General features: G+C 47.7%; 3 protein-coding genes, 1 long non-coding RNA gene, 4 other non-coding genes and 3 pseudogenes across 16 annotated transcripts; 7 read left to right on the top strand and 4 right to left on the bottom strand.

Moving 5' to 3' along the window:
- The first annotated feature begins 19,922 nt into the window (after nucleotides 1-19,922).
- On the top strand, nucleotides 19,923-41,911 carry BTNL9 (butyrophilin like 9). Of its 9 annotated transcripts, none has more exons than XM_016954489.4 (11): nucleotides 19,923-20,381; nucleotides 25,389-25,520; nucleotides 28,109-28,453; nucleotides 30,296-30,577; nucleotides 33,379-33,498; nucleotides 33,652-33,684; nucleotides 34,400-34,420; nucleotides 35,612-35,632; nucleotides 36,166-36,192; nucleotides 38,525-38,551; nucleotides 39,594-41,911. In XM_016954489.4, the coding sequence occupies exons 2-11, from the start codon at nucleotides 25,412-25,414 to the stop codon at nucleotides 40,217-40,219; spliced, it is 1,611 nt and encodes a 536-aa protein (XP_016809978.1). In that variant the 5' UTR covers nucleotides 19,923-20,381; nucleotides 25,389-25,411; the 3' UTR covers nucleotides 40,220-41,911. The 9 variants fall into 9 exon arrangements, with proteins under 9 accessions (XP_016809978.1, XP_016809987.1, XP_016809981.1 ...); XM_016954498.4 differs by adding an exon at nucleotides 36,715-36,839 and having other exon boundaries at nucleotides 20,029-20,381; nucleotides 37,032-41,911; XM_016954490.4 differs by lacking the exon at nucleotides 19,923-20,381 and adding an exon at nucleotides 24,306-24,389.
- Nucleotides 41,912-45,416: 3,505 nt separating this feature from the next.
- Nucleotides 45,417-46,135, top strand: LOC107974769 (large ribosomal subunit protein eL13-like; annotated as a pseudogene).
- Nucleotides 46,136-52,294: 6,159 nt separating this feature from the next.
- On the bottom strand, nucleotides 52,295-73,947 carry LOC104006670 (uncharacterized). The gene is made up of 3 exons (XR_680518.5): nucleotides 73,440-73,947; nucleotides 69,441-69,523; nucleotides 52,295-53,349 (listed from the first exon to the last, which is right to left on the bottom strand). It is a non-coding gene; the product is annotated as an uncharacterized LOC104006670 (long non-coding RNA).
- Nucleotides 73,948-78,307: 4,360 nt separating this feature from the next.
- On the top strand, nucleotides 78,308-78,380 carry TRNAV-CAC (transfer RNA valine (anticodon CAC)). The gene has a single exon. It is a non-coding gene; the product is annotated as a tRNA-Val (tRNA).
- Nucleotides 78,381-78,601: 221 nt separating this feature from the next.
- On the top strand, nucleotides 78,602-83,379 carry LOC107973106 (forkhead box protein O1-like; annotated as a pseudogene).
- On the bottom strand, nucleotides 78,703-78,784 carry TRNAL-AAG (transfer RNA leucine (anticodon AAG)). Its single transcript has one exon. It is a non-coding gene; the product is annotated as a tRNA-Leu (tRNA).
- TRNAL-AAG (transfer RNA leucine (anticodon AAG)) lies at nucleotides 83,344-83,425 on the top strand. The gene has a single exon. It is a non-coding gene; the product is annotated as a tRNA-Leu (tRNA).
- A 322-nt stretch (nucleotides 83,426-83,747) lies between these two features.
- On the bottom strand, nucleotides 83,748-83,820 carry TRNAV-CAC (transfer RNA valine (anticodon CAC)). Its single transcript has one exon. It is a non-coding gene; the product is annotated as a tRNA-Val (tRNA).
- Nucleotides 83,821-96,381: 12,561 nt separating this feature from the next.
- Nucleotides 96,382-97,509, top strand: LOC471779 (protein O-mannosyl-transferase TMTC4-like; annotated as a pseudogene).
- An 8,742-nt stretch (nucleotides 97,510-106,251) lies between these two features.
- On the bottom strand, nucleotides 106,252-107,512 carry OR2V1 (olfactory receptor family 2 subfamily V member 1). Its single transcript, XM_016953414.4, has one exon. The coding sequence runs from the start codon at nucleotides 107,498-107,500 to the stop codon at nucleotides 106,553-106,555; it is 948 nt and encodes a 315-aa protein (XP_016808903.2). The 5' UTR covers nucleotides 107,501-107,512; the 3' UTR covers nucleotides 106,252-106,552.
- A 28,234-nt stretch (nucleotides 107,513-135,746) lies between these two features.
- OR2V2 (olfactory receptor family 2 subfamily V member 2) lies at nucleotides 135,747-136,694 on the top strand. Its single transcript, XM_016953415.2, has one exon. It carries the CDS (start codon nucleotides 135,747-135,749, stop codon nucleotides 136,692-136,694), a length of 948 nt encoding a protein of 315 aa, XP_016808904.2.
- Nucleotides 136,695-142,997: the final 6,303 nt, after the last annotated feature.

A 142,997-nucleotide genomic window follows, 5' to 3' on the forward strand; every position in this document is an offset into this window, starting at 1 on the left:
ATTGGAGGCTCTAAGGACCCTGCCTCCTGGGGCCTTCCTCTGAGTTTTCCCCTTAGGGTAGTGGGTAGGGAGCTGTGTTGTAGGTCCCAAATCAGGAGTTAGGCTAGAGAGCGATATCAGCAAGATGGCAGAATAGGAAGTCCCATGCTTCACTTCTCCCCCAACATAAAGTTCAACTAGAAACCATCCACAGACAAGAACACCTCTGTGAAAACTCCAAAACTTGGGAATGAGCCTGAGACAACTATGTGGACCACAGAGCCAAATAAAAACCATATTAGAAGGGTAAGAGGTATGGTCTCGCTTTGACCACGTTGCTCCTCCCCCTCCCCCAACTCCACACAGCACCACACAGAGAAGATTCACTTTGATGCGTAATTTCTACAGTGAGAAGAGGGCCAGAGGCAGACATCCAGCTTCCCTAGCATTCTAAAATGCTTCCCAGGAGGCCTACCACTCTGGCTCTTTCTCACGGGGAACACTGAAAGTATGGGCAAGACTAGACTGTCGTGGGTCAGGTGGAAACAAAGAAGTGAAGCAGAGGTCACAGTGATGGTAACATGGATTGTTGGGGTAGCTCTCTGTTCCTGCCAGTGATGGTGCCCAGTCAGAAGTGCCAGCCAATGGCAGAATCCACCCACAAACCTCAGCTAGTTTCTCCCAGAAGTTGTTCAAACTGGCTTGAGTACCTAGATGGCCAGCCTCCGTGACCAGCCTCAGCCCATGCCAAGGCCTTACTCGGGCATGAAAATTTCCACCACAGTGCGTTTAGGCAAAGCACAAGGGCCACATGTACTTGACATGACAGGCCAAACAGACACTTGACCCAGCTACAAAGCCCACCCAAGGCTCTGCCCAAGCAGGGAGATACCTGCCACCACACATTTTTACAGAGCACAGGGGCTGGACCTGCCCAACACAGGAGACCACAGAGCAGTCTGAACCAACCCCAGAGCTCACCCCAAAGCTGGAGAGCAAGCCCATATCATGCATGTTTACTGAGCACAGCCTCTAGTCTAGTTCTTCCTGAGCAGCATTCTGCCTTGCCTTTGGGTCCATCCTGCAGTCCTGTCCAACTGCAGAACTCAAATAGCAAAACTGCTTGGCCAGGGAATATATGCTGTGACCTGGCCTCATTAGTGGTAACTGCAGTGTCCAGTCAGCAGTTCCACGTGATTGCAGAGCCCAGCCAGTGGTCTCGCTGGACAGTAGAGCCCAGCCAGCAGCCCCACTTGACCTCAGATAAAAGGCATCAGCCCACCCAACTAGAGAACTCAACAGCAAGCTCTACCTGCCTGTGGTCACTACCAGCTGGCCCATCCAGAATCACAGGCTAAACTAAACAGTGAAGGTTAATTCCTGTGAATGAATACCTGTAAAGGCTGGAAGAGGTGGCAGTCTCCTCAAATGTACAGATGCCAACACGGGGACATAAGGATTAGAAAGAGGGAAGCATGAACTATAAAGGAATGTAGATTTATGTAATGACTGGCAAAAAAATCAGGATAATTCTCTTAAAGAATTTCAATGAACTATAAGAATATACAGATAAAAAATTAAATAAAATTTGGAAAAAAACAGATCAATAAACCAAGAATTATGACCAAGAAATAGAAACAATTTTTTAGAAACCAAATATAAATCCTAGAGATTAAGAATACAATGATTGAACCAAAAAAAGTCAACAGAAAACTTCAACAGCAGACTCAATCAGGGAAAATAAAGAACTGATGAGCTCAAAGACAGAAATTTAAAAAATTATCCAGTCAGAAGAGCAAAAAGAAAAAGAATAAAAATGAAGAAAGATTACATGAGTTATAGAATACCATCAAGAAAACTAATTTTTGCATAATAGGAGTTGCAGAAGAAGAGAAATAAAAAAGATGAGAAAAAATGTTACGAGAAATAATGGCTAAAAACATCCCAAATCTGGGAAGAGATACCAACATTCAGGTACAGGAAGTTCAGAGGTCCCCAATTAAATTTAAACTGAAGAAGAGTTCACCAAGACACATAATAGTCAAACTACCAAAAAGCAAAGGAAAAATTCAAAGCAAAGAGATTAGAAACATACCACATACAAGGAAATATCAATACAGCCATCAGCAGATCTCTCAGCAGAAACACTGCTGAGGAGAGAGTGGGATGATACATTCAAAATGAAGAAAAAATAACCAAGAATACTTTACCCAGCAAAGTTGTCCTTTAGAAATGAGGGAGTGGCCTTTCATTTCAGTGTAAAGCACTCTCTTTCCTGTAAGTCAGGCATAGTAGTGATAAATTCTCTTAGCTTTTGTTTGTCTGGGAAATATTTTATTTCTCCCTCATTTCTAAAGGACAACTTTGCTGGGGAAACTAGTCTTGGTTATTTTTCTTCACTTTGAGTGTATCATCACACTCTCTCCTAAGGCATAGTAGTGATGAATTCTCTTAGCTTTTGTTTGTCTGGGAAAGATTTTATTTCTCTCTCATTTCTAAAGGACAACTTTTCTGGGTAAAGTATTCTTGGTTATTTTTTCTTCACTTTGAATGTATCATCCCACTCTCTCCTCAGTAGTGTTTGTGCTGAGAGATCTTTCCCAGACAAACAAAAGCTAAGAGAATTCATCACCACTATGCCTGACTTACAGGAGAGTGCTTTACACTGAAATGAAAGGCCACTGATGAATACCATAAAACACATGAAAGCACAAAACAATGGTACAAGTAACCGAGTCATATTCAGAAAACTCTAGGACTAGAAAGGTGGTGTTAAAGCAATTTTATCTCTAGTATGACGGTTAAGAGACAAAACTATTAAAAAATAAATTGTTAAGGAATACAAATTACAAGATTACATAAATTCTGATATCAAAAGATAAAATGTGTGTGTGTAGGGGACAAAAATGTACAACTGTTAGATATTTTAGTTAAACCTCATGATAACCACAAAGCAAAAACACATAGTAGATGCACAAAACAAAACATAAATAGGATTCAGAGTATACCACTACAAAAGAACTATAAAACTACAAAGGGAGACTAAAAAAGAAAGAAAGAAAAAAAGGATCTACAAAACAAAAAGAAAAATTACAAAATGGTATTAGTAAATACTTAACAGTATTTACTTTGAATGAAAATGAATTAAATTCTCCATTCAAAAAAAATAATGGCTGAATGAATTTTTTTAAAAAGGCCCAACTATATACTGTGCTATAGTTTAAATGTCCCTGCCAAAATTCATGTTGAAACTTAATTGCCACTGTAACAGTGTTAAGTGATGGGACTTTTAAGGGGTGATTAAGTCATAAGGACTCTCTGGTCTCATGAATAGATTAATGCAGCTATTTTTAAAAATTTATAATTGCCTTGTCTTATGGTTCTGAGATTAATGCTATTATCACAGGAGTGGATCAGTAATCACAGCAGTGAGTTCCTGATAAAAAGGATGAGTTCAAAAGATGGTTTGCTAGAGGACCCTAATGCCTGTACTCCCCACACCAAAAAAAAAAAAACAAAAAAAAAAACAGGACCCAAATGATGAATAAATAACTACACTTGCACTGTAGTGTATAAGGGAGAATGCTGGCGTACAGCAGGAAAAGACAGGAAACTTATGATGTAACTAGACCATTTGGAAGGGCTGCATAGAAGCAAAATGAAGACACTCAGCCTCTGCTACACTGTCTTCCCAGCCAGGATTAACCCAAAACAAAAAGGCACTTCCCCCAGCAGGAAAAAGGTAACCAGGAGGCCCCCAGGAATCCCCACTGATATCACAGATATCTGCAATCTTTGCTGCTAGAGAATCCTGCAGCGCCTACAGGCCCTGAGCCCCATTGGGGGAGCTGCCTGGCATCCCTGCAACTGCACTACCCCAGAGAAGGAACCCACATTGTAGCCCACTCCCTAACACATTACCAAAGCTGCAGCTGTATGGCACCATCTTGATACTGGATACACAGCCACAGTGCATCCTGCTGCAGGAGCCAGTAACCACTGCACCTTTTCATCTCTGAGGGTATGCAGCCATTACATCATGTTTACACATAGTACTGCACCATTCCCCAGCCAAGCTTCTACAGGTTACTACTTCCTGGGAATAAGCTACCAAGGAGGTGCCCCACCTTCTGCATCCTAATGACTGCAGAGCCCCAACTTCAGCTCTTCAGAACCTAGGCCCAGCACCCAAGCACCAGAATCCACATGACACTCTGCCTGTAAAAGAAGAGACAATCCTGCTCAGCAAAGAAGCTGAGTCTTTACCAGCTGTGTACACATTCAGCACACTCAATAGCCAGGTGAGCTGGTGAATCTGAGCCAGGAGGCCCTCATGTATCCTGGTGCAATCACCAGTCTGGTGTACCACTTCTAGGGGGACCTCATCCCCAAACTGGCAAACTAGCTCCTGCATGCCACCTGCATGGTCACCAACTGTGCACATCACTTCCAGGGGGACCCCACCCCAAGCCAGCAAATGGCATATGGATCCCCATATGCCACCACCATGCTCACCAGCCAAACATGCCACTTCCACGGGAGCCTGGCCCTGAGCCAGCAAATTGGCCCCCATGCACTGCAGGCATACTCATCAGGCCAGTGTGCTGCTCCCAGGGAAGCCCTGCTATGAGCCAGCAGACCTGTCAATGCATGCAGCCAGCATGTTCACCAGCCAGGCACACCACCCAGGGGAGCCCGGCTATGAGCTGATGGACCTGTCAATGCCTGCAGCCATGTGCTCATCAGTCAAGTGAACCACTCCCAAGAAAGCCCCACCCCAAGCCAGCAGATCAGCCCCTGTGCACCACTAGCACACTCACCAGCCAGGGTGTTGCGTCCCTGGTGGTCCCAATCATAGGCAGGTTGGCCCCTGCACTTACTGGTGAGGCACACAACTCCCAGGCAATCCCCATTCAGATCTGGCAGGCCAGCTGCGTAAACTTCTGCAGCCTAGACCACTACAGCTGAAAAACTGCACAGAGACTACTGCGCCCATTCAAAACCAAAGCCAATGAACCCTACCCAAATGACACTCTAAGACATATCTGCAGGCAAAACTTTCCCTGCAAACGCCACTCCATAATATCAGAGAAGGCAACCATTGCACCAGATCCACAGGTATTAATGCAGGGACACAAGAAACATGAAAAAGGAAACATGAAGTCAATGAAAGAGGACAATAATTCTCTAGTAACTGATCCCAAAGAAATGGAAAGTTATGAATTGCCTGAAAAGGAATTCAAAATAATGATCTTAAGAAATGCAGTGAGAAGCAAGAGAATACAGATAGACAATAAAATGAAAAAATAAGCTATGACCTGAATAGAAAATTCAATAGAGATAGAAATCATAAAGAACCAAATAGAAATCTTGGAACTGAAGAATTCGATGACAAAAAAAAATGCAATTGAGAGCTTCACAACAGGCTATATCAAACAGAAGGAAGAATTTCTAAACTCAAAGACAGGTCTTTTTTTTTTTTAATCATACTTTAAGTTTTAGGGTACATGTGCACAATGTGCAGGTTTGTTACATATGTATACATGTGCCATGTTGGTGTGCTGCACCCATTGAAGTAACCTAGTCAGAGGAATGAAAAAGGAAAAAAAATGAAAAAGAACAAAGAAAGCCTACAGGACTTAAATGACTATTAAGCAAAGTAACTTTTGCATTATGAGAGTTCTAGAGGAAGAAGAGATGGTGAAAGGTACAGAAAGCTTATTTAACAAAATAATAGCTGAAATCTGCCCAAGCCTTGGAAGAGATATGAACAACCAGATCCATAAATCTTAAAGGACCCTTTATAGATTCAATCCAAATGGATCTTTGAGGTATATTATATTCAAACTGTCAGAAATCAACAACAAAGAGTTCTAAAATCAGCAAGAGAAAAGTAACAAATTACATATAAGGCAAGCTACAATGGACTGTCAGCGCATTTCTTAGCAGAAATCTTGCAGAATAGGAGGGAAAGGGATGATTTATTCCAAGTGCTAAAAGAAAAATGTTAGCCAAGAATAATAGACCCAGCAGAGATATACCTCAGAAATAAACTATTTCCCAGACAAGCAAAAGCAGAGAGAATTCATCACCACAAGACTGGCCTTACAAGAAACGTTTAAGAAAGTACTTCATCAGCCAGGCACGGTGGCTCACACCTGTAATCCCAGCACTTTAGGAGGCCAAGGTGGGAGGATCACGAAGTCAGGAGATCGAGACCATCCTGGCCAATACAGTGAAACCCCATCTCTACTAAAAATACAAAAAATTAGCTGGGCGTGGTGGCGGGTGCCTGTAGTTCCAGCTACTTGGGAGGCTGAGGCAGGAGAATGGTGTGAACCCGGGAGGCAGAGTTTGCAGTGAGCAGAGATCACGCCACTGCACTCCAGCCTGGGCAACAGAGCAAGACTCCGTCTCAAAAAATAAATAAATAAATAAATAAAGTGCTTCATCTGGAAGTGAAAGGACAATAACTACTAACATGAAAACATATGAAGGTATAATCCTCACTGGTAGACATAAATTAATAATCAAATTCAGAATACTATATTACTGAAATGGAGATCTTTCAGATCTCCAGTATAAAACATCAAAACGATCAGTGATAACTATAAATTGTTAAGGAACACACAGTATAGAAAGATCTAAATTGAAGCCACAAGATTATCAATTGTGAGAGAGGAAAAGTCTAGAGTATTTGTGACAAAAGTTAAGTTGGTATCAGTTTAAAAGTCTATTAAAACTGGAAGATTTTTATGTAAGTCCCAGAGTAACCACAAAGAAAAAATTACAGCAGATACACAAATGAAAAGTAAAAGGAATCAAAGCTTATCATTACAGAAAACTAACAAATCGCAAATGGAACTAATAAAAAGAAACAAAGGATCTATAAAACAATCAGAAATTAACAAAATGGCTGGGGCAAGTTCTTACCTATCAATAATAACCTTGAATATAAATGGATTAAATGCTTCAATTAAAAGATATAGAGTGGGCCGGGCGTGGTGGCTTACACCTATAATCCCAGCACTTTGGGAGGCCGAGGCGGGCGGATCACGAGGTCAGGAGATGGAGACCATCCTGGCTAACACGGTGAAACCCTGACTCTACTAAAAATACAAAAAATTAGCCGGGCGTGGTGGCGGGCGCCTGTAGTCCCAGCTCCTCGGGAGGCTGAGGCAGGAGAATGGCGTGAACCCGGGAGGCGGAGCCTGCAGTGAGCCGAGATCGCGCCGCTGCCCTCCATCCAGCCTGGGCAACAGAGCGAGACTCCGTCTCAAAAAAAAAAAAAAAAAAAAAGATATAGAGTGGCTGAAGGGATTTTTTTTAAAAAAAGATCCAACTATATGCTGCCCACAAAAAACTCACATCACCTGTAAGGACACATATAAATGAAAAATGAAGGAATGGAAAATAATATTCCACATAAGTGGGAAACAAGAATAGGAGTAGCTAAGTTCACGTAAGATAAATTAGACTTTTGTAAAAAGAGACAAAGTCATTATATAATAATAAAGAGGTCAATTCAACAAGTATAACAATAGTAAATACATGTACACCCAACAGTGAAGCAAATAAACAATTATTATTAAATTTAAAAAGAGATGGCAATAATACAGTACTACGATACAATAATAGTGAAACGGGGAAAACGCCCCTTGTCCCCAAAGCAGGGCTTGTGGCTCACTCCTTCAGTGCCCCGCTGCTCATACCTCTAAGGGAGCATATGAGACGGGCAGGCTGTGGGGCTCCGAACCCAGGCAGTGTCTAGGGGTGAATGCTTACAGCTCCGGAAGCCCCAGCGGACGTGTGTTAGAGGGTGTTCTTTTAGTTTTGCAGTCTATATAGGCGGCTTGTGTTAAGCAGCTCAACTTGGAGTGGGAAGGTTTTCCCCTGGAGTCAGGCCACTCAGCGTCCTGGGCTCATTTCCAACTGCCCCAGCAAAACTCTGCATCATTGTGCTTCTGCTGGTCACTGGCCTTCCGCGCCAGTTTCTCCAGACGTCCACCCCACCTGTGCGTCTGCCTGCTGGGGTCTGGGAGGTTTATAGGCACAGGTTGGGGGCGTGGCAGGCCAGGGTGGTCTTGGGAAACGCAACATTTGGGCAGGAAACGCCTGTCCACACCTAGATCCTTAGGGGTGAAGCCCGAGTCACGCCCTCCTCTACCCAGCGCTTCCCTTCCCCCTTCCATATCATTTAAAGGGACCATGCTCTTCCCTTCCCAGCACTTCCCTTCAGTCTCAATAGCAGGAGACTTCAGCATCACGCTCTTAGCAATGGCCAGACCATCAGACAGGATACAAAGAAACATCAGATTTAAACCACACACTAGACTAAATGAACCTATCAGACATTTACAGAACGTGCCGCTCAAGGCCGGGCGCGGTGGTGCATGCCTATAATCCCAGCACTTTGGGAGGCTGAGGCAGGCGGATCTCTAGAGCCCAGGAGTTAGAGACAAACCTGGCCAACATGGCGAAACCCCGTCTCTACTAAAAATACAAAAATCAGTTGGGCATGGTGGCGCACTCCTGTAATCCCAGTTACTTGAGTGGCTGAGGCACGAGAATCGCCTGAACTTGAAAGATGGAGGTTGCAGCGAGCCAAGATCGCAGCACTGCACTCCACCATGGACGACAAAGCAAGATTCTGTCTCAAACAAACAAACAAAAAAATGACACTCAAAAGCTGCAGAATACACATCTGTCTCAATAGCACATGGAACATTCTCCTGAACAGATCATATGTTAGGCCACAAAACAAAGCTTTAACAAATTTAAGATCTAAATCATTTCAAGTATATTTTCTAACCACAATGGTATAAAACTAGAAGTCAACATCAGGAGGAAATTTGTAAACTTTATAAATACATAGAAATTAAATAGCATGCTCCTCAACAACCAATGGATCAATTAAAAAATTAAAAGAGAAAATTTAAACAGGTAAAATTGAAAACACGACATACGAAAACCTTTGAGATGCAGTTCTAAGCAGTTGCAAGAGGGAAGTTTATAGCAACAAACACGTATATTAGCCATGTGTGGTGGCTCACGCCTATAATTGTAGCAGTTTGGGAGAGAGAGGCAGATGGATCACTTGGGGCCAGATGTCTGAGACCAGCCCAGCCAACACAGCAAAACCCTATCTCTACTAAAAATACAAAAATTAGCTGGGCATGGTGGCACATGCCTGTAATCCCAGCTACTTGGGAGGCTGAGACACAAGAATCCCTTGAACCTGGGAGGCGGAGCTTGCAGTGAGCCGAGATCCCCCCACTGCACTCCGGCCTGGGCAACAGAGTGAGACTCTGACTCAAACAAACAAACAAACAAAAAACCTACATTAAAAAAAGAAGAAAGACCACAAATAAACAACCTAATATGCACCACAAGGAACTAGAAAAATAAAAACAAACTAAATCCCAAATTAGCAGCAGAAAAGAAATAATTGCTATTAGAGCAGAAATAAGTGAAATAGAGACCAAAAGTACAAAAGGTCAATGAAACAAAGGCTTAGTTTTTTGAAAACATAAACAAAATCAACATACCTTTAGCAAGACAAATACAAAAAAAAGAGAGAAGACTAAAATAAATAAAATCAGGGATGAAAAAGGAGACATTACAATTGATACCACAGAAATACAAAGAATCATGACAGACTGTTATAAAAAATTGTATGCTAAAAATTGAATAACCTAGAAGAAATGGATAAATTCCTGAACACACAACCAAGACAGAATAATGAAAAAATAGAAAATCTGAGTAGACCAATAATGAGTGAGGAAATTGAATCAGCAATAAAAAAAAATCTTCCATCCAAAAAAAAAAAAAAAAAAAAAAGCCCAAGACTAATGGTTTCATGGGTGAAATGTCTTTTTTTCACAGAAATAGAAAAAATATCCTAAAATGTATATGGAACCACAAAAGACAAAACCCAAGGCAATCTTGAGCAAATAGAACCAAGGTGAAGGCATCCCAACAATTGATTTCAAACTATATTACAAAATGATGGTAATTCATCATGGTCCTGGCATAAAAATAGACATGCAGACCAATGGAACAGAATAGAGAGCCCAGAAATAAACCCATGATTTTATGGTCAATTTATTTTGGACAAAGGTGCCAAGAACACATAGTAAAAAAACAACCAGTCCCTTTAATAAAGGCTATTAGGAAATGTGAATACCCACATGAAAAAAAAAATAATAATTAGACCCCTGTCTCACATCATATATCAAAATTAACTCCAAATGGGTTAAAGATTAATTATAAGATCTGAAACTATAAAACTACTAGAAGAAAACATAGAGGAAAACTCCACAACATTGGTCTGGGAAATGATATTTTGGGTATGACCTCAAAAGTATAGGATAACCCAATTTAAAAGTGGGGAAAGGACTTGAATAAATGTTTCTCAAAAGAAGACATACAAATGGCCAAGTACATGAAAAAATGCTAACCCTCGTTAATCATCAAATAAATGCAAATTAAGACAACAATGAGATATCACTTTATAGCTGTTTGAATGGTTATTTTCAAAGAAATGAAAGATAAGAAGTGTTGGAGAGGATATAAAGTAAATGGAATTTTTCTACACTGTTGGTGGGGATATAAATTACTATAGCTATTATTAAAAACAGTATAGAAATTCCTCAAAAAACTAAAAATAGGATTACCGTATGATCCAGCAACCAAGGAAATCAGTGTGTCGAGGAGATAGCTGTAATTGTGTTTATTGCAGCATTATCCACAATAACCAAAATATGGAATCAACCCAAGTGTCCATCAACAGATAAATTGATGAAGAAAATATGGTGTATATATATATATATATATATAATATATATAATGGAATATTATTCAGCCATAAAAAGAAGGAAATTCTATCATTTGAAACAACTGGATGAACCTGGAGGGAAATTGTGCTACATGAAATAAGCCAGGCACAAGAAGGACAAACATTGCATGGCCTCATTCACATGTGGAATCTAAAACAGTTTAACTCATAGAAGCAGAGAGTAGAAAGTAGTGGTTACTAGGGACTGGGTGGGGGATGATGGGGGAGATGTGGAGTCTCAGAATACAAAATTTCAGTTAGATAGGAATATGTTCAAGGAGTCTATTGTACATAATGGTATTTGCAGTTAATAACGATATATTGTATATTTGAAAATTGCTAGTTTTTAAGTGTTCTCATCATAAAAAAATAAATATTTGAGATGACAGATATATTAATTAGCTTGATTTAATCATCCTATATTGTCTATGTGTATTCCTATGCAACATATATGCAATGATTCTAGGTATGTGATATATATAACAACCTCACTTTGTACTCCATAAATATATAAAATTATAATGCTACTCTACAATAAAAATAAACTGAAAAAAATAAAACATGATAACATAGAGTGTGGAATAATGGACATTGGAGACTCAGAAGGGTGGGCAGATGGGAGGGGGACGATGGATGAGAAATTCCTTCATGGATACCGTGTACGCTATCTGGGTGACGGCTACACTAAAAGCCTACACTTCACCACTGTGCAATATATCCATGTATGAAAACTGCACTTCACCCCTAAGTTTATATAAATAAATTTTTTTAATTGAAATAATTTTTTCAAAAGGAGTTAGGCCCACTTATTGTGCCTGGGGAAGGACAGATGGCCCTGAGGAGCCTCAAGGAGAGGAAGCAGAGTGGGTTGTAGAGGCTGGGCTGAGTCCAGGGACCAGAGGGAGCAGAGAGTCTAGGAGCATGCGGTGAGTGGCAGAGGTGATGGCCGGTTCCCTGTGTGTCCTGCAGGGAGTGGTAAATATGAGTCCAAGAACTGGCAGGCGATAGTCACGAAGGACATGAGTGTAGGCTGGGGCAGGCAGGGGCATTGTGTAGGAACAAAATGGTCAGCTCAGGGAATGTTGCTGAAGGAGGCATCAGAAGCTTAGCTCCTGGGAAGAAAGGAGGAAAAAAAAGGTCAGGGAGGGTCCTGACCAGGGAACGGGCTGGCTACACACATACAGACACAAACACACATACAGAGGTATTTGTGTGTTTGTGAGGAGAGAGAGGAGGGAGAGAGAAGGGAGAGAGAAGGGAGAGAGAGGAGGGAGAGAGAGAGAGAGAGAGAGAGAGAGAGAGATTGATTTTGTGGGCTCTTCTGTGGTTTAATCTCTCTTAATACTGAGAGGTGACAACGTGCTAGCAGCCCTGGTTGGCTCTGGGCGCCTCCTCCGCCTCGGAGTCGGCTCTGGCTGCGCTGGAGGAGCCCTTCAGCCCGCGCTGCGCTGTGGAGGCCCGTCTCTGGGGCTGGCCGAGGCCGAGGCCGGAGCCGGTTCCCTCTGCTCGCGGGGAGGTGTGGAGGGAGAGGCCCTGGCGGGAGCCGGGGCTGCCTGCGGCGCTCGCTGGCCGGCGGGGGTTCCGGGTGGGAGCGGGCTCTGCGGGTCCCCACACCCGCCAGCACCTACTGGACTTGATCAGGGAACTAGCTCCCTCTGGGCTGCTGGAGTGCCCGGGCTGGGTGCCGCAAAGTCTGCGCAGAGTGCCATTGAGAGGTGAAGCCAGCTGGGCTTCCGGGTCCGGTGGGACTTGGAGAACTTTTATGTCTAGCTAAAGGATTGTAAACACACCAATCAGCACTCTGTGTCTAGCTAGAGTTTTGTAAATGCACCAATCAGCACTCTGTGTCTAGCTAGAGTTTTGTAAATGCACCAATCAGCACTCTGTGTCTAGCTAGAGTTTTGTAAATGCACCAATCAGCACTCTGTGTCTAGCTCAAGGTTCGTGGATGCACCAGTCAGCACCCTGTCAAAATGGGCCAATCAGCTCTCTGTAAAATGGACCAATCAGCAGGATGCGGGAGGGGTCAGATAAGGGAATAAAAGCAGGCTGCCCCAGCAAGCAGCGGTAACTGGGTCTGTTCGCTTGGACGCTATGCAAGGTTTGTTCTTTTGCTGTTTGCAGTGAATCTTGCTGCTCACTCTTTGGGTGCATGGTGCCTATGTGAGCTGTTACACTCACAGGAAGGTCTGTAGCTTCGTTCCTAAAACCAGCCAAATGGCGAACCCACTGGGAGGGACAAACAATTCCAGAGGGGAGGAATGAGTAACTCCAGACGCGTCGTGTTTGTGAAGTGTAACACTTTGAAGGTCTACATTTTCACTTCCTAAGGCCAACAAGACTACGAATCCACCGGAAGGAACGAACAACTCCAGACACAGCATCTTTAAGAACTGTAACACTTAGCACGAGGGTCTGCAGCTTCATTCTTGAAGTCAGCGAGACCAAGAACCCACGAATTCTGGACACTGTACAGCCAACAAAAACCCAGCTGAGTTACTCACCTAAAACCTGACTTGACATCCCAGATTGGCCAGGACTAAAAAGTCTCATTGAATTACTGGAAACTTACTCCTATGAAAGTAATGCATGCTCACGTTTAAAGAGTAAAATTTGACAAAAAGCACTGTAGTAAAAAGCAACAATCTCCTAACCATGCTCCCTTCTGCATCTTTTCCCTAACCTTCCAGGTCTTGTTTACCAGAAAAATAATTTGCATAGCTTATGTCTTGGGTTTGTCAGGTTCTTCGTTATCTTTATCTGTTTATATCACCACTTCCTGTTCACTCGTTTTGGTGGTTTTGTTCACCACCGGTTCACGTGTTATATGTCTCATCAGTTGATTTTGTTACAGGCTCATTTTGCTTGAAATGTTTCAAGTATTTTTTTTCACAATTGTTAATGAGTAGTATAATTTTTTCCCTTCTGAAGTTTTGTAAAAGTTCCTTAGTTGAAAGGTATTTGTTCAAAAATGTAGCTGTAACCCTGGAGGAAGTATAAATAGTAAGGACCCAGTAAGTCAGTGTTGCAGACTCACAGCCCTGATCCCTCACAGCGTGGTGGTGCACACCTGTAGTCCCAGCCACTGGGGAGGTTGAGGCAGAAGGAGCACCTGAGCCCAGGAGTTCGGAGAGTGGTGCGGAGAGCTGGGATCACTGGACTGCACTACGTACAGCCTAGGTGGCAGAGTGAAATCCTGTCTCTTTAAAAAACAGTCAAGGCCAGGTGCGGTGGCTCACGCCTGTAATCCCAGCACACTGGGAGGCCGAGGCAGGTGGATCACCAGGTCAGGAGATGGAGACCATCTTGGCTAACACGGTGAAACCCCATCTCTACTAAAAAAAAATACAGAAAATTAGCCGGGCATGGTGGCGGGTGCCTGTAATCCCATCTACTCGGGAGGCTGAGGCAGGAGAAGGGCGTGAACCCAGGAGGCAGATCTTGCAGTAAGCCCAGATCACACCACTGCACTCCAGCCTGGGCGACAGAGCGAGACTCCGTCTCAAAAAAAAGCCAAATGATAACTTCTAATCCCCAAATCTAACCTTTTAGAAAGTAATAACAAAACAAAATAATAACAGTACTCTTTTAAATACTTTAAAAAGTACTCTTTTAAACACTTCTTGCATTAAAGGACCTCTAGTATTTAGAAGGAAGGCACTGTTTGAAGCCCAGTTGACAATATTTTCCATATGATCTTATTTGATCCTGGCTCTGCGGGGGTGTACTGGGGCGTAGGGAGCACACGGTCCTGGTGAGGCCAGGCCGATGGGCCCTGACAGGCACTGCTCATAAAGACCAGGGTCAGAGGACTTGTAAGAAAAGCTGTTTCTAGGCTGACGACTTGTCAAAGTACAATTTTCAAAAAACTTTTAAAACATGACTCATTCAACTATAAAATGATCATGTGTAATAGATTTTATTCAATCCCTTAATTTGAGGTAACCAATGATGTGGTAAAGACTAGTTCAAACAGCACTTCAGGAATTAGATATTTAAAAAAAAGGAATTAGATATTTAGAGGCAGTTTAATACAGAAACGTTGTGGTAAGACTGCTGCCTTGTCTACAGAACTGGATAATCTCTTACAAGGCAATAAACCATAACCTTCTGGGTTATATTTTTCTACTAGGTAGAAATTATCTGGATGCATGCAGTGGCTCGTGTATATAATCCCAGCACTTTGGGAGGCTGAAGCGGGAGGATTGCTTGAGCCCAGGAGTATGAGACCGGTCTGGGCCACATAATGAGAACCCCCATCTCTATAAAGAAAAAATTAAAAAATTAGCTGGTCACCTGTGGTCCCAGTGACATGGGAGGCTGAGGTGGGAGGATCACGTGAGCCTGGGAGGTTGAGGCTGCAGTGAGCTGTGACTGTGCCACTGTACTCCAGCGTGGGTGACAGAGCAAGGCCCTGTCTCAAAAAAGAAAAAAAGAAATTATTTGCAACTCTACTGGACAAAAGTCTACAAGTTAATTATGCAAATTCACTAAATCTGGGGTTTTTAAGTAATGGCAAACAGTAATCAAAATACACTTCCATAAGTAATCTGTGGCTGGGCCAGTGCCCACATGACACTGAAAGGACATGTTACCTACCTTTTTGCCTTATTTGGAAATTTAACATAATTTTTTTCTTCAAACGTTTTCCTCCTGTTAAAGCAAACAGTATTATTTGTTCCCTAAAGGTGCCTGGAGAGAGTGTGGATGAAACAGGAGAACCCACCGTCTGCCGGGGACAGCAGGTTTGAATAACCAAGAGCACCCTCTTTAAGAAACGACCTGGTTATTTGTTTTTAATTTGTAATGGAGACAAGGTTTCACTGTGTTGCCCAGGCTGGTCTAGAACTTCTGGGCTCTCGAACTCCTGGACACAAACAAGACCCTTGCTTCAGCTTCTCAAAGTGCTGTGATTACAGGTGTGAGCCACCACGCTCAGCTCCCCCTAGTTTATTATTATTATTATTATTATTATTATTATTACCACCTGTTTATGCAACTCAAACCCTGTCAAACTCTGCGTTTTGGCTGGTTCTCTGAAAAGGTGTAATATAAGGGCACCAACCCACTTCCCTCCTACAAATGGTCGGGACTCAGATGAGCGCTGTTCTCACGGGGTCTCCTCCATAACCAATGGTCGGGACTCAGATGAGCGCTGTTCTCACGGGGTCTCCTCCATAACCAATGCTCACTCTACCTGGCGTAAGCCTGCAGCTGGAGCTCCTTATTCTACCCACTTCTGCGTGTCAGGAGAAGGTGCTGGCTACTTCTTGCGGCGAAGGAATTCCTCCGAGCTAGGGATGCTCCGTGCTGATCCCTTTGGGCAGCACCACTCAAGTCACCCTCGAAAATGGCTTGCCTTGGGGAGGTCAGGCTGTTTGGGAGTAGAGGGTGTGTGTGGCTCCTGCAGCCCCCACAATCTCAGGAGCCAAAGGTGAGCACCTGTGGCTGTGAGGGCAGCAGTGGGCCTATCTCCCAGTGCCTGTGCACGTCTCTATCTGTGTGACAAAGCACAATGGGGGGCACTGTGCCAGCTGACAGGCACAAGAACGTCAGTGTGAGCTCCCTGGAGAACGGAACAGGAGAAAATGGAAATGTAGTAAGGAAGCTCAAGGGCCATGTTGTGGGCTGCCGGGGAAGGTGGATGGGGGATCGTCAGAAAAGGAGGAATTCACTACTTGCGAGGCTGGCATGACTTTGCTTCTATCTCCACTGGTAGCCCACGCTGGGCGTGAGAATAGCCTTTTCCCTGGGGATGAGGATTCTCCCATTAGCCCCTCCAGAATTCCCTCAGACGACCTCATGGTGAGGGCTGCTGTGCACCACGGAGGCTATATAATGGGGCATGTTCTCCGCTGTCCAAGTGATGGCTCCATGCTGGCCTGGCTAGCCCCTAGCCTTTTCCTACCCCACACGTGCTAATCACCTCCCTCCACGTGATGGCCGCTGCCATCACAGGGGCTGCAGCAGGGAGGCCTGGCTGGGGCTGCATACTTCACGGAGCCAGTAAGAGCTCCGCCCCTTCTGAGATGGGGCGGGAGCTCCCCGGGTACCGCTGCAGTCACCCAAACTGTGACTGCAGACCCAGGCCTCCTGCTCTACAGATCAGGCAGGATCCCAACCCTCCTGTGTGGGTCTACAGCCACCCAAACTGCAGCTGTGGATCCAAGCCTCCCTGAGCTCCTGGGTGGGAGCCAGGGGCAGGCAGGATCTGCCCTTCTGCATGCAGCTGCAGCCACCCAACCCACAGCTGGAGACCTCGGCCTCCTGCTCCACGGAGGAGGCAGGAGCTAGGACAAGCAGGAGCCCTGCCCCTTCCGAACTGATGGGGCAGGAGCTCCCTGGGTGCAGCTTCGGCCACCCTCCCAGGAGCAGGACCCTGGCATCTGTGCATCCTGCACCTCCAGGGCCTGGGAAGAACCACACTGTACCCAGCCCCCCAACCCCCATCCCTGCAGGCTCAGGGCTGTCTGCTTCCCACTGCCTGGCCTCTCTCTGCTCCCACTCTCAGAGCGGGGTTGGGGCCTAGCCAGGGACCATAAATGGCAGTGGGAGGCATACAGAGTCCCTGGAGGGAGAAGGCGGGTCCCCAGTAAGGCCCCACCTTCAGGCCAGGGAGGGCCTGAAGGCCTGGTGGCCAGTCCCTCCGACTGGAGTGGGGACTTGTGGTGTCTCCCTCTGGCTGCCCATGGACCAATCAGCATGCACTTCCTCCCCTCTGAGGTGCATAAAAGCCCGAGGCTCAGCCAGAGCAGGGCAGAGGATGGAGAAACGATGGGATGGCCAGCTGCAGAGAGGAGCTACCCTCTCTGCTGAGAGCTTCAGAGACCTGCAGAGGCGTTCAGAACAACTTGCCTGTGGAGAGGAGCCACTCTCTCCAGGGACTTCTGTCTGCTGAGAGCAGCAGGTGGCAGGAGGACCAGTGGGCAGAGAGGAGCTACCCTCTCAAGGGCCTTCTCTGCTGAGAGCTGAACACTCAGTGGGAGGGGAGGACTTACCTACAGGGAGGAGCTCACTGCAGATCACCTCTGAGCTGTTCTAGCATTCAATAAAGCTTCTCTGCATCTTCTTCACCCTTCACTTGTCTGTGTACCTCATGACCTCATTCTTCCTGGAGGCAGGACAAGAACTCAGGTGCCACAGAGGTTTCTGGGAAGAAAATTGACACCCAAAAATCCCACACAAGGACAGATGAGGGTCCATTCTCTCCAGTGGCACCTATAGTCCGCCAGGGGTTCAGCACTTACCTTCATTTTGGATCTGAGCCTTTATGCATTTACTGGGTCTTGGAATGGGAGGTTCGGCTGGCAGGGCACAGCTGCTGTCTACATCTTTCCTACTGCATGATGCACCTGATATGCAGGTGGTGGTGGCAGGTGGGGTCCCCCTCCCACATCCCACCAGGGCTGTGTCTAGGAGCCACAGGAGTGGACTCTGCCCATTTCTCTCTCTCTTTGCATTTCTGCTGTGACAATCTCACCTCTCCCCAGACAGCATGGAGGAATCCAACCTAAGGGCAATGAAAAGTTTAGGCCATGTTCTCGTTTTCGAGCAGCCCCTCTCTACAAGTGCAATTTTCCTTCTCTTTCACTTCCCTATGTGGCATGCAAGGGCCTCTGCAATGTGGTCCCATCCACGTCTGTTCCACCTTCCCTTCCACTAGTGAGCCACACACTGGTCTGGCTGGCCCCTAGCCTTTTCCTGCCTCCCACATGCTAATCACCTCCCTGCACGAAGAATGTCTGCCCTCGCAGGCTCTGTCCTCCTGGGCTGCCCGTGGCCCTGATCCTACTGTTTATGCAGCATCCATCTTAAGTATACCCTGTCCTTGAGCCCCCCTCTGTCTCCCCAGGCCCGGGGAGCTGCACCCACTGTTTGAGCTCACTGTTCAGCCCCTTTTGCTGTCCTAGGGACATCTGTTCACGTTAATAAGCCTGGGTGCCCAGTCTCACCAGCCTGTCTGAGCACAGACAGTCACCTCCAGGTCCATGCCTGAAGCTTGCTGGCTCCTGTCTCCCACCCATGTAGTGCCCTGTCACCTGCACAGGCCCCTCTACAAACACAGGCACTTCTGGGAGTCCCTGGGGTGTGCTACTGAGGCAGAAAATTTAAAAATACATATGCATTCATTCACTCCAAGAAAAGTAACAGGCAAGGCAAGGGTTAAAAAGTAAAGGACAAGTTTTCCTCTGCCTAGCAAGCCCACTGCAAGGACAGTTATAACAGTGTCCAGAAAGCCAAGGCCAAAGGAATTGGCTCCAGATACCCCCCGCCCCACTTCCAGAGCAAGGTTGAAGGAAAAAGAGAGAAAGACAAATTCTTTTACTGTTACTGTTTTCCCAGGCTTCTTAAGCATGATTGTGTTTTACAAATGTCTGTACTTAGCCAGTTCTTGTTTTTCTTTCAATGCAGCTACAAAGTCACCAGCTGTGCAAGGCCACAAGTTATGCTATGCTCTAGATTATGTGACCTATCATATGATTAGCTGCTTTTGTTTTATTTATTGTAAGTCCACTTACAAAAACCCCGCTCTGTCTTTGTTTAATGCTCAGCTTTTTGGATGTGAGTCCACTGAGCCGGTGTGTACCTAAAATAAACAATCCTCCTGTTCTTCACATCGGTCTCTCCGGTCCTCAGTTTCCCACAACACTGCATGTGCTTGAGCTGCTCGTGCCTCCGCTCTGGCCTGTTCCCTGGAGGGGACGTCAGTGTGGGCTGCAGCTGGGTGGCTGGTGCCTCAGTCCACTAATGCCCAAGTTGCACCGTGGCCTACAGTAAGATGGGGTGGGCTGGGGTGGGGTAGTGCTTGCTGCTTCTTTCCTGACCTCTTCTCCACTAGAGAAATCCCAATCCAGCACCCTCCTGCATTTCTAAGTTGCATGTGAACAGGTTTTGCAGGTTGCGCTAACGACAATGCCCCCAGGATTTATTCCTTACTGACCTTGCCCTGAGAAGGTTATGGTGGGTTAAAAATCGGTCATCAGCCCCTTCCTCGTGGTTAGTTAGTGGAGACTGCAGTCTACTCTCTTTCGCTGTTCGGGGACCGCTCATCAGCCCCTTCCTCGTGGTTAGTTAGTGGAGACTGCAGTCTACTCTCTTCCGCTGTTCGGGGACTGCTACCCTGCCTCCTTGGAGTCCGAGCTTCACCGGCACAAAGACCCTGAACCCAGCTGGAGCGTTTTCTCCTCACTTTGAGCCTCTGCAGCTGTCGCTCTCTACAAAGCTCTCAGATACCTTTCCCCTCCTTCTGTGACCCTGGAGAGATATTTTATATGGGAATTCAAGATTTTTCTCAGAGACAGGATGTGACGACTTCCTTGTTTTGTTCTATCCATCTTGGTTTCCATAGCCAAGGGCAGAGCAAACGGCATATATCTTAGGGTGGAAGATGGATAAATAATTCTGTCACACGTGCCCTGGTCTCTGGAGCTCAGCTGCCAGTCCACGTCTAGGGAATCTTAGCATCTGAGACCAAGACACTTTACAGCAATCATCACCCTTTGCAGAGGAGGTGAGCTCACCAGGACTCATCTGCCATTTGAGACCTTTTGCTGCTACCTGCCAGGTAAGTGGCTCATTCTCAACAGCTGCCTACACCTCCATCTTTCAGAAACGGCAATCAGAAAATGAAGGTGGGAGGCTTTGGGAGGGCGTACAATTAGTGGCACCATTTTATTATCCGAGCTTGGCCGCAGTATGGGATGTTTCGAGTGTGGCCGAGAGGAGATGTCCACGCCCGTTTAGGTGGGCCCCATCTCAGGAGGCAGGATCCTCATACATCCCATTGCCCCCACCAGACGAAAAAGTTTCAAGCCTCATTGCGGTTCCCTTCTTGGGGCAGTCCATCTTCCTTAGAGACTAAGAGGGTGGAAATCCTCTTGTGAACCTATCGAAATCAAACCAGTGCAGGCAGTGAGCACTAGCTGGGGTCTGCCGGGGGGAAGGGCATTGCAGGGGGTGTCGGGGAGGCCCGTGGGAGAGGGCCAAGGCCCCACTGACACCTGCGGACTTGCAGCTTGGGGAGTGGAGGACAGGAGACAGGCAAAATTCACCAGTTACACAGCTTACAGAAGTAGCAAGGCAAAGACTATACTTCAGGGATAATTTCTGTACTTTGTTACTAGAGAAGTTTTCCACTCTGGGACCCCACAGTCTCCGCAGACACATGCAGAGCAAAAAATGCTTCCTGTGTTTGGGAGAGCAAGAGACATGGCATTTATTAATAACATGGATTTTCCTGCCAGGTTTCATAACGTGGTCATTTAAGTGTGAAACGTAGTCTTAAAATTATGTTAGAGAATCCCCAAGGTTTTGCTCTGCCCCCATGGAAACACTGGGATCGCTCAGGACGCCAACAGCTGCATAGCAGGCGAGGGAGTCCTGTGGGAGGGCGTGGCCCGTGGTCACCGCCAGGTTCGGAGATGTCCTTGGGAGATTTACTGTTTGTCAGGAAGATAGTGTTAAGTTCAGGCAAGTAATTATATGTGTGGACAGAATCTGAAATTCACCAATAGAGTAAGTAAGAGTGTGAGATTGTGAATGTGTAATACAAATGGAAAAGCAGGTTTTATTTTGTTAAGTTATTCACTAGGGAACCAACTGAAGTTCCTTCTAATCCTCTTTTTCTCCATTCTTGCTTTGCTGAAAGTTGGAGAAAAGGACATGAGTAGAGAAAATGGGATGCTTCAGGGTGGCTCAGAGGACACCAATCCATAGTGATTCGCGTGAGTTTGTCAGGTGGAAGCAGTGATTTTTAAGAGTCACTGATTAAAAACAAACATTCCTAAGTGTATTAGGGAGATGCCGTTTATTTGTGAATCAAAAACCTTTTTTCTCAGTCTCTTAAATTATGGTTTTCCTGTAATAAGAATGATTTATATTTTTAGTGAAAAGCTGTTTTCCTTTCAAATACAGACTTTTTAAAAAGACTTAGTTTGAGTAAGTACCTTTTCATTTGACGCTTTTCTTGTGCCTAATCTTAGGAAATCCAGAATAGTATTTGACAGAAATTATGTTTTCAACTTGCCTTTGACATCTGTCCCACTGCATTTTGCTTTAAAATTCTTTATTTAACAATAAATTATCTAAAAAATAACAGCAAAGCAAAAAGTACTCATCTTTAAAGACAGACTCAAGACTGAGGGACCGGAAATCAGAATAACATCAGGGTTGTTTAGGAATTGCAGGTGCAGGAGGAGAGAACAGGAGTGGGGCGGGCTGGGGGCAGTGAGAGAGCAAGAAGAAAAGAAAAATAAAAAGAGAAGAAGAAAGAAAGGGGCTTTTGCTGGGTGCAGGCAGTGACATTTCTCAGGACCCCTTATTTCTCCCTGTGCCTTCTGGAGGGCGCAGCCCGGGGCTCCTGGGAGGACAAGCAGCATGTGCCCGCCGGCAGAGCTCAGCTCCAGCTGGAGGATCCCTTTGTGGTCCTTGCGCACACTGGGTTTTCCATCTTCCCCAAATATCCGACGCGTCCAGTCCCTTACTCCTTCCCCAGGCAAAACCTCCTCACCAGGAACAACCTGAAATCAATTTACACTGTAATCAAAATAGCAGAGAGTGGAAAGTGTTTCCTTCGAGGAGGGGACTTGAGCTTCAAGTAAGGATTGAGCACCCTGGATCCTTAACTGGAGAGTGAGGTCAGAAAGGGCGGACGCGCAGCCCTTCAGGAAGCTGCCAGACCATCTCTCTCTGCTAAAGGCTTTCAAGATGATACCCTTGAGTGTTGGGAGCAAAGGGACCAGGTACCTGTTCCTCCTGGCCGAGAAGATGCTCTGACAAAGTCTTAGGGAGACCTCAGTTTTACGTTGTTTTATCTGGCAGTGGGATTTTAAATTTTGTATTCATTAGTTGGTTGGTTGGCTGGTTTTGTGGCTGGCACCATGTAAGCCGGTCGCTTCTTCGGTGCCTCTGTGTGATGGCAGGTTAGGGTGAGTGTTTTGTCTGTGGCCAGCTGGTTCCTGAGACGGTCATGGTTTTGGGTAACAGGAGTGACTGAAGGGTGTACCCAGACACACGACGTAGCTGGTGAGGAATCTGAATTCGAGACGTGCAGAGCGAGACTCTGGAACCAGACAGTGGGTGGAACCCCACCCCACCACTCACCCACTGTGTGCAGGAGCAAGTCACTCAGCTCCTGGGCCTCCGTTTCCTTATCTATAATTTGGACCTATTAGTAATAATAATAATAAAAATAATAATACTGAGGTATAGATAAGTGCTTGATAGATAGGAAGTACCCAATGCATGTTAGTTTTTATTACTGTCAGCACATGTGTGTGTGTGTCTATGTGTGTGTATGTGTCTGTGTGTGTGCATCTGTGTGTGTGCATCTGTGTGTGTGTCTATGTGTGTGTCTGTGTGTGTTTGCATGGGTGTGTCTATGTGTGTGCGTGCATGTGTGTGTGTGTCTGTGTGTGTGTGTGTGTGTCTACAATCCTCCTCCCCTGAAGATTCCATGATGGGAATCACACGGGTGTATCACAACAGAGAACTGAGGTCCCTCTAGCAATTCCACGGTTCTGGAACATCCTGCCCCAATCCCCTGTCCCCAGGAGGTGGCAGCCTGCCCCCAGTCCAGGGAAATTGGAGTGAGTGCTCCTTCTGTGAGGAGGCCAGCTGGGGGACCTGTCTCGCGCCCCATTACCACCTTATGAGCAGACCTGTGTCACAACCTAACACAACCTCGGCTAATTCCCCAGAACCCAACCCATCCGAATGGATGCATAAACACACCCTGAGCCCCTCTTGGTTTTGGAAGGTACTAGCTGAACACTGACGTGCCCCTCCTGGCTTTGCTGTCTTGGGGCTCTAACCTGTGTCTAGAATCCAGAAGAAAAGACTGAAGTATAAAGGAAAAGAGAAGGGAACAGAAGAGAGGGTGAGAAGGTGCATGACCAGTGTAGACCCCTTTGCTGGAACCCTTCCTTGCCAGCTTCCCCACCTGTCGCAGAGAGGCTTCCACCAGTAGCCACAGAGGGTGAGAGTCTGGACTGTCCAGCCAGGGCCTGGACTCTGCCCGAGGCCTCTGCCCATGCTGGTTATTGTGTGAATCATGTTCCAATAACTGAGAGGTGTCAACACGGCCCCGCTTCGGGGGGACCCCACCTCCTGTCCTTGAACCTTCTTGAAACACACCTGGAGCTGTCCCAACCTGTCCTCTGTTTGTCCCCTCAATTTTAGCTCTAGGAGACAGGGCCATCAGCCCACGCGCCTCACAAGCCACCCCTCTTCCCTTGTATTCCTGCCCGTCTGGGTCCCTCCCAGCCTAAGGGTCCCTGGGGAGCCTCGACCACCTCATTAACTCACCCTGCACACCTCCTCTGATCCTTCTGCCTCTGCATGGCCCAGCAGCTTTGAAAGTCCTTCCTTCACACCTGCTGATGGTGTTGCTGACGGTGCCCTGTGGCCACAGGACACCAGAAACACCTGCCATGCCAAGGTCTCGGAAGAAAAGCCAAGCCGTGGGGGCCGACGGGGAGACAGAGAGGGTTGGAGAGAGGAGCCCACCGTGGCCTTCCAACAAGGGCACTGTGATGAAGTGAAAGGCAAGGGGTGCAGTCCCAGGATGAAGACAGTGAGTGGACGTTGGGAAGGCAGGGGGGAGGGAGGTGCTGACTTTGATTCCAAGAGCTCCCAGCAACCCATGGGCGTGGGCATTGGTTTCTTCCATGGTTCAGGCAGAGATTTCGGTCCAGCCAATGACAAAATCTGCCTAAAATCTTGCAGAACTAAATGCAAGAGAAATATGGAGAGTTTTGTGTATCTCCAGAGACTCATTGGCAGCAGCACACTCTCTGGCCGTGAGTCATTAGTGGGTCCCAAGGGAGCAGAGCATCAGGAGTGAGGGGGTAGCCCTTGTCTGGGCCGGGTCTGGGCCTCCTGGGTCATAGATGAGGAAGGGGTGGCTAGATGGGATGACTCCATCACTGTGGCCCCGAAGATGCTATCGACACAGAGACAGTTACCAGCTGGCCTCCTGAAGGCACAACTTGAGGTCCCAGGCCTGGAGGAGAGTGTCCTAGGATGTCGCTGGGGCTGGCAGGCAGCCACCTGCATGCACTCCACTTCTGAGAGAGCAGAACTCTGTGTTTGTTCCTCTGTTTTGCGGACTCGATGTTCCAGACCAAAGGGAAGTGGGACGAAGGTTGGGTTGGTGGTGGTGAGGCAGGAAGAATGAAAATGCCTCTGAGATCTTCAGAGATTGCCCTTTGTTTGAGGAAAGTCGCTAAGCCCAGAAAAGGGGGGGCGCTGAGCCCCCACACATTGTGTGGCTCTATTCCTGGCTCTAAACAATAAGCAGCACAGAAGCTGCTTCCTCTGGGATCCTTCAGCCTCGTCCCCTTGCAGCTCTGTGAACCTGGGCAAGGCCACGGATGCCATTAACAGTGTCCCCTGGGAAAATTAGAAGCAGCTCTCCCCTCTGGCCATGGAAGAAGCCAAGCGCTGAGGCTTGTAAGGAATTTGAGAACTAGACAAAAATAACTGAGGCCACACAGACTTCAGGTCTGATGGAGTGAGTTCCAGCTCCCCCTACCTTTGCACGTCGCTCCAGCATCCCTTTGTCCCTCTCCAGGTGGCCCCCACTGCTGACAAGAGATGGTGGATCTCCCAGTCTCCCTGGACTCCTTGAAGCCAGTATCTCTGACCAGCAGTCTTGTCTTCCTCATGCACCTCCTCCTCCTTCAGCCTGGGGAGCCGAGCTCAGGTATTGTGTCTGATCTGCAGCCTAGCTGGCCAGGATGTGAACGCCACCCCTCCTGCCAGGTGCTCCCCAGGGCTATGATCTTAGCACATTACCAGGGTGTGCCAGACGCTAAAATGCAAAAAAGTCTTCCATCCTGGTTGTTAAAGAGCCACTACCCCGAGCATTACCCAGCCTGTAGTGATGTTCCTCCACCATCTCCCCCGCCCTCAACACCTCCTCCACCATCTCCCCAGCCTGTAGTGATGTTCCTCCACCATCTCCTCCGCCCCCCACACCTCCTCCACCATCTCCCCAGCCCTCAACACCTCCTCCACCATCTCCCCAGCCCCCGACACCTCCTCCACCATCTCCCCAGCCCCCGACACCTCCTCCACCATCTCCCCAGCCCCCGACACCTCCTCCACCATCTCCCCAGCCCCCGACACCTCCTCCACCATCTCCCCAGCCCCCGACACCTCCTCCACCATCTCCCCAGCCCCCGACACCTCCTCCACCATCTCCCCAGCCCCCGACACCTCCTCCACCATCTCCCCAGCCCCCGACACCTCCTCCACCATCTCCCCAGCCCCCGACACCTCCTCCACCATCTCCCCAGCCCCCGACACCTCCTCCACCATCTCCCCAGCCCCCGACACCTCCCCACCATCTCCCCAGCCCCCGACACCTCCTCCACCATCTCCCCAGCCCCCGACACCTCCTCCACCATCTCCCCAGCCCCCGACACCTCCTCCACCATCTCCCCCGCCCCCGACACCTCCTCCACCATCTCCTCAGCCCCCAGTGTTCCTCCACCATCTCTCCAGCTCTCAACACCTCCTCCACCATCTCTCCAGCTCTCAACACCTCCTCCACCATCTCCCCAGCCCCTAACACCTCCTCCACCATCTCCCCAGCCCTCGACACCTCCTCTACCATCTCCCCAGTCTGTAATGTTCCTCCACCATCTCCCCAGCCCCCGACACCTCCTCCACCATCTCCCCAGCCCCCAACACCTCCTCCACCATCTCCCCAGCCCCCAACACCTCCTGCACACTTCCCAGCACTCTGAAATCCACAGGCATAGCAGGGAGCAGAGCAAGACGGTGCCAGGAAACTCACTGGCCTGTGTTTGTGCTGAACCCATTGATATACGTTTTTACTTTTACCCCTTGCAAAGCTTCTCTCATGAAAGATGTAGCCAACAGAGGGTGCAAACTAATAATTCAAAGGTAATTTCCTAATTTCCTGGGCTGGAAACCAGGAATACCAAGGTGACTGCAACATAGCCCAGGTCTTCAGCAGTCTGTAGTCAAGGGAGGGGTATGGATGTGGCATAAATGGCTGTCCATTTATGTGACCATGGCTGAGAGAAAGAGAGAGAGCGAGAGAGAGAGGGAGAGAGAGAGAGAGAATTGTGTCCAAAGACTTTGGGAGCACAGCTAAGAGCAATGATTTGTTCCCGGAAAGCTGAGGAGAGCCGTAAAGTGGGAATATAGTTGGAGCAGAGGCTTACAGGATGCACATTCTCCAGGAAGTTGACAGGTAGGGGATTAGCTGAGGTAGGGTGTGCCCAGGGAAACAGTCAGACATCGGTGTGTGGAGAGAGACAGCCGGAGAGAACCTGGAGAGGGAAACTTGTAGGAAGGGTATTGGATACTCACCCAGTGGGCAATGAGGCGCCTCAAATAGTGTGAACAAAGGAAGGTCCCTCCATTTCCTGTGGGCCAAGTGCAGGACAGGGGTGTCCATGACAAGCGAGCTTCGGGATGGAGTTTTAGCTGAACTTGGAAAGAAAGGAGAGGAGAGGTACAGAGGCCAGAGAGAAGAGTGAGTGCCTGTGGGGTGGCAGGGAACTGTGCGTGCAGAAGAACTGTGCAGGAGCAGCAACTCTCATGGGAACTGCAGACAACAGACCAGACCACAGGGAGCAGAGAGGCCCCATGAAGAAGCCGTCAAAGAGGAGGGTGATCAAATGAAAGATCCCAACAAATGAGTCTCAAAGGAAGGATTTGGTTGGCGTTTTGATAAGAAAACCTGTGGAGCAGGGAGCCCTCATGGATGATTTTTGATACCCTTTGTAGAAGCTGTACATGTGAATTATTTTTTAAACTTGGAAAATCAGACAAGCAAAAATGAGAAAATATCTATTCTCATCATGCAGAAATTATCACCATCAGCAATTTGATGTCTCCTTTCAGGTATTTTTCTCTGCACATTTATGCAAACACGTATGTTTTTTACTTAAGATAATATTCTACAGATTATTTTGACACTTGCTTTTTTGATCAAAGATTCCATTTCACTTAATGCCTTGGTCATATTTACATAATTGTCCCCAAAATAACATTTGTACCTGGTTGGATGAAACCAGTTACCAGCTCAGCACCACAAATCTGGTTGTGATGTCACCTGTGTATTTGTTTAATCGTGCACTCAACGTTTTTTCGTAAAAATTACTTGTTCAAGGATCCAGGCCAGTTGTCCTGTAGAGTATCTCGCCTTTCTTGTTTGTATGGTTTACTGTAGATTCCTCAGCTATAAAGGGGTGTGATAACTTTTTAAAAAATTGGATGAGGGTTGCTTTTGCCTGTTCTGACTTGTCATCCTAGAGGTCGAGGTGCTAGGCCCTGAGCATCCCATCCTGGCCCTCGTCGGGGAGGAGGTGGAGTTCCCGTGCCACCTGTGGCCACAGCTGGATGCCCAGCAAATGGAGATCTGCTGGTTCCGGAGCCACACCTTGAATGTGGTACACCTGTACCAGGAGCAGCAGGAGCTCCCTGGCAGGCAGATGCAGGCGTTCCGGAACAGGACCAAGTTGGTCAAGGACGACATCGCCTATGGCAGCGTGGTCCTGCAGCTTCACAGCATCGTCCCCTCCGACAAGGGCATATATGGCTGCCGCTTCCACTCCGACAACTTCTCTGGCGAAGCTCTCTGGGAACTGGAGGTAGCAGGTGCGTGGACTGACCTAAGGCCCTGCAGGGGAGAGGGAAATCCAGGTGCTTTGCCAAGTAGAGGTAGAGTCACAGAGAACAGAAGAATGTCGGTGATTTTTAAAAAACATAAAAGCTGATGGATAGGTCCATTCTCAAATGAACAAACAAAACAAACAGTTCACCAAAAAATACACAAATAGCCCTTAAACATATGAAAAGGGCCGGGTACAGTGGCTCAAGCCTGTAATCCCAGCACTTTGGAAGACTGAGGCAAGCAGATCACTTGAGCCCCAGAGTTCGAGACCAGCCCAGGCAACATAGGGAGACCCCATCTCTTAGCCAGGTGTGGTGGTGCATGCCTGTAGTCCCAGCTACTCAGGGGGGTGAGGTGGAAGGATCTGGCTGCAGTGAGCTTGACTTGCCACTGCACTCCAGCCTGGGTGACAACTCTGTCTTGAAATATATATATATATAGTATGCTATATATTAATTATATAGTTATATAATATTATATAATTATATTAGTTATATAATATTATATAATTATATTAGTTATATAATATTATATAATTATATTAGTTATATAATATTATATAATTATATTAGTTATATAATATATCATATATAATATATGATATATAACTATATAAAATATAAAAATATATATTATATATTATATATATAATATATAATATATATTATATATTATATATATAATATATAATATATTGAGTAACAAAATTACTCATAGTGAGAGAAAGGCAAATCAAAGCTGTGTCAAAATGCAATTTTTTTAAAACTGTCAGACTAGCAAAATTTCAAAAGCTCTTCCATGTACTGTTGATGGAGCTATGGAGAAGAAAGCTGTCTTATACTATGTTAGTGGAATTCAAAGTTGGAAAGCTCCAGGACAGGGAAATTTGGTAATACTTAAGAGGACTAGCTGTGTGGCTACCCTCTGACACAGCAATCCCACCTCCAGGAACTTACTCCACCCCCGATACCTCCAATATGAGAAAAGCATATGTATGAGTTTAATCTTTGTAAAGCTTTTTAAAAACAATTGCAAAATAGTGGAAACCACCTAAATGTCCAAGCATAAAAGCTGAGTATGCTCTATCCACCCAATGGAGTAATCTATATTATGCACCTGAAACAATGATGAGGTGGTCTCTGAATGGATGCAGAGTGATTTCTAGTATTGTTAAGAGAGAAAAGTAAAATGCAAGGTTCAATAACATACACTTGCATTGTAAGAAAGAAGGAGAAACATTGCAAAAGGGAACATAGGAAGGATAAACTAGAAATTGATGAGATTGGTCACTGAGGGTGAGGTGTGATGACAAGGAAAGGATGGAGCTTTTTTCCTGATATACATTTCTATACAGCATTGGCATTTAAACCACATTAATGTTTTGCATACTCAAAATATAATGCTAGTTCCACAAGGATGGAGAGATAAGGGAGTGTGTATAATGCAGGCACTAGAGCTCTGGGGGAATTCAAGAGAAGGAGAAGAGTCACAACTCTAATTATTAGAATTTAGGGTGCTGCTATTCTTCATTCTAGGGAAACTGTCCCTTGCCTAACATGATTAAATGCCAGGAGCCCTTCCCCACCCAATGACCCCCTTCACATTTCCAAATGTCCCTCAGGGGTATTACTGTCCCCACGTGCTACCACTGATTTAGACTGTCATTTCCCGTCCATGGGTGGGGAGCATCAAGCCCACACACGTCTTAATAGCAGTCACACTTCATGATGCTTTATGGTGACTGCAAATGCTGAACAGTGGCATGAACGTTATGAGTGATTTCTCAGAAGGAGCCTGACCTTTCCCACTCCTCCTGCCTCCACCAGCGCTGGGCTCAGACCCTCACCTCTCCCTTGAGGGCTTCAAGGAAGGAGGCATTCAGCTGAGGCTCAGATCCAGTGGCTGGTACCCCAAGCCTAAGGTTCAGTGGAGAGACCACCAGGGACAGTGCCTGCCTCCAGAGTTTGAAGCCATCGTCTGGGATGCCCAGGGCCTGTTCAGTCTGGAAACATCTGTGGTTGTCCGAGAGGGAGCCCTCAGCAACGTGTCCGTCTCCATCCAGAATCTCCTCTTGAGCCAGAAGAAAGAGTTCGTGGTCCAGATAGCAGGTCAGTGGTTGTTAGCTCACACCCATCTTCCTAGTCCTCATGTGTACGTACACATTGGCCCAAAGGCAGTCTATAAAGACACAATGGTACTGTGCCTGTCTGCATATAGGGTGTGTTGGCCTTGACACCTGAAAAGTCAGCACCTTGGATATTAGGAACACACTAAGAACGCTACTGAGAACCCAAACGGTCGATGAGAGAGGCCCCAGAGAGCCCGCCTTTCTGTGCCTAAGGCCATACACTAAAACCCATCAACTCTGCTCATCAGAGGCATCATGGGAGCCAATAGATTCGTAATGCTGTCTCTCAAACAGTATGTATTGAGTTTCCACAACGTGACCCCAGTCCCTACCCTCAGGTCCCCATGCCAGTGGGGGATACAGACAATAAGCAAAAGAAGTGCATCCTGTCACATCACGTTAGAAGGTGGTAGGTGCAGCCAGGTGCGGTGGCTCACGCCTGTAATCCCAGCACTTTGGGAGGCCAAGGCGGGTAGATCACGAGGTCAGGAGTTCAAGACCAGCCTGGCCAAGATGGTGAATCCCCATCTCTACTAAAAATACAAAAATTAGCCTGGCATAGTGGCAGGCGCCTGTAATCCCAGCTACTTGGGAGGCTGAGGCAGGAGAATCGCTTGAACCGGGGGGCAGAGGTTGCAGTGAGCCGAGATCTGCACTCTCCAGCCTGGGCAACAGAGCGAGAATCCGTCTCAAAAAAAAAAAACAAAAAACAAAAAACAAAAAAACAAGAAGAAGGTGGTAGGTGCTGTAGAGAAAAATGAAGCAGGCTGAAAGTAGTGAGGCATGTCCACAGATTACAAAAGGCACGTCCGGGAAGTGGGCGTGTAGGCAGTGAGCTGAAGGCAAGGTCATTATTAAAGTCTTATTATGAGACAGCCACCGAAGGGTTTCATGTTCATGGTTCTAATTGTTTTACATTTTGAGGACAAACCCAACATACGGGCCACTTTTCACACGAGTCCAAATTAAAAGCTATTTTATTATAACAGAAAAAAACTCCCCCTTTGATATAGTCAGTCAGATACAAGCCAATGCACACATGTTCTCAAGATAAATGATAACTTGTCTGCAAGTAGGAGGACCTGGCAACACCACTTACCACAGCAGTTCTAAATCCCCTGGGAATTGGGATGGCCATCTGTGTGAGCCAACTGTCTTTAACCAAAGGAAAAATCAAGCATGTGATATGTCCAGGGCAAGCCTGTAGTTACAACTTGGAGCCACGCAGCTAAGCTAAACTCCCATGAGACAGGGATCTCCACGGCAGTGCCCTCTCTTTTACGTTTACATTTCAAACCAGTGGCCCTTAAGAAAAACATTCTTGGGTTGTAAAGAAAGAACTGATATATTTTCTAAGGAAAATGAACAAAGAGAGGGGAAGAGGAAAGAGTCTCTCTTTTTGCACCAGGAAAAACCCAATATTTTCTTTTTAGCTTTTAATATAAATCTTAATTTATATTATTGATATTTATTATGAAACAAGTTTATATAAAAATTTTTAGATGGGTAAATGTTTGCATGCGCGGACCCCTCTACAGAGGGCGTGACTCACATGGATACCTTTGGGAAGGCCTTCTGGTGGCGGGAAGGGCAAAGCCAGGGGCCTGAGAGGGAAACTGCCGGCTGCTGGCAGAACAGCGAGGAGGCCAGAGGGTCGAGGGGGAGGGTCACAGGTCAGAGACAGTCCGCCCTGAGCCCTTGCCCTTGACCCCAGGCCATTGCTTCAGACACCATCTGTTGTGAGGACCAATCCATTGTGACCCAGTGTTTTTGTAACATACAATAAAAATGCACTGCTAGAAAAACAAAATTAAAAACCACAGTCCACTGATGTCACTTATAAGGCAGACACACAGAACAAATGCCGTCTGATTCCACGGATGTGGGATTACCTAGAGGAGTCAAGTCCACAGGGATGGAGAGTATGCGGAGGGCGCCAGGGGCTTGGGCGTGGGAAGAGGAATTACTGTTTAATAAGTACAGAGTTTCAGTTTTTAAAGATGAAGAAACTTCTGGAGATGGGCGGTGGTGATGGTTGCACGACATGGTGAATGCACTTAATGCCCCTGAACTGTACACTTAAAAACGGTTAAAATGGGAAAGGTTGTTACGTATATTTTACTACAATAAAAAGAATATTTTTTAAAGATCTGAGATAAAAGCACCATTTTCTAATAATTAGATGACAGGGACAGAAAGTTACTCCATTAAACCGCCACAGGGTTTGTGAAGGGCCAGTGCGTTCTGCGCGTCCCTGCGCCGGCTGGTGCTGTCGGTGCCGCCCCCGGCCACGTCCTGCCTGCGGGCGGGTCCTCCCTGGGGAGCCGGGAGGGACGCGCACGTGGTTTCGTTCTCACTTCTTCCAAAAGCGTGGTAAGAACCCAGGTAGAAGCCGGATGTTTGCAAACAAGCGAGGAGACGACTTGCGGACCAGACGGCGCGGGTGCGAGCAGGAGCTCCCCGGACATCCGCCGCCGGCCAAGCCCCTGGGAACGCGCTTCGGGCGCGGGGCAAGAGCGGGAGGACGCGGGGCGGGGGCGGCGCTGCGGCCGCAGAAGCCTCGAGCCGGGCTGGGGCGCGGTTCCCTCCCGCACACCCCGCAGCGCGCCCCCGCCCCCTCCGCTGAGCGCGCTCCCGCCCCACGCCCGTTTCCCGGACGGCTGCGGAGGCGCCCGGAGAAGGTCCCTCGGGAGGTTTCCCGGCACGCGGCGGGCAGGCCGGTCTCGCCTCTCGGTGTTCAGCGGCGCCTGGATCGACACGGCCCCTGCGGGTGTTTTCCAGACGTGTTTGTACCCGGAGCCTCTCCGTGGAAGAGCGCGTTCGTCGCGACCCTGCCGCCGCTGCTGTTGGTCCTCGCGGCGCTGGCGCTGGGCGTCCTCCAGAAGCAGCGGAGAAGCCGAGGTACCGGCGCGGGCGGCGGGGCGGGGAGGGGCACCGGCCGGCGCTGGACCCCGGGGCCACGGAGGCGCCTCCTCCCAGGACGCGGCGCGGGAAGGCGGCCTGGAAGGGGCAGGGGCGCGCACTCAGCCCTCTCCGCTCCCGTTTTCCCTTCAGAAAAGCTGAGGAAGCAGGAGGAGAAGAGACAAGGTGAGCGGGGACAGGGCGTTCTGCACCCACCTGCCCAGGTGCCAAAACCCGCCGTCATCTAAAGGCTGCGGGTCCCGTTACGAGGGTTTATTCCAGCGCGAGGTGTCAGGGCGGCCACCGGGGAACGGGGATCGGTGACCCCGGTGGGGAAAAGGGAAGATCGTTCATATGGACAGAAGCGGAGGTGCTGGTGCACAGACGTCAGGGTTGACCGGCTGCTATCGGTTACACCCTCGGAGCCTGACATCACACTGTACAGAGGGAACAGGGACCGGGGTCTCTGCCGCCAGCGCCAGTTCGTCCAGGTTCTCATAACGCACGGGGAGCCGGGCTGATGCGTAACATCTCAGCACAGGGTCAGGAAGCGGCGGTCAGGCACCGGAGAAAACAGCCAGTTACGTGAGGCGGTGTCCGGGGCTTCACGTTTCCGCTGAGCTAGTAGATTTGGAAGGCTCCGACACTGATTTTCACACTAGCAGGAGGGAGGGCGCTGGGTCACCCTCCTATGGAGAAGGGCAGCCGAGGGTGCGCACTTCCCCATCCCCTGCTGGAGCCTCACTTCCAGCCCAGCCTGGGCCCGCAGACCACCGCGGGTGGGAGTGCCGCATCGGAGGTGAGGCCTCAGTGTTCACCCATCTGTTCCGTCTGCCTCATTCCCCAAGCTGAGAGTCTTTCCCCTTTTCTTCATCTTTTTTTTTTTTTTTTCTCTCTCTAGAGAAACTCACTGCAGAGCTGGGTAAGTTCTGGGTGCGGGGCCACAGTGCTGCCTGTCAGCCGGTGGGGTGGACCCTGTGCCTGGGCAGTGGGAGGAGGGGCTCCCTTTGGACAGCGGCTGGCGACTATCTAATTCTAAACCATCCCTGGGAGCCTCCACCTCTTCCCTTGCTAAGGGGCTGAAAGGATGGCTGCCTGCCACCGTGCCCTGCCCGAGACCCTCCGGACAGACCCTGCCAGCTCCTCCCCTGCAAATTAGACAATTCAGTTAAAATTCATCATAAAACGTTTACTGTCTCCGGTTCATCTTCTTAAAATATCCTTTTCTTTTTAATGCAAATGGCACTAGGAAGGGTGGCACCTTTAATTTGCACCAAAATAGAAATAATTTCTCAGATTCACTTTTCTCCCCAGAGGGACTCAGAGACGTGAAACCGTGGGATGTGTCTCTGTAGAGAGGAAGAGAGAGTGAACCCAAGGGAGGGGGAATGGAGGAAAAGGCCATCGTGGTGTTGGGGTTGGGGGGGCAATTCAGATGAAACTGTAAGGTTGGGAAAGCTTGTCTGGCAGTCTACCTCGCCCTTCAAGGGGAATGAAAAAAACATAGCCCTAATAAGTCATTAAGGCTATAGTCTGAATTGTAAGTCATAACACTATAGCATGAATGCCTCTCCCAGGAGCATTTACTTTTGAAAGAGCTTGACATTGGGTGGACAGATCAAAGGAAAGCATTTTTAGTAGCAAAATGTTGGAGTCCTTGGTAATTATTTGGGGAAATAATTGGGTGTGATGTCCTTCCAGTCCTTCAGATAACGCACCCGGTGAGTGACCATGAGGCTCACGTAGGCGGCCCTCAGTGCCTGCACTTAGGCGGGAGCTCCGCCCCAGGAAGCTTGTGATTTCAGGCAGAAGGAACAACCGGAACCCTGGGAAGAGGCCTGTCAGTACTAAGATCTGGTTCCCCTTCTAGGCTGTGTGCAGATTTCCACCTTTGAGCTAAGATAGGATGAGGCATAAGAGTCCTGCAGATGGGCCTCTTTTTGAGGGCAATGAAGGGGCAAAGAGGAAGCTGTAAAAAAGAAAAAAAGAAAAAAAAATGAAGCTGTGATTAGCAGTGGCTTAAGACTAAGGAAGCTCTTCCCAGTGGCCTGTCTTGGGAAGACGGTTCCACCCACCTGCAGGCTGAAGTTTTCTTTGTCTGTTCTGCTTGCAGAAAAGCTTCAGACAGAGCTTGGTAAGTGACCCCTCTTAGAACTATTTCTCCTCAGGGCCGGGCCCAGTGGCTCACGCCTGTAATCCCAGTACTTTGGGAGGCCGAGGCGGGTGGATCACGAGGTCAGGAGATCGAGACCAGCCTGGCTAACACAGTGAAACCCCGTCTCTTCTAAAAATACAAAAAATTAGCCCGGCGTGGCGGCGGGCACCTGTAGTCCCAGCTACGTGGGAGGCTGAGGCAGGAGAATGGCATGAACCTGGGAAGCGGAGCTTGCAGTGAGCCGAGATGGCGCCACTGCACTCCAGCCTGGGCGACAGAGCGAGACTCTGTCTCAAAAAAAAAAAGAACTATTTCTCCTCATTCATCATTTTGCATCTGATTCCCCATATATCTTCTTCTCATCTCCCAACCAGGTATGATGCCCAGGCAGGACCCCTGCTGGCTATGTGGGTGTTGGGGTGGGGGACGGGGTGGGTGCAAGATGTGATGTGTGAGCAGGGAAGCTTGGGGTCCTGATGTGCTAATTTCCTGTTTTCCCTTGGTTGCTTCAGACTGGAGACGGGCTGAAGGCCAGGCTGGTGAGTGGAACCCATCTCTCTCTGACTCTTCCTCATTTATATCTGAGCACCCCAGTCCAACTCACCTGATTAACCAATCAGGCTTCATTCTGGTTGCATTCCGTGGCCTCACACAGCATGTGTTAATCTATGTCACTGGTTAGAGGTCATACTCTGTCCTGAGGACTAAGTGTACTGCAAACCACTAGTTCCAATCCTGGTTACATATCAGAGTTACCGCGACTCCTGGTGCCCATCCTCCAAGACTCAGACTCATGGTTCTGGCATGAGTGTGTTGCTGTACATGTAAATACTTCTCTGCATACCTCCCTCTATTCACCCATAATGCAGACAGTCTAATGTATATATTTTGTATATATTCTTGCAAAATGTGAATATCGATGTATGCATATGCATCTTAGTTCATGTAAGTGACATTTATGGTTCTGTGATGTTCCTTGCTTTTCCCATATGCATCATCATGCTTTAATATCCATCGCTGCCACTCATGTGCATTCAGTCTGTTTTTCCTCCTTACTGCAGAGTGCTTCATTTTAGCCAGCCACCCTCCTGGAGAAGGTATCCAGGCTGCCTCTAACTCCACAACAACACTGAACGCATAGTCTCAAACGTGTTGCCTTACGGCGCTGTGTGGAGATTTCTCTGGGGTATATAACTAGGAGGGAGACTGCTGGCCCATGGTGGGTATGTCCACTAAGGGGATAGTGGGATCCCATGAAGGCAGTGTCGTTATCCTGCCACCAGCCATGCAGTGAGATTCCATGTGCCCACATCTCATGTGAACCAGCATTCCAAGTTTGCCAATCAGTGGGGATAAGTGACGGCTCATTGTTCTTTAGGTTTGCACCCTCTGAATGCTGAGAAGATTGAGCATCTCTGTATATGCTAGTTGGCTCTGGGGACTTCCTCTACTGAAAATTGCCAGCTCACATCACTGACCCATTTTTCTTATGGGATTGCTGTCTTTTATTATTAACAGGAATATTATATATCTCTCTGTGTGTGTGTGTGTGTGTATGTGTGTGATTAATCCCTCATGGGTAAACATCGTGAATTCCTTCTTCTGTTGTGCCATCTGCCATTAGCTTTGTCCATAGTTCCCCTTATTGAAAAGGAATTATTAATTTTGATAAAACATAATCCATCTACTTTTTACTTTATGGTTTGTGTTTTTGAAGTTTTGTTGAAGACCTTCCTCACACTTAGGTCACAAAGATTCTCTTACACTTTCTTCTATTTTTTTTTTTCTTTATGTAACTACAAAAACCTTTCTACTATCTTTATGTTATATTTGCATCTTTAATCCCTGTAAAATTTGCCATTTTATGAGGTGTTGGGTGAGAATCCTGTGATTTTTCTCCATATAGTCAGTTGGGCTTGCCAACGCCATTTACTCCACCATTCCAGGGTTGCCACTGATGTGGGGAACCACCTTTGATGCATATTGGATTCCCATCTCTATATGAGTTTGTCCATTGGCCACCTATTACATCATTGTTTTTACTGCTATGGCTTTTGTAGTAGCTGAAAGTACAAGTTTTCCTTCTCCATTTCCACTTCCTTTTTTAAAGTGAATGAACATTTTTAAAATATAAATTTTAGGATAAATTCATAAATCTCCCCAAAAAATCCAAAAGGAGTTTTACATAGGAATACTTTGAACTTACAGATAAACTAGGGAAAATCAACATCTTTGTAGAACTGAGATATTCCGCACAAGAGCTATGGTGTTTAAAGCTTCACCAGTTATCCTGACGCAAAACTGGGGCAGCAAAGCCTTGCTGTAAATATCTGGAGCTCTGAGAACGTCTTGTGTTGCTTTTGCTTTTGTGACTTGGTGATATCTTTGTTGCAAAACAGAACAAGATAAAACACAACAGAAATCCACTCAGATTGATTCACATTAAGAATGGAGGCATGTCAGGAAAAGACAGGACATCTAGAGGGCATCTTTGGGACCCGTCAGGCTCAGCTGGGCCTCCTGGGCACAGCCTGGCGGGTCAGAGGCTGAGGCTGCACTTCTGTCTCTCAGGGCATCCAGGCGGCTTATAGAGTCTCTTTACCTACATGCTCCACTCTCCTGCTTTTTCCAGCAGAATTTCAGCCTGCACGTAGCTCTGGCATCAATGACACAGGCCTCTACTCAATCTAAAATTTCTCAGGAAAATACATGGTGAACCCCAAGACCAGTCTGGATTCAAACCAGTTGTCACAGTGGGAATGGGGTCATTCGATCTGCATGCATCCCTCATACATCTGGAGACTTCGTTAAGGTTCCAGAGTTACTGACTGAGATTTCTGAGCTTTTTTCCCCTTTTCTGTTTGGTTTCAGAGTGGAGAGCAGCCCAAAAATATGCAGGTAACTGAAGCCAGGAAACTGATTTGTGTTTTGGTTTGGCCGGATCTTAAACAGAAGGGAGGTGGAGAGATCTGAGATTAGAGGACAGGGCTTTATAGGAGCCAAGTGTGGGGCCTGCACACACAAGACACACACGCACACTTGCAAACACGCCACACGACACACATGCCTGCATGTGTATGCGCACATGCACACGTGAGCTCCCAAACACATCGCTCCTTGGGGTTACACTAGGTTTGTTTCCATCTGGCTCGGGGCTATTTGCAGGCGAGAGTGCAGAGTCTGTAATGAACCTCCCAGATTCTCTGACGAAGGGGTCCCCTAGGTTCCCGTCTGTCAAATGGGATGGGGTGTTGAAATGTGGGAGAGTGCAGAGTCTGTAATGAACCTCCCAGATTCTCTGACGAAGGGGTCCCCTAGGTTCCCGTCTGTCAAATGGGATGGGGTGTTGAAATGTGGGAGAGTGCAGAGTCTGTAATGAACCTCCCAGATTCTCTGACGAAGGGGTCCCCTAGGTTCCCGTCTGTCAAATGGAATGGGGTGTTGAAATGTGGGGCACTGGACTAGATGATCTCAAAGGTCCTTTTAAAATCCTTTTAAAAACTTTTCTGAAGGACTGTATGTAAAAAAAAAAAAATCCAAAATTTCTGTAAAATGACGCTCAGCGCTCTCCTGATTATGCCAAGGTCACACAGGGTGGTGCCACCAGCAGGAGCTAGAACCAGCCCATAGGTCCTTGCCCTTGACCGGGACGTGGCTCCCTCCCCGCCAGCCTCCTTCCTTTGCTATCTCTGGTATGGAATTCAGGGACCTTCCAGTTCAGGAAAGGACAGGATTCCCTGTCACTATCAAACACTCAGGAGTGACTTACACATGCCACTTCGGTCCTGGGGAGGGGGTTTGCAGGGGTGAGGGTCGGGGTAAGGGGTTCATTTCCTCGATTATTCCACCAAGAGAAACTAGAGGTTTGTCCGCCTTGGGGAAGACACGGACGGGGGCCCAGACCGTCCCGGGCGGGCACTAACGCTGTGGCTCTGCGCAGTGGATGTGACTCTGGACCCGGCCTCGGCGCACCCCAGCCTGGAGGTGTCGGAGGATGGCAAGAGCGTGTCTTCCCGCGGGGCGCCGCCGGGCCCGGCGCCCGGCCACCCGCAGCGGTTCTCGGAGCAGACGTGCGCGCTGAGCCTGGAGCGGTTCTCCGCCGGCCGCCACTACTGGGAGGTGCACGTGGGCCGCCGCAGCCGCTGGTTCCTGGGCGCCTGCCTGGCCGCGGTGCCGCGCGCGGGGCCTGCGCGCCTGAGCCCTGCGGCCGGCTACTGGGTGCTGGGGCTGTGGAACGGCTGCGAGTACTTCGTGCTGGCCCCGCACCGCGTCGCGCTCGCCCTGCGCGTGCCCCCGCGGCGCCTGGGCGTCTTCCTGGACTACGAGGCCGGAAAGCTGTCCTTCTTCAACGTGTCCGACGGCTCCCACATCTTCACCTTCCACGACACCTTCTCGGGCGCGCTCTGTGCGTACTTCAGGCCCAGGGCCCACGACGGCGGCGAACATCCGGATCCCCTGACCATCTGCCCGCTGCGGGTTAGAGGGACGCGCGTCCCCGAAGAGAACGACAGTGACACCTGGCTGCAGCCCTATGAGCCCGCGGACCCCGCCCTGGACTGGTGGTGAGGCGCCCTCGTGGCCGCAGGACTGGCCCCGGGGGGCTCCCTGGATCCCAGGCCAGCGCTTTGCTCTCCTGCTCCGTCTGAAGGGAGCAGGTGCACCAGCCAAAACGTCAGCGAGGGGGACAAAGAGAGGGACCTTTGCCTACGTAGATGTGTATGTGTAAGGCGATTTTCTTCAAGGAAAGGAGACAAGTCCAAAGCTCGTTTGTGGATTGTGGGACAGAGCGAAGGAGTACAAATATATCCACGTCGCTGAGAGCTGGGGTGCTCACGGTGGGCGGTGGGAAAGAACCCAGCATGGAAGAAAGAAGGGAGAAAACTTTGGTGACTGCCTTAGAGGGATCAGTTAATTTGTATAGTTTTATATTTTTTGCATATGTTTGCTAGCTCTAAAAAGGTCGAGATGCTATAACACTTCGTAAGCAACGAGTTCACCTAAGTAAGGCTCAGATCCTAGTTTTAAAAACCATTTCCCATTAAAATGAAGTTGGAGGAACAGCTGCTTCTGGGACCGGGGCAAAAATTTCAAGGTGAGCCTGGAGCATTGTGTGTGGTGAAGTAAAATAAGGGCTCAAAACGTGACGGCAACCCGGCAAAAGGGTAGGGAGCCAGGCCAAAGGGGCCTCACTGACCAATTGTGGGACAATTTGAACATCAGGATGAATAATGACAGGAGAGATTATAACACACTGAAGAAAAACATAATCCATGAGTTCATGCTGATACTCAAATTTCTTTTTAAAAAGAAGAAACAGGAAGGTTTCTTTTGGAGGTGAAATCTAATTATTGGTGAGAGTCTTTTGGAGAACAGGCTGTTTCCAGTCTCAAAGCAGTAACCTTATACACTACTTATAAGTTTGAAAGGGGAAAGGTTACCTTTACAATGGAGACATCTACCAGATCATCCAAGTGATTAAATTTAACATCATCAATGATGGGACCAAGGACATTATTAGTTTGACAATTGGGGAAAATGAAACGGGAACAGGATATCATTGGAGAAGTGTTCTTCACCCCCTACCCCCAAGACAGTCTCTCTGTCGGCCAGGCTGGAGTGCAGCCTCAACCTCCTGGGCCCAAGTGATCCTCCCACCTCAGCACACAACACCATGCCCAGCTAATTTTAAGTGCGTTATAGAGACGGGGGTCTCACTTCGTTACCCAGGCTGGTCTCAAACTCCTGTGCTCAAGCAATCCTCCCACCTGGGCCTCCCAAAATGCTGGGTGTACAGGCGTGAGCCGCTGTGCCCGGCTTCATTTTCAGAGTGAGACATTTGTACTGTGGCTATGTAGGAGAACATTCTTGTTCTTAGCAAACATACTGAAGTTTTTAGATATTAATTACCACAGTGTCTGCCACTGAATTTCCAGTGACTAAGTGGAAAAATATAAAACATATGAATATAAAGAAAGAAAGACAAGTCAAATGTAGCAAAATGACAACACTTGGTGACTCTAGGTGACTGGTCGACAGATGTTCATTGTACTATCAATGTGGCTTTGCTGTGGGTTTGAAATTTTGCAAACTAAGAGTTGGGTGGCGGGGAGAAGAATACACCAAAAAACTAAGTGATTATCTTTGGATGGGAAAATGTTTGGTAATTGCATTCTTAAAATGTCTTCTTTGTATTTTTTAATGTTCAATAATGTATATGTATCAGTTCTGTAATAAAGGGGAAAACACTGTTGTTTTAAATACTCAAATTCAAAATCATTCATTTGAAAGGAGCTATAATGAAACTGCTGGACGATCTCCTAGGCCGTTGTTTCAGAGTAAGTAAATATGGCCCTCATGCCCTTCCCCTTAATCCAGGCAGAGCTTTCCCTGCCCGTCTTGTTTGAGAGGGGGAATGAGGAAGGGAGACTGCTCCGCAGCCAAGCTTTCTAACTGGTCTTTCCTCCTCCTTCCCTCTTTCCCTCTCCTTTTCTTTTCCTCTTCATGGGGACTGAGATTTCTACTAGGGCCTTTAGCACCAGGATGGGAATGGATGGGGCAGGGACACCTCTGGGGATGAGCTTTCGCCCCACAGGCCCGGGAGTTTGGTTATGTACCAGAGCGGGGTGTGCAAATAAAAAAATTCACTAAGTGTGCTGAGAGTCGGGTTTCTCTATCAGTGAAGGGAAATACGAAATACAGAAAGGGGAAAGGAGAGGATGAGAGTGACTCTGAGGTGGACTGGAATGAGATGTATCAATGTGAATGTGTGGGTTTTACTGTATTGTAGAGAGATGGAATGCACGCACACACGTGGACAGATACACAGATATGTGTGCGTGCATGCAGATCGTTCCCAGCTCTGTCTTGTTTGAAGGCTTAGCAACAATAACACCCCAGTACCAACGGGCACACCGAGACCCAGAACTTAGTTTTTAGTACGATTTTCAGTAAAAGGAATAAAGTCTCCTTGGAGAAATGGTTGAGTCCAAGGCTGGGGCAGGGAAAATACAAGGAGAGCCTACAATATCCTACACCAGAAAATAAGGAAGTAGGTTGCACAGAAGAGCCATGTCGAATGGATTTAGACGTCAGAATGGATTTTGAACCCCTGAATCAAATAGGAATCCATATGTATATTTCCCCACTGATATACATACATACATACATAAACAAATTCATGGAGAGAAGAGAAAGCTCTGCCCTACAATAGGAGTCTCAAAATATTACTTCTTAACTCATAAGTACAAAACACGTACCAATTAACTTTACAGTGGAGGAGGCTGGCAGGCACCACCTTAGCCAAATGACAAAAGTTAACATCACCAGATGGGAAAACAGTTTACATCACATTCTTCCTGATACAATGGAGAATACAAACGGCATCACTTTTGAGGTGTTCCTGCACCCAAAAATGCATAAATCAGGAGGAAACATCACACAAATTGACTGGTACTCTTCAACAATGTCAAGGTCATGAAAGACAGGACAACACTAAGGAACTGCTTCAGACTAAAGGGAACAGGACAACTAAATGCAACAGGTGACCCTGGATGGGATCCTGGATCTATAAAAACATCACTGGGCCAGACAAGTTGGCTCAGGCCTGTAATCCCAGCACTTTCGGAGGCTAAGGTGGAATGATTGCTCGAGTCCGGCGGGGGGAGATTATTGGGGGAAAAAAGGGCATTTTGAAAGAGGTGTGTGGATTAGATAATAATATTGGATAAATGTTAATTTCCTCATTTTGATGTAGAAGAATGCTTTTAAGAAAATGCACACTTACATATTAAGGGGTAAAGGATTACGATGTTTATACCTTATTTTCAAATGGTTCATTAAGACATATAGTAATATAAACAAAAGAGAGAGAGAATGATAAAGAAATGCAGTGGTGTCTGATAAATGTTTAATAACTGGCTTTCTAGGCTGGGCGCGGTGGCTCACGCCTGCAATCCCAGCACTTTGGGAGGCCGAGGCGGTGGATCACAAGGTCAGGAGATCAAGACCATCCTGGCTAACACGGTGAAACCCCGTCTCTACTAAAAATATAAAAAATTAGCTGGGCACGGTGGCGGGCGCCTGTAGTCCCAGCTACTCGGGAGGCTGAGGCAGGAGAATGGCATGAACCTGGGAGGCGGAGCTTGCAGTGAGCCGAGATTGCGCCACTGCACTCCAACCTGGGCAACAGAGTGAGACTCCGTCTCAAAAAAAAAAAAACAAAAAAAAAAACTGGCTTTCTGAAAAAAAAAAATATTGAGCCAATTTCCCTGGTGCAAGTCCTCCCACTATGGTTGATTTCAAGCTAAAGATGTGACACCACTGAGGGCAGACTGGGAAGTGCCTTAGTCAGCTCTCGCTGCTGTAACAAAATGCCACACACGGGGGAAGTGCCTTAGTCAGCTCTCGCTGCTGTAACAAAATATGACACTCAGAGGAAGTGCCTTAGTCAGCTCTTGCTGCTGTAACAAAATACCACACACGGGGGAAGTGCCTTAGTCAGCTCTCGCTGCTGTAACAAGATGCCACACACGGAGGAAGTGCCTTAGTCAGCTCTCACTGCTGTAACAAAATGCCACACACGGAGGAAGTGCCTTAGTCAGCTCTCGCTGCTGTAACAAAATACCATACATGGAGTGGCTTGTAAACAACAGAAATTTATTTCTCACAGTTTTGGAGGCTGCAAGTCCGGGATCAGGGTCCCAGCATGGTCAGGGTTGGCGAGGGTTCTCTTCTGGGTTGCAAACTGCTGCTTTGCTTTGTATCCTCACATGGCAGACAGCAAGAGAGTTCTCCAGGGTCCGTTTATATTTTTGTCTTTTAAATTGAGACAGGGTCTTGCTATGTTGCCCAGGCTGGTCTGGAACTCCTGGCCTCAAGTGACCCACCTACCTCAGCCTCCCAAACTGCTGAGATTACAGGCATAAGCTACCTCATCCAGCCCCTACCAGGGTCTGTTTCTGTTTTTTTTGTTTGTTTTTTGTTTTTGAGACAGTCTCACTCTGTCGCCAGGCTGGAGTGCAGTGGCGCGATCTCAGCTCACAGCAACCTCCACCTCCTGGGTTCAAACGGTTCTCCTGCCTCAGCCTCCAGAGTAGCTGGGACTGCAGGCATGCACCACCACACCCGGCTAATTTTTGTATTTTTAGTAGAGACAGGGTTTCACCATGTTGGCCAGGGTGGTCTCGATCTCTTGACCTCATGATCTGTCCTCCTCGGCCTCCCAAAGGACTGGCATGAAAGGCGTGAGCCACCCAGCCTCTAACAAGTCTGTTTTTACAAGTGCATTAATCCCATCATAGGGGCTCCACCCTCATGACCTAAGCACCTCCCAAAAGTCCCAGCTCCTACTACATTGCATTGGGTGTTACGATTTCAACATGTGAGTGGGGCATAGTGGAGAGGGACACATTCAGACCACAGCAGGAAGAGACACCCATGATCAGCTCTCATGAGACGCCAGCTCCAGACACCATTGTTTGTGCACTTCTAGAGGGAGCTTGTAATTTGTTTCTCCATCAAGTCAGATAAGTGCATTCTAAGCTTATGAAAATATTCTTGGTCACCTGTTGGGAGAAAGCTATTCCCCTTAATTAACACGATATTCAGAAAATGGAAGTTTTATTTTCTAGAGTCATTTGCATTAGTGTGCGAATATTTAGGGTTCTTACTCATGAATGTTTTCGTGATAACATTAAAAATATGTTTCCTCTCCATCTGTAGCTATTATTCCTTTAAGACTGTATTTATGTGATAAATAAGAAAAGCAAACATACGGCTAATATAAAAAACAATGATAAACTGTGTTTAAATAATCAGTGGACACCATCAGCCCACTTTAAATGATGGGCAGGCTGTTTTCCAGTGCAGGAGGGCTGTAGGCAGCCAGGGGCCCCAGCTGGAATGGCATTAAGTTCAAACCCCTCTCTCACAAGGGCTGACAGTGGCACACAACCATGTGGCTCAACCAGCCAGCCAAAGATCCCATCACCCCGACCCCTGTTCCTGGGCCCATCCAGCCCATAGTAAGGTGTCTCGTGGTAAGGCATCATACCAAAGTAGGCAGGGTCTGCAGCTTGGAGGAGCTAAGGGTAGCTGGCATTCACAAGAAGCTGGGCCAAACCATTGGCATCTCTGTGGAGCCAAGATGACAGAACAAGTCCACTGAGTCCCGCAGGCCAATGCACGGCAGCTAAAGGTGCATGGGACCAAACTCATCCTCTCCCCAGGAAGCCCTTGGCCCCCAAGAAGAGAGACAGTTCAGCAGAAGAACTGAAATTGGCCACCAGATTGACCAGACCCGTTGCGCCCATCAGGAATGTCCACAGGAAGGAGAAAGCCTAAATCATCACCAAGGAGGAGAACTTCAAAGCCTTTGCCCCAAAGCCTTTGCTAGTCTCCACATGGCCTGTGCCAACACCTGGCTCTTCGGCATATGGAGAGCTGATGCAAGCTGCAGAACAGGATGTTGAAAAGAGAAAATAAATACCCTCCGGGGATTAAAAAAAAAAAAAGGGGGTGGGGTCCAATACCCAGCCTTAAACTGAGAGAGACCTGAGACATTCAGGTATACATTTTGTGAACCATGAAGGCCCCGGGAGAGGCTGCCCAGAAGGCTGGAGCATGCAGAGTAGAAACCCACGTTTCCCTCCTGCAAGCGACCCCATGCAAGTGTATACAAATAGCACATGGTGGATGTCATTCTCCCTATCGTTCACGTTTTCCATGCAGCTAACCCTCAAAAGTAGGAAAAGGGTGATTGCAGCACTTTCGTGTGTATCTCCGTCCAGTGTACAGAATACACCAGTGCTGAACCTGGTTGGGAGGCTTCTGCTGCTTGAGGGCGCCTGAGGATGGGAAGCTCTTTGGTGGTAGTGTTATGGGATCTCTGGGGTGTTGATTTTGCTGGTGTATCTCCTGGAAACCTCTGTGGCTGTGGCACTTTGCCCAAATTCTTGTTCTTTTCCTGTATCATATGCAGACAAGTGAGGGGTGAAGAAGAGTTTTATTTAGTGTTCGAACAGCTCAGAGAAGTGAGTAGCTCCTCACTGTAGGCTGGTTGCCCATGGAGTGTTCAGTCCTCGGCAGAAAGGAGGCCCTGAAGAGGGTAGCTCCTCTCCACAGGCAAGTCATTTGGATGTCTCTACAGGTCTCTGAAGCTCTCACAGCAGAGAAAATACCTCCTCTCTGCCGGCGGCTCTCCGAAGCTTTCAGTGGAGAGAGTACTATTCTCTCTCCAGCTGGTCGTCTGTACAGTCCTCTCCCTGCCTTCTTTGTTCTCTGGTCGTCCTCTGGCCTCCTGTGGCTGGTCTCGGGACTTTTATAGGCCTTAGAGGGGAGGAAGTGCATGCCGATTGGTCCATGGGTGGCCATGGGCGGGTCCAGAAGAGGCACCACGAGTCCCCACTCAGGTCCGCAGGACTGGCAGCCCAGCCTTCAAGGCCCTCCCTGGCCTGAAAGTGGGACCTTTCCACAAAAAGATATGTAACATTTTCAATTTTCTATGTCATCTGTAAATTGTTACAACAAATCCAGGTAGACTGAAGTATATGGAGACTGCATAGTGTGAATTCTAAAGTTAAGAAAAAAACAATAAAATAAAATGCCAAAAGATGAAGATTTATACTGAAAAAATCAATAGAGGTGATAAAATAAAATACCAAACAATTTTGATTAGTCTAATAGGATGCAAATAGGAGGAATTGTGTTTTTTGAAAAGGGTACAGATACATAGAAAACAAAAAGCAAAGGTTAGATTTAAATCTTACCAGAGAGATAGCTATAATGACTACAAACAGAATAAACACTTCTATGAAAAAGAAGAGATTGACAAACAACTCACTTTAAAAATAAAGAATTGATAGGGCAGTAAAGTAATAGACAAAAATACACCTTGCAAAAAGATATTCCATGTGCATGGATACACAAAGATAGCAGGGTTAGCTATACTTGTATCAGACAAAATAGTCTTTAGGTCAAAAATTGTAAAAAGAGATTAAAGTCATTATGTAATAATATTTCAATATTAAGAGGATATAACAATTATAAATATATATGCGCCCAAAATTAGAGCACCTAAATATATAAAGCAAATTTAAAATAATTTAAAGGGAGAGATAAACTAAAATGCAATTGTAGGAGATGACTTTAATACTTTTTTTTTTACTTTTTGTTTAGAAACAGGGTTTCGCTCTGTTGCCTGGGCTGGAGTGAAGTCACACAATCATAGCTCACTGTAAACTTGAACTCCTGAGCTCAAGCAATCCTCCTGCCTCCAGCCTTCTAAGTAGCTAGGACTACAGGCGTGTGTGTCACCACCATGCCTGGCAATTTTTTTTTTTTTTTTTTTTTGGTAGAGACAGGGTCTAGTATGTTGTGCAGGCTGGTCAACTTGAACTCCTGGCCTCAAGCAATCCTCCCTCCTAGACTTCCCAAAGTATTGGGATTACAGGTGTGAACTGCCAGCATGAGCCTGGCCAATATTTCGCTTTCAACAAGGAATAGAACATCCAGACAGAAAATCAAAAAGGAAACATTGGCCTTCAAACCAAGTTGACCTCATAGACGTATACAGAACATTTCATCCAACAGCAACAGAATACACATGCTTTTCTGGAGGACATGGAACATTGTGCAGGATAGATTCTATGTTCCAGCACAACATAAGAAGACTGAAATTATGTCAAGTGTCTGTTCTAATCACAATGGTATGAAACTAGAAAATAACAACAGGAGAAATCTTGCAAAATGCACAAATATGTGGAAATTAAACAACCTGCTCCTGAATAACAATGAGCCAAAGAAGAAATCACAGAGAAAACAAAAAATATCTTGGGACAAATAAAAATGAAAATATAACACAATATGAAAATGGAAAAATCACAAGAAGCAACCTAACTTTACATCTCAAGCAACTAGGGAAAGAACAAACTAAAACCCCAAGTGAGCAGAATAAAAGAAACAATAAAGATCAGTGCAGAAATAAGTGAAATTGAGACTAGAAAACATCAGAAAAAAATCAATACACAATTGAGAACTGGATTTTTTGAAAAGATAAGCAAAATTCACAAACCTTTCCCTAAACTATAAAAAAAGACAGAAGACTCAAATAAAACCAGAAATGAAAGAGGAAACATTACAATTGATACCACAGAAGTAAAAAAAAAGATCATAAAAAGCTACTATGAACAGCAACCAATCAGATAATCTAGAAGAAATGGACAAATTCCTAGCAACATATAATATACCAAGTATGAATCATTAAGAAATAGAAAATACAGGCTGGGCATGGTGGCTCACGCCTGTAATTCCAGCACTTTGGAAGGCCAAGGTGAGCAGATCACTTGAGGCCAGAAGTTCAAGACCAGCCTGACCAACATGGCAAAACCTCATCTCTACTAAAAATACAAAAATTAGCCGGTTTCAGGGCATATGTCCTAATCCCAGCTTCTTGAGAGGCCAAGGAATGAGAATTGCTTGAACCCGGGAGGCAGAGGTTGCATAGCCAAGATTGTGCCACTGCACTCCAGCTTGGGCAACAGAGCAAGACTCTGTCTCAGAAAGAAAGAAAGGAAATAAGGAAAGGAAGGAAGGAGAGGAAGGAAAGGAAGAAAGGAAGAAAGAAAATGTAAAAAGTATAAGTAAGGAGATAAAATAAAAAGTCTCCCACCAAAGACAAGCTTAAAAACTGATGGCTTCACTGATGAATTCTACAAAACAGTTAAGGAGAATACCAGTATCTCTGAAGATCTTCCAAAAAATTGAAGTGGAAATAGAATTTCCAAACTGACTTCATGAGACCAGCATTACTCTAATACCAAAGCCAGACAAAAACACTATTAAAAAAACTACAGGCCAATATCTCCAATGAACATAGATGCACCAATTCTCAATAAATACTAGCAAAACCAAACTCAACAACACATCATAAACATCGTATGAACAAGTAGGAATTCTTCCTGGGATGGACAAAGCAATGCATATGATACCCCACATTAACAAAATGAACGACAAAAACCACATGGCTATCTCCGTTGATGCATAAAAACTATTTGACAAAATTTAACATTCATGTTTTCTTCAAAAAAGCTCTCAACACAATTGGTACAGAAGAAAACTTCCTAAATACAGAAAAGTCATTCATGAAAAGCCCACAGCTAGTACCATAATGAGAAAATACTGAAATATTTTACTCTAAGATCGAGTGCAAAGCAAAGATGCCCCCTCTCACCACTTCAACACACAACTGAAAGTAATAGCAAGAGCAATCAGAAAAGAAAAAGAAAAACATTTGAGGTAGAAAAGAAAAACTAAATTATCCCTATTTGCAGAGAGCATTTTATATGTAGACAACCTTAAAAACCGCTAATAAAAAAAAAGTTAAAACCAATGAATTCCATAACGTTGCAGGATAAAAAAAACCAACATACAAAAAGCAATAAGCATTTCCATACATTTAACAAACTACCTGAAAAAGAAATCAAGAAAACACCACTTTCAATAGCATCAAAAAAATTTAAATACTTAAACTTAACCCAGAAAACGAAGTATCTGCACACTGACAACTCTAATACATTAATGAAATAAATTGAAGACACAAGTAAAAAGATATCCCACGGACATCATGACACGTGAAGTGTGAAAAAGAGTTTTATTTGGTGTTAGAAAGCTCCGAGGAGTGGGGAGCTGCTCACTGCAGGCTGTGGCTACCCATGGTGTGCTCAGCTCTCAGCAGGAAAGAGCTCCTGCAGAGGTTAACTCCTCTCCACAGGTAAGTCATTCAGATATCTCTGCAGGTCTCCGAGGCTCTAAGCAAAGACAGTAGCTCCTCTCTGCCGGCAAGTCTCTGCATCTTCCAGTGGAGCGAGTGCTCTTCTCTTTCCAGCTGTTCGTCTGTCCAGCAGCCTCTCCGCCGTCTTCTCCGGCTGGTCGTTCTTCTGCCGAGTCTGCCTGGTCCCGGGACTTTTATAGACCTCGGGGGGGGGAGGAAGTGCATGCCGATTGGCCCATGCGTGGCCATGGGCGGGTCCAGAAGAGGCACCACGAGTCTCCACTCAGGTCCGCAGGACTGGCAGCCCAGCCTTCAAGGCCCGCCCTGACCTGAAAGAGGGACCTTTACTGGGGACCTTCCCCCTTCCGCCAAGGACTCCGTCTGCCTCCTGTGGTCATTCAAGGCCCCCAGGGCTCGACCCCAAATCCGATCCAAGATCGGAGCAGTTGCCAGGAGTGGAGAAAAGCCAGGTAGTGGGAGCAGACGCCCCAGAGCCTACAGGGACAGAAGCGGGGAAGGGAGGGGTCCTTTCTGGGGCCTCCGAGGGTGCAGGCTGCAGAGATGCCCGGGTCCTGCAGGTAAGAAGGCAGCTGCAGCGCCTAGGAGGGCAGACGCAGCCACATCCCTGAAGGCAGACCCTGTCTGCTCCCAGCCCTCCCCCAAGAGCACAGAGGGGGCTCGGATCCACAGGTGCAGTTTGGGCTGCTATAGCCCCGGCCCTCCTGCCTGCTCCGTACAACAGGAGGCCTGGGTCTGCGTCTGCAGTTTGGGCGCCTGGAGCTCCAGTCCCAACTCAGAAGGGACAGGGCTCCCACCAGCTCCCTGGAGTGTGCAGCCCCAGCCGTGCCTCCCTGCTGTAGCCGGCATATTGGCAACAGCCACTGCCATCAGCAGAGTGGGGGAAAGACCTCCTCAGCCAAGCGGGCATCAAGTTATCCCCAGCTCGCCAGGGAATCTCAATGGGAAGACAACGATTCCCCAAGAATTGGGCATTCCTGCACATTTTTGGTGGGCATATAAATTGGTGCAGCTTCTTAGAGGTCAATTTTGGTATTATCTACCAATTTATAAATGTGAACATTCTTTGACCCAACAATTCCACTCCCAGGAATCTGTTCTACAGAAATATTTGCATTAGCACCTAAAGACATAAGATATTCAATGCGTCAGTATGTACGCAGAGGTCGAAAACCATCTACCTGCTACCAGGGGAACAGATATAGTTTATTCATACTATGGGGTACTATGGCACTGTAAATTTTATGATACACATAAATTTTTACAGGGAGCATGTATTGCTTTGCAATTAAAAAGGAAATGAGGTGGCTACACCCTCCCTAAGTCCTCCTTATTCCTCAGCTCCCTCAGCTGTGCTTTGGCTGAACCCCCAGCCTCTTTTCCATGCCATTTGTGTCAGGACATTCCCATGCACTCCCCACCTGGCAGACGGCCTGGGAAGGAGGCAGCCAGATAGCTCAACATGGCTCGCTTCCCAGGTAATCTGACCCAAGGGAAACACAGGTTGGCACTGGGGAGGGTTGGGCGGGCTCTCTCTAAGGTCATCTCCCAGTTTTCTTTTCCTCTGGGCAGGTCGTCCAGCCCATCAGAACAAGATACCAAGCTCCTCTTCTTGCAGGCATCCCCCAAAGTTCCATGTGATTCTTTTAGGGGCAGCTTGGGGAGTGGCAAGTACTCCTAACTCCATCCCCATGGAGGGCAGGGAATCACCTCTTTCCAGGAGCACCATGCCCAGGGCCATGGTGACTCCCTCTCCAGCCTACTTCCCACCCCCAACCCCTCCCAAAGAAATGAGCTCCTCTTTGGACCACTTTTTTATTTCACATTTATTTCTTTTATTTATATTTTATGGTCAGTGCAAACAATTCCATAAAGTAAAAACTTATGAAGAATCAAAGCATGATTATTTAAATTCAAAATAGACAGTCGGTGCAAAATAATACAAGTATAAAAGTGGCTTCATTTGCACACACAGCAGCATGCGTTTCAACACATATCAAGGATGGCGAATGGTTGTTTTTTATTCTCTTGAAGACTGTGACAACATCAGATACTACAATGAATCTGTGTTCACATCAGCCAAAATTTGTTTCTAAAAATACTTCTTCACATTTAAACTACTGTCAAGATATGCTTTCCAGAATTAAGCCTCTAGTTTCTAACATCTAATAACTGATACAAAGCTGGGTACAGTGGCTCATGCCATAATCCCAACACTTTGGGAGGCTGAGGTGGGAGGATCACTGGAGGCCAGGAGTTCAAGACCAACCTGGGCAACAAAGCAAGACCCCATCTCTGTAAAAATAAATAAATAATTTTTAAATAAATAAAAACTGATCTAGAAAGTGTTCCAAATGTAACTCTTCTGGTTATTAACGGTTAAAAAATAAGTATTTTCAAAAGTAATTTAAAATAATTGTTTCAAGTTTAATAATGCTGGTGCTCTTCTGCCCTAACTCCAGGATGGGAGCCTCTGGTTTGGAATCTGTAGGCCAGGGCCAGGCCTCCCAACAACTCCACTTCCTTTCTTTTTCCTTCCCAGGATCTTTGTCTACCCTGGCTCCAGGCAGTGCAGTGTCTGGGAACTGTGCTGCTTCCAAGGCCCAGAATTCAGTCCATCAGGGGCCAACGCTCAGGGGGACCTCCACACTGATGAGACTTAGGGGGCTCCTCCTCTAGCCAGCGGACCCCCGAGTACCGGCCGCCACAGTCCACATCAGGCTGAGGACCTCTCACCTCTGTTCCCAGTAACAATTCGAAGATTTTGTAGACAAAGGTCCAAAACCATGTCATTGCTGGGGCCCCACGCAGTGGCGGCTGTGGCTGCCTCCCTGAGATGTTCTTCAGTCCTCCCGTGGAGTGTAGCCTTGGAAAAGAGCTGGTCAGCAGGGGCCCTGGGGGAGCCCTGGAACTGGGAAGCAGCAGGTGAGCTGGGCAGCACTGGCATTGGCTGGGTCTTTGTTGGGCCCGAGGCTGGTTTTGGAAGGGTGAACCCCACACGAGCTGGAGCCCAACTGTCATCTATTACTAACTGAGAGCTCATTGTAGGGCCAGAGACTTAGTGCGTCTGACCACAGCTTTTAACTGTCACCTTCTCGCTGAACAAGTTGCTGTCAGTGTGTCGGAGAAGCAGGAGGATGGACGGAGATCATGAAACTAAGCAAGGTCAGTGCAGAGAAAATGCTGAAGTATAATTAGGTTTCTCTGTTGACCGTCATGGGAGGGAACCTCTAGCATAGTAAAAAGGCATCCTAGACTTCTGATTTTTGCTCTGCCATATGAAGAGCTCAGCGGCATCACTCCCACACTTACAAGAAAACAACTGAACAAAGTAAAATACAATAGCTCCTCATAAATCACAGGGCAAACTGCTGCCCTGAAAACTGGAGAGAGAGAGGCTGATACAAAACATCACAGCTCACCATGAGCAGAAGCCTGAGAGGAGAAGCCTCCCTGGAGCCAGAACGAGCAGGAACAACTAGACTGAAATAAACCAGCTGCTGGAGGCAGAGGCTGGACCAGTTAGAGTTAAAAACCTCAGCCTTGAGGGCTCCCACACTTTCTTGAGTTTTATCTCCAGGAGCCCCAGCAGGTCCCCGCTGTGAGGATTGGAGGGAAATCTCATGCCTCCAGCCAGGGCAGAGGAAAAGCAACCATTTGGAAATGCAGCAGAGCATTCTGTTCTCCTCCAGTTCCCTGCAACAAAGGCTGGCACACGTGGGAGTCTAGACGAAAGCCTGACTTGACCCAGGGAGGGTCGATGACCCAACGCCAGCCCCTATAGCCACCCTGCCACATCTAAGTAGGAGGGGAGCTGAGCAGCACTTGCGGAGGTCATACAGCAAGAGCAGAGACCACAGAACCACTGAGACCTAATCACAAGATGGGGGAATACTCCCCTCCCCACCTCCCACCTCCACGGCAGCAGGACCCCTGTACAGCAACGGGGGATCACAGTAGAGAACTGCAAGGCTCAGACTATTTCAGAAGGGCTTTCCAGAGGAGGCAAATGCAACACTAGAGGAAATTGGAGCCTCAGACACCTACAGCTACAGCAAATAGTAAACACAGCATAATTCTCCTAGCGAGATAAACACCAACCATCTCCCTATAAACCAATATATCTAAGTTCCTATTACCCAATACATCATGTCTGGTTTTCAACAAAAGTGTACAAGGCACGCTAAAGGGTAACAGAAAACAATCTAAAGAGGAAAAGAAAGCAGGAGAACCAGATTCAGATATGGCAATAATTTTGGAATTATCAGAACAGGAACTTAAAATAAGTATGATCAACGTGCTAAGGATGCTAATGAAAAAAGCAGACAATATAAAGAACAATGGATAATGTAAGTAGAAAGATTGAAACTCTGAGAAAGAATAAAATAAAAAGAGGCTGGCTGCGGTGGCGCACACCTGTAATCCCAACACTTTGGGAAGCTTGAGTCCAGGAGTTCGAGACCAGCCTAGGCCACAAAGTGAGACCTTGTTTCTATTAAAAAAGAAAGAAAATGCCAGGTGTGGTGGTTCACACCTCTAATCCCAGCACTTTGGGAGGCTGAGGTGGGTGTAACACCTGGGGTCAGGAGTTCAAGACCAGCCTGGCCAACCTGGTGAAACCCCGTCTCTACTAAAAATACGAAAATTAGCTGGGCATAGTGACGGGTTCCTGTAATCCCAGCTACTCGGGAGAATGAGGCAAGGTAATCACTTGAACCTGGAAGGCAGAGGCTGCAGTGAGGCGAGATAGCATGATTACACTCCAGCCTGGGCAACAGAGCAAGACTCCATCTCAAAAAAGGAAAAAAAATTAATTTTCAAAAATATATTTTTTTAATTTTAAAAAGAAACACTAGAAATGAAAACCCCATAACAGAAATGCAGAATGCCTTTAATGGACTTAGTTGTAGCCTGGGTATAGCTGAGGAAAGAATCTCTGAACTTAAGAATATCTCAAAAGAGAATTTGCTACAGAGAATATCTCAATAGAAACTTCCCAAACTGAAGTACGAGAAAACAGCGGGAAAAAAGCCAGAACAGGGCCAGGTGTCGTTGCTCACGCCTGTAATCCCAACATTTTGGGAGGCTGAGGCAGGAGGATTGCTTGAGTTTGAGACCAACCTGGGAAACATACTGAGACCCTGTCTCTACAAAAAGTAAAAGTAAAAAAATAGCCAGTCATGATGGCACGTGCCTGTGGTCCCAGATATTTGGACGGCTGAGCTGGGAGGGTCGGTTGAGCCCAGGAGGTCCAGGCTGCAGTGAGCCATGTTTGTACCAGTGCACTCCAATCTGGGCAATAGAGAAAGACGGGACGAGGAAAGAGGGAAGGGAAGGGAAGGGGAGAGGAAGGGAGGGGAGGGGAGAGGAAGGATTTGAAGTAATAATGGCTACAAATTTCCCACAGTTAGTGTCAGACACCAAACTACAGATCCAGGAAGATCAGAGAATACTAAGCGAATAAAAAACAAAAACGCTTTACCTAGATATATAATAATCAAAACCAAGGACAAAAAGGGAAACCATGAAAGAAGCTGAAAAGGTGCAGGAAGGTTGTTGGCGGGGGGAACACCCTACTGGTAGAAGAACAAGGATAAGAATTATATCGGAATTCCTATTGTAAACTATGCAAACAACAAGTGAGTAGTGAAATATTTAAGTGTTAAAAGAAAAAAAATGCCACCCTAGAAACCTATATTCAGTGAAATTATTCTTCAAAAGTGAAGAAGGAAGTAGGATTTATTCTTGGGATGCAAGATTAGTCTAACATATGCAGATCAATCAATGTGATACATCACATCAACAGAATAAAAGAGAAATAAATACCAAATCATCTCCATAGATGCAGAAAAAGATTTGATTCCGTACAAGGCAAGGATCCACACTTGCCACTTCTAGTTAATAAGCACAAGAAATAAAAGGCATCCAAATCAGAAAGGAATGCCGGTGCGATGGCTCACACCTGTAATCCCAGCACTTCGGGAAGCTAAGGTGAGCAGATTGCTTGAGCCCAGGAGTTTGAGACCAGCCTAGGCAACATGATGAAACCCTGTCTCTACAAAAAAATTCAAAAACTATCTGGGCATAGTGGCACATGCCTGTAGTCCCAGCTACTCAGGAGGCTGAAGTGGGAGGATCACTTGAGCCCAGGAGGCAGAGGTTGCAGTGAGCCAACATTACACCACTGTACTCCATCCTGGGCAACAGAGCAAGACCTTTTCTCAAAAAACAAACAAACAAAACAAATAGGCAAGGAAGAATTAAGTTATCCCTGTTTGTAGATGACATATTCTATATGTAGAAAACCCTAGGGACATCATTAAAAAATGGTTAGAACTAATAAATAAATTCAGTAGACTTGCAGGCTACAAAAATCAACATAAAAAATCAACAGCATTTCTCTCTCTCTTTTTTTTTTTTTTGGAGACACAGTCTCACTCTGTTGCCCAGGCTGGAGTGCAGTGGTGTGATCTTGGCTCACTGCAACCTCCACCTTCTGGGTTCAAGTGATTCTCCTGCCTCAGCCTCCCAAGTAGGTGGGATTACAGGTGTGCACCACCCAGTAAATTTTTGTATTTTCAGTACAGACAGGGTTTCACCACGTTGGTCAGGCTGGCCTCAAACTCCTGACCTCATGATCCACCTGCCTTGGCCTCCCAAAGTGCTGGGATTACAGGCGTGATCCACTGCGCCCAGCAGAAATCAACAGCATTTCTATTTATTAACAATAAACTGTCAAAAAAGGAAATCAAGCCATTTACAATAGCTACCCCCCAAAATACGTAAAAATAAATTTTCCCAAGGAAGTGAAAGATTTGTACATAAACTATATAACATTGATGAAATAAAGACCACAGAAATAAAAAGATATCCCATGTTCATGAATTAGAAGAATATTGTGAAAATTATTATACTACCCAAAGCAATCTACAGATTCAATATAATTCCTATAAAATTCCAATAACATTCTTCACAGAAATAGAAAAAAAAATCCTAAAATTCATAGGGAACCACAAAAGACCCCAAATAACCAAAGGAATCTTAAAAAGAACAAAGCTAGAGGCATCACACTACCTGACTTCAAAACATACTACAAAGCTGTAGTAATTAAAACAGCATGGTACTGACATAAAACCAGACATATTGAACTGACTAGAGAGCCTTGAAATAAGTTTTATGTATTTACAGTCAATTGGTTCTCAACAAAGATGCCAAGAACTCACAATAGGGAAAGGACAATCTCTTCAATAAATGATGTTGAAGCAACTGTATATTCATGTGCAAAAGAATGAGATTAGACTTTATCTCTCACCATATACAAAAATCAACTCAAAATGAATTAAAGATCTAAATGTAGAACAGTGGTTACCAGGCGCCAAGATGTGGGAGAAAATTGGGAGACATTGGTCAAAGGGTGCAAACTTGCAGTTATATAAAATAAACAAGTCTAGATATCTAACAGACTGTATGAGGACTACAGTTAATAATATTGTATACTGAAATTTTGCTAAGAGTAGATTTTAGATGCTCCTACCATACAAAATGTAACTATGTAAAGTGATGGATGGGTTCATTTGCTTGACTATAGTAAATAATTTCACTATGTTTGTATATATGAAAACATCATGTTGTATGCTTGAAATATATACAATAGAAAATAAACAAAAATTTTTAGAAAATGAAGGAGAGTTAAGGGCTTTCTCGGACAAACAAAAACTGAGGGAATTTGTTGCCAGTAGACCCGTCTTGTAAGAAGTGTTAAAGTTCTTCAGAGAGAAGGAAAATGTTATATTTCTGAAACTTGGAGCTACATAAGGAAGGGAAGTGTGTTAGATAAAGAATAAATGAAGGTAAAATAAAACCTTAATTTTTCTTATTATTAATTGACCTAATAAATAACTTCAAAATAATAATAGCAAAAATGTTCTGGGTAAATATAGCTTATGGATAAGTTAAATGAATGATAGCAATGTGAATGCTTCTGTTATAAAGTACCCACACTACCCATGAAGTGGACTTGAGAATGGATTTAAATTACTTATAAACTAGCCAGGTGCAGTGGCTCATGCCTGTAATCTCAGCAATTTGGGAGGCCAAAGCAGGAAGGCTGCATGAGCCCAGGAGTTTGAGACCATCCTGGGCAACATAATGAGATCCCATCTGTACAAAAATTGTTTTTAAAAAATTAGCTGGGCATGGTGGTGCATACCTTAGTCTCAGCTACTTGAGGGGCTGAGGTGAGAGGGCTGCTGGAGCCCAGGAGTTCAAGGCTGCAGTGAGCTATTATTGCAGCACTGCACTCAAGCCTAGGTGACAGAGCAAGACCTTATTTCAAAAATAAACAACAAAAATTACCCATAAGTTTGTTGCAAAAGTATCCTGAAAACCCTAAGGAAGCCTTAATTTTTTTAAATAGAGATAGGGTCTCACTCTATTGCCCAGGCTGGTCTTGAACTCCTGGGTTCAAGCCATCCTCCTACCTTAATCTTCCAAAGTGTTGGAATTCTAGGCATGAGCCACCAAACCCAGCCTAAATTATTTTAAAAAGAAGTTTAATTGCTATGCTAAGAGATGAGAGAAAATAAAATAATACAAAATGCTCAGTTAAAACTGGAAGACAGAAGGAAAGAAAGGTTTTTAAAAAAAGAAGTGAACCCCTCCCCTCTCCCCTCCCCCCTCTCCCCTCTCCCCTCTTTCCACGGTCTCCCTCTCCCTCTCTCTCCCCCCATGGTCTCCCTCTCCCTCTCTTTCCACGGTCTCCCTCTGATGCCGAGCCGAAGCTGGACGGTACTGCTGCCATCTCAGCTCACTGCAACCTCCCTGCCCGATTCTCCTGCCTCAGCCTGCCGAGTGCCTGCGATTGCAGGCCCGCGCCGCCACGCCTGACTGGTTTTCGTATTTTTTTGGTGGAGACGGGGTTTCGATGTGTCGGCTGGGCTGGTCTCCAGCTCCTAACCGCGAGTGATCCGCCAGCCTCGGCCTCCCGAGGTGCCGGGATTGCAGACGGAGTCTCGTTAACTCAGTGCTCAATGGCGCCCAGGCTGGAGTGCAGTGGCGTGATCTCGGCTCGCTACAACCACCTCCCAGCCGCCTGCCTTGGCCTCCCTAAGTGCCGAGATTGCAGCCTCTGCCTGGCAGCCACCCCGTCTGGGAAGTGAGGAGCGTCTCCGCCTGACCGCCCATCGTCTGGGATGTGAGGAGCCCCTCTGCCTGGCTGCCCAGTCTGGAAAGTGAGGAGCGTCTCTGCCCAGCCGCCATCCCATCTAGGAAGTGAGGAGCGCCTCTTCCCGGCCGCCATCACATCTGGGAAGTGAGGAGCGTCTCTGCCCGGCCGCCCATCGTCTAAGATGTGGGGAGCACCTCTGCCCTGCCGCCCCGTCCGGGATGTGAGGAGTGTCTCTGCCCGGCCGCCCTGTCTGAGAAGTGAGGAGACCCTCTGCCTGGCAACCGCCCCGTCTGAGAAGTGAGGAGCCCCTCCGCCCGGCAGCCACCCCGTCTGAGAAGTGAGGAGCGTCCTCCCTCCTTGTCCGGGAGGGAGGTGGGGGGGTCAGCCCCCCGCCCGGCCAGCCGCCCCGTCAGGGAGGTGAGGGGCGCCTCTGCCCGGCCGCCCCTACCGGGAAGTGAGGAGCCCCTCTGCCCGGCCAGCCGCCTCATCCGGGAGGGAGGTGGGGGGGTCAGCCCCCCGCCTGGCCAGCTGCCCCGTCCGGGAGGCGAGGGGTGCCTCTGCCCGGCCGCCCCTACTGGGAAGTGAGGAGCCCCTCTGCCCGGCCAGCCGCCCCGTCCGGGAGGGAGGTGGGGGGGTCAGCCCCCCGCCCGGCCAGCCGCCCCATCCGGGAGGGAGGTGGGGGGGTCAGCCCCCCGCCCGGCCAGCCGCCCCATCCGGGAGGGAGGTGGGGGGGTCAGCCCCCCGCCCGGCCAGCCGCCCCATCCGGGAGGGAGGTGGGGGGATCAGCCCCCCACCTGGCCAGCCGCCCCGTCCGGGAGGAGGTGGGGGGATCAGCCCCCCGCCCGGCCAGCCGCCCTGTCCAGGAGATGGGGGGCGCCTCTGCCCGGCCGCCCCTACTGGGAAGTGAGGAGCCCCTCTGCCCGGCCAGCCGCTCTGTCTGGGAGGGAGGTAGGGGGTCAGCCCCCCGCCCGGCCAGCCGCCCCGTCCGGGAGGGAGGTGGGGGGGTCAGCCCCCCGCCCGGCCAGCCGCCCCGTCCGGGAGGGAGGTGGGGGGGTCAGCCCCCCGCCCGGCCAGCCGCCCCGTCCGGGAGGGAGGTGGGGGGGTCAGCCCCCCGCCCGGCCAGCCGCCCCGTCCGGGAGGGAGGTGGGGGGATCAGCCCCCTGCCCGGCCAGCTGCCCTGTCCGGGAAGTGAGGGGCGCCTCTGCCCGGCCGCCCCTACTGGGAAGTGAGGAGCCCCTCTGCCCAGCCAGCCGCCCTGTCCGGGAGGGAGGTGGGGGGTCAGCCCCCCGCCCGGCCAGCCGCCCCGTCCGGGAGGTGAGGGGCGCTTCTGCCCGGCCGCCCCTACTGGGAGGTGAGGAGCTCCTCTGCCCGGCCACCACCCCATCTGGGAGGTGTACTCAGCAGCTCATTGAGAACGGGCCATGAAGACAATGGCGGTTTTGTGGAATAGAAAGGGGGGAAAGGTGGAGAAAAGATTGAAAAATCGGATGGTTGCCGTGTCTGTGTAGAAAGAGGTAGACATGGGAGACTTTTCATTTTGTTCTGTACTAAGAAAAATTCTTCTGCCTTGGGATCCTGTTGATCTGTGACCTTACCCCCAACCCTGTGCTCTCTGAAACATGTGCTGTATCCACTCAGGGTTGAATGGATTAAGGGCGGTGCAAGATGTGCTTTGTTAAACAGATGCTTGAAGGCAGCATGTTGGTTAAGAGTCATCACCACTCCCTAATCTCAAGTACCCAGGGACACAAACACTGCGGAAGGCCGCAGGGTCCTCTGCCTAGGAAAACCAGAGAACTCTGTTCACTTGTTTATCTGCTGACCTTCCCTCCACTATTGTCCTGTGACCCTGCCAAATCCCCCTCTGCGAGAAACACCCAAGAATGATCAATAAAAAAGAAAAAAAAGAAAAAAAAAAAAAAAAGAAGTGAAGAACAAGTGAATGAATAAAAAAGTTACAAATGTGGTAGATATTAATCCAACTACACCAATCACCACTTTAAATATAAATGGTTTAAATACACCAGTTAAAAGGCAGAGACTCACGGAGTAGATAATGAGACTCAACTACATGTTGTCTACAAGAAATTCATTTTAAATATAAAGACGCAGATAAAGAATAAAGGGATGGATGAAAATATATAACGCTAACACAAATCAAGAAAATCCTGGAATAGCCATATTAATTTCAAACAAGGCAGACTTCAGAACAAAAATTATCAGGGATATATAGAAGCATGACATTACAAAGAGGTCAATTTCCATTAAAACACAACAATTCTTAATGTGTTCCCCTATGAAGAGATTGTCCAAATACATGAGGCAGAATGTAATATGTCAAACAACTCAACCATAGTTGAACTCAACCATCAAATAACTGAACTTGACAATTACAGAATATTCATCCACTGACAGCAGAATACACATTCTTTTCAAGTTTACATAGAATATTCAGAAAATAAATCACATTCTAGGCCATAAAAAACACCTCAAAAAATTTAAAAGAAAAATATCATACAAAGTATGCTCTTGCACCACAATGGATAAAATCTAGAAATCAGTAACAGATAGCTGGAAGTTTCTCAAATATTTGGAGATTAAATAAGACACTTCTAAATAATACATAGGTCAAAGTCTCAGGATAAATTAAAAATGTTTTCACCTGAATGAAATATGAAAACAGAACTTACTAAAATGTATAGGACGTAGTGAAAGCAGTGCTACAAGGAAAATTTATAGCATTAAATGCCTATATCAGAAAGGAACAAAGATCTAAAATCAATAATCTAAGCTTCCATCTTAGAAAACTAGAGAAAAAAGCATACTATAAGCCTGGAAAAGGCAGAAAAAAAGAAATAATAAAAATTAGAGCAAAAATCAATGAAATAGAAAACAAAGACAAATAGCAAAAAAAAAAAAAATCAATAAAATCAAAAGCTGGTTCTTTGAAAAGACCAGTAAAATTAGTAACTTACAGTGAGGCTAACAAAAAATAGAGAAAGGACATAAATTGCTAATATCAGAAATGAAAAATGGGACATTACTACTGATCTCAGGGACATTAAAAGTATAATAAAATATGTTCAACAACTATGCTCACAAATTTGATAACTTGGATGAAATAGACTAATTCCTTAAAAGATACAATCTACCGAAATTCACACTAAGAAAAGAGACAATATGAAAAGACTCATATGTATTAAATCAAATCAAGTCCGGGCAAGATGGTTCACACCTATAATCTCAGCACTTTGGGAGGCTGAGGCAGCCAGATCACTTGAGTTTGGGAGTTCGAGACCAGCCTGGCCAACATGGCGAAACCCTGTCTCTACTAAAAAATACAAAAAATTAGCCAGGCATAGTGGCATATCCCTGTAGTCCCAGCTACTCAGGGGGCTGAGGCAGGAGGATGTCTTGAGCCCAGGAGGCCGAGGCTGCAGTGAGTCCTGATCGTGCCACTGCATTCCAGCCTGGACGACAGAGTGAGACCCTGTCTCCAAACAAACAAACAAAAAACTATGTAATTCATGCCATCACCAGGCTAAGCAAGAAAAATCATATGATCACATAAATAGATGCAGAAAAGCATTTGACAAAATTCAACACCTAGTTATGATACAAACTCTCAGTAAACTAGGATAGAGGGGAATTCCTCAAATTGATAAAGAACATCTATAGGCAGAGCATGCTGATTCATGCCTATAATCCCAGCACTTTGGGAGGCCAAGGCAGAAGGATTGCTTGAGGCCAGGAGTTTGAGATCAGCCTGGGCAACATAGAGAGATTCCATCTCTAAAAAGAAAGACACACACACACACACACACACACACACACAGACACAGACACATCCACAGAAAAAAAACTAGCTAACATCATACTTAATGGTTAGTGAGAAACTAGGTGTTTTCTCCTTAAGATCAGGAGCAAGGATGTCCCCTACTATCATTCTTATTCAACATTGTACTGAAGTCCTAACTAATGCAAGAAGATTTTAAAAAGGAAATTAAAGCTATACAGATCAGGGGAAAAAAAGAAACTGTCTTTCTTCACAGATGACATGATTGTCTATGTAGAAAACACCAAAGTATTGACCAAAAACTCCTGAACTAGTAGATGATTATAGCAAGATTTTTTCTTTTCTTTTCTTTTCTTTCTTTTTTTTTTTTTTTTTGAGATGGAGTCTCACTCTATTGCCCAGGCTGGAGTGCAGTGGCTTGATCTTGGCTCACTGCAACCTCTGCCTCCTGGGTTCAAGCGATTCTCCTGCCTCAGCCTCCAGAGTAGCTGGGATTACAGGCATGATCCACCACGCCCAGCTAATTTTTGTAATTTTAGCAGGGACCAGGTTTTACCATGTTGGCAAGGCTGGTCGTGAATTCCTGACTTCAGGTGATCTGCCTGCCTCGGCCTCCCAAAGTGCTGGGATTACAGGCATCAGCCACTGCACCAGCCAGATTACAGCAAGATTACTATGTAGTGAATTATCATCATTTTATGTTGCCTCAGCACCCATTTTTCAGGGAAGTTTAACTTTCCTATGCCGGAAGGAGAGCTCAGTCACCCTTGACACAGTTTTCAGGTTCTACATCTCCTCCCAGTTCCTCAAGGTGGTCAGTCCAGATATCTGCTGTGCACAACTGCCTCCCGGTGCCCACCTCCGCATGGCACAGCTACATACAGCCCACTCCACTAGCCCTGCATACTCTGTGTAGTGGGATGGATGGCTGCACGTGAGATTTCAAGTCATAGTGGGTACCTTCGGACTGCTTGTTTAATTATGCTCATCAGATGCCTGACTCAGGTTTCTCCAGCAGCCTTTAGTGTCTCTGCTACTCAAATAGCACCCATGATAAGGCACAAGGTCTAATGCCTAGACATTACAGGGTCAATTTCAATGGTATTGACACAGCAGACGTTGCTGCCTACATATTAGAACACCACACCCTAATGGCCCAAGCCAGTGGCCAAGGATAAAAACCTTGGAGGAACCTCTTCTGCCTGGTTGACTGGGCTCCCCACTTTCCCACCGCTTCCTTTAAATGGACCATTCAGGTATTTGCCCTTGAACTTAAAGCCACCCACAGTGTATTCTCCAACATACACTTCTAATTTCTGCATTCTTTCTCCCTGCCTGTACTCCCTAAACTAACCTCTGTGTGGGGGGCCTCCAAGCATGTCATATACTACCAGAACCTATAAGTAATAAAATCTTTATTTCTATTTTGTGTCTCTCCTAATCATTGAAGGGTTGCTCTCCATTTTAAAGATCATAAGTTTTAAAATACAGGACACAAAGTTAATAAAAGTCAATTGCTTTCCTATATGCCAGCAATAAACAATTGGGATTTAAAAATTAAAAATAGAATAACACTTAACATTAGCACTTAAAAAGTACTTAGTAATAAATTAAAAAAAATGGGTACAAGGTCCATATAAGGAAATCTAATGAAATCAAAAAAAGTTCTAAGTAAATGGAAAGATATTCCATGTTCATGGATAGGAAGGCTCAATCTTTTAAAGATGCCAATCCTTCCTAATTTCATCTACAGATTCAATGTAATCCAATCAAAATCCCAGCAGGTTATTTTACAAATACTGACAAACTGATTCTAAACATTATATGAAAAGGCAAAAGACCCAGGAGAGCCAACACAGTATTGAAGAAGAAATAAGTTGGAAGACTAATACTACCTAAAGGCTTACTATAAAGCTACAATAATCAAGAAAGTATAGTGTTGACAAAGGAATAGACAGCTAGATCAATGAAGAAGAATAGAGAACAAACAGATCCACACAAATATACTTAACTGATATTTTGACAGGAATTAAAAGCAATTCAACAGATAATGTATGGTCTTTTCAAGAAATGATGCTGGAATATTTAGGCATGCATGTGCCAAAAAAAAAAGGAAAAAAACATGAATCCAGACACTGATCTTACACCTCTCACAAAAATGAACTCAAAATGGATTATAGACCTAAATTTAACATGCAAAACTACAAAACTTTTACAAGAGAACCCGGGGAAAATCTGGGGAAGTTTTTCAAAGCATGATCCATGATCTATGAAGAAAAACGGGTATGTTGGACTTCATTGAACTTAAAAACTTCTGCTCTGCAAAGACATTGTTAGGGAAATGGAATGACAAGGCACAGACCGGGAGAGAATATTTGCTGAATACATATCTAACGAGGCACTTGTATTAACCAGCAATACCAGCACTTAGGGAGGCTGAGTTGGAAGGTTCGCTTGAGCCCAGGAGTTCCAGATCAGCCTGAGAAACATAGGGAGAAAATTTTTTTTTAAAATGTGCTGTGTGTGGTGACACTTGCCTATAGTCCTAGCTACTCAGGAGGCTGAGGCAGGAGGAACACTTGAGCCCGGGAGTTGCAAGCTGCAGCAAGCCATGATCATGCCACTGTACTTTAAGCTGGGTGAAAGAGCAAGATTCTGTCTCATAAAATAAAACAAAACAAAACAAAAAAAACTGAACAATAAGAAAACAATTCAATTAAAAAATATGCAGGCTGGTGTGGTGGCTCACACCTGTAATCCCAGCACTTTGGGAGGCTGAGGCGGGAGGATTGCTTGAAGCCAGGAGTTTGAGACTGGCCTGCACAACACAGCAAGACCCCAGGTCTACAAAAAAATAAAAAATTAGCTGGGCATGGTGGCATATGCTTGTGGTCCCAGATACTCAGGAGGCTGAGTAGGGAGGATCGCTTGAGCCCAGGAATTGGAGGCTACAGTGAGCTATGATTACACCACTGCTCTCCAGCCTAGGCAACAGAGCAAGACTCTGTCTCAAAGAATAAAAATAATGATCAAAAGATCTGAAGAGACGTCTCACCAAAGAAAATGTACAGATGGCAAATAAACATATGAGAAGATGCTTGATATCATTCATTATTAGAGAATTGCAAATTAAAACAATGAGATTTCACTACATGTTAAAATGGCTAAAATCTAAAACAATGACAAACACCAAATGCTGACATGCACGGGGCAAGCGATAGTCACCTGAAAAGACAGTCTGACAGCTTTTTACACAGCTAAACATAACCTTACCATATGATCCAGGAATTATGCTCCTAGGTGTTTACTCAAATGAGTTGAAACATTTGCCCACATAAGCATCCGAACATGAATGTTTATAGTAGCTTTATTCATAATTGCCAAAAACTGGAGGTAACCAAGATACCCTTCAAAAGGTGAATCAACACATTGTGCTCTGTCCTCATAACGGAATATTATTCAGCAATAAAATGATCTCTCAAGCTATGAAAAGACACGGAGGAACCATAAATGCATGTTACTAAGGGAAAGAAGCCAGTCTAAAAACTGCATACTGTATAGTTTCAATTATACGAAATACTGGAAAACGCAAAATTATAGAAATAGTAAAAAGATCCGCGGTTGCCCCGGTTCAAGGAAAATGCATGGATAATAGGTAGAGTGCAAGAGATGGTCTGAGCATTGAAACTATTCTGTATGATACTATAATGGTGGATACATGGCATTTTGCACTTAGCAAAAGACTTTGTAACAAAAGAATAAACCCTAATGTAAACCACGGAGTTTAGTTAATACTTGTTTAGTTAATACTAGCGTATCAACGCAGGTTCATCAGTTGTAACAAAAGTACCATACTAATTCAAGATGTTAATAATGGAAAACTGGGAGTTGGGGAAAAAAAGGGTAAATAGGAACTTTCTGTACTGTCAGCTCAATTTTCTGTAAACCCAAAAGTGATCTAGAAAATAAAGTCTATTAATAAGACAAATGGTAGCCACATTTGGGGAAAGCAGCTTTCCAAAAGCTTAGAGGAAGGAGGGCTAGGATCCCATGGCCCCATACTCACAACCACTCATAAATCGTTCCAGAATTATGGGAAGAGGGAGTCACCACAGAATTCGGAGAGAAACATGGCAGTGCTTCTGACTGCAAAGGGGGAGGACTGCAGGGAGCCATGTGGAAGCTCAAACAGCTCTGAAGAATCTGGCAAGGTGGACACAGAGTGCCGCTGGGCTCACCAGACCTCAGACACAGCAGAGGGCCCGGTGGGCCACTTGGATCCCACCTTCAGAGAAGAGGCTTCACCTAGCAGCAGGTACTTGGCAAATCCATCTGTTTCAGGACTTAACTTGTGTTCCCAAAGCCTAGAAAGCACCAGGCCCTGTGCCTGGGGGCCAAGGATCCAGTGTGAACACAGACAAGACACCAACTGCTGAAATAGCAGGAGCCTGCGGGCTCGGAACTGGGGGGGTGAAGGGTGCACAACGCGACAGGATCCCTACCTGAGCGGGGGACCGAGTGGGGACAGAGAGGGTCCTGGGAGGACGAGAGGCCTGAAGAACGAGGAGTTAGCTCAATGTGGAGAAAGCGCCAGGGACAGGGAAATGCAATCAGTGCCGGGGAGGCAGGAAATGCAGAAAGAAGCTGAAGTCACAGCAAGGCTGGACTAAGGTCTGTGAACCACACGAAGGAAGCCAGGCATTCCCTCAAGGGCAACAGGAGACCATGGAAGACTGGCCACACCCGCAGTTCAAATCAGACTTTGACTTTTGAGCACTCTTTCAGAATACAGAAGTTAGAACATGGACGGGCTGGATGTAAAAAATTGAGCGTGGGGAGATGGGTTAGGTCATTTCTCAGGCTTGGCAACAGGGGGTAGTGGCTTGGAGAGGGTGGCAAGAGAAACTAGTATGTCTAAGCGGCGTTGCAAGCCTAGCCCGCACACAAGAGGCCCCTGCTGCTCCCTCCCCCAGCCCGCCTGCTCCTCACCCTTGTGGGTAACGGTAACTCATGTCATTCTTCCCATTGCTCAGGACACACACGGCCCTGGTATCACCCTTAATGCCTTTGTCACACCCCAATCTAGACTGTCAGCAAATTCTGCCAGCTTTACCTTCCAAATGAGTTCAGGAGGCCACTTCTTATCACCGGGTCCAAGACACCATCATTTGCACCTGGATTGCAGCACTAGCTCCCACCTGGTCTCCCAGCCCACCTCAGGCTAAATCCACTTTGATGCACCCTTAGAGCTTGTGGGATCCCTGACACCTTAAGCCTCTGTAGAATAAAGCAGAATGGCCATCACCTCATCCCAAAACCATTCAGGATGCGTGCTGGTCAGTGCTGCCCAGATTTACACTGGGGAGTTGGAGAATTCTGTTTGAGCACAGCAAAAGCCCTGTCCCTTGGCTCAAGTGGAACGTGTACTCAAATCCTACTCTGGGCGCCATTCTACTGCCTTCTTGCCACCCTGAGGATGTTCAGCTGGTTTTACAGCCACGTGGAACTCTATACTGAATCCCAGCACGTTCTTCTCCAATTTAAACCACTTTCACCGGGGATTCTGTTTCTGCTTTCAAATGGGGCCCTGTCCCGCCCCAAGGGCTGTCACTGACATGTTTTATTTGCAGGCTCGGCATCTCCTCCAGACTGTGGAGCGGGATGGGCCCCCTCCAGCAGGGCGCTGAGCCACTGTGTGAGTTGACCAGTCACAAAAATACAGCTACCTGTGCTCTCCCCCACCAGCTCACTCCCCCACCTCCCCCACACAGGCAGGAAAGGCAAACATTAACTCAGGGCCCACTGAGTTCCAGGCACTGGGCACCAAGACAAAGCTGCTGTCAAGGAGCTCCAGCCACAGAAAGACGGCAAGAAATTCAGTAGGCAAGGCTCCAGGACAGGTGGCGGGTGGGAACAGCCAGGGCGGGCACAGCTTGGGAAGCCCCAGCAGCAGGCGGCACTCAAGCCTGGTCTTCACACTTAGATATCACGTGAGATCTTGTCATAAACACAGATCCCAGGCTGCACCCCAGATACTTACTCAGGCGGTCTGCGGTGGAGTCCTGGAACCCGCAAGTGTAACAGGGCCTGGGTGAGTCTGACTCAGGTGGACTCTGTTAGAAGCTGCAGGGAGAAGAGAGGGGCTGAGAGACATCACCACTGCACATTTCCTCACAGTTCTGGGGAGCTGGGGGCAGCGGGGGGAGGTGCGGGAGTGTAGACAGGGAAGAAAGAACAAGGCCAAAGGGCAGCCCTGCTCGACAGAGGTCCGGACGTGGAGCCACGGTCTCTGCCATTATGTGCGAGTGAGGATATTGTGTGCCTCCCAGTGAAGACTCAGTGAGTGGCACCTGATCCTCCCATCACTTTTCTGGAGCAGATTATTGCTTCTTTCAGCCCACTCAGTTCTCCATTTGCACCTGTTTTCCAGCTGCAATGCAACACGAGGCTCCCTGACTTCCCAATCCAGTCTTCCACTCCAAAACGGCCTTACTCAGCGCCCCCGCCAGCTGCTGCTCTTTGAGCTACAAGGACTCCTGCCCGTGCCGGTCGTGGGGGATCAGTGCTAAGGGCTAGTATTTACTTATCTATTGTTAAATCTGCTGTATGGAGTTTCAGAACAAGAATCAGAAAATCTCAGGAGCTGCCAGGGCCAGACGATGGGCTTGAGGTCAGAGAACTGTTGGGTGTCAAACCCCAGGGAACAGACTCTCCCTTCCCCTTTTCTTCCCTCCCCTCCATTGGAGATTTTTCTGCCCCAAGAAAAAGAGCTGAGAAAGATGCCTACTGCCCCTGCTAGTCAGCAGCGACAATGGAGCTCTGCGTCCAGTAAGTGGAAGGTAAGATAAAGGCAAGGGAAACTCGGCCCCTGGAGCGTGTACCCAGAATGCAGGATGAGGTCTGTGCTGTTGGAGCAGGGTGGGCCGATTACAAGGAGAGCAGGAGCAGGGACAGCAGGAGGGTGGGATGGATATCACCAAGTAGAAGCCTTGAGGAGATGTGAGGGCTGAAGGCCAAGGACGGGAAACTGGCCGCGGGTGCTGGGAAGAGGTCACAAGACAGAAGAACGTGGTTTTGTACTTCCCTTAGCTCTTACTTGACGTAATGTGTGATGACTGGGCTTTTCTCTCCATTTTACGCATTGGTATTTTGATAAACAGATATTATGTTCAAGTACCAATCTTTGTGATTTCTTCGTTAATTTAGAAATGACCTTTTAGATCATTCACTTAGAATGATCTTCACCTATCAACTGAAGGTGAACATAGGCCTCAGCTTACTTGCTTACTACAAATTCTTTATTTTTTATAAGAGGTCTGTTTCTGGCTGGGTGCATTGGCTCACACTTGAAATCTCAGCACTTTGGGAGGCCAAGGCAGAAAGATTGCTGGAGGCCAGGGGTTCAAGACTAGCCTGGGCAACGTAAGGAGAGGCCCCCACCCCATCCCTATCTCTACAACACATTAAAAAAAAAAAAAATCTGGGCTTGGTAGCCCACTAGAAATCCCCCGGAGTCCCAGCTACTTGGGAGGCTGAGGCAGGAGAATCGCTTACAGCCAGGAGTTTGAGAACCGTGTGGGCAATATAGTGAGACTTTGTCTCTGAAAAATAAAAATGAAGAGGGCTGCTTCTTCTCTAAATAGTAAGCACATTATTTTATTATTCATCATGCTGAAAAATACTGGAAAAGAGAAAAGCACCCCTGACAATTCAAACCTGGCCTGGAGCTCTCAGCCAGGCTTTCCACTAGGAACATAAAACGCTCCACAGGAGTGCACCAAACACCAGACAACACCACTCTGTAATTGTGATGACATGAGGAAAAAACAAGATAATCTGTAATCTTTTCTGAGCACCGACAGAAACAAGGTCACTGTGCTAGCCACAAGAATATTAATACCGCAAATCCCTCCCCTGGCTAATGTGAGTGGCTCTGGTCTGCCCCTGCTGGACAGGACTTCTTGCCACACCCATTGTAGAATCAGCCCTGCTTCTCAGGAGCGGGTAACCTAAGCAAAGCTCTGCGTCCTTCAATGCTCCCCAAGATCACTAACAAGAGTGCTAACCCCATGCTGAGTCTCCTCTAACGCTCTCTTACTGACATGACCCACAGTTCCTGTGGGGCGAGTTCTTCCTCACCGCAACAAGCAATAGACCCAACTTGTGTCATTCAGTATTATATAATGAATGATAATGGCCTCACTCGGTATTATATAATGAATGATAATGGCCTCACTCGGTATTATATAATGAATGATAATGGCCTCGGTATTATATAATGAATGATAATGGCATCACTCGGTATTATATAATGAATGATAATGGCATCACTCGGTATTATATAATGAATGATAATGGCATCACTCGGTATTATATAATGAATGATAATGGCATCACTCGGTATTATATAATGAATGATAATGGCATCACTCGGTATTATATAATGAATGATAATGGCATCACTCGGTATTATATAATGAATGATAATGGCATCACTCGGTATTATATAATGAATGATAATGGCATCACTCGGTATTATATAATGAATGATAATGGCATCACTCGGTATTATATAATGAATGATAATGGCATCACTCGGTATTATATAATGAATGATAATGGCATCACTCGGTATTATATAATGAATGATAATGGCATCACTCGGTATTATATAATGAATGACAATGGCATCACTCGGTATTATATAATGAATGACAATGGCATCACTCGGTATTATATAATGAATGATAATGGCATCACTCGGTATTATATAATGAATGACAATGGCATCACTCGGTATTATATAATGAATGATAATGGCATCACTCGGTATTATATAATGAATGATAATGGCATCACTCGGTATTATATAATGAATGATAATGGCATCACTCGGTATTATATAATGAATGATAATGGCATCACTCGGTATTATATAATGAATGATAATGGCATCACTCGGTATTATATAGTGAATGATAATGGTATCATTCAGTATTAGAGAACTGCAAGTTAAAACAATGAGATTTCACTACATGTTAAAATTTGCAGTTACAAGTGTGTTGCAGGCAGCCTCTGGCAAGAATCCAACAATGCTTTATTATTATTATTTTTGAGACGGGGTCTCTGTCACCCAGGTTGGAGTGCAGTGGTATGATCACAGCTCACTGCAGCCTCTGCCTTCTGGGCTCACATGATCCTCCCACCTCAGCACCCCCAAGTAGTTGGGACTACAGGCGTGTGCCACCACACCTGGCCAATTTTTGTAGTTTTTGTAAAGACGAGGTTTTGCCATGTTGCCCAGGTTGGTCTTGAACTCCTGGGCTCAAACGACCCACCCACTTCAACCTCCCAAAGTGTTGAAATTACAAGCATGAGCCACCGTGCCCAAGCTATGCTTTCTTATTCTAGGATCCTGCGTGTTCTTGTTTCTAGTTTTTCAAAATATTTTTTGGTTATATATTCCAGCATTGGCATCATAGCTCACCTGACATCTATTTCCTCCTCCACATCAGGCACAGGGCTGGGGCTTGGGATATGAGTGTAAAAGGGAAGACAAGAATCCTCCCCTCATAACAAACTTCTCCAGGGTTGTTGCATGGAGAAGGAAATAGACAAGGGCATGGGAGGCCTACTTGTAAAAACTGCCAAAAAATATGAAAAACCCTCTCGTGTACCCCTCCCCACACATCTGTGCCAGCGAAACCTGTTAAAGCTCTGGCATGAGGGAGGTAGGTCCACCCAATGCTCCCATCATCTCAGGGCCCTGCTCACCCCACCCCTGGCCCTCCTGAGGTCTGTCCCTTGGTGCTGAGAGCTTGCCCCAACTAGGGAAAGTGCCTGTGGTCAGACTTCCAGTTTCTGGCCCACCACAGAAGGAGCCTGGAAGTCGTCACTTGGTCCTAACAACACGTAAAAAGCTGAACAGACTGAAAAAGCCAACAACTCGTCTTAGATCCAGAGAAATGAGGTCACAGGGCAAACCACTGCCTCCCAAGTATGAGAGGCAGACAGGCAGACACAAAGAATCACGACTTACCAGAGCAGAAACTCATGGGCGCCAAAGCCACGGCAGGAAGACGGAACAGTAGCTGAAGAATTGCTGGAGGTTCCCTGTAGACGAGTCTGAGAGTTGAAATCTCCAGGGGGCCTCAGTCATAGGGGGCCCTACACCGTAATGCATTTCACCTCCAGCTCTGCCGGGTTCTCCGTGAAGATCCCAGAATAATCCCCTCCTAATTACAGTAGGGGGAGGGGAAATGTAGCCATTTTGAAACACACCAGAACATTCTGCTTTTCACCCGGCCTGTCCTCAAGAAAAACTACTTTACCAGAGGCTAAATGACCTGGGGGAAGAGAAATACCCAACTCCAGCCCCCTCTAGCCCTCCTGTCCCACCTAAGAGTGGGAAGAAACTGAAAACCAGTGGTAAAGTTCATAGCCCAAGGGCACAGGCTCACTAAAAGGCTGACACCTGGGTGGTCCCGGTGGCTCACAACTGTAATCCCAGCAATTTGGGAGGCCGAGGCAGGCGGATCACCTGAGATCAGGAGTTCAAGACCAGCCTGGCCAAAATGGCAAAACCCTGTCTCCACTAAAAATACAAAAATTAGCCAGACATGGTTGCACATGCCTGTAGTCCCAGATACTCGGGAGGCTGAGGCAGGAGAATCACTTGAGCCTGGGAGGTGGAGGTTGCAGTGAGCTGAGATTGCACCACTGCACTCCAGAACAAGACTCCATCTCAGAAAAAAAAAAAAAAAAAAAGACTGAGACCCAACCATAAAGCTATAGAACACTCCTCAACTGAGACCCAACCATAAAGCTATAGAACACTCCTCGTCCCCCACTTTAATGCCACATCACTAAAAGCCTATTTACCAGAGTTCCTTTTATCTAGTAGTACATCATTTTGTTGTTCAGCAACAACAAAAATTACAAGGCACATTAAAAAGCAAAAAGCACAGTTTAGAGAGACAGAGCAAGCATTAGAACCAAATTCAGATATGTCAGGGATGGTACAATTAACAGACCATGAATTTAAAACAACTATGAATGATATGCCAAGGCTCTCATGGAAAATGTGGACAGCATGCAAGAACAGATGGTGATGTACACAGACATGAAAATTCTACGAAAAAATCAGAAAGAAATGCTAGAGTTCAAACACTAACTGAAATGGGGAATGCCTTTGGTCTCATTAATAAACTGGACACAGCTGAGAAAAGAGTCACTGCGCTTGAGGATACGTCAATAGAAACTCCTAAAACCGGCCGGGTGCATTGGCTCATGCCTGTATTCCCAGGACTTTGGGAGGCTGAGGCAGGTGGATCATGAGGTCAGGAGTTCGAGACAAACCTGATCAACATGGTGAAACCCCATCTCTACTAAAACTACAAAAATTATTTCTTGTAAATTTGTTTAAGTTCTTTGTAGATTCTGGATATTAGCCCTTTGTCAGATGGGTAGATGGTAAAAATTTTCTCCCATTCTCTAGGTTGCCTGTTCACTCTGATGGTAGTTTCTTTTGCTGTGCAGAAGCTCTTTAGTTTAATTAGATCCCATTTGTCAATTTTGGCTTTTGTTGCCATTGCTTTTGGTGTTTTAGTCATGAAGTCCTTGCCCATGCCTATGGCCTGAATGGTATTGCCTAGGTTTTCTTCTAGAGTTTTTATGGTTTTAGGTCTAACATTTAAGTCTTTAATCCATCTTGAATTAATTTTTGTATAAGATGTAAGGAAAGGATCCAGTTTCAGCTTTCTACATATGGCTAGCCAGTTTTCCTAGCACCATTTATTAAATAGGGAATCTTTTCCCCATTTCTTGTTTTTGTCAGGTTTGTCAAAGATCAGATGGTTGTAGATATGTGGCATTATTTCTGAGGGCTCTGTTCTGTTCCATTGATCTATATCTCTGTTTTGGTACCAGTACCATGCTGTTTTGGTTACTGTAGCTTTGTAGTATAGTTTGGAGTCAGGTAGCATGGTGCCTCCAGCTTTGTTATTTTGGCTTAGGATTGACTTGGCAATGCAGGCTCTTTTTTGGTTCCATATGAACTTTAAAGTAGTTTTTTCTAATTCTGTGAAGAAAGTCATTGGTAGCTTGATGGGGATGGCATTGAATCTATAAATTACCTTGGGCAGTATGGCCATTTTCCAATATTAATTCTTCCTATCCATGAGCATGGAATGTTCTTCCATTTGTTTGTGTCCTCTTTTATTTCATTGAGCAGTGGTTTGTAGTTCTCCTCGAAGAGGTCCTTCACATCCCTTGTAAGTTGGATTCCTAGGTATTTTATTCTCTTTGAAGCAATTGTGAATGGGAGTTCAGTCATGATTTGGCTCTCTGTTTGTCTGTTATTGGTGTATAGGAATGCTTAAACAACAGGTGCTGGAGAGGATGTGGAGAAATAGAACACTTTTATACTGTTGGTGGGACTATAAGCTAGTTCAACCATTGTAGAAGACAGTGTGGCCATTCCTCAAGGATCTAGAACTAGAAATACTATTTGACCCAGCCAGCCCATTACTGGGCATATACCCAAAGGACTATAAATCATGCTGCTATAAAGACACATGCACACGTATGTTTATTGTGGCACTATTCACAATAGCAAAGACTTGGAACCAACCCAAATGTCCATCAATGATAGACTGGATTAAGAAAATGTGGCACATATACACCATGGAATACTATGCAGCCATAAAAAAGGATGAGTTCATGTCCTTTGTAGGGACATGGATGAAGCTAGAAACCATCATTCTGAGCAAACTATCGCAAGGACAAAAAGCCAAACACCGCATGTTCTCACTCATAGATGGGAATTGAACAATGAGAACACTTGGACACAGGATGGGGAACATCACACACTGGGGCCTGTCGTGGGTGGGGGGAGGGGGGAGGGATAGAATTAGGAGATATACCTAATGTAAATGACGAGTTAACGGGTGCAGCACACCAACGTGGCACATGTATACATATGTAACAAACCTGCATGTTGTGCACATGTACCCTAGAACTTAAAGTATAATAAATAAAATGTAAAAAAAAAATACAAAAATTAGCCAGGTGTGGTGGCATGCACCTGTAATCCCAGCTACTCAGGAGGCGGAGGCAGGAGAATCTCTTGAACCCAGGAGGCAGAGGTTGCAGTGAGCAGAGATCACGCCACTGCACTCCAGCCTGGGCGACAGAGCCAGACTCTATCTCAAAAAAAAAAAAGAAAAGAAAAGAAAAGAAATACCTGAGGCTGGGTAATTGATAAGAAAAGAGGCTTAATTGGCTCATGGCTCTGCAGGCTGTGCAGGAAGCATACCGCCAGCATCTGCTTCTGGCGAGGCTTCAGGAAGCTTCCTATCACGGCAGAAGGCAAAGAGGGAGCAGGCACATCACATGGCGAAGGTGGGAGCAAGAAGGGGGTGGGGGTGCCACACACTTTTTAAAACCTTATCAGGGGAGAACTCATAATAGGGAGGACAGCACCAAGGCCATGGTGCTAAACCATTCATGAGAAATCCATCCTCATGATCCAATAACCTCCCACCAGGCCCCACCTCCAATATTGGGAATTACATTTCAATGTAAATTTTGACGAGGACATAAATACAAACTATATTACTACCCTTAAACAATTGGAAATTGCTTTGTTTTTGAGAAATAAAAGAAACTGCTGAATTCTGTTCTGTTGCTTTGGTTGTACACTTTAGTGAAAATTGAAAGGTTATGTTAATTTCTGAAGAATTATAATGATAAAAAACGGTGCAGACACAACCTTCACTTTGCAAGCATTGCAGACTTAAGTTTTTTGGGGGAAACTATAAATAATTAAATAGTTTCCCAGTGAGCTCAGCCAGCCCATTCAGGGCAGTGCCCAGACATATGCTTGTGGCAAACTCTAGCCAAGCAACTTACCTACAGGAGAAAAAAAGACTCACTGTTTCAAGAGGAGCTGTGGTGCTTCTCTCCTTTCTCTTTTTCTTGTATAAACCCTACATTCACCTGTATTCAAGAAAATCAGCCAATTAATTGGTTTCTGTGTGTGTATTCAAGAAAATCAGCCAACTAATTGGTTTCTATGTGTGTATTCAAGAAAATCAGCCAACTAATTGGTTTCTATGTGTGTATTCGAGAAAATCAGCCAACTAATTGGTTTCTATGTGTGTATTCGAGAAAATCAGCCAACTAATTGGTTTCTGTGTGTGTATTCAACAAAATCAGCCAACTAATTGGTTTCTGTGTGTGTATTCGAGAAAATCAGCCAACTAATTGGTTTCTGTGTGTGTATTCGAGAAAATCAGCCAACTAATTGGTTTCTATGTGTGTATTCAAGAAAATCAGCCAACTAATTGGTTTCTGTGTGTGTATTCAAGAAAATCAGCCAACTAATTGGTTTCTGTGTGTGTATTCAAGAAAATCAGCCAACTAATTGGTTTCTATGTGTGTATTCGAGAAACTCAGCCAACTAATTGGTTTCTGTGTGTGTATTCGAGAAAATCAGCCAACTAATTGGTTTGTGTGTGTATTCGAGAAAATCAGCCAACTAATTGGTTTCTGTGTGTGTATTCGAGAAAATCAGCCAACTAATTGGTTTCTGTGTGTGTATTCGAGAAAATCAGCCAACTAATTGGTTTCTATGTGTGTATTCGAGAAAATCAGCCAACTAATTGGTTTCTGTGTGTTTGTGTTCAAGTGAGCGTCCACATTCACTCAGCTGTGCTGTGTCTCTGAGCTACTCTCTGACTCTGCAACCCTCCCCTTTTAAATGGTTGCACTGGACTCTGTATTCTTGTGCGCTCATACCCATTACCAAGCTCAAAGGGACCCACAGAAGCAGCTCACAATTCTTATGAGAAATAAAATACCGCTGTGTGTCGTGACTAATTATGATGGCAGAAAAGCATCAAGCCGGTTTCCGTAGTGTAGTGGTTATCACGTTCGCCTCACACGCGAAAGGTCCCCGGTTCGAAACCGGGCGGAAACAGTTCCTTCTACTTTTCATTTAACTGCTTCAAATTAATTACACCGAAGACTAGCCTAGAACATCCCACCAATATCTGCACCCACTTAAGGAGAAAAGGCTATCAAGGGTGTTTATACCGTTGCCTTTCCGCCGCAATCTGGGAAGAACTGAACCCACCTCACTTGCTGTTGACACCAGCACGACGAACTCCCCACAAAGCCCGTCCAGTGGATGGATGCACAATGCCAAACGGAATTCCCGATGCCGGGAAAGCGTGGGGCCCAAGGCGAGTTCCTCCTTTTGTAACCCATGAAGGGACAAAAACGGAGAAACCACAACAAGCTGGCAGCGGTGGGATTCGAACCCACGCCTCCGAAGAGACTGGAGCCTTAATCCAGCGCCTTAGACCGCTCGGCCACGCTACCCTCCTTCTGGGGTTCACCTACATCTTTTCCTTCCTTATAAAACATCCCCAGGGTCCCCGGGCCAACAAGGCGTCGAGGCGAATCCACAGGGCATCGCAGAACCACCGCCTTCCAGCAGGATTCGCAGGCCAGAGGCACCGGCTGGGAAACGGCTCCACCAGCGCCCTGGCAGAGAAGGTTCGCGAAGCGCAGGTCTCGGGATTTGCTTTGGGGGCCACTCAGAAAGTCACCCACATTGGCCCTCTTTGGGGAGGCGGCGTGAGAGGAGGGGAAGCCTTCTGCACTCTTTAAAGAAAGATAAAAATAAATAAACCAGGGCAGACCCGGTCAGCTCGGGGCCGCGTAGTCCTGCAGCCGCCGCGCCGCACTCCACAGGCAGCAGCGCACAGGGCGCGACTCCGGGGAGAGCCACGGCCCGCGGGGTCCGTCCGTCCTTCGGTCCACAGCCCCGTCCCCTGGAGCTTGGCGCCCGCTCTGCCCGGATCCGCCCCGGCCCGGGGCTCCTGCCCGCCGTCCAGTCCGCGCAGGGACCCCGAGCAGCCTCGCCGTGCACGGCCCCGCCGGGCTCAGTTCTGGGCTCGCGCTTCCACCGCCCCCGCCTGGCTCCCAGTTTCTTTCTGTCTCCCGCGGAACCGACCTCGTTCCCCCGAATCTCCGCCAGCTCTTCTCCCCCTCCCCCTACGCCCCGTGCTTTGCTCTCCCGCTTCTCGCCTCGCCCGCGGCTGGGGGAAGGGACTGGAGGGGAGGGGAGGGGAGGGGAGGGGACTGGAGGGGAGGGGAGGGGAGGGGACTGGAGGGGACGGGAGGGGAGGGGAGGGGACGGGAGGGGAGGGGAGGGGACGGGAGGGGAGGGGAGGGGACGGGAGGGGAGGGGAGGGGACGGAAGGGGAGGGGAGGGGAGGGCAGGGGAGGGGAGGGGAGGGGAGGGCAGGGGTGGGGAGGGGAGGGGAGGGCAGGGGTGGGGAGGGGAGGGCAGGGGTGGGGAGGGCAGGGGAGGGGACGGAAGGGGAGGGGAGGGGAGGGCAGGGGAGGGGAGGGGAGGGCAGGGGTGGGGAGGGGAGGGGAGGGCAGGGGTGGGGAGGGGAGGGCAGGGGTGGGGAGGGCAGGGGAGGGGACGGGAAGGGAAGAGACTGAAGGGGACGGGAGGGGAGGAGAAGGGAAGGGACTGAAGGGGAGGGGACGGGAGGGGAGGGCAGTGGAGGGGAGGGGAGGGGACGGGAGGGGAGGGCAGTGGAGGGGAGGGGACGGGAGGGGAGGGCAGTGGAGGGCAGGGGAGGGGAGGGCAGGGGAGGGGTGGGGAGGGTAGGGGAGGGCAGGGGAGGGGACGGGAAGGGAAGAGACTGAAGGGGACGGGAGGGGAGGAGAAGGGAAGGGACTGAAGGGGAGGGGAGGGGAGGGCAGTGGAGGGGAGGGGACGGGACCCCACGGCCGAAGCGCCCCGGGGGGCGGAGGTGCACCCGGATTTCCAGTCGCCGCCCGGGCAGGAGTTCCGCGGGTCCCACGCTGCCACCTCCAGCCCCGCCCGTCAGCGCCGACTTCATGAGCAACCTGAGCCTGCTGGAGGACAGCGAGGACTTTTGCGGACGCCGGTTCGCCGCCTCCGCCGGGCAGTAGCGCAGGAGCAGCTCGTCCCATCGCAACGCGTCGCGCAGCCTGTCCCACGCCGACCTCAGCACCAGGGCCGACGAGAGCTCGGCGGCTCGCGCTGTCGCAGATCTGCGAGTGGATGGTCAAGAGCGTGCCCTGCTTCCAGGGCGACAGCAACAGCTCGGCGGGCTGCAGGAATTCACTTCGTCATCTTCTGTCCCTACACAGCAAGCTGACTCGCGCACGGAATGAAGGAACTGGAAAAAGTGCTCGGTGGACGCTGGATCCAGAGGGCGGCAAGGGTGGGAGATCTCTTAGGACAAGAGCTGCATCCATGGACAGCAGCAGCAAATGCGCTCGGAGCCTAAGTCAAGCTGCCACGAAGAAAGCATCCTGCAGTCTAGCCAGGGGGGTGCCGGGGACAGCCCTGGACCCCAGTTTTCCAGATGGCCTGCAAGCCCTGGCTCTCACAGCAATGATGACTTTAATAGCTGGAGTGCATTTCGCTCTGGAACTAGCTCAAATGCTAGTACTGTTACTGGGAGACTTTCACCCATTATAGTCAAAGGAGACTATCTTGGAGATGGGGACGCAGATTCTGTGGGGTACCCGCCATCTGCGGCAAAGATGCCCCTACTCCACCCAGTCTGAGACAAGCAATCCTGAAATATGGAAAGCTTTCTGAGTGATCTCAGTCTTATCTCCTCACCAACATCATTAACTGTGTCCACCCAGTCCTCACCTGGCACCATGATGCAGCAGACGCCATGCTACTCCTTTGTGCCACCAAACACCAGTCTGAATTCGCCCAGCCAAACTGCAAAAAACAGACGTAGGGCCAGTCCAACATGAGCCCTTTACCCCAGATGCAAACACTCCAGGAGCACAAATCAAGTTACGGAGCTGTGAGTCCGTGTAACTGTGTAGCGGGACTCCTGGAGGAGTTGCTGACTTCTGACTCTCCTCCCCGTAATGACATGACACCAGCTGATCCTGGAGTAGCCCAATCCAACAGCCGGTTTCTGGGCCAGAATACCATGATGGGCCTTAATTCAGCCATGTCAACCTATGGCAGCCAGGCATCTGGATACAAAATGAGGCATCCCAGCTCCCATATGCACCCTGGGCATGCTCAGCAGACATATGCAGCTTACGGCCGTGCCCTGTCTCACACGGAAAACACCAAGCCCCACACCTCAGGTGTGAACCAACTGACCCCAGTGAAGACACCTTTGCAAGTGCCTCTGCCCCACCCCATGCAGATGAGTGCCCTGGGGGGCTACTCCTCGGTGAGCAGCTGCAGTGGTTGTGGCAGAATGGACCTTCTCCACCAGGAGAGGCTTCCAAGTGACTTGGACGGCATGCTCACTGAGCCCTTGGACTGTGACATGGAATCCAAATCTTCATTTGGAATGACCTCATGGATGGAGACACGCTGGATTTTTCACCTTGGCAATGTTTTGCCCAGCCAAAGCTCCTCACACAGTGTCAAGACAAGGACACATAGCTGCGTGTCAAGGACACATAGCTGCGTGTCAGGCTGAGAACCGGTGAGCCCGCTACACTTAAAAGTACTTCATCGGCTGGGCACAGTGTCTCCCGCCTGTAATCCCAGCACTTTGGGAGGCTGAGGTGGGCGGATCACGAGGTCAGGAGATCGGGACCAACCTGACCAACGTGGTGAAACCCTGTCTCTACAAAAAATACAGAAATTGCCTGGGTGTGGTGGCACGTGCCTGTAATCGCGGGTACTCTGGAGGCTGAGGCAGAAGAATCGCTTGAACCTGGGAGGCGGAGATTGCAGTGAGTCCAGATTGCACCACTGCACTCCAGCCTGGCAACAAAGCAAGACTCCGTCTCAAAGAAAAAAAACAACTTCAGACTGTCTGACAACAGGAACTGAGAGTCCCCTCCCCTCCCCTCGCCTGCCCTCCCCTGCCCTCCCCTCCCCTGCCCTCCCCTCCCCTCCCCACCCCTCCCCTGCCCTCCCCTGCCCTCCCCTCCTCACCCCTCCCCTCCCCTCCTCACCCCTCCCCTCCCTACCTCTCCCCACCCCTCCCCTCCCCTGCCCTCCCCTCCCCACCCCTCCCCACCCCTCCCCACCCCTCCCCACCCTACGCCTCCCCTCCCCTCCCCACCCCTCCGCTCCACACCCTTCCCCACCCCTCCCCGCCCCGCCCCACCCCTCCTCACCCATCCCCTCCCCTCCCCACCCCTCCGCTCCCCACCCCTCCCCTCCCTTCCCCCAGCCGCGGGCGAGGCGAGAAGTGGGAGAGCAAAGCACGGGGCGTAGGGGGAGGGGGAGAAAAGCTGGCGGAGATTCGGGGGAACGAGGTCGGTTCCGCGGGAGACAGAAAGAAACTGGGAGCCAGGCGGGGGCGGTGGAAGCGCGAGCCCAGAACTGAGCCCGGCGGGGCCGTGCACGGCGAGGCTGCTCGGGGTCCCTGCGCGGACTGGACGGCGGGCAGGAGCCCCGGGCCGGGGCGGATCCGGGCAGAGCGGGCGCCAAGCTCCAGGGGACGGGGCTGTGGACCGAAGGACGGACGGACCCCGCGGGCCGTGGCTCTCCCCGGAGTCGCGCCCTGTGCGCTGCTGCCTGTGGAGTGCGGCGCGGCGGCTGCAGGACTACGCGGCCCCGAGCTGACCGGGTCTGCCCTGGTTTATTTATTTTTATCTTTCTTTAAAGAGTGCAGAAGGCTTCCCCTCCTCTCACGCCGCCTCCCCAAAGAGGGCCAATGTGGGTGACTTTCTGAGTGGCCCCCAAAGCAAATCCCGAGACCTGCGCTTCGCGAACCTTCTCTGCCAGGGCGCTGGTGGAGCCGTTTCCCAGCCGGTGCCTCTGGCCCAGCGAATCCTGCTGGAAGGCGGTGGTTCTGCGATGCCCTGTGGATTCGCCTCGACGCCTTGTTGGCCCGGGGACCCTGGGGATGTTTTATAAGGAAGGAAAAGATGTAGGGGAACCCCAGAAGGAGGGTAGCGTGGCCGAGCGGTCTAAGGCGCTGGATTAAGGCTCCAGTCTCTTCGGAGGCGTGGGTTCGAATCCCACCGCTGCCAGCTTGTTGTGGTTTCTCCGTTTTTGTCCCTTCATGGGTTACAAAAGGAGGAACTCGCCTTGGGCCCCACGCTTTCCCGGCATCGGGAATTCCGTTTGGCATTGTGCATCCATCCACTGGACGGGCTTTGTGGGGAGTTCGTCGTGCTGGTGTCAACAGCAAGTGAGGTGGGTTCAGTTCTTCCCAGATTGCGGCGGAAAGGCAACGGTATAAATACCCTTGATAGCCTTTTCTCCTTAAGTGGGTGCAGATATTGGTGGGATGTTCTAGGCTAGTCTTCGGTGTAATAAATTTGAAGCAGTTAAGTGAAAAGTAGAAGGAACTGTTTCCGCCCGGTTTCGAACCGGGGACCTTTCGCGTGTGAGACGAACGTGATAACCACTACACCACGGAAACCGGCTTGATGCTTTTCTGCCATCGTAATTAGTCACGACACACGGCGGTATTTTATTTCTCATAAGAGTTCTGAGCTTCTTCCGTGGGTCCCTTTGAGCTTGGTAATGGGTATGAGCGCACAAGAATACAGAGTCCAGTGCAACCATTTAAAAGGGGAGGGTTGCAGAGTCAGAGAGTAGCTCAGAGACACAGCACAGCTGAGTGAATGTGGACGTTCACTTGAACACAAACACACAGAAACCAATTAGTTGGCTGATTTTCTTGAATACACACATAGAAACCAATTAGTTGGCTGATTTTCTCGAATACACACATAGAAACCAATTAGTTGGCTGATTTTCTCGAATACACACATAGAAACCAATTAGTTGGCTGATTTTCTTGAATACAGGTGAATGTAGGGTTTATACAAGAAAAAGAGGAGAAAGGAGAGAAGCACCACAGCTCCTCCTGAAACAGTGAGTCTTTTTTTCTCCTGTAGGTAAGTTGCTTGGCTAGAGTTTGCCACAAGCATATGTGTGGGCACTGCCCTGAATGGGCTGGCTGAGCTCATTGGGAAACTATTTAATTATTTATAGTTTCCCCCAAAAAACTTAAGTCTGCAATGCTTGCAAAGTGAAGGTTGTGTCTGCACCGTTTTTTATCATTATAATTCTTCAGAAATTAACATAACCTTTCAATTTTCACTAAAGTGTACAACCAAAGCAACAGAACAGAATTCAGCAGTTTCTTTCATTTCTCAAAAACAAAGCAATTTCCAATTGTTTAAGGGTAGTAATATAGTTTGTATTTATGTCCTCGTCAAAATTTACGTTGAAATGTAATTCCCAATATTGGAGGTGGGGCCTGCTGGGAGGTTATTGGATCATGAGGATGGATTTCTCATGAATGGTTTAGCACCATGGCCTTGGTGCTGTCCTCCCTATTATGAGTTCTCCCCTGATAAGGTTTTAAAAAGTGTGTGGCACCCCCCCCCGCCTTCTTGCTCCCACCTTCGCCATGTGATGTGCCTGCTCCCTCTTTGCCTTCTGCCGTGATAGGAAGCTTCCTGAAGCCTCGCCAGAAGCAGATGCTGGCGGTATGCTTCCTGCACAGCCTGCAGAGCCATGAGCCAATTAAGCCTCTTTTCTTATCAATTACCCAGACTCAGGTATTTCTTTTCTTTTCTTTTCTTTCTTTTTTTGAGACGGAGTCTCGCTCTGTCGCCCAGGCTGGAGTGCAGTGGTGCGATCTCGGCTCACTGCAAGCTCCGCCTCCGGGTTCCCGCCATTCTCCTGCCTCAGCCTCCTGAGTAGCTGGGACTACAGGCACCTGCCACCACGCCCTAATTTTTTGTATTTTTAGTAGAGACAGGGTTTCACCATGTTAGCCAGGATGGTCTCGATCTTCTGACCTCGTGATCCGCCCGCCTCGGCCTCCCAAAGTGCTGGGATTACAGGTGTGAGCCACCGCGCCCGGCCTACCTTTCTTAAATGCTGGAATTCCACAGACACGGGCCTGATCTCTGTTCTCATGCGCACTCTCTCCCTGGGCGGCGTCATCCACCACCAGGGCTGCAAAGACTATCCATGCGTCTCCCTGTTATCTCTAGCTCCCATCTCTCACTTGACTTCCTCCCTCCCTTCTCTATTTCTTCCTTTCCCACACATATTATTTGTCTCTATGTGTGGTGAGGACACTTAAAATCTACTCTCTTAGCAATTTTCAAGAATACAATACAAAGTTTTTATTATACTCACCATGTTGCACAATAGATCTCTCTTGAGCTTTTTCTTCCTAACTGAAATATTGTATCCTTTGAGCATCTCCCGGATCCACCCCTCCGTCCCCACCCAGCCTCTGGCAACCACCATTCTATTCTCTGCTTCTATGAGTTACACTTTTAGCGTCCACACAGGAGTGAGGTCTGCGGCATGTCATTAACATGTCCCCCAGGCTCGTCCATGTTGTCACTAATGACAGGATTATCGTGTTCTTGCGGCTGAGTGGTGCTCTGCTGCGCGCATCCACCTCGTTGCCTCCACCCGCTCCTTCACTGACGCCCGCTGCCTTTGCTCGCAGATCTGGGCTATTGTGAATCGCGCTGCGGTAAACGTGGCGGCACAGACATCTCTCGGGCAAACCGAGGATGCCATACGGATACTTCCTCCGTCATTTCCACTCCCATTTCTCCAGGCCCTGAAGCTCCGTCTCCACGCCCGAACTCGTGGCCTCCCATTCCCCAGGCAGCTTCTCCCGAATGTCCCCTCTCAGAAACCGGTGCCAGCGCGTCCCTGCTGGGCCACCCCAAGCCCACTGCCAACCCCGCACAGTTCCGCGTCCGCCGTCTCCTCTCCCTGCGGTCGCTGCCACACCCTCTCGTCCGGTCTCCCACGCCCCCTTATGCTACCGCATCGGGCATGAAAACTTCCTTTTCTTTCTTCTCTTTCTTTCTTTCCTTTTGAGACAGGGTCTTGCTCTGTCTCCGCCGCTGGAGTGCAGTCACAGCTCCCTGCAGCATCAACCTCCTGGACTTAACCAATCCTCCCACCTCGGCCTCTGGAGTAGCTGCGCCTGGGGACAAAGGTTCCCGGCCTCAGCGCACTCTCAGATTCACGGGGAGACAGAACTGAGACTGAGAGCTGGTTCCTCTCCCTCTCTCGTGGGGATACAGTGAGAAGGCAGCTGGGCAGAAATCAGGAAGAGGATCCTTACCAAGAACTCCAGTGTGCTGCACCCTGATCTAGACTTCCAGCCTGCAAAACTGTGAGAAATCAATGTTCGTTGAGCAGCCTGGCATATGGTATTGTGTTACAGCAACCAGAACCAAGACAAAGGTTCTCAGCTGGGGAGACAGAAACTCATCTGGAGCCTGCACTCCCCCTGGGGAGGGGAAGATGCCTGTCGACCTGGACAGAGGGCCTGGACAGAGGCAGCCCTGGGCTGAGTTGGCCCTTGCTTGCCGCTTCTGCTCGGGGGCACTGGGACAGGATCCCAGAAGGTTCCAGAATGCATGTCAAGCAAGCAGCAGTCCCTGTGGAGTTTGGGGTAACATGCACAGAGGAAGAAATGGCGGAAAAGCAGCATCAGGATGGCTTTAGGGCGGGGAGCTGCTGGAAGGTGGCAGACAGAGTGAGCAGGGGCAGGAGATGGGCCAGCGAGGCACCCGCTGACATGGGAGTGCCGTCATGCGCTGCACAGCGACCTTCCAGGCAAGGAGGGACACATGCATGACAGTGGTCCCATGACTATGACGGAGCTGAAGAATTCCTATGGCCTAGGGATGTCATAGCCGTGGTACTGTCGTAGCACAGACGTCACTCGTGGGAGCGACGGGCTATGCCACCCAGCCTAGGGGTAAATGAGGTGCACCGTCCAAGAGCCACCTAATGACCATTTCTCAGAATGCATCCTTGTTGTTAAGGGGCCCGTGACTGTATGTCTTGGGAAGCAACACGTGACTGTCGTCCCGCCCTGCACTGACTGCCCAGCGAGCGCTCAGAATGCATTAGATATGGGGTGGACAGAGGAGGAGGACAGCACCAGAACCCAGACAGCAACCGCCCTTGGAATCACCATTTCCTGAACCAGGGGACCTCCCCAGCCACCCACACCAAAGCCTAAACTCTCATACCTCCTCTCTCTAAAGCAGGGGTCTGCAAGCTTTCTCTACAAGGGCCACGTATGGAATCTTTTCAGTTTTGTCAGAAGTACCCACGTCTGCCCTTTTGGTGCCAAAGCCAGTAAAGGTGACACATAACAAGAGGGAGGGGCTGTGTGCCAATGGGACATGTGTGCCAATGGGACTTGACTCACAGACACCAACATTTGAATTTCATCTAGTTTCCATATGTCATGAAATATTATTCTTTTTATTTTTTCAACCAGTAAAAAGTGTAAAAAATGTTCTTAGCTCACTGGGCGGTAGAAAAATAGATTGCAGGCTGGGTTTGGCTTGAGGGTAGTTTGCTGACCAAGGGAAAGGGAAAAAAAAACAACTTGCTGCAACCCACCTCTCCCTCCAGTCCCATGCGGTCAGTCCCACCTCTCCCTCCAGTCCCATGCGGTCAGTCCCACCTCTCCCTCCAGTCCCATGCAGTCAGTCCCACTTCCCCCCACCCTTTTTTTTTGTAACCACAAAATTATCTTCACCATTAATTTCTCTTGCTTTTGACTTGGTTTTCTATTACACAGGTAACTCTATTCTCTCCACTGAAACGCCGCCATTACTATGTGCTCAATTCCCGAACACATTCGAGTCTCTTTATTGCTTCAGTTCCACTCCATTGATCTTCTTGGTTCTTCCTGCAGTAGGACCAAAGTCATTACAGTTAGTAATACATGGAGGCTTATCTTTGTGCAGATTTCTTTGTACCGGGATTTTCAGAAGACTTTCCTAGCCCTGGAAGGCTGGTGTGAAAGAAAGGTTTCTTTCATGTCTATAATTCCTCCCAAACTGCCCTCTAGCAGGTGAGCCCCTTGTGCTCCCACAAGCAGGGTGCTAGGCCCCCAATTCCTTACCCTTGGTGGGTTCTATAAATCATTGCAACATTGGCAATTGGCTAAGCAAGAAATGTCTTACTATTGTTTTAACTGAGTGTATTTTTTATACATTCACTTATTTTATTCTGGAATTGCCTGTTCATATCCTTTGCTATTTTCCCTCATGGAGGTTTTAATGGTTTAACCAATTTTTAGAAGTTCTTTACATGTGTTTAATATAGAAATATAAATATTTACTTATTCCAGACATTTGTTATATTTTATATGTAATGTGTGTATTATCTCCTAATCTGTTATATGTGTTGCAAATATTTTCACTGAGGTTGTCCCTTAATTTTTCTTTTTTTTTGAGATAGTGTCTCGCTCTGTCACCCAGGCTGGAGTGCAGTGCTGTGATCTCAGCTCATTACAACCTCTGTCTCCCAGGTTCAAGAGATTCTCCTGCCTCAGCCTCCTGAGTAGCTGGGATTACAGGTGCACACCACCACGCCTCGCAAATTTTTGTATTTTTAGTAGAGATGGGTTTTGCCATATTGGCTGGCTGGTCTTGAACTCCTGACCTCAAGTGATCTGCCCACCTTGGCCTCCCAAAGTGCTGGGATTGCAGGTGTGAGCCACTGCACCTGGCCGTCCCTTAATTTTTAACAGTGATAAAGTTAAACTGTAACACTTGGTTCATCACTGTCTCCTGCCCTTAGACTGTAAGCTTATGACCACAGGGACCTGGCCTGTCTGCTCACCACTGCACCCCTAGAGCCTGTCTGGCCTTCATCATGGCTGCCACAAAAGCCGCAGGCTGTGACTGAGTTTTAGATGGGTCACTTGGTGCAATTTCACAGGAATGTCCAGTGATGAACAAGACCATGCAAGGAACCAGGCAGGGGCAGCAGATCCATCATTCCTTTCTTAGGATTCCTTGGGTGTTGCTTCCAGGGCACCCCTGCTGTGCCTGCCTCCTTGGGTGTCTGTAGGAGCTCCGCCTCCTTTCTGTCTCTTTCCAAAGCTGCAGCCCACCCTTCTGAGAGGACACAGCCTCTTCAGTGCTCTGGACAAGTCTATGGGACTTCACTGAGTAAGGAGAGGTTGTGGTTTATTATTAGAGATGGGGTCTTGCCGCATTGCGCAGGCTGTACCCCAACTCCCGGGCTCAAGCAGTAGCTGGGAATACAGGCATGCGCCACCCCACCCCACTGGCTTTTTTGCACGTCATTTTGAACAACTGATCATTAATGAGTAACAGATAAGGGATATCGAAAGCAGCGAACATATAATACTTCCCGAAGCTTAGGAACTATTGACGCCCTACAGCCAAAGACCACCAGGGACGTACAAGCAGCCTCCGGCCAAAGACCACCAGGGACGCACAGGCAGTTGAACAAGTACAGATTATCGCTCATTGCAGTGAAGGAGAACACACACTTCAGGGAATTGTGGGTGTCTCCCGGGAAGACGGTCTTAGAAGGCATTAATAGGATTTGGACTTTAGCTGGGCATTTGCGGGCAGGGTCTGAGTTTGCTTTAAACTGGATGCTGTTAGAAAGTGAGGGCGGTTCCATGACTGGGTGTCTCGATAAACGATATCTAACCTATGAGAAGGGAAGACTAGAGGGAAGATAAAGCTGTAATTGGCAAAGACGTAACAGCCACAGGTTTCGGCTGGGAGTGGGTGTTTGCTGCTTTGTGGGTGGTGCAGTCAACTTGCTCCCATCTGTGCTTAGATACGGTGATGAAGTGGCCTGGCTTGGTCTCCTTTCATCTTTGTCTCCAAGCTCTGTCTGGGGCTGGCGTTCTGTGGGGCTGCTTATGTCCAGCAGGAGAACAGCATGCTGCGGCTGTGAGTGCCACGCCAGCTTCCAAATGTCAGGGCTGCTCTTTAAAAACTTATTTTTTTCAGAAGTTGTTGTGGCCCCTGGTTGATCCCTGTGACCTTGTGTCCTGGCTTTCGTAGTATCGCCTCAATGCAAAATATTTTCCTTATGTTCCATTGGCCAGAATGCATGTGCTGGCATTTGGATCTGAAAATTTACATCCTATATAAAAAAAAAAATCCTGATGCTTGTTAGTGCTAGCTGCTCCTTATCTAAGCACCTGCTACACGCCAGGCATTCACCGTGAACTTCCAGACTCTAATCTTAACTAAAACCCCATGTGGTAGGCTTCATTATCCTTGTACGCTTGATGGAGGCATTTAACTTGCCTGCAGTCACACAGCTAAGAGGTGACATAAATACAAGTGGAATTCAGGTGCAGGTGTCCTGACTCCAAAACTCAGCTGCCTTCCACCAGCTACATGATCTCTTCTGAGTTTGAGCCCCAAAGACTTCATTGTAGGCTGATATTTTGCAAGTTTCTCAACTGCCAGATGGGGTCCCAACAACCCCCTTCACCCCTCTCCCAGAAGACCCCGTCTGGGTGGAGCACTAGGTGCCTCCCGAGCCCATCAGAGGAGGCTGATTTGAGGGGGTGGTTTGCAGCCCCGAGGCCCTCCAGACCCTGGGAGACAGGCTTGCCCTGGAGGAAGCTGCCCTTTCCAAGCGCTCAGTAGGCCCACCCAGTTCCGCACGCTCCTTCACAATCTCCATGCACTTGGCCCTCAGTCCAGACCTAGAAAGAAGATTCTATGATCAGCTCATTTGCAGATGAGGAAACCAGGCAGGGTAGGAAGTGGGAGGGTCCCACCAGACAGACCCTCAGGTACTAGTGCCCCTCACCCCCCAGGCACCCCTCGTGGCCACGCCCACCTGCCAGTGTGGGACAGTGTCGATACTTAACCCTAGCAATCCTGAATTACTGTGCCCTGGGCCGGCAGGTGCCAACTCCTAGACTCTTTGTGGTCACTGCACGGTAGGTTCTGTTGTCTTGTTTACTGGTGAAGACACCGAGGCTCCTCGGGTGTGCTGGGGCTGACCTGGACGCATGCTCTGGTCTGGCTCTAACGACCCACAGTGGGAACCTCATGCAGACAACGTCCCAGCACCGTGACTTGCATGATGCCCACTGGAAACGCACGCCCGCCCCTTAGGTTGGGCTCCCAGCAGATGACTCTGAAGCAGAGACTTGGTTTTTTCATTCTGTTTGTTTGTGTTTTTTGGAAGGGTTTTGCTCTGTTGTCCAGACTGGAATGCAGCGGCTGGATCACAGCTCACTGCAGCCTCCTCCTCCTAGCCTCAAGCAATCCTCCCACCTCAGCCCTCCGAGGAGCTGAGACTATAGGCACACACCACCAGGCCATGCTAATTTTTTTTCTGTGTTTTTTTTCCTGTTGTTGTTTTGTAAGTAAGGGGTTTTGTCACGTTGTGCAGGCTGGTCTTGAACTCCCGGGCTCAAGCAATTCACCTGCCTTGGCCCCTCAAAGTTGTGGGATTCAAGGGCCATCGTGCCCGGCCTTGAAGCAGAGCTTCATGTGCAGGAAGGTTTTGGGGGAGTGCTGTTGGGATCAGCATCTTCAAGGGAGGGAGGGAGGCATGACTGGGCAGAGGGAGGAGCTGAGCGGCAAGACAGTTACCACTGAGGCCTCAGCCCACCCCAGGGCTGCTGGGAGGGGCCTGCAGGAACGTCCAGTGGAGGTGAGGCTGAGGTGGGAGGGCCTGGCCTTTGTGCCCCTGTTCCAATCAGTCTTTGGGTTCTGGCTGCTTCCAGGGAGGAGGCGTGGCCCTGGGTGAGGCATTTCCCTTTCCCCAGGGCAATGCCTACAGAGGGGTTCAGTGCAGGCTGTGCTCCCAATCGAGGGGTGCGTCTGGTCTGGGTGGAGGGATCTGCATGGGGCATCGCAGCATCCACCCCACTATGGTCACCAAAGACCCGTGCAAGAACCTTCCCAGCAGCACTGTTCTATTGCATAGACGTCCAAACTGGAAACTTCCCCAATGTCCATCAGTGGAGAATGGATAAACAAGGTGTGATGCTGACAATAGTAAACTTCCACCTGCGCCTTGAGCTCCTGGGAAACGGCGACTATTAAGAAATCCTCCACCCTCTCAAGCAGTTTGAAAATTTTTCGAGGAACTTAGAACTACCCTTTGACCCAGCAATCTCATTACTGGGTTTACATCCAAAAGAAATAATTGTTTCACCAAAAAGACACCTGGCGCTTGTATTTTCATCGCAGTGCTGTTCACAATAGCGAAGCCACGGTGCCCATCCATGGTGGACTGCATAAAGTGTGATACAAAGACACCATGGGATATGACACAACCATCAAAAAGAATGAAATCATGTCCTTTGCAGCAACATGGATGCAGTGGAAGCCATCATTCTAAGTGAGTTAAGGAAGGAACAGAAAATCAAATACTGCATGTTCTCACCTGTAAGTGGGAGCTAAACACTGGGTAGTCATGGACGTAAAGATGGCAACAAGGGATGCTGGGGACTCCTAGGGGGGAGGGAGGAAGGGAGAGGGTAGGGGTTGTAAAACTATAGGGTGCTATGCTCAGTACCTGGGTGAGGGGATCGTTCATACCCCAAACCTCAGCACCACACAATATACCCAGGTAACAAACCCGCAGATATACCCCTTGAATCCGAAATAAAAGTTGAAATTATTAAAAAGAAAATAGAAGAAATGCCCCACCCTCCTGTAGGCCTTTCCCCTGCCACATGGATAAGGCAGGATGGTGAACCCCTGTTGACCAACGATGAGGCCAGATCCAGACCCTCCAAATTCCCGATCTTCAACTCATGAGTGACTAGCTGAACTGTTTGTCCGCACTGACCAATCTGGATAAAATGCCTGTTGACTTGTCCATACTTTAGTCAGGCTTCCTGGTTCCCCACAGGCTGTGACCTTGGCCCACCTTGAGCAGCATGGGAACCCCTCTAACAGCCCCTCCTCAGAATCTCAATTTCAAGGGAACACTCCCTGGTGCACTGTCCCATCTGTCACTGCTCATCCCGCCCCACCTGCCGCGGTCTTTCTAGCCTTGCTGACGCCTCCCTGCAAATGTGAAGCCCTTTCTGTAGCCTGGGACAGGGGTTCTTGCTGTCAAAGGATGGACCTCCTACTGCAACAGCCCCCTCCCTACTGCAGGGGGCTCTCCTCAGGCTGGAGTGCAGTGTTGCCATCTCAGCTCACTACAGCCTTGACCTCCTAGGCTCAAACAATTCTCCTGCCTCAGCCTTCCCAGTAGCTGAGACCACAGCTGCTTGCCACCACACCTGGCTAATTTTCGTATTTTTCGTAGAGACCGGGGTCTCCCCATGTTGCCCACGTGGGTCTTGAACTCCTGGGCTCAAGTGATCCACTTGCCTCAGCCTCCCAAAGTGCTGGGATTACAGGCATGAGCCACACACCTGGCTGAGAGTGTGTTAAGATACTTAAAATCTCAGGCCAGGCGCGGTGGCTCACGCCTATAATCCCAGCATTTTGGGAGGTCCAGGCCAGAGGATCCCTTGAGGCCAGGATTTCAAGACTCACCCGGGAAACAAGAGGAAAACCTAGTCTCCACAAAAAATAAAAGAAAAACTTAGCCACAGCGGCAGTGAGCTATGATTGTGACACTGCACTCCAGCCTGAGCCACAGAGGAGAACATGTCTCAAAAAAATAAAACATAAATAAAAACGCCTATCTCTGGGCTCCCCCTCAGAGTCTGTTTGCTAGGGCTGGGCTGGGGTCCAGGAATTTCCATTTCTAACAAGTTCCCAGGAGATGCTGCTGCTGCGTGCAGAACCTCAGCCACAGGGGAAGGTAGCTTTCTGTGACTTGCTGTTTACTACTTGTTAAAATTCGCTGAGACATTGGATGATAAGGTGTAGCCCTGTGGGGTTGAGATCTAAATGATTCTTATTGTGTATAAAAGATAGCCCAGCAGCTACAGGTTTATTGCCTTGGAATTTATTAACCTGTTTTGTATCAAACTTAGCATTTATATCCATCCTTCTTCCTCCCTGAGGGCATAACCCCACTTCTCTAACTCCCCATGACTCAGACTCGCCATCCTGACAGTTCCCTCATCAATGAGCTATACGCCTTTGCGTGTGTTTGCTGTATAAGTACATGACATATTGATGAGATACACAGTATGTATATGTGTTGTTAATGTTTCAAAGATTATGCTTTCATGGCAGAAACATCTATATATATGCTCCAAGACATGTATGGTTGTTCCTTACATCACCATAGTATAGGAAACCTGGAAGGAAACAATTCACATGTGATCACTAGGGGTGTGGGTACACAGCACATGGTCTATCCACGTTATACACTCAAAAATAGTGAAGTGTGGGCCTCTAGGCATGGCAGAGGGCAGAAGCTGGCAAATCTGTTCCCACACCCAAAAGTATAAAATGGGACAAAATTGTCAAGAGCGATCATTTCAGAGCTCTCAAAATTGACCAAAGGCAAATCATCAAATGGAGAAACATATACTCATAATAAAAAGCTGCCAGAACTTCTAGTTAGAACAGCAGGACTTTGCAGCCTTCTTGCCTGGAGCTGCTGTCATTCTGGCACCCTGCCCTGATATCCCAGGCTGGGCCGGCCTTGAAAACCAGTAGTCTCACCCACAAAGGGGGCTGATTTAATTTGGAACTGGGAAAAAAACTCAGACCTGCTGATGAGATGGGATTGTTCCCTTGATTTTGACCCCCTTCATGGGTGGGAACTGGAGAGGCTCGTTTCACTCAGCCTGCTGGGTGGGGGGTGGGGGGATGGGGAACACTGCGTCTATGAAAACATTTTAAAAATTGCCATGTATGGTGGCTCCCACTTGTGGTCCCAGCTACTTGGGAGGCTGAGGTGGGAGGAACATTGAGCCCAGGAGTTTAAGGTTGCGGTGAGCTGTGAGTCCACCACTGAATTCCAGCCTGGGCAACAGAGTGAGGCCTTCTCTCAAAAAAAAAAAAAAAAAAAAAAAAAAAAAAATTGCATCGTGTGAATATACTGATGTGGGAGGTAGAAAGAAATTATTTGGGCAGATAGTGAGGGCAAAAGAGTCCTTGGCAGAATTTCCCTTCTAACAAAAAGCAGCCTCCAAAATCATTTCTTTTCTAACAAAAAGCAGCCTGAAAAATCGAGCTTGAAACATAGAGATAAGCCAGCTGGAAGTCTGCACGGGGGAACGCTGGCAGCCGTGCCAGTAGAAAAGGGCCAGACATGTCCCACACGGAGGCTCCATCCTCCCTTTTTTGGTTACCACATGTACAGTAATAAAGAAATGGGCAACACGCTCTTCTTGTTCTCTTTCCTCGGCTACTGTAAAGCATTTAGGGACAGTAACAAGGAGGGAGCACATTCTTCCACCTGGGCAACATGCTGCTCTTCTTGTTATCCTTCCGTGGCTACTGTAAAGCATTTAGGGACAGTAACAAGGAGGGAGCACGTTCTTCCACCTGGGCAACACGCTGCTCTTCTTGTTATTCTTCCGTGGCTACTGTAAAGCATTTAGAGACAGTAACAAGGAGGGAGCACGTTCTTCCACCTGGGCAACACGCTGTTCTTCTTGTTATGCTTCCGTGGCTACTGTAAAGCATTTAGAGACAGTAACAAGGAGGGAGCACGTTCTTCCACCTGGGCAACACGCTGCTCTTCTTGTTATTCTTCCGTGGCTACTGTAAAGCATTTAGAGACAGTAACAAGGAGGGAGCACATTCTTCCACCTGGGCAACACGCTGTTCTTCTTGTTATGCTTCCGTGGCTACTGTAAAGCATTTAGAGACAGTAACAAGGAGGGAGCACATTCTTCCACCTGGGCAACACGCTGCTCTTCTTGTTATCCTTCCGTGGCTACTGTAAAGCATTTAGAGACAGTAACAAGGAGGGAGCACGTTCTTCCACCTGGGCAACATGCTGCTCTTCTTGTTATCCTTCCGTGGCTACTGTAAAGCATTTAGAGACAGTAACAAGGAGGGAGCACGTTCTTCCACCTGGGCAACACGCTGCTCTTCTTGTTATTCTTCCGTGGCTACTGTAAAGCATTTAGAGACAGTAACAAGGAGGGAGCACGTTCTTCCACCTGGGCAACATGCTGCTCTTCTTGTTATCCTTCCGTGGCTACTGTAAAGCATTTAGAGACAGTAACAAGGAGGCAGCACGTTCTTCCACCTTCTGGGTGCTGCTGAGCATCTTTCTGGGAGCAGTGGCCATGCTGTGCAAAGAGAAAGGGATCACCGTGCTGGGTTTGAACGTGGTGTTTGACATCTTGGTGAGAGGCAAATTCAATCTTCTGGAAATTGTCCAGAAGGTACCACATAAGGACAAGTCAGGAGAGAATCTTGGCATGCTCAGGAACCGGGGCCTCCTCTTCAGAATGACCCTGCTCGCCTCCGGAGGGGCTGGGATGCTCTCCGTGCGCTGGAGGATCATAGGCCCGGGCCCGCCGGCCTTCACCGAGGAGGACAACTGGGCCTCCTTTGCTGACCGCGTGCTGGCGAGGGCCATAAACGACAATTACTCCTATTCATTGAATGCCTGGCTGCTGCTGCGTCCCTGGTGGCTGTGTTTTGATTGGTCAGTGGGCTGCAGCCCCCTCATGAAGTCCGTCAGCGACTGGAGGGTAATTGCATTTGCAGCGCTCTGGTTCTGCCCAATTGGCCTAATACGCCAAGCCCTGTGCTCTGCAGACGGCCACCAGAGAAGGATCCTTACTCTGGGCCTGGGATTGCTCGTTATCCCGTTTCTCCCCGCAAGTAACCTGTTCTTCCGAGTGGGCTTCGTGGTCCCGAGCGTGGGGTGCTGTGTGATGCTGCTTTTTGGATTCGGAGCCTGCGCAAACACACCGAGAAAAAGCAGCTCTTCGCTGCCGTGGTGCTGGGAATCCTACTCAGCAAGATGCTGAGAGGCTGAGATGCGCGGTGCGCGGCGGCGAGTGGCGGAGCGAGGGGCGGTTTTCAGAGGCGCTGTTCACTGCAACATCGGCAGAAACCTGGCTGCTAAAGGCAACCAGACGGGCGCCATCAGATACTACCGGGAAGCTGTAAGCTTAAATCCCAAGTATGTTCATGCCGTGAATAATCTTGCAAATGTCTTAAAAGAAAGGAATGAGCTACAGGAAGCTGAGGAGCTGCTGTCTTTGGCTGTTCAAATGCAGCCAGACTTTGCCGCTGCGTGGATGAGTCTAGGCACAGCGCGGAGCAGCCTGAAACGCTTTGAAACCGCCAAGCAAAGTTACCCGACGGCGAGTAAACAGAAGGAAATACCCAGATTGTTACTACAGCCTCCGGCGTCTGCTGATCTCAATCGCCAGGTGGACGCCTTGAACGTGGAGAAATGCACCGAGCTGAAACCAGCGCGCAGCCTGGCCTGGAACAACGTGGTTACACTGCTCACGACCCAGGTAATGCAGCCCAAGCCGAGGCAGTTGGAAGAGACGCACTGGAATTAATACCTGATGATCACTCATGTTCTCCTTGGCAAACGTGCTGGGGAAATCCCAGAAATACAGGGAATCGGAAGCCTTACTCCTCAAGGCAATTAAAGCAAATCCAAATGCTGCAGGTTACCGTGGTAATTTGGCTGTGCTTTATCATCGCTGGGGACACCTAGACTCGGCCAAGAAACGCTATGAAGTCTCCTTGCAGCTTGACCCCACGGCATCAGGAACTAAGGAGAATTACGGCCTGCTAAGAAGAAAGCTAGCGCAAATGCAAAAGAAAGACGCTGATCCTTTTTCCTTCATGTTTGGAGTCTGAGTGTGTGTGTGCATGAGGCATATCTTTAATAGTATGTGGTTACATTTAACCATTTAAAAGTCTCAGACATGTTATTTTATCGATTTTTTTTGGTGCAAAAAGATGATAGCACCAGCAATATACTCTTGAATGCTTGATATGATTTTTCATCGAAATTGTATTTTTTCAGGCAACTCAAATGTAATTCTAAAATTCCAAAATTGTCTTTTTTAATTAAACAGAAAAAGAGAAAAAAATTATCTTGAGCAACTTTTAGTAGAATTGAACATACATTTGGGATCTGAGCCTTTTCGTGCATGGACTAGCACTATTAAACTTCAATTATGACCAAGAAAGGATAGACTGACTCCTACAATTTGTATAAATATTGAATGTGTCTGTATATTAGCATTTTTATTTAATGAAAAAGCAAATAAGATTCTTGTTTTTTAATCTCTCTTTTTTTAAAGCAATATACTGTGAACTTCGCTTGTAAGAAAATATTTATTTGTATTTTTATGTCTGGAATAGGGCAAATAATCGAACGAGGAATGGAAATTTTAACATGTAGTACAGCTACATGCTGTTCCCCACAGGAAGAAATTGACTCTTGCAGTAGTTTTGGATGCTCTGACTTGTGCAATTTCAATACATAGGTGGTTATGCATAATCGATTACTATCAATAGAAAGTTCAAGCCATGCTTTAGGCAAGGGCAGGCAGCCTCACATCTTTATGTTTGTTACATCCAGGGTAAAGAGGGCAACATATCTGTGCAAGTTGCTTTTGAGTGTTTTTAACTGAAAAGCTGTTTTCCATTTTGCTTAATGAAACTACAGAAATTACTCTATCCAGAAAACGCAAAATTTTCTCTCAAATGGAGCCACATTTATGGTATTTTTAAGAATTGAGTTGTTCCTGCTGTTTTTTATTTGATCCAAACAATGTTTTGTTTTGTTGTTCTCTGCATGCTGTTGACCTAATGATTTATGCAATCTCTGGAATTTCTTATGCAGTAAAATTATTACACAAACTAGCAAAAAAAAAAAAAAAAAAAGAAAGAAAGAAAAGAAAAGAAATGGGGAACACAGGGCAGCTCAGGCAGAGAACCCATCTGCGTACTAAAAGATTAGTATGGGGAGTACCAGAGATTTGTGGCCTATGCAAATGGCATGCCTGGTCCACCCAGTTTTTCTTGCCTGATGTAGATCAGACACCACCTCCTCACCAGCTCATCAGTAACACCCCCTGCATTTCACTGTGGATCCAGGAGCCCATTTTTTCTGAGACCCCTCTCTGTAGCAGAGTGGTTATCTTTCTTTCACCTATTAAACTTCTGCTCTTGGCCAGGTGTGGTGGCTCACACTTGTAATCCCAGCACTTTGGGAGGCTGAGGTGGGCAGGAGGTCAGGAGTTCGAGACCAGCCTGGCCAACATGGTGAAACTCCATCTCTACTAAAAATACAAAAACTAGCCGGGCGTGGTGGCACACGCCTGTAATCCCAGTTACTTGGGAGGCTGAGGCAGGAGAATTGCTTGAACCCGGGAGGCAGAGGTTGCAGTGAGCTGAGATGGCACCACTGCATTCCAGCCTGGGTGATAGAGTGAGACTCCATCTCAAAAACAAAACAAAACAAAACAAACAAAAAAACTTCTGCTTTTAATCTCACTCTTTGTGTGTTCACATCCTTGATCTCCATCACCATGAGACAATGAACCTTGAGTATTATCCCAGACAACGAGGCCGCTTCAGTACACATTTGGTTTATCCATTCATCAACTGATGGACATTTATGTTGTTTCCACTTTTTGGCTATCATGAACAATGATACCATAAACAGTTGAGTACAATTCTTTACATAAACACGTTTTCAATTATCTTGTGTATATACCGAGGACTGGAGTTGATGGGTTGTATAGTAACCGTATGCTTAACCTTTTGGTATAGCAAAGTGAAACTTACAACATAGCAATTCCACTCATATCGTTTATATGAATGGAATTTATATGAAATTTACAGGAAAGGCAGATCAATACAGACAGAAACCAGATCACTGGTTGTCTAGGTTGGAGGCTGAGAGCCAGGGTTAGCTGCAGATGGGGATGCAGGAAATTTTTCTGGCAAAGGAACTGTTTTAACAGTGGATTGTAGTGATGGTTGCAGAATCCTATGCGGTGACTAAAAATCATTGAGCTGTAAACTTACAATGAGTGGATTTTATTGTATTGAACTGTGCCCCAATAAAGCTGTTATGGAATGCTAAACCATAAAAACAGACCCCCAAACACAGCAAAGAGGCAGTTAGTGTTTCCTAGGGATCAGCTGAGTGACAGTTGCAGTGTGCAAAATGATTCCTGTGGCCCAGAGCATAATAATGTTCACATAAGGCTTTAATGCAGCCTTGGCGGGCAGGTAACTTGCACCTTGAAACTTGAAGTTCTTGCTAGTGTTGCTTGTAATTAAGCTAAAGTAATTGTATAAATGATAAACATATGAGTAAATTTAAGGAGATGCCAAGTAAATGAAGGAGATGAGCGACCACCGCGAGACTGAAGCTGGGAGGGGCGTGATGGAAGTCATCCAATCCAAAACTGCCGGAATAGAGACCTTGCCAATAGATGAGTTTAAAAAACGAAAAGTGCATGTTACAGAAACGAAATGAGGATCCGTCATAGGATCCAGTTTATGGTCAACACGGGTGCATCCACCCAATAGTGTGTGTCCGCAGGAGGGGCCAATGTGTGCGCTGTGTTTTGTGTGTAATGTGCAAAGTCCTGGTCCTTGAGGAGATGGGGGCACTGGCTTTTATTTTCTACAGCTGTCTTTTATAATCTAAGGAGAGAAAAGCTTCTGTTGATGAGCACGCGGGGCTGCAGGAGGGTCGTGGTGCTGAGCGTGCTGGCCCTCTGCAGGGGCCGCCTGGGCAGGTCAGCTCCTCCGCTGGCTCTCAGAGTTTGAGTTTCACAACCCCTGGAGGTCCTGGTCCCTCCTGTAGAATGGCTCTGTCCAAATTTCCTCTTATAAGGACACCAGTCAAATTGGATTTGGGCCCACCCTAGTGACCTCATTTTGGTATAATCACCTCTTTAAAGACCCTATCTCCAAATTCAGTCACATTTTGAGGTCCTAGGGGTTGGAGCTCTAAGATATGAATTTTGAGGGGGACGCAATTCAGCGCCAGCAATGTCTTTCAGGCCTCAGGACTCCAGCTGAGCAGCGAGGCAGAGTCCAGACGGCAAAGGGAGGCTCTGGAGGGTTTCACAAGTGGGACCATCCTGTGCCACTTTAGGCAAAAGGTGGAAGGAAGTGATCTTCTGGGGCTGCTTGGCTGGTTGTTCCAATGAATCCAGGAGAAGCAACCAGGTTAGCTTTGCCTTTGCCCTTTGGAAATCCATTTGGATTCAGTTCCAGTGTTGCATGAGCCTAGAGGCTGTGCCAACATGGGTCCTGGGCACAGTTTAGGGACCTGCTCTGTGACCACAGGCCAGCCACTCCCATCTCTGAGCCTGTTTCACATCAACAAAATGAGAGGGTGAATGAGATGATCTCTAAGGTCCCTGCTCACCTGCAGTCACAGAGCAGGTCTGGGATTCCATCTGGCAGTGTGCAGCTGTGGAGTGGGCGGGCTCTGTGCCGAGGTCATCCTTGCAGTGTCCACAGCAAGTGAGGTGGGCTCAGTTCTTCAAAGGTGCTGATGGTTGATGTGGGAAGGCAACGGTGTAGATGCCTTTTTCTCCTTGCGCCTCTGTAACCAGGTGGAGATAGCAGTGGGATGTTCTAGTCCCTAATGTCATAAATGCGAAGTAATGAAGGAAAAAGCGGAAGGAGCCGTTTCTGCCTGGTTTTGAACCGGGAACGTTTTGCGTGTGAGGCGACGTGGGACTTTGTAATACTTGCTTCCCTTTTGTGTATGCTTAAAGTTTTCTATAATAATGGTTTAAAATATTCACAGGCAAGTTTTTTTTTTTTCCAACTTCCTTACCAAATCCTTTCCCATCAAGTTGTTCATTCAACTTATGGGGAGATTTTGCATCATACATGTGACAAATCTTCATTCCAATCAGGTGGTCAGTGTTTCCTGCCTGTGTGAATATGAAAAATTGCTTTAAGCTAGGCATGGTGGCTCATGCCTGTAATCCCAGCTACCTGGAAGGCGGAGGTGGGAGGATCACTCGAGCCCAGGAGTTTGATGCTGCAGAGAGCTATGACTGCACCACTGCATTCCAGCCTGGGCAACAAAGAAAGACCCAATCTGTAAAAATTAAAATATTTAAAATTTCAGCCGGGGAGGATGGCTCACACTTGTCATCCTGTAATTTGTTTGTTTGTCTGTTTTTGAGACAGGGTTATGCTTTGTTACCCAGGCTGGAGTGCAGTGGCACAAAACCAGAATACTGCTTATCAGACAACTGTTTTCTCATTAAGACTGCTCACATCTGATGCCCACCAAGCCACTTCCAACTTCTCAAATCCAGATCCTAACACTCATGCACATCTACCCTTGATCTTCCACTTCTGAAATACTGCGGAACGTGGTCATGGTGGTGTTTACCTTTTCTGCATAAGGAATAAACTTGGCCTTGTTTGATCAGCAGGTTTTCCAGGTGGACTTTTTTTTGAAAAAGTTAATAGAGAATAATTTTAATTCCTAAAAGCTTTGAATATTTTTTCTTCTCCTATGCATGGTTGCTCTAGTAGATGATCACAGATGTGTTTGGGTGAAGGTTGAGAAGACTTACAGTATATATTCATTTAAAAATAATTCTAAAATGAATTATCGCCCATGACCCAGATGGAAAATTATTGTGCATTATTGTGCAGTTAATCAGACGGTGACTCTAACCACAGTGGCTATTACAGATGTGGTCATCCTTAGTGGAACAAATCAGCATAGCCTTTTATACCTAATATTCAGATTTTTTGTTTTTTTTTTGAGATACAGTCTCTGATGCCCAGGCTGGAGTGCAATGGTGTACTCTCTGCTCACTGCAACCTCCGCCTCCCGAGTTCAAGCAATTCTCCTGCCTCAGCCTCCGGAATAGCTGGGATTACAGGCGCCTGCCCACCACCATGCCTGGCTAATTTTTGTATTTTTAGTAGAGACGGGGTTTCACCATATTGGCCAGGCTGGCCTTGAACTCCTGACCTTAAGTGATTCACCTGCTTTGGCCTCCCAAAGTGCTGGGTTTATAGGCATGAGCCACCACCCCTGGCCCTAATATGCACTTATTGACATGAAAAAGTATTCTTCCTCTATAACAAGTTGTAAGGCCCACAAAAAGCAGCTGTGTACATTCCAGGGCCACAACAGTGCATCTCAACAATCTTGCCTCAGGACTCCATCATTTCTCCTCCTGTGTAATATAATCCACAGAGATCTTAATCATCTTAACATGCCATAGAACACCATGTTTTGTGGAACAACTCGGATGCTTGCTCAGTGGACTATGGACAAAGTGGTTGCGGTTGTAGGGACAGAGGTCATGCACAGGTGCACCAACACGGATGGGTCCTCACCAAGCTGACCTGGTTACCACTACCACTGAGTGGCCAACCTTCCATCAGCAGAAACTCATTCTGGGCCCCAACATGGCACCTTTCCTTTTGCTACTAGCCTCCTAGAAGCAGGCTTTTATATTGGATCCCTTTTGTCACAAACGGCATAGCAATTTGACCTCACTGCGATAGACACCTTTTCTAGATTTGAATTTGCCTTCCCTGCCCACGCACATCTGACAGCACCACCATCTATGTGCAGAATGCCTCAGATACCCCAGAGTGTTCTGCACAGCATCTCTTCTGATCAAGGAACTTGTTTTCTAGCAGAAGAAGGGCAGTGATGGGCTTATGTCTGTGGAGCTGACAGGTCCTGTGTTAGTCCATCGCCCGGAAGCAGGTGTTCTCATTACGACACCAACTCTTTTACAGTGTCAGTTCAGAAACAAGACCCTGGAAAGACGGGGGCAAAGGACATAGGGAATCCAAAGTGAAGAAGAAGGTTCTAAATACCAATGATGTCTTCATGATCATTTGCCATGTTGGGGGGTGTGTGTGTGTGTCCCTGTGTGGAAGCTAATTTGTCCTCTCCCCCTCCTCTTATTGCTTTACATACCCCTGGTGGTGGAGGCTACCGTTCAGTCAAGATCGTGACTGTACATGAGGGATGACAGTGCCCACAGGCGGTGCCACGGCTGCCGAAGGGCAGCGTGTGTGGACGCGGACACATTCTTAGGAAAAGCAAAATGTCCCTGCTGTTTAGTGGAAGTTCAGCTGTGAGTGAAATGCTGTGTGGACACTGAATGGCCACAGGAGGGACCTGCACCCGCTTTTAAGCAGTTGCCTCAGCCTGCAGCCCACACTCCTGTCATCTGAGTTGTGATGCGAGGGCTGATGTGCTGTCGGGGCCCATCAGGCTCCGCCAGGAGGACACTAGAAGGAGGCTGTCAGCCAGCAAGAGCGGAAAGAAACCAATCCTCATGACTTCCTGTTTTTTCCTGTCGAAATCGTCCCAGCAATGTTTCTTCATCCTGGAAGTTGGCTCCATGCTGCAGATTTTACTTTCACACTTCCGCACTCGTCTCATCCTGCCCTTAGAAAAACACGCAGCAGCCGACTGGCCCCCACGCGTCAGCAGCCGGGACCTGAGGCCCTCTCTGAACACCTAGAGTGTCAGGAGCAACCTCACAGCAGCTGCTCCTCGGAAGCCTGGGCCCAGCTTTGGACGCCGCTTCTTCTCCCCCGCCGGCCCCCGTGCTCCGGGGGTACCACAAGGTAGGGCCAGGCAGCCCTCCAAGGTCAGGGAGATGCTTCTCCAGGGCCTCTGCTGAGCTCGGGACGCCATGGTCACTGCCTGCCCCCAGATGTTTGAGCTCCAAGGATCCCTAGTGTTCTTGTTTTGGCCATTCAGTTCTCCAGCATCTGGTTAGCAATTTTGTTTAATTTTTGTGTTTTTTTAGACACGGGGTCTCGCTCTGTCACCCAGGCTAGAGTGCAGTCAGTGGTGCAGTTCTCTTACTGTAGCCTTGAACTCCTGGGCTCAAGCCGTCCTCCCTCCTTAGCCTCCCAAGTAGCTCACACTGCAGTAGCTAGGACCAGGCTGGTCTTGTACTCCTGGCCTCAAGTGATCCCTCTGCCTCAGCCTCTCAAAGGGCTGGCATTACAGGTGTGAGCCACCGTGCCTGGCCAGCAATTCTTTACGTTAAACTTTCTCTTAAAATAACTGATGTGATTTTGTTCCTAAATGGACCCTGACTGATATATAAGTTTCAAAATAATGGCTCAGTTTATCTCCTTATTTCTTTTCCAGTCTTCATGCTCCAAGAGAGATACAGTTTTAAACCGTTAAAGAACTTGAAGTGCTAAAATGAATCACAGCTGCCACTGCAAACTTGACATGTGAACAGTGCTTTTAAAATGCTTCCATTTATATTACCTCACTTGATGCTCTCTTCTTGCATTCATTCAATAATGTTTTAATGAGCAACTGCTATTTATAAGGCACAGGGTCTGGTACTGGTAATACACTGTGAACCCCCAACATTTGAGACAGGTATCAGTTAATTTAGAAAGTTTATTTTGTCAAGGTTGAGGACGCACACCCGTGACGCGGCCCTCCGGAGGTCCTGACGACACGTGCCCAAGGTGGTCAGGGCACGCTTGGTTTTATACATTTTAGGGAGACATGAGACATCAATCAATGTGTGTAAGAAATACACTGGTTCCATCCAGAAAGGCGGGGACAACTCGAAGCAGGGAGGGGGCTTCCAGGTCACAGGTAGGTGAGAGACAAATGGTTGCAGTCTTTTGAGTTTCTGATGAGCCTCTCCAAAGGAGTCAATCAGAAGATGCATCTATCTCAGTGAGCAGAGGGCGACTTTGAAAGAATGGGAGGCAGGTTTGCCCTGAGCAGTTCCCACCTTGACTTTTCCCTTTATCCTCGTGATTTTGGGGGCCCAAGATATCCTCCTTTCATAACACACACAAAAAAACAAGATATTCCCCCCACGAGGATAACTACTAAACTGCAGGGATTTATTTTTATTACTTAAAGGAGGTTTTATAAAGCCTCTAATTGAACATAGAAAAAGGCAAAGGACTGTCCAAGAAGAGTTATAGGGACTCAATTTCTGCCATTTAGAAAGTTTCCACTTAAGATATCCACATTTGTTAGTCTAAGTCATCAATTAAATAATTTAGAAAGAATAGAAAAGGAACCGGAACGTAGAACTTAGTAAGCATCCAATAAAAGACAGCTATTACCAAGAAGAATTAAGAAATATAGCATTAAAGGGCAGAAAAACACAAAAAATAAAGAAAATAAAAAATAGAGTAAATTTAGTCCAAGGATGTCATAAACAATCAACAATGACAATAATAGCAGCCGTTGCTTCTTCATGGAGCTTTAGACTGACACATTGTGATCTTTACAAAATCCCTCAGAGCACGGGTGTCCTGATTATCTTTTTATCCTTTTTTTTTTTTTTTTGGTACAGAAATGTTCATAATGGCTTTTCTTACGATGGTCAAAACCTATAAACCATCCAATGACCACCAACAGGTGAATGGAAACAGACACTCACAAAGGTTGAGTGACTTCCCAATGTGACACAGGCAAGAAGGGGCACAGCAGGCACCAGACTCTGGGGTTCAGTGCTGGCTGCCAATCCTGCAGCGGTCCAGTCCCTTCCTCAGTGCCCCCATCACCTCCCCATTCCTCAAGCTGTAAATGAGGGGGTTCAGCATGGGAGTAAGGACTGTGTAGAAGATAGAGGCCACCTTGTCATGGCTAGGGGCCCGGTAGCGCCTAGGCCTCAGGTACATGAACATGGCTGCCCCATAGAAGAGGGTGACAGCTGTTAGGTGGGAGGAGCAGGTGGCCAGGGCTTTTTTCCAGGCCTGAGCAGAGCGTATTCGGAGCACAGCCCCTAGGATGCAAGCATAGGAGGCCATGATGATGGAGAAGGGAAGGAGAAGCATGAAGACACAGCAAGCAAAGAGGAGGGTGTCAAAAAGGGAAGTGTCTGCACAGGCCAGCTTCAATAAAGCTTGTACCTCACAGAAAAAGTGATCCACGCTCCTTGAGCCACAGTAAGGTAAGCTCATGGCTGCCACCATCTGAATCACTCCATCTATTATCCCAAAGGCCCAGGAGCTCCCAGTAATCTGGAGACAGACCTTCTGATTCATGAGGATGGGATAGTGAAGTGGGTGGCTAACGGCCACGTAGCGGTCATAAGCCATGAGTCCCAGCAAGAGCCCCTCAGATCCCACAAGAGAGACAAAAAAGCCAATTTGTGTGCCACAGCCCACAAAGGAGATGGACTTCCTGCCAGACAGGAAGTTGGCTGCCATCTTTGGCACAATGTTACAGACCAACATGAGGTCCATGAGGGAGAGCTGGCTGAGGAAGAAGTACATGGGGGTGTGAAGTCCAGCGTCCAGGTAGATGAGGAAGATGAGGAGGACATTCCCACAGAGGGCCACTGTGAAGACTGCCATAACCACGGAGAAGAGGACAAGGTCAGCAGTACTGTGGGAAAAGATGCCCAAGAGGAAGAAGCCATCTGTGTAGGACTGGTTCACCCATCTTCCCATGGCTTAGTTGTTCACTGTCACCTGAGAACATAAGAGAAATTATAAGATTGAGTGACATGTCTCTATTGTGCTCCAAATTCTTCAGTTCAACAGCGTATGCTCTGAGACATGCAGGAGGACACTCGTATTCCTGTGACACAGGTGACAGGACCTCTGCCAGCTCTGGAATTGGACTACACATCTGTATTCGTGCATATCCATACCCAGAGAGTAGACATAGGATCATTTCATGAGACCCAGGACTGTTGGACAATTCTCCTTCGGCCAGCAAAGCCCAGACTTTCCACATGGCACTGCCTCTTAGCTGGGGTCACATGGATTTGGTCAACTGTCTCTAACAGGCCTTGGTCTATTTCATGCCTGAGAGATCATTTACATGTGTTACGAAAAGGAAAGATCAAGCTGGGCACGGTGGCTCACGCCTGTAATCCCAGCACTTTGGGATGCTGAGGTGGATGGATCACCTGAGGTTGGGAGTTCAAGACCAGCCTGACCAACATGGAGAAACCCTGTCTCTACTAAAAGTACAAAATTAGCCAGGCGTGGTGGTGCATGACTGTAATCCCAGCTACTCGGGAGGCTGAGGCAGGAGAATCGCTTGAACCCAGGAGGTGGAGGTTGCAGTGAGCCGAGATTGTGCCATTGCACTCCAGCCTGGGCAACAAGAGCGAAACTCCATTTCAATTAAAAAAAGGAAAAAAACGAAAGATCATGGCAACGTGAGATGTTCTTTAGTCTTTACTTTGTTCACGTCAAAAATCCTGGGACCATTTTCAACTTCTCTATTGCTTTAATTCCCTAGGTCCAAACCATCAGAAAAGCCCCTTGGCCGTACCCTCAGTGTTTCTCAGAATCTAATTCGCAATTCCCACCTCCACCAAAACTACCCTGGTCCCAGCCACCCTCCTCTCTCTGATGGGTTATTGTAGCCTCTTCCCTGGTCTCCCAGCTTCTATCCTTGAACTCTTGAGTCTATTGTCACAGCATTTGCAGAGAGTCTGCTAAAATGTAAAGCATTTGTGTAACTTTCCTAGTGAAAGTATGTTAATGACATCCCAAATTACTCCAAATAAAGCCCAATCCTTACAGTGGAAAGCAAAGCCCTACATCACACACCACACACACACACAGACACACACACACATAGACACAGAGACATACACAGACAGACACTAATACACACATAGACACACACACAGACATATAGACACACACACAGACACATGGAAATACACAGACACACACATATACACATGAAAATACACATGCAGAAACACATAGATACACGGAGTCACACAGCCATATAAACAAAGACACACACACAGATACACACCCAGAGACATACAGACATGGAAATATACGCACAGACACGCACAGAAACACATAAGCACACATACATCCATATACAGAAACACAGAGACATACACACACACACACACAGAGTCATACACAAATACAGACATATACACAGACACACATAGACACAGTTACACACCCAGACACATGGACACACGGAAATACACACCCCGCACGTCCCTCTGAGGTCCCCTCGGGCCCCTCCCTTGCTCGCAGAGCTTCCGGGGGTCTCCTGGGCCTGGTGCCTGCACCTCCGTCCTTTGCTGGTTTTCCTTGGTGGAATGCTCTTCCCCAGGTCCCCCTCCCTCCCTGCTTCCTGTCTTTCCTCAAATGCCGGTCTTCACAGAGAGGTGTTCCGTGGAAGCCGGATGAAAACGCTGAATGTCTCGCTCTCCCAGGCCCCTTCCTGCTGCCGTTTCTCCACGGCACTGGTGCCATCTGACACCCACAGGCTCCCGTATTTGGACCGTCCCCGTCTGTGAGACAGTCCAAATGAATGAAAGCATGTTTCTGTTCACCATGACGTTGGCAGCCCCCAGAATGGTGCCTGGCTCATAGCGGGACCTCAACCCAGACGTGGTGACTGAATAAAATAATATGTGATGGAGTGACATGTGGCTGCAATTTCCATTTTCTGCAGAAAGGCTCCTGCTTCATTGGCCTTCGTCTGAGTGTCACAGGAGTTTGCTGTGTGATTTGTTTCTACCAGGGACAGTGAGTGAAAATGGAAGAAACATCTTCAGATGCTTACAAAGACGAGGACCTGCTCCACACACGGGCGGCTGTTTATCTGTGAGGCCTCTGCGTGCAGGTGCATTCATGTCCACCTTATCTCACTGCAGCGCTAAATGAGGCTGCGCCACGGGACACCACGCTCTCTGTGCCAAGACCCCAGGGAATTTCCTAAACTGGGATGGGCCTGCCCAGGCCCAGGACCCTGGAGCTGGCTGCTTGATCTGTGGCCCTAGGTCAGGGAGCTTGTCCTGGTTCGTGCCCAGGAGGGAGTTCCCGGGGTCCTTGCCACTGATGACCCCTGGAGTGATGTGGAGGGGATTTCTACAGGAGAGATCTGTTCCCACAGCGACCAAGCACCATCTCAGCCGCACTAGCCGCAGGTTCCACCCAGCAGCGAAACAAACCAGGTCCCCCCAGATCCCCCAGCAGAAGATGGGATGCCCAGCCCTACCAGCGTGTCCAGAGGCACCAGCCACAGGCACCTCCCAGGACATGCATGCCCCACTCCCCCCTCCCCCAGTCTCTTAAACTACAATACTCCATGGTTGACTGATGCCACTTCTCCCTCCATCCTGCGTGGTTCCTTTGCACTCAGACTCTTACACCCACTGTGCACTCAACCTCTCCCCTCAGCTGTGTCACGGGCTTGTTCCACCCGAAGTGGCCAAACAGACCACCTGCTCTCCCCTGGAGAAACGCCTGTTCTCCCGCTCTCAGCTCAGTCAGCGGCAGATCTGTCCAGATTCACAGGTCACAACATTCGCGTCATCCTGGACTCCTGTCCTCTCCACACACACACACGCCCCAAACATCAGAAACCCCTGCTGGCTCCCTTGCAAAACATACCCCCCAGCCAGCACGCATCCCTGCCAGCTCCCACCCGGCCACACCACCTCTAGAGTGTCCCTGGAGGATGGCAACGGCCCCAACTGCATTTGCCTCCCAGTCTACCCTGGCACACCCCAGCCCAACCTGGTCTATTTGTCACGTAGCCCTGGGGTGGACCCATCTCTGCAAGAATAAAGCCAAAGTACTTCCAGAGGAAATGCAAGACTCATCAGCAGCCCTCCACCACCACCCATGCCTTTCCTTCCACTCTCCCGGGATTCCCTCCATGCCAGTCTCCCTGCCTCCTGGAGCTGCTCCCACACAGCAGGACAAGGCCAGCTCCAGGGGGCCTGGACACTTTCACCTCCGTGCAGAAGGCTCTTCCCAGACTGGCCCTGCCTTGCTCCCTCACCTCCTCCTTGCCTTCTCAGCAAAGCCTTCCCTCAGCATCCATTTAGAGTTGAAATCCTTCTTCTTCTGCCCCCCTTCCCTGCCTTGGTTCCCACAGCAGGCATATATGCAAGGCAGGCCCCAGGCTGCTCATGTGGGTGTCTGTTCTCTGCTTTCCCAACTAGAACCTGTGTTCCCCGGTGCCACAGGTGCTCGTGGTGGGATCCCTGGCTCCCGGAACAGGGTCTGGCACATCTGTTATGAGCTCAGTCAATATTTGTTGAATGCATAAAAATTTTGTTGGCCAAGTACCCTGTCTCACACCTGTAATTCCAAAACTTTGAAAGGCTGAGGCAGAAGGATAGCTCGAGGTAGGAGTTTGAGACCAGCCTGGGCAACATAAACGAGACCTCATCTCTATTCAAAAAACAGAGAAAATTAGCCAGGCTATTGTGGCACACATCTGTAGTCCCAGCTACTCAGGTGGCTGAGGTGGAAGGATCGTTTGAGCCTGAAAGTTCAAGCTGGCAGTGATCTATGTTCACGCCACTGCACTCCAGCCTGGGTGACAGAGCGAGCTTTGTCTCCAAAATAAAAATAAAATAAAACATTACCTGGGCATGGTGGTGTGCACCTGTAGTTCCAGTTACTTGGAAGACTGAGGCAGATCATTGAGCCTAGGAATTTGAGGCTGCAGTGAGCTACGATCACACCACTGCACTCCAGCCTGAATGACAGAGCTATGACATTGTGTGATTTGGAGGGGGTTTCTACAGGAGCAAATCTGTTCCCACAGCGACCAAGCACCCTCTCAGCCCTATCAGCCATAGGCTCCACCAACCAGCAAAATACACCAGATGCCCCAGCAGAAGAACGGACTCCCAGCCTTACCACCATGTCCAGAGGCACCAGCCACTTGTGCCTCTCAGGACACAGACGGCAAGATCCTGTCTCAGAAAAAAACAAAAAATTGTATTATGAAACACAACAGAATTTATTCTTGCCTCTCACTGGCTTATCTTCCTGCTTTCTAATTTCAGACCTTTCTGTTGGGTGTTTAGTTAATGGCTTCACTTTTCTTTCTAGAAACCACAACATAGAAGAAGCCACCACATCTCTGCAATATTCTCCCCGGCACGGGAGGATCCCATCCCACATCAGCCCCCTCCTTCCTGCTCCTTCACCTTCGCACTCCCCACACATCTGTCCTTGTCTTCCTGTTGTGGACCACCCTCCACCCCAGAGACCCAGAGCCCAGTCTCCAACCCAGACAGAGGGAGGGGGACAGGAAAAGGGGAGTAAGACACCAAGGAAAGAGAGAGAGGTGGGTCAAAGGAAGAGGACGAGAAGAAAGAGTGAGGAGAGACATCACACCAGAAGACGGATGCCCCTCCAAACACCCACACGAAACAGTTACACCCTGATGGAGGCAGACAGCAGGAGGAAGAGCAAGTGCTGATGAACAAGACAAATGGGGACGTGAACCAGCAACGGGAGCAGGAGCTGCAGGGAAGAGAGAGGAGACGACAGGACAAGACCCTCACTCACCTGTGGGTGGGTCCCTGCAGGGGAACAAACTCAGCAGAGTCACCTGCGGAGGAGTTCCTAGCGTCAGAGCCATGCACTCATCCTCCTGTGTTTGCTCCCACTGGGTCGGGGGACAGGAGGAGCCGCAGCCCCAACCTCCTTCCTCAGCCCCCACCGACTACTCATCGGGCTGTGGAGCCCACGGCACCCTCAGCCTCCAGTGGCCCCTCAGGCTCAGAGAGCGAGGCTCACACAGACCACAGCCTCCTCTCAGAGGGAGAAACAGGCTCAGGGAAGGAGCTGGTGCTGGCAGGAGAGGTGGAGGCAGCAGCGGTGCCCTGAGCCCACCCAGGATTCCCACCTGCCTCCAGGACACCCTGGCTCTGGCCAGGTGGCAGAACCGCCTCCCACTGCCCACACAGGTACTGAACCCAGACACGGGGTGAGGAGGGGAAGCTGACTTCAGACCTCAGCTCCCAGGGGACCCCACAGACTCCAGCCCTGGAAGAGGCGCTCCCAAGATTACAATTAAAAAGACCCACAGAGGGACCTGGGGACAGGAACAGGAGCAGGGCCAGTGGGGACAGCATGAGGAAACCCAGCTGGGGGAGGAGGAACGCAGGGCAGAGGAATACAGGAATGCAGAGGACATTCTTGGTGCCCTACATTGCCCCCCCGCCACACACATCAGCACTTCCCAGCGACCTCCAGGGCCCTCATGGGGTCTCCATGTCACAGCTGTCCCTTGGGCCCTCGCTGCACCCCACAGCCCACACCTGTCCTTCACCTGCCCCCATTACGTCAGCCTACATTACCCGTGACATGCAAAGCACTGGGTGGGGGGCTCTGGACACAGTCCTTGCTCAAGGGGTCTACAGCCTCGTGGGAGGGAAAGAACAGCCCCACCTTCATGAGAGTCGGTGGAGCCTGGGGGCCTGGCTGGGGTCCTCATAAACCTGACAGGCATTTCTGCAGGGTCAGTGTCTTTGTGGGCTGCTGGGGATGGGGCTGAAGTCCACGGTTCTGATGCTGCCACTGCCTTTTACTCTCAAGAGCATTTCACATCGGAGGGTGCATTTTATGGTCACTCTGTGGCTTTATGTCCCATGGAAGCAGGCCATTTTCTCAGGGGCCAAATGTGCTTGAAATCCCCTTGCCACATGGCTCAGACACCAGAGGCGTTTGTTCCTTCTGAATCTCGACTTCCTTGTGTGTCTTTGCTACCACACTTTTGGTGTGTGCCCTCTTCCTGATCCAGCTTCCAGCTATGGCAGGAGTCTGAGGAACATGCAGGCGAGGAGGCCATGAGGGAGACACAGGAAGACCGGGGCAGAGAGAGGTAGACTAGGGAGGAAGGGAATGGCCACCTCGCAGCTGGAGTGGGGCAGGCTGGCTTTTGAGGACTGGACCTGCAGCGTCTCCCACTCCTCTCCCACACCGGCCTTCTCCTCTATCCTCCTATGCACCCAACGCTTTCCACACTCACACTTTTTCTCCAGCCACTTCTCCCCACCGGCACTTCCTCTGTCTTCTTCCTCTGTTACTCTTCAGCCTTATCTAATTCCCCAAGACCGAGCTCAAGCCCATCTCCATTCAGATTCCTCCGGAACTCAATCCACCATGACCTCCGCCGGCCATGGCTTCCTGTCTACACTCTGGCAGCGTATGTCCATGGCCTGCTGACAGCTCTTGTATTGCCTTTTATCGTATTATTCAGGGGGAACTTTTGATCATGTGCAAACAAGGAAACACTTTTATTTTTGTACAGCCACTGCTTTTAAATAAGACATCACAATTCATTCTCCACATCTTCATGACATCTCCTGCAGACCAAGAGTTTTCTGGTGACTTTGGGTGGTAAGACGAAGGCTCATTTATATATTCTAAAATCCAGTCCATTGAAAATCAAAATTTGAATCTCACATTCAATTCAGTGTTGGTCCCCTTGACACAGCCTAAATCAAGACTAACTTGGGGCTTGGAGTCCCACAGTACAGAAGGGAGAAGAGTCTGCTAACAGCCATCATATTATGCGTCCTTTCAGATTTTAAGGGAGGTGGGGATACTCTTTGAAATGTCCGTTTTTCTCAAATAAGTTACTAGGATGTCTGAACTGATTTATTTGGAGAACTGCCCTGCATAAATAGAAGCACTGTCTTTTACATGAGTAGCTTAATTTAAAAATGTTTAATCTGGCACGGTGGTGCGTGTCTGTGGTCCCAGCTACTCCGGAGGCTGAGGTGGGAGGATCATTTAAGCCCATGAGGTCAGGGCTGCAGTGAGCTGAGATCACACCCCTGCACTCCAGCCTGGGCAACAGAGCCAGACCCTGTCTCAAAAAAAAAAATTATTGTCTAGGACATTCAAATTTTCAACCTCCCCTAATTTTTGTACTAAAATGAAAGCAGCAGCTGTCACATAAATGTCCAGGAAATGTCATTATTGATGTTTCTCTGTTAAGAATTCTTCTTAAATGCTCATCCTATTATTATGTTTTATTCTTGATATTTTAGAGAAATCCACTGATGTGTTTACTGAGGAAACTATGTGATTTCTGAAATTTATTTGTAGACAATCCAGTTGTGAAGGGGAGAGGGAGAAGTGGGTGGGGAGTAGACGGAACGGTGTTGACCCTGAGCTGCCAATTGCCAGCACCGGGTGGTGAGTGCAGAGAAGTTCATTATACGATGCTTCCAGGTTTTAGGTGTGTCTAAAATGCTCTATAACAAGAACCTGGAAGGTCACTCCACACTGGTTGAGTAAACTGTAATGTATCCACATAACAGAGTGCCGTACAACTGTAAAAAGAACATCAAGTGTTTCTTCTTCTACACTGGAGGGATCTTCAGGAGGTAAGGAGGGGAAAAAGCATGGAGCAGAACAGAACACAGCCTGCTGCTTCTGGCGTGAGAAAGGAGGAAATCTATGGACAAGGTTGTTTTTTACATTTTCAAAATCAACTATAAAAGGATAATTGCAAACTAATAAATACGGTTCCACATAGCAGGAGGGAAGAAATGTGTGTACGAGACAGAGACAGAAACTAGGTTTTTTTTTTCTTTTAAGAGACAGGGTCTTGCTCTGTGGCCCAGGCTGGAGTGCAGCAGTGCCAACATGGCTCACTGCAGCCTCCAACTCCTGAGGCAAGGGCACTCTCCTGAGCTCCAGAGATCCTCCTGCCTCAGCCCCTGAGCAGCTAGGACCCCAGGAGCATGCCACCACACCCGGGTGATTCTTTAATTTTTTGTAGAGATGAGTCTTGCTATGTTGCCCAGGCTGGTCTCAAACTTCTGGCTTCAAGCAGTCACCCTCCTCAGCCTCCCAAAGTGCTGGGATTACAGGCAAGAGCCGCCACTCCTCGCTAAAACTACACATCTGTAAGCGTGCTTTATTTTATAATTGGACTTCAGTACATGTTTCATACAATTAAAAATCAAAATTAAATCAAGAAGTAAAAAAATTTCAGCCACTGCGGACTAGTTTGAATAAGAACAACTTTCATGGTAAGAACAATTGGAGAAATTGCATAAAATCTAAAAATGAAATATTTTATAAGTGATTATAAAGATGCGGAAACAGCCACGACTCAAGGGTCTGAGACCCGGGGATGTGTTCTCGGCTGAGCTGGACATTGGGTGGTGCTTTTCCTCTCCAGGCATTTGCTGACTCATGCCTGGCACAGGGCCCAGAGGCTGGGAAGCTGAGCGAAGCCTCTTGTCATCTCACAGATCTGGCAGGGAAAAAATTGGGTCTAGAGACCTCAAAAACACCCAGACCTCCAGCTAGGACCCCAGGAACACTACACACTAAGAGTAATTATTAATGAGAAATAGAGAATTCTCACAAAGACTGAACCCAGCTTCAGGCGGATCAGCCACAGGTTCACACGCATCAGCCACAGGCTGGCTTAAGGAAACCAGCTGCTCATCGAGCTGCCTCACATAAGGAAAGGTAAATCTTCTCTAGAAGAAAAGGGTATTACCCACAGCTTCAGATTATTTGCATCATTTGTCTGCCATTCAAGAAAAAATTACCAGGCATTCTAGGGACAGGATAAAATGACCAAATTCAAAAAGACAAAAAAGAAACAAACTTAAAGGAGATCCAGACTGGCGTTGCCATTCATGAGCTTTAAATTAACTGTTATCACGATGCTCGAGAGAAAAACACCAAGACGGATAATTTCACCAGACACCTGTAACCTTTGAAAAGAATAAAACGAAACTCTAGAACTGAAAGTATCAAAAACTAAATAAACAACTCAATAGATGGATTTGGCAATAGTTTAGACACAGATAGTGAACTGAGTAAGAGGTCAACAGACAAAACCAAGGCTGAAACACAGAGAAAAGAGAATACAAACCATGGAAGGGAAGGTGAGAAACACACGGGCATAGCAAGGTCTCACTTCAATGCTGCTGGAGTCCCAAAAGTAGAGGGGCAGGAAAGAACAGGATGGAAACAATATTTTTAAAAGATACAGATGGAAGCCGAGGGGTGGTAGAAGCCAGGTCTCATGGCCGATGCCTGTAATCTCAGCACTTTGGGAGGCCAAGGCATGAGGATCACTTGAGGCCAGGAGTTGGAGACCAGCCTGGGCAAAATAGAGAGACCCCATCTCTACAAAAAATTTAAAAATTAGCCAGGTGCAGTGGTGGGCACCTGTGGACCCAGCTGCTTGGGAGACTGAGGCAGGAGGATCACTTAAGCCAGGAGGTTGAGGCTGCAGTGAGCCAAGATTGTGTCACTGCACTCCAGCCTGGGCAAAAGAGTGAGACCCTGTCTCAATTAAAAAAAAAAAGAAAGAAAAGAAAAGAAAAGAAAGAAAAAAATATGGGTGGAGCAATTTTTTAAAGTGATGAAAGAGATCAAGTCACAGATTAAGAAACTCTGTTAACCAATAGCAAGAAGAATACAAAGAAGTCCAAGCTAGGCTCATCATAGCATTACAGCTGAGAAGCAAAACAAAAAGAAAAGTGTTAGCAGTATCCAGAAGAAAAAACAAAGTACATTAAAAAGTGCAACAAGAAGACTAACAGCAGGCTTTTCAACACACACACACACACACACACACACACACACACACACACACAACAGTGATGAAAGCTAACATGGCACCCTTAACGTCTTGGAATAAAATTACTGCCCACATAGAATTATAGTTCCAACAGAAATATTATTTTAAGATGAAGGCAAATAATAAAGATGAATTCATGCAAACAAAAACTTTTAGAGTATTTTCTGTCAGAAGATTTGCACCAAAACAAAACAAAACCACAAAAATGAAAAAAGGAACCAAAACAAAGAGCAAAATACAAAACCCTAAAAGGAATTCTACAAGCAGAAGCAGAAGGAAAATGATCCCAGAGGATGGACATGCAAAGAGGGGTCTGGAGAACAACAGAAAGGGTAAATGTGTGAGTGAATCCACCTGCATATTGACAGTATCAAATCAGGTTAGCGAGGCTGCGTGGGGTTTAAGATATGTGTAGAATCTAACTGCATAAAAACAACGACAAAGAAGGCGGAGTGGTGGGGAAATAACGCGTTCTAAGGTCCTCATGAAAGCCAGGAAGTAGCAAAAATACATCTTTATATGAGGCACTAGTAAGTGAGGTATGTGGGTTGTAATTTCCAGGTCGCCACTTAAAGAATAAAGAAAATAACTAAGTTATTAGAGAAAGAAGAAATAAATGGCAAATACCACTTTTTTTCTTTGGGACAGAGTCTCACTCTGTCACCCAGGCTGGAGTGAGTGCAGTGGTACAATCTCAGCTCACTGCAACCTCCACCTCCTGGACTCAAGTGATTCTCCTGCCTCAGCTTCCTGAGTAGCTGGGATTATAGGCCTGCATCACCGCCCAGCTAATTTTTGTATTTTAAGTAGAGAGGAGGTTTCACCATGTTAGCCAAGCTGGTCTCAAACTCCTAGAGTCAAGTCATCCTCCTGCTTCGACCTTCCAAAGTGCTGAGATGACAGGCATGAGCCACCACACCTGACCAAATATCACTTTCTTAGTTCCTCTCCTAAGTGCCCCCAAAAAAGGCAGGGAGAGAAAGATAAGCAAAGTAGGACAAGTAAAAATCAAATAGTAAGATTATGGATTTAAACCTAAATATATCAGATATTGGTATGAGCTTAATTGCATCCCTCAAAATTTATATGTTGAAGCCCTAATCCTCAGTACCTCCAAATGTGACTATATTTGGTGATGGGTGTAATGGAGGTGATTAAATTAAAATGAGGCTCTTAGGGTGGGCCCTAATCCAAATTGACTTGTTTCCTTCTGAGAAAATAAATTTCTATTGTTTAAGCCACTTCGTCTGTGGTACTATAAGTTAGCCCTGGCAAACTGATCCAGACATTACATGTACATTAAATGTAAATGGACTAAATACATCAAATAAGAGATGGGCCAGGCGCAGTGGCTCATGCCTGTAATCAGGTGTGACTCCGTCTCAAAAACAAAAAAGAGATGAAGATATCAGGCTCAATTTTTAAAAAAATATTAAAATTTGCTCTTAAAATTTAGGATATTAACAGGTATAAAACAAAAGGAGGGACAAATACATACCCAGCCAACAATAACAACAAATGTGATGAAGTCAATTCTAAATTCAGGCAAAGCAGACGTAAAAGCATTAAGCTAAACTGGAAAAAAAGGTATTTCACAAAAGGATCAACCCTCCAAGAAGATACAGCAACAATATGTATACACACATGTACATATATAACCTCAAATATACAAAGGGAAACTTGACGGAACTAAAAGTGGAAATAGGCCAGACACGGGGGCTCACGCCTGTAATCCCAGCACTTTGGAAGGTCGAGGTGTGCAGATCATGAGGTCAGGAGATCGAGACCATCCTGGCTAACACAGTGAAACCCCGTCTGTACTAAAAATACAAAAAATTAGCCGGTGTGGTGGGGGGCGCCTGTAGTCCCAGCTACTCGGGAGGCTGAGGCAAGAGAATGGCGTGAACCCGGGAGGCAGAGCTTGCAGTGAGCCGAGATCACACCATTGCACTCCAGCCTGGGCGACAGAGCGAGACTCCGTCTCAAAAAAAAAAAAAAAAAAAGTGGAAATAGACAAGTTCACAAAAATAATGTGAGATTTTAGCACAATTGTCTTAGTTATTTTAGAACAAGGTAACTAAAATATCAGTAAGGATATAGAAAATTTGAAGAATTTGAGTAGCAAATTGATCTGTGGACATCTATAGAAAATTGCACCCAACTACTACAAAACACACATTTTCTCCGAGTGCGCACAGAACAGGTGCCAAAACTGATCACACACTGGGCCATAAATCAAGTCCCAAAATATTTTAGAGCACTGAAATCTGATCAGGTTCTGATTAAGCTAGGAGTTAATTAATGAAGAGAATAATTAGAAAACACATACACCCAGAAATGAGGTAATAATCTTCTAGATAACCCAGGAGTTAAATAAGAAACCACAATGAAAATTTTAACATATTTTGAAAAAAAGAGAAAACAAAGATGCGACAGGTCAGAATGAGTGCAATACAGCTGAGACTTGTAGAACCTGGACTTCCTGAGGGAGGTGTCAGGCGGTGTGCATCCCACACACTCTCAGGCCTGTGGAGGGGCCTGGGAATTAGGAGGGGTCACAGGAACCGCTCCCCGACGCTTGCTTAGGGAGACCTGAGTGTGAGGAGGGGCTGGAGCTGTCTGGATGGTGGAGTGAAAGGGGAGCCCATGGAGGGACGTGGGCGGTGCTTCCTGAGAGCTAAGTGGCTACCCCAGATGCTGGCTGGGCTTAAGCCATCTTGAAAGAGAGCTTGAACCTACCGTGTACTCCAGCCACAGAAATAAGAGTCCAGAAAAAAAATAGCACATAATGAAACTGGCTTTTAAATATGATACATAGCGGGGTAGAGTTTCTTGGTAAATGATACAGGCATATTTGATCAAATCTTTCGGGCTGGTGGTCTGAGAGTCCAGGCTGGCCAGCCCAGCAGGGCCGTTGAAAAGCTGAGGGCCCTCCCCCAAAGACCCAAGGGTGTCAGCCCCATGAGACTCTTCATTTCCCTCTGCTCACTCTCCTCCCTGCTGTGCCCAGCCCTGAGGTAGCAAATCCTGAAGTAGCAGCTGGGAACCAGCAGACGGTGAGACTCAGGGCTGGCCCATCTCCTTCCCCTAGGCCGGTCTGTGACCTGTGCACATCTCCTGTCTTGCTGTGGGTCTGTCTCTGAGATAACACTCGCTGCTGCTGCTCTCAGCCCCACTGGATGTTGATCCTAATGAGTCACCCTTGGGGATGCTCTTGATGTACAGTTCTCCGGAGGCTCCCTCACCAGCCTCTTCCTGGCACATGAATGACCCCATTTTATTTTCTTTGTTTTTTTTTTTTTAAGTAAACGCTCCTCAAGTAGAATGTTTTGTTTTCTTCATAGCACTTGTCAGTATCTGAAACCGTTAACCATTAGCTCTCCAGTCAGACTACCTGGATGTGGACTGCAGCTCCACCACTGGCAGCTGTGTGGCCGAGCAAACTGCTTTATCTCACGGGCCTTTCTGTGCCTCTGGCCCAGAAAGTGGGGTCTCTTAAGTGGGGATAGTAGCATATAGATAGTAGTCTGTTCATAGTAGCATATAGTTACTCTATAGATAGTAATCTGTTAAGTGGGGACAGTAGTATATAGATAGTAGTCTGTTCATAGCAGTATATAGTCACTATATAGATAGTAGTCTGTTCATAGTAGCATATAGATAGTAGTCTGTTAATAGTAGCATATAGTTACTATATAGATAGTAGTCTGTTAAGTGGGGATAGTAGCATTTAGATAGTAGTCTGCTCATAGTAGTATATAGTTACTATATAGATAGTAGTCTGTTCATAGTAGCATATAGATAGTAGTCTGTTAATAGTAGCATATAGTTACTATATAGATAGTAGTCTGTTCATAGTAGCATATAGATAGTAGTCTGTTAATAGTAGCATATAGTTACTATATAGATAGTAGTCTGTTCATAGCAGTATACAGTTACTATATAGATAGTAGTCTGTTCATAGTAGTATATAGTTACTCTATAGATAGTAGTCTGTTCATAGCAGCATATAGTTACTATATAGATAGTAGTCTCTTCATAGCAGTATACAGTTACTATATAGATAGTAGTCTGTTCACAGTAGTATATAGTTACTCTATAGATAGTAGTCTGTTCATAGCAGCATATAGTTACTATATAGATAGTAGTCTGTTCATAGCAGTATACAGTTACTATATAGATAGTAGTCTGTTCACAGTAGTATATAGTTACTCTATAGATAGTAGTCTGTTCATAGCAGCATATAGTTACTATATAGATAGTAGTCTGTTCATAGCAGTATACAGTTACTATATAGATAGTAGTCTGTTCATAGTAGTATATAGTTACTCTATAGATAGTAGTCTGTTCATAGCAGTATATAGCTACTATATAGATAGTAGTCTGTTAAGTGGGATAGTAGTATATAGATAGTAGTCTGTTCATAGCAGTATATAGCTACTATATAGATAGTAGTCTGTTAAGTGGGATAGTAGTATATAGATAGTAGTCTGTTCATAGTAGTATATAGTTACTATATAGATAGTAGTCTGTTCATAGTAGTATATAGTTACTATATAGATAGTAGTCTGTTACTATATAGATAGTAGTTTTGATTGCAGTTGCATTGGACCCACAGACTGTTTTGGTGAGAATGGACATTCTTACAACGTGGAGTGTCGAAACCCATGAATATGATCTATCCCTCCATTGAGCTTCCGTGATTTCCCTCAGCAGTGTTTTGTGGCATGGGATCTTTGCACATCTTTGTTAGGCTTATTCTAGATGCATAAGCAACTTTAAACATTTATTAAGGAAAATCTCAAGTGTACACAAAAGTATAGGCAGTGGAAAATAGAAGTTGTTTTCCATCCCTAGCTTGCTATAAGCTTGATTGCGAATGGGTGTTGAACGTCACTAAATGGCATTTCTGCGTCCTTTGAGAAGATCATGTTTTCCCCTTTTCTACTGCTCATATTTTGATTTACTGTGTTAATCATGCTTTTTTGTTTTCTGCATTTGGTGCCTGGACACACTAGGGCCTTACTGATCCTGGAAGGACTGCCCCTCCCAGGCTGGCTCATTCTCAGACACAGTCACAGATGCTCTCGAGCTCACCTTTCCTCTGCAGACCAACCAACCCAGAGCCCAGGCCCCAGCTGCCTCCTTACTGGGCTCTCATATTCTGGACCCTGTGCACCTGCCCTACTCACCCCAGGGCAGGTACCAACAGTGAGGAACTGCCCCTATGTCCCAGAGCCCACAGAAATTACTCAGACTGGCAGGTCCTAACCCTTCTTGCCCTGCCTTGCCCATTCCTCCCCACAGAAACCACAATACAGGCTCAGCCCATGTTTCCCAGCTCCCTCTGCCTCCTAAAGGATCCTACTACATCCCCATGTGGCCATGCATGGGGTGCCTTACTCCTGTTTCTGGGGAATCTGTGAGTGTGCAAACGTCTTCCCCCATGACAGGCACTTATGTGTCTGTGCATCTAACCACACCTGATTCACACAAATCCTGGCTGTGCTTACAACATTTACACGGATTGGTTTTTTCATGTTAAACCACCATAACATTCATGGAATTAATACAACTTTTGTTGTGTAATATTCTTTTTATATATCACTGTCGTCGATTAGCTAATATTTTGCTGCTTAAGATTTTTGTATCTATATTCATGAGAGAGAATGGCCTGTAACTTTCCCTTTTTGTAACATCCTTGCCATGCGTTGGCTAGAAAGTTATGCTGTCCTCACAGAATGAGCGGGAAGAGTCGTGGGAAGAGTCTCCACTCCCTTTTTAAAACATCCCTGGAAGACTGTTATTGTTTCCTCCCTAAATTTATGGTAGAATGTATCACTGAAGCCATTTGGTCTCGGACTTTCTTTTGGGAGGATATTTTAAAATTATTCGTACCAAACTGAACTGGGGTCCGGGTACATCTAATGATGAGAACATCAGGAATCTACTTTCTTAGCAATTTCAAAGCATACAATACATATTATTAACTATAGTCATCGTGCTGTGAGATAGATCTCAAAAATGTATCCCTCCTACCTGAAACTGTGTACTCTTTCACCAAAATCTCCCCAGGCCCCCGAGCCCCAGCCTGTGATCCGCCTTTGTATGCTCTGCCTTCATGAGTGTGTTTTAGATTCTAGATACGAGTGAGATGTGTGGAATTTATCCTTCTGGGCCTGGCTTATTTCACTGAGTGTAGAGTCCTCCAGGCTCATCTGTGTTGTCATGGAGGAGCTCACAGCAGAGGAGGGGCTGCGGATGGAGTCTTTGGAAGGTCAGAAGAGTAAAGGGGAGCTTTAGATGTTTCTCTGTAGATTGGTTAAGTTTCAGTAGGAGGAGACAGAGAGGCAAAGTAAGTTCCCGGGGGAGAACAGCTTGATCGAAAGTGTGGAGGGGAAACACCAGGCCCCTACAAAGACCCAGAGCAGAGCAGCTGGCTGTGGAGGGATGGCCCAGAGGGAGGCTCGGACAGAGGGAGGCTGGCATTGTAGGGAGATTCTGTAAAGCCCGCTTTGCTGTCCCTGGAACCAGCATGACCAAGGCCTGTTTTCCTAGGTCCTCAGCGTCCACTCCCTACACTGGCCCCTCTCCCCACAATCCGTCTCCCCTCAGCCCTCTGATCTGACTGAGGTTCTCTGTGGTTTTGCCTCCAGCTGAAGCCCCCAGTAGCTTTGAATGGCAGGTGAAACATGCTTTATTGCTGTTGTGAAAATAAAAGGAAACCAGTAAAATAAAACCAAACAGTTAAAAGGAACAGATGAGTTGGTGATTCCACCATTGAGTTTCCAATGAATTTGCCATTTTGAAAAGAGATCTATTTCCAGGAGACATAAAGCCAAGCACAGAGTGACCTTTACGGTCACTCTTGAGAGTGAAAGGCAGTGCAGCCTGTGCCTGCACGGGTGGCAGCATCGGAACCGTGCACCTCAGCCCTGTCCCCAGCAACCCACGAAGGCACTGGCCCTGCAGAAATGCCTGTCAGGGTTTGTGATGACCGAGGCCCACATGCCTCCACCCGACTCCTCTGGATGTGGTGCTGTTCTTTCCCTCCCATGAGGTATGAGATGGAGACCCCATGAGGGCGCTGGGGCTCACTGGGAAGTGCTGAATGTGGGGATCCTGTAGAACACCAAGAATATCCTCTGCATTCCTGTGTGAAAGGAAAATAAATCCTGGGGCCCTAAGATCACTAAGCTAAAGGGAAAAGTCAAGCTAGGAACTGCTTAGGGCAAACCTGCCTCCCATTCTATTCAAAGTCAGCCCTCTGATGCATCTTCTGAGTGCCTCCTTTGGAGAGGCTCATCAGGAACTGAAAAAAATGCAACCATTTTTCTCTCATTTACCCATGACCTGGAAGCCCCCTCCCCACTTTGAGTTGTCCTGCCTTTGCTTCGAGTTGCCCTGCCTCTCCAGACCAAGCCAATGTTCATTTTTTACATATGCTGATTGATGTCTCATGTCTTCTAAAATGCATAAAATCAAACTGTGCCCTGACCACCTTGGCCACTTGTCAGGACCTCCTGAGGCTGTATCACGGGTGCACGTCCTGAATCTTGGCAAAATAAACTTTCTAAATTAACCAAGATTGTCTCAGATATTTGGGGTTCATGTTTTGGTAACCACAGGGGGATTCTGAGTGGAGATGCCCCTGACCTTTGACAGATCTCCTATCGGTGCTTGGGACCAGCATGAGCCAACTTTATGGCTCAAACCAATAGGACAACTTGCTGAGGTCTGAGAGCACCTCCTCCAGAGAATCCCTGATCTCCCAAGATCTAAAGTTTATTTTCCTGAACAACTCCCCTTTTTTGGAATTTCACTTGCTTCCAACAAGGAAGGCAAGATCTCCTGCTTCCCTGAAGATGGAAGGCAGGTAACTCCTTTATGGAGTTTGAGCTCACTCCCAGCAGGGAAGATGAGTTTCAGTTGTTTTTCCTGCTTCTAGGATGGTAGAAAGCAGTCTACAGCCTCAGACCCATCCCTAGGTAATTAGCTGAATAGTTTTGTCTTGGCTAACGTTTAATGACCAGCTGGTCTGAATTTCTTCTTCCCATTACAGCACTGAGTGATCTTATTGTTGGGATTTGTTGTTGTTGTTGTTTGTTCTGGTCTTTCTCCCATCAGATTTGACCAACTCTACCTGACTTCATCAAATCCGAGTGAGAATTCCAAATTATGGTTGGTAACAAAGCCTCTCTAATTAGGCTAAAACTCCTTGCAGCTGCAAAAGAGGAAAAAGCAAAGCAAAAACAAAACAAAACAAAACAAAACACAAATGAGCTTGGTTTCTGTGTTTGCTTTCCGTCTTAAAAAAATAAATGTTCTTGGCTGGGCGCAGTGGCTCACACCTGTAATCCCAGCACTTTGGGAGGCTGAGGTGGGCGGATCACAAGGTCAGGAGTTCGAGACCAGCTTGACCAACATGATGAAACTAGGTCTCTACTAAAAGTACAAAAATTGGCCAGGCGTGGTGACACGCACCTGTAATCCCAGCTACTCAGGAGGCTGAGGCAGGAGAATCGCTTGAACCAGGGAGGCGGAGGTTGCAGTGAGCTGAGATCGCGCTACTGCACTCCAGCCTGGGTGACAGAGTGAGACTCCATCTCAAAAAAAAATAAAAAATAAAAAATAGAAATAAACAGAAATAAAATAAGTGTTCTTTAATTTACTTTTCTTCACCCTATACCTCCTACCCCCTTTGCCTTCTGCAGTACCAAAAAATCTAAAGAAGGCTTCTCATGACTTGAACCCCTTTAAAGAATGCAGAGCAAAGGCACCGCTCACCCCTTTTGGGGTGTTCTGTTTACTTTGTGGAGTTTCAAGAGCCTCTCCTGGGAAGTTGTTGTTTAAGGATCCTATTTTAAATGACCTGTGATATCAAGTGTTTTAAACCTTTGATAGTTGACAAACTTTTCTAAATTAAATTATTAATTATGTATATTTGTGACCTAAGTAATCCTCTAATGTATTAGGTTCCCTAAGTCCAAAGATGACATTATTTGGCTTATTTGGTATAAAAATTGAAATATGAAATATGAAATATTTCATATGAAATATGAAATGGTGTTTGGTTCTCTTTGGGCTGTATTTGTATAAATATGTTATTAGTATGTGCTCCAAAATTATGGGAAACTCCCATAATTCTGATATGACTTAGTGTACGTTATCAGTAATAGTTATAATTGTTATGTTAATGTGCCACAGAGGTAATAAATTTCCATGTCGATTGTGTCTTTGACTATGACTGCTCTGAAACTTTTTGTCATCCACAGACAATTCTTGTCTTGTTTTGATCCTCTCTAGAAGGTGGTTTTATAATCAGCTATAAAACTCTAACAGGTGCTCTTAAATGCAGGTGTCTGATAACTCTGGGAGTGTGACATCAGAATAGAGGGAAAACTTTCAGGACTCATGGAGAGCTGAAATGAATGTCAAGCAGAACCAGAGTTAACTGCATGGACTGAACTAATAAGAGACTGAAGTAATCTTTTTGACTTTTTGCTTAAAACGTTGCTGATCCTTTGTTTTGTTTTTTTCAGAATCAAGGAAACTTTTCTTTTGAGCTGTTGGCAGCTTTTAACAAGTTAGTATACTCCTATAAATAAAATTTGGAGCATATTTGTTTCTCTCTACCTGAATTCTCCAGAATTTGGAAACTATTTCTGAGTATTATTAACTTATGTCAATACAGTTATTTGCATACATGTAGTAAGATCCTGTTTTCATTTGTAACAGGACGCAATTGAAGAAACTGGTTATTTTCCCAAAGGTTTGACTGGAATGGTGTGTTTTCCTTTAAGGAATCAAACTTGACTTATAGAGCCAATAAAAGCCTTCTGGGAAAACTGCCCTCATACATTGTCTACACAGTCCCTGTACAGGGTTCCTGATCTGTGGTAAGTAAAGAATGTCACTTTCTGACATTCCCAGGAGCCCCAAGTTTTATCTTGGGACCTCAACAGGAGAGGAATTCACCCAACTCATAGGTATTTGATGATACAAATCTATGACTGGGCTTGGCTTTAAAAAGTCTTATCTGAGATTCCTTCTATGGAACAAAGTTCCATCAAAGTCAATTTATAAACCTATGTAAAAAATAATTATTCAGGCCAAGCACAGTGAGTCAAGCCTGTAATTCCAGCACTTTGGGAGGCCAAGGTGGATGATCACTTCAGGTTGGGAGTTTGAGACCAGCCTGGCCAACATGGTGAAATCTCGTCTCTACTAAAAATACAAAAATTAGCCAGGTATGTGGCACACACTTGTAATCCCAGCTACTCAGGAGGCTGAAGCAGGAGAATCGCTTGAACCCGGGAGGCGGAGGTTGCAGTGAGCCAAAAGCATGCCACTTCACTCCAGCCTGGGCAACAGAGTGAGACTCTGTCTCAAAAGTAATAATAAAATTATTATTATTATTATTATTGCTGCACTGTATACAAATAATCCGGCCAAGTATATTAAAGCAAATCAATCCTGCCACGATTTGTCTTTAGTAAAAATGGGAAACTGGGGAGAAAACAAATTATGTTTCAAAAACTACAGTACACTCGTTAGCTTCCAGTCATGTCTAATGTTTTTCAATTTTTATTATTCTCTGCAGTTTGGACTGAATTTTAATTTTTCTTGGCTACAAGTTTTCAAAATAATGTTTTCTATTTTTTTCTTTTTTGTCTCATTTTTCCTAATTTGGAGTCACTGAAAACTAAGCTGTGCCTTCATAAAGCCCTGCGAACTGAAGCCAGACAATGTAAACTTCAGAAGAAAATAACAGCAACTTATTTACATACATAAACCACTCTCATACCTGCCTACTGATGTATGGACTTCAGGGTAATGTGGCCTATATTAATTTTCCAGGGCTATTCTTTCATTTCTTGTTGTTTTCCCCCCTTCCTCCCCCTATTTTCTCTTCATAGAACATGAGACTTCACAACCTGCTCAAAATGAGCTTTCCTAATAACTCAGGACCTACCTATCTAAGAATAAACCATCCCAGCCGTGAGAGATCAGACAAAACCTGAGACCAGAGACTCGTTTTTCTTCTAAAATGCTTTCTCCTGGGGCCCTAAAATCACAAAGCTAAAGGGAAAAGTCAAGCTGAGAACTGCTTAGGGCAAACCAGCCTCCCATTCTATTCAAAGTCGCCCCTCTGCTCACTGAGATAAATGCATATATGGTTGCCTCCTTTGGAGAGGCTCATCAGAATCTCAAAAGCATGCAGCCATTTGTCTCCTATCTACCTGTGACCTGGAAGCTGCCTCCTCACTTAGAGTTGTCCAGCCTTTCCAGACCAAACAGATGTTCATCTTACAAATGTTGATTGAGGGCTCATGTCCCCCTAAAATGCATAAAACCAAACTGTGTTCTGACCACCTTGGGCACATGTTGTCAGGACCTCCTGAGGCTGTGTCATGGGTGCATGTCTTCAATCTTGGCAAAATAAACTTTCTAAATTAACTGAGACCTGTCTCAGATATTCGGGTTTCAGGCATGTATTCCTGTGCCCTGCATCCTTCCTCCCCAGCTGGGTTTCCTCACGCTGTCCCCACTGGCCCTGCTCCTGTTCCTGTCCCCAGGTCCCTCTGTGGGTCTTTTTAATTGTAATCTTGGGAGCGCCTCTTCCAGGGCTGGAGTCTGTGGGGTCCCCTGGGAGCTGAGGTCTGAAGTCAGCTTCCCCTCCTCACCCCGTGTCTGGGTTCAGTACCTGTGTGGGCAGTGGGAGGCGGTTCTGCCACCTGGCCAGAGCCAGGGTGTCCTGGAGGCAGGTGGGAATCCTGGGTGGGCTCAGGGCACCGCTGCTGCCTCCACCTCTCCTGCCAGCACCAGCTCCTTCCCTGAGCCTGTTTCTCCCTCTGAGAGGAGGCTGTGGTCTGTGTGAGCCTCGCTCTCTGAGCCTGAGGGGCCACTGGAGGCTGAGGGTGCCGTGGGCTCCACAGCCCGATGAGTAGTCGGTGGTGGCTGAGGAAGGAGGTTGGGGCTGCGGCTCCTCCTGTCCCCCGACCCAGTGGGAGCAAACACAGGAGGATGAGTGCATGGCTCTGACGCTAGGAACTCCTCCGCAGGTGACTCTGCTGAGTTTGTTCCCCTGCAGGGACCCACCCACAGGTGAGTGAGGGTCTTGTCCTGTCGTCTCCTCTCTCTTCCCTGCAGCTCCTGCTCCCGTTGCTGGTTCACGTCCCCATTTGTCTTGTTCATCAGCACTTGCTCTTCCTCCTGCTGTCTGCCTCCTGTTTCATGTGGGTGTTTGAAGGGGCATCCGTCTTCTGGTGTGATGTCTCTCCTCACTCTTCTCGTCTTGTTCCTTTGACCCACTTCCCTCTCTCGATCCTTGGTGTCTTACTCCCCTTTTCCTGTCCCCCTCCCTCTGTCTGGGTTGGAGACTGGGCTCTAGGTCCCTGGGCTGGAGAGTGGTCCACAGCAGGAAGACAAGGATGGATGTGTGGGGAGAGCAAAGGTGAAGGGGTAGGAAGGAGGGGGCTGATGTGTGACAGGGTCCTGTCATCCCCAGGAGAATATTGCAGAGACAGTTTCTTCTTCCATGTTGTGGTTTCTAGGAAAAAAAGTAAAGCCATTAGCTAAACACCCAGCAGAAAGGTCTGAAGTTAGAGAGCAGGAAAATGAGCCAGTGAGATGCAAGAATAAATTCAGTTGTATTTCATAAAACAATCATTATTCATTAATCACGTGGTTACTGAGAGCACAATAGATGCCAGGCACTGTTCCAGGAGCCAGGGATCCCACCATGAGCACCAGAGGTACCAGGGAACATGGGTCCTAGTTGGGAAAGCAGGAAAAAAGTGTCTTCATGGAGAGCATGGAGCCCACCTCCTGGCTTTGTGTGCTGTGGGAGCCAAGATGGGAAGGGGAGGGAGGAGGAAGGATTTCAACTGTAAATGGGTGCTGAAGGGAGGCCTTGCCAAGAAGGCGAGGAGGAGGTGAGGGAACAAGGCAGGGCCTGTCCGGGAAGAGCCTTCTGCACGGAGGTGAGAGCAAGGACCCAGGCCCTTGGATTGGCCTTGGCCTCGTCCTGCTGTGTGAGGGAATCCCGCAGGGAGGCCAGGGAGCCAGGAGTCCACAGAGCTCTGGGGAGAGCAGAAGGAAAGGAGGTCTGGGTGATGACGGATGGCCTGCGGATGAGGTCTTGCATTTCCTCTGGAAGTTGTTTGGCTTTATTTTTGCAGGGGTGGGTCCACCCCAGTGCTATGTGACAGTAGCCTGGGGTGGGGGACTAGAGAGGACTTAGGAGGCAAGTCCACTTGGGGATCAATGCCATCCTCTAGGGAGGCTGCAAAGATCATGTGGCCAGGCGGGGGCTGGCAGGGGTGAGTGAGGGTCAGGGGTGGATATGTGGGGTGGGTATGTTTTGGAAGAAGAGTCAGAAGGGGTTTCCAATGGTTGGGATGTGTGTGTGAGAGGAGAGGAGTCCAGAATAACCCGAGTGCTGTGACCTGGGCAGCTGGACAGACCTGTCTTTAACCAAGCTGGGAAGGAGGACAGGACAAGTGTTTCTCCAGGGCAGACCAACAGCTCTGTTTGGCCACTTCAGGCAGAACAGCCCCACTGGCCATCTGGGGGGATGCTGATTACACAGCGGGTGTAAGAATCTGAGTTCAACGAAGCCATCCTGGATAGGGAGACAAATGTCTTTAGTGACTCACATAGCATTGCACGAGTTACCTCTGCAGAACCTGTCCTGGAAGCCCCACAGAACCTCCCTCGTCAGAGGCTCACAGGTATACCACAATTATCTTCCTTCCGCGGAGGACACAGCTATGTCTGCAGGGTCACAGAGAGATGGACACGGCCCACAGTAACTGGCAGCAGGGCTGGGTCTTGGGCCCATGGCTTCAGATGCCGTTTCCGGTTTTCTGTCTATTTTCAGTTTTTGCAAAGAAATAGAGAGAGTCACTTGTTACATAAATGTGCTATAAGCATTTCTGAAGAAATATGGAAATGTAAACACGGAGTGAAAGGAAGAGAGAGATGGACAGAGAGAGAGAGAATCAGAAATAGAGACAATGCATGTCTTTGAAGGTGCAGGTGGCCTGTGCCTCTGAACACGGTAGTAGGGCTGGGCATCTGCAGACAGGAAGGGGAACTTCTGCTGTGAATTTCTGGGGGACCTGGTTTGTTTTGCTGGTTGGTTGGGCCTCGGGCCCCTATGACCAAGATGGTGTTTGAAGACTGTGAGAACAGCAGTTTGCTTCTATAGGAAACTCCCACCACATCATACGTAGGTGTTGTTGCTGGCAAGGACCCCTGGGCACATCTTCTAGGGCACAAGTCAGGACGTGCTCCGCTCTGTGGAACACAGCTCAAGTGGCTAAATCCAAGGCTCTGCACCTGGGCAGGCGCATAAGAGTTGAGGACATTACTCCAGCTCTTTGCATAAAGAACATGTCCTGTGGAATGGCCTCATTTTGTCTTTGCAGCGAGAAAAGTACCTGAATACACCTGCATGCAACTGTCCGGTATTTGAGCCTCTCACTCTTGTCTTTTGTAAACTGAAGACATGTGCTGGCAGTCACAGTCCTGCATGGGAAGGAAGCTAGCACTGGCCTCTGCTACGCTCAGGTCAGGAGAAAGCTCCCCCAAGTACAGGGGAAATCCTCTGCTTTCGGAACATGGAAACTGCAGCTGCATTTCACTTCATGGTATTGTTTTACTCAGCACGCAACTGAGTATCACAGTGGGACCATCTTAGAGACAGAGCAGAGAGCCAGCCAGACCAGGAGCTCCTGTTCTCAGGACACTCAGCCAGTGGAATAGAGCAGACGATTCAAAACCCACAGGGCCAGGTGCAGTGGCTCACTCCTGGAATCCCAGCACTTTGGGAGGCCAAGGTGGGAGGATTGCTTGAGATCAGGAGTTCAAGACCAGCCTGGGAAACATAAGGAGACCCCCATCGCCACAAAAAATTAAAAAATTAGCCGAGCACGATGGTGCGCACTTGTGGTCCCAGCTACTCGGGCGGCTGAGGTGGGAGGATTACTTGAGCCCGGGAGGTGCGACTTACAGTGAGCCTTGATTGCACCCCGCACCCCACCCTGGACCACCCTGTCTCAACAACAGGAAAAAAGCCCCACCGATAAGTAAGCATGCAGAGTATCAGGCAGTGATGAGAGCTGTGGAGTGAAAGCAAGCAGGGAAGGAGGGCAGCCTGGGGCGCTTTGCAGCAAAGTTCTCAATGAGCAGAAGACACGTGGGGGAGACCTGAAGGAGGGTGTAGACAAGTGGGGAAGATGCTCCGTGCAGAGGGAGCAGGAAAGGCCCTAAGGTCAGATGCATCTGGCTCGCTCCAGGAAGAAAATAATAATAAAAGGGCCTGGCAGATGAGACACCCAGAGTCAGGGGTGAGGGCAGACAGCTGTGGGAGGGGAAGTGGGGGGATCCTGGAAGGGCATTGGCCCTTGCTGGGAGTGCGTTGGGAGCCAGTGGCATATCCTGAGCACAAGACTGATACCATCTGGCTTAAGTTGCAGGCGATGCCTTCGCCCTCAGTCTGCTGGGTGAAGCCAGGGACCAATCAGGAGGCTGTACTGACCCCAGCTGCAGCCCTCAGCAGCACATGCATTGTGCCAAAGAGGTGCCACGTGCATGGGAAGGGATCGTCTGGTGGGGTCAGGTGGGGGCCCTTCGTGGCAAAAGTGGACTTGAGCTGAGCCCTTAAGGACATCAGCATTAATAAGATGAGAGGAGGGGACATGACTTTTGTAGGGCGTGCAGCTGAAAAATACTGCTTGGTTGTGTTCTGTCTGAGGTGTCAGCAAGACACACAGCTGTATATGTTCTGTAGGAAATTTGCAGTTGAAGCTGGGGCTGGGAGGGGCGTCTGGGATCCCACGACGGCTTTGGCATTACCGGGAGGCTGACGCGGAAAGATCAGCTGATGCAAGGCGTTCAAAACCCTGTCTGTACGAAAAATAAAAAATTAGCTAGGTGTGGTGGTGTGCGCCTGTAGTACCAGCCACTCAGGAGGCTGAGTGAGGAGGATCTCTTGAGTCAAAGAGCTCAAGACTGCGGTGAGCTGATCATGCCACTGTGCTCCAGTCTGGGAGACAGAGCGAGGCCCTGTCTCAAAAAAAAAAAAAAAAAATCAAAGGCTTTGGGTTTATCCGTCTATCTCCGATCTGCTGAGAAGAGGCGGGGCCTAGTGACAGGCAGCAACACTCAGAAAAATCACATTCAGTGTCCCAGCCACAGTACTCACATCCATTTTCCTTTTGGCCTCATAGTGATCCTGCAATAAAGGTACAGTGGTTATTAAAATGGACCCCCTTACAAAGGAGGAAACGGAGGCTCTGAGAAGCTGGCTGCACAGCCCATGTTTAGTAAATGCAGAACCAAGATTGACAAAGAGTCTTTGAATGTCAGTTCTGGAAACTTACCTTTAGATCAGGCTGTTCCTGGGGAAGATATCCTGAGAGGGGTTAGCCGCCTTATCTTGTAAAATTTCTCAGTTAGGAGCTTCCAGTTCCTTTTTCTCTGACTCTTGGCTCACCCAACAGCCTTCTTGTCTGAACTCTGAACAACTGGAGATGCTTTTGCTGAAGAGCGGCATTGGTGTCCTGTGAGATGCAGCTCTCGTTACAGGTGGACGCACGCTCTCCTGTGGTTAGTAAGTTCCTGACTTGTGAGTTGGTTAGTGTAAACGCAATTCCCCAACCCTAGAGGAAAATCAGCATTGCATTTCCGGACATGCTGAATTCCAGGGACAACCTCGGTGATGATTAGTGACTCAGGTCTAAAAACAGAATACACAGAGCTGAAGGGATGTGACTTCTGATGTGAGGTTGCAAAATACCCCACTCCTCTCTAGGGCGATTTCCTTCCACTCTCTGGAGGATCACTTGCCCTGGCAGGAGGCAATGGCCACGTGGCGAGGCACCTGCGAGGAGGGAACAAGGTGCCAACAGCCACGGGAGCGACCATGGAGTGGCGCCTCCCCAGCCAAGCCCTGAGAGCCCTGCACCTGGCCAACAGCTGAACCGGAGCCTCAGGAGAGGCCTCAGGCCGGAGGCACCCAGCTGAGCTTCACTGGATCCCTGGCCCACAGGAACCATGGGATAACAAATACGTGTTATTCTGTTTTAAGCTGCTCAGTGTTGGAGCTATTTGTTACAAAGCAGGAGGAAACTCATACAAAGTTAAGGGGGGAAAAGCGGGGAAGCACTGCAGTGCTGCGCTACTTACAGTGATGGTGCCTGACGGTGCAGGCCCGGATGGCTAAAGGGACAAACAAATCAGAAGGAGGCAAATGAGAAATAGAACATGAAGAGGGCTAAGGAAAACTGGGAACTCCTTGGAGGGCGAAGACAAGGCTCAGCCGGGTGAGAGCGTGACGCCAGTGATAACAGACTCGGAGTCGGAATACGGTGATGTTTTCCGCTTGTTGTTTATAATGATCTGTTCTGTTATTTGCCTTGGCTTCAGATATTCTACCGTCAAGGATGCTTTGTCTTTTTTAATATACATGATGTGATTTCCTGACTTGGCTTTGTCCATGTAAAATCAGATCATGTCTCTGGTGCCTCTCGATACTAAGGTGTTTAGGACAAATTGTTTGGCAGGACATGGTGGCTCACACCTGTAATCCCAGCACTTTGGGAGGCCACGTCAGGCGGATCGCTTGGGCTCAGGAGCTCGAGACCAGCTCGGGCAAGATGGCAACACCCCATCTCTAATAAAAATAGAAAAAAAAAGTTAGCCTGGCATGGTGGCAGGCACCTATGGGAGGCTGAGGTGACAGGATGGCTTGATCCCAGGAGGCGGCCTGGGATCCTGCCTAACACGGTGAAACACCGTCTCTACTAAAAATACAAAAAAATTAGCCGGGCGTGGTGGCGGGCGCCTGTAGTCCCAGCTCCTTGGGAGGCTGAGGCAGGAGAATGGCGTGAACCCTGGAGGGGGAGGTTGCAGTGAGCAGAGATCTCGCCACTGCACTCCAGCCTGGGCGACTGAGCAAGACTCCATCTCAAAAAAAAAAAAAAGACTCGGTGTCATATGGTACAGCCAAGACTTTGCCTGCTGAAGGGGGTTGTCCGAAGGTCTCTGACACATGAAACAACTCAGTTCTTCTCTTTGTGGTAAGGATACATACAGCACATAAACGCAGTCCAATTCTAGGAGCCAGGAGGGCCCCCACTGCTGTGTTAGGGAGATATGAAGGAGTGTCCCCTATTATGTCCCAAAGCTTCAGTTGTTGAGATCTAATGAGTTGCACACAACACAGCTGACTGAAGACATAGCAGCAGAGGTCTATAAAGAGATGTCAGTCAATGTAACACATCTTGTCCATATTCTCAGGTGACCAGGAGCAACAACCGAGCCATGGAGACGTGGGTGAACCAGTCCTACACAGATGGCTTCTTCCTCTTGGGCATCTTCTCCCACAGTACTGCTGACCTTGTCCTCTTCTCCGTGGTTATGGCGGTCTTCACAGTGGCCCTCTGTTGGAATGTCCTCCTCATCTTCCTCATCTACATGGACCCTCACCTTCACACCCCCATGTACTTCTTCCTCAGCCAGCTCTCCCTTATGGACCTCATGTTGGTCTGTACCAATGTGCCAAAGATGGCAGCCAACTTCCTGTCTGGCAGGAAGTCCATCTCCTTTGTGGGCTGTGGCATACAAATTGGCCTCTTTGTCTGTCTTGTGGGATCTGAGGGGCTCTTGCTGGGACTCATGGCTTACGACCGCTATGTGGCCATTAGCCACCCACTTCACTATCCCATCCTCATGAATCAGAAGGTCTGTCTCCAGATTACTGGGAGCTCCTGGGCCTTTGGGATAATCGATGGCTTGATCCAGATGGTGGTAGTAATGAATTTCCCCTACTGTGGCTTGAGGAAGGTGAACCATTTCTTCTGTGAGATGCTATCCTTGTTGAAGCTGGCCTGTGTAGACACATCCCTGTTTGAGAAGGTGATATTTGCTTGCTGTGTCTTCATGCTTCTCTTCCCATTCTCCATCATCGTGGCCTCCTATGCTCGCATTCTAGGGACTGTGCTGCAAATGCACTCTGCTCAGGCCTGGAAAAAGGCCCTGGCCACCTGCTCCTCCCACCTGACAGCTGTCACCCTCTTCTATGGGGCAGCCATGTTCATCTACCTGAGGCCTAGGCACTACCGGGCCCCCAGCCATGACAAGGTGGCCTCTATCTTCTACACGGTCCTTACTCCCATGCTCAACCCCCTCATTTACAGCTTGAGGAACAGGGAGGTGATGGGGGCACTGAGGAAGGGGCTGGACTGCTGCAGGATCGGCAGCCAGCACTGAACCCAGAGCATCCAGTGCCTGGCTCTGCCATCTCTTAGCTCCAGGGATGTCGGGTTAATAATTCTCTCATTTTCAGTCTTGGTTTCCTCGTGAATTATGATGATTGTTACACCCTCAGACTTGGAAGGTCTTTTTAAACACTACATCAGTTCATTCTTTCTTTCTTTCTTTCATTCGTTTGTTCTTTCTTTCGTTCTTTCTTTCTCTTCCTCTCTCTTTCTTTCTTTTTCTTTCAGGTCTTACTCTGTCACCCAGGCTAGAGTGCAGTGACACAATCTCGGCTCATAGCAGCCTTGATCTCCTGGGCTCAGGTGAGTCTCCAACTCAGCCTCCTGAGTAGCTGGGATTACAGGTGCGTGCCCCACACCTGACTAATTTTTTAGTAAGGGATCCACTATTGTTGTAGAGACAATGTTTTACTATGTTGCCCAGGCTGGTCTCAAACTCCTGGACTCAAGCAATCCACCTTCCAGGGTGCTGAGATTACAGGCGTGAGCCACCACGCACAGCCAACATCAGTACTTTTTATCTGATGAAGAAACAACTTTTCCTCCCAATCTTTTGTGTACTAATTATTTTATACTATACATTGAAAATGAATATAGGACATTGTAAATCAGCACTTTGCAGAAATAAGACATTGGGATTGCTGTCACTCATTATTTAAAATTGGAATTACTTCTACTAGAAGAAGACGTTGAGCTGAGCCTCCTAACTGTCCTTGCTAATGTTTTATTCTGTGCTTACTCTGTGGGAGACTTCGCTCTGTGATCTATGTGTAGACGTAGATCCCACCTGCATGATGTTTATATGATGTCTCACAACAGTTGTAGCCCAACCCTAGGGTCTTAAATGAACAACTTACAGATGACAGAAAATAAGCCTTTATAGTTCTCTTTAGAGAATGTGTACTCCTCACACTGGAAACTTCATAAAGACGTATTAAAAGCATACGAGTTGCCTTTGAGATGATGAGGGACAGGGTAGAGACATGCTTGCTTGTGTATTCAGTGGAAATCCCCCAAGCCTGCTGTCTCCTCACCACATCCTAGCAGTGTGTGCTGCTCTGTGTCAGCTCAGCTTCTGTAAGGAGAAAACTGGCTGAACTGCTTCCCCTTCGGGGAATGAAGACTGGAGCATGGCGACAGAATTTCATCTGCTATTTGAAAACCTATTTTCAGTATTTCAGTTTGAACTATTTGCAGGACTTGTATCCATCCTTCCAAGCTCTGTACCTGTCTTATTTGCAGTAAGATTCTCTTTTCATGGAAAAAAATTATCTCCATTGAAGGCGGAGAGAAAAGAGGCCAGAACTGGTCCTGAGGATTAGACTAAACCCCAGGGAGGTGTTTGCTGGGCTTCAGGCTTTGGAGAGGTGGAGGGAGGTGGCACCCAGGGCCTACCGTGGTTGACTTTAGATTGTCCACTCAGCTTAATTCTCACAGGAAACATTCTGTGGTGAAAATATTATGCCCATTTTACAGGAGAGGAAGCTAGGGCTCAAATCGGTAAGTCCCTGCCTCATCGTCCAGTTTTCCTCTTCACCTCCCCATGGGAAAGACTGGTTTGTCGGCGCAGCTGAGATGAGCAAACAACTTCGGAGGAGGCTTCTTCCCCTGGGGGTTTAATTGCCTGAAGAGGTGTCTCCAAGGACTGGTGAAAATAGAAGTAACTTTCCTTAGTCACGGGGCTGCAAGATTTTCCATTGTGTAGATGGATCTTAGTGTATTCTGTGACCACTTGCTGATATCACTTAGGTAATGCCCAAGCTACCAAATTAATTTAAGCTCTATAATATCAAACATCTTTCTGTGTATTCTCCTCATTTTCATCATATCTTTTTGCCTTGTACACATTTCTATTTGCCCCAAATTCTTCTCTTCCAGGAAGCATCCCTGATTAACCTCATGCCCACTCAGATTTCTCTAGGATTTTGCACTCTTCAACCCGTAAGTACCTTGAGTGTTTCAACCAGAACTCTTTATCTATAGCCACTGAACCCCTAGACTGGAAGAAAATTTAGAGCAAACTTAATCCAGCCCCCTTCCATGATGCAGAATTTTGGACTATAATCACCCAAGCAAAAGTTTAACCAGCCTTTGCCTTATCTAGTCCCATGATGGGGAAATTCCTATTTCATTTTAATTGCATTTCATTGGCATAGGCTTGATGTCCTTAATTCATTTCCCGCACAAGGACCAGGGAATTCCACTGAAAATTATCTACCGAACACCACTAGCACCCAGAAATGTGGTAAGTTCCATGTCACAAAAAGGTTCCACAGGGTCCTCTCATGTCCAGGCACACACTTCAGTTCACTAATCAATGCTCCTTACGAAACAAGAGTTGCATAACTAGTCTCAGTGTGAGCAACTGCAAACTTAGAGATGAGCAATTGTTAGAGATTTGTAAGAAAATAATATAGAGAGGAAATACGTGGGGGGGGGGGGGGCAGGTGCGGTGGCTCACATCTGTAATCCAAGCACTTTGGGAGGCCAAGGTGGGAGGATTTCTTGAGCTCAGCAGGTGGAGACCAACCTGGGCAACATGGTGAAACCCCATCTCTACAAAAAGTACGAAAATCAGCCAGGCGTGGTTACTTGGGAGGCTGAGTTCCTTGGGAGGCTGAGGCGGGAGGATTGCTTGAGCCCGGCAGTTGGAGACCAACCTGGGCAACATGGTGAAACCCCATCTCTACAAAAAATACGAAAATCAGCCAGGCGTGGTTACTTGGGAGGCTGAGTTCCTTGGGAGGCTGAAGCGGAAGGATTGCTTGAGCTTAGGAGGCTGAGGCTGCAATGATCATGCCACTGCGCTGCAGCCTGGGCCACAGAGCAGAAGCCTGTCTCGAAAATAAATAAGTAAATAAACAAAAAATAAAAAGAAAACACGTGAAAGCACAGGAGAGTAAAAGAAGCAAGAATCTTGCCAGGGGACGTGGGAGTTTTTGTTACTTGCTTCACTTTTGTGTATGCCTGACATTTTTTATAATTAACAGTTTAAAATGCTCAAGGCCAGTTTTTTTTTTGCCAACTACCTTACCAAATCCTTTCCCATCAAGTTGTCTGTTCATTTTATTGGGTGATTTTGGGGCATAGATGTGACAAATATTCATTGCAATCAGTTAGGTCAATGTTTTGTGTGTGTGTGAATATAAAAAATTGCTTGAAGCCAGGCATGGTGGCTCATTCCTATAATCCCAGCTGATAATGGGGAGGCCAAGGTGGGAGGATCACTTGAGCCCGGGAGTCTGACGCTGCAGTGTCACTGCACCCCAGCCAGGGCAACTCAGAGAGATCCTATCTCTACAGATTAGAAATGTTCCATTTCAGCTGGACAGGGTTTCTCATGACTGTAATCCCAGCACTTTGGGAGGCCAAGGCAGGAGGATCACTTGAGCCCAGGAGTTTGAGACCAGCCTGGGCAACATAGCGAAACCCCATCTCTAGAACAATTAAAAATAAAACATGAATTTTAAATTTAAAAATTGCTCTACATCTCCATTTGGAAAGACTGCGTATGTGTTTGTGTCACGTATAAAAGCTAAGCTGGCATCTCCATAACCACGGGGCTCAGATCTGTCCTGATCACGTTGAGCCCCATAGCCTGACCCTGGAGGAATGAGTATCTGCTGTTGTGAATGAGGCCAGCACCCTTCCCCACCCAGGAAAACCAACGGCCACAGGAGGGCAGCAGAGAGCCACGATCCCAACCAGAGGAGAAAGCACAGCCAGCATGGGGCAGGTGCAGGTGCTTATGTTTGTTTATTGCTTTGTTTTCTTTTTTATTTAAGTGACCTGTGCCATCGTATTGGGCTGAAATAGCCAGGGATGTGGCCATACAGACAGATCTAGTGTAGGTGAAAAAGAGAGCGGAGTGGGGTCCGGACTATTCCAGCCTCCCTCCTGCTGCCCTTGGCAAGGCTGCCAGCCTCTCTGTGCCTCGGTGTCCTCATCTGTCACATGGGGATAATAACAGTATGGACTGCAGGGGGCTGGCAACAGTAAAGAGAGTGAGGTGCGTGGCGGCAGCACAGGTCGGCCCAGGAGGACCCCGTGGGAACTCCTACTGACTGCGGAGATCAGCAGAGGCCCCGCTGAGGACAGCCTGGGGGAGGTGCAGGGAAGGGGCTCATGGGAGGGTGGTGGGGAACACCTGCAGGCAGAGGTTAGGTGTGATTGTGGGGACCTCAAAAGCCACACCCAGAGCCAGGGGGTGCTGCAGGGCAGGGGCTGCAGTGGGGAAGTGCCCATGGCCCCAGGTCCCTGTGGGCGAGGCCCTCCTCTCTAATCCACAGCCATCCCCAGGCCCAACTTTCAGAGGTGTGGGAGGTCTGCCTGTCTCCCGAAGATCCACTGTGGTCACTGACAGACTGGGACGTACATGAGGGTGACCCAGGCAGGCAGGTCTGGGCCTCCCTGGAGCTGGCAACCGTGCTCCCATCATCCCTGTCCCAGGGCCTGTGTGGTCCTGAGCTGACACCCGAGGGTGACACCCCACACTCCACACATGGCAGAGTGAAATAATAGCACCCTGGCCATGGTAGCGCACGCTCACAGCCCCTCCAGCACAGAAATGCAGGGAGCAGGGGGCAGCGTCGGGGGTGGCCAAGGCTTTGGCCTGTGGCAGGCCCTGAGCTCAGAAGGATGCAGGGGCTTTGCCCAAACCCACACTAGGTGCAGGGCCGGGGAGGCTGTTTCAGAAGGCAAAGGAAGGGCCCCGGGCGGTGAGGGGAGAGGCTGGTTCCGAAAGTGTGGGCGACGCAGCCAGAGTCTGATGACTGAAGAGTGAGCAGGGGCTGGGGCTTCCTAGGAGGCAGTGAGGAGAGGCAGCCCAGACCCAGTGAGATCACACCTAGGATGTCCCCAAGAAACCCCCAGGGCTGGGGCCAGGTCGTGCATCGTCATTGGGGGTGGGGCCAGGACGAGCATCGTCATTGGGGGTGGGGCCAGGACGAGCATCGTCATTGGGGGTGGGGCCAGGACGAGCATCGTCATTGGGGATGGGCAGCCATGTGGATGAGCCGAGAGATTCCAGTGGGGAAAAAGGAGACGAGGCCGAGATTGATGATCTAGAGGCGCCCGCAGCCTCACAGACCCAGGTGCCCTGGCAAGCACAGCCCTGCTCACACAGCAGACATGGGGGTGGGGATGACTGAGTGTATGCATAGCAGGGAACAGATAAATGAGCCTAAAGGCATGGATAAGTTTAAAGGCTAAAGAAGGGCCTTGTGCAGACCAATCCTGAGCGGAAATGAATGCAGGAGTCCAGTTGGCCCCTGCTGAGAGGGGAAAACCGGTGTCTTAAACTCAGGACCTAGAGTCAGGAGGAAAGAGGTTCCAGATAGGACCCAGATTAGGAACCTCCTCACCCACTCCTCCCTCCAGAGACTACAGCAGAAGGGGAGGCCCACAGGCAGCACAGCCTTCAACTCCTGGTTTCCCCAGAAGACACTGTGGGCATTTGTCCAACTGACCTCAGAGGCCCCCTCCAGGACACTGTGACAGTTTATACCAATCTGCACTTTTGCTCCTTGAGCTCTTATCTTTGGGGCAGCTCAAATGATGACAATGGCTTTTCTGGCCAACTTACCCAGACTCTGTCCTGAGACGAGTAAGCAGGGCCCAGTCTTCCCAAGGCCCTCCCTGTCTTCTGGGACACGATGTGGGTCCTTCTGAGACAGTGGCCAGCTTTGCCCCAGCCCAGAGCAGCTGAGCCAGCGGTGGAATGACTCTGATGACAGACAGCTGTGAGCTCCTGCTGTGCCCCAGGCCCAAGGCTCTAGAGGGTCAAAGAGGTAGGAAGAAGAGCTATGCCAGGGGGGATGCCGGGAGGCGTTTGGGGGTGAGTGCCCCATCTCTGTCACATGGGCCACCTTCTCCACCTGTAAGAAGGACATCCCAGAAAACTGGCTCTTTATCTTGGCTTTCACTCACTCTGCTGAAGGGCAGGATATTCAGCAGAAATCTTAGAAACAGGGCGAAACTCAGTGACAGGAAAGCTGAGAGTTTAGAGCCAGCAGGAACCTTAGAGATCATCTCATTCACCCTCTCATCTTGTTGATGTGAAAACAGGCTCAGAGATGGGAGTGGCTGGCCTGTGGTCACAGAGTGGGTCCCCAAACTGTGCCCAGGGCCTGGGTATGCATCACTTCCAGAAATGTGTAACACTGGAAATGAGTCCGAATGGCTTTCCAAAGCGGCAAAGGCAGCGCCAACCCGGTTTCTCCTCCTGGACGCATTGGAACAACCAGCCAAGCAGCCCCAGAAGATCACTTCCTCCTACCTCTAGCCTAAAGGTGAC

The sequence above is a fragment of the Pan troglodytes genome, chromosome 4 (genome assembly GCF_028858775.2).
Source record: "Pan troglodytes isolate AG18354 chromosome 4, NHGRI_mPanTro3-v2.0_pri, whole genome shotgun sequence".
In the NCBI taxonomy this organism is placed as follows: Eukaryota; Metazoa; Chordata; class Mammalia; order Primates; family Hominidae; genus Pan; species Pan troglodytes.

Coding starts and splice junctions, on each gene's coding strand:
- BTNL9 (XM_016954489.4), top strand. CDS start 25,412: ATGGTGGATCTCCCAGTCTCCCTGGACTCCTTGAAGCCAGTATCTCTG. Junction 28,454..30,295: donor CTGGGAACTGGAGGTAGCAG/GTGCGTGGACTG, acceptor TGCCTCCACCAG/CGCTGGGCTCAGACCCTCAC. Junction 35,633..36,165: donor AAAGCTTCAGACAGAGCTTG/GTAAGTGACCCC, acceptor TGGTTGCTTCAG/ACTGGAGACGGGCTGAAGGC.
- OR2V1 (XM_016953414.4), bottom strand. CDS start 107,500: ATGGGAAGATGGGTGAACCAGTCCTACACAGATGGCTTCTTCCTCTTG.
- OR2V2 (XM_016953415.2), top strand. CDS start 135,747: ATGGAGACGTGGGTGAACCAGTCCTACACAGATGGCTTCTTCCTCTTG.